The sequence below is a fragment of the Monodelphis domestica genome, chromosome 4 (assembly GCF_027887165.1).
Source record: "Monodelphis domestica isolate mMonDom1 chromosome 4, mMonDom1.pri, whole genome shotgun sequence".
NCBI classification, from domain to species: Eukaryota; Metazoa; Chordata; class Mammalia; order Didelphimorphia; family Didelphidae; genus Monodelphis; species Monodelphis domestica.
Window position 1 is genome coordinate 162,548,099 of NC_077230.1, and position 144,179 is coordinate 162,692,277.

A 144,179-nucleotide genomic window follows, 5' to 3' on the forward strand; every position below is an offset into this window, starting at 1 on the left:
CATCTGTAAAATGAGGGGGTTGTTTTAGGTGTCTCTAAGATACCTTCTCACTCCAAACTATCATCTTCATTTGTGTCACTTCCTTAATCACCTAGAAAATTAAAGAATTGGATACTATAAAGCAGATAGATGGTGCAGCTTCTAGAATGTTGGATTCAGGAAGATTGAAGTCCAAATTCTTCTTCAGATACTTAACAGCTGTGAGACCCTGGGCAGGTCATTTAATTTCCTCATTTGTAAAATGAGGATCATAATAGAACCTACCTCACAGAGTTTTGAAAATCAAATAATGTATTTAAAGCACTATATGATGAGAAAGAACACCTTTAAATCAATATATAAAGCTGGCTGTTATTACATACCTAAGATTTCTTCCAACTCCAAAGTTTTATAGATTCCATAATTTTTGATGTGAAAGAGTATCAAAGGTTAAGTGGGGGCAATAACTGAAGAACCACAAAAACCACCAGACTAAAAGATGTCATATAAATGGGAAATGAAAAAAAAAACAAATGAAGAAGAGGTAATAGTGGTATCCTGCTAAGGGACACCATGTCCTCACACACACACGCACATGGAGGGAGAGAGAGAGAGACAGAGACAGAGACAGAGACAGAGACAGAGACAGAGACAGAGACAGAGACAGAGACAGAGACAGAGAGACAGAGACAGAAAGAGACAGACAGAGACAGAGAGAGAGAAAGAGAGAGAAAGAAAGAGAGAGAGAGAGAGAGAGAGAGAAAGAAAGAGAGAGAGAGAGAGAGAGAGAGAAAGAAAGAGAGAGAGAGAGAGAGAGAGAGAGAGAGAGAGAGAGAGAGAGAGAGAGAGAGAGAGAGACTGAGAGAAAGAGTGAGTATTTGCTAGGAAGTTTGCCTACCTAAGTGTAAGGACTTTAATCTGAACGGGGGGTGGGGAGAGAATTGAAAAAAATGACTCAAGAATTAAAAATAGTCAAATTAATGTGATTAAGGAGAGTGGATATGATATTAAAAAGTAGAACCAAAATGTAGAAGCTAAATAAATTTAAGGAATAAGCAATATGAAATAGTACATATGGCCTCAGATAACTGTGTACCTACATATAAAGAAAAAATAATAATTCTGCAATGCTTCAGTGAATTTGTTATTTCATCAACATGGATTTTCCCTTTACTGAGGTAGATTGTAACTCCTCTATGCCTGCTCTTCCTATGTGGACTCACCCATAGATCCTTCACAAATAATATACCCAACATACACAATCCCCTGAAGGCTTCCTATTAAACCTTTTTATATTTTGTGAGTATTAGTGCATCATGAAACAAGGGAACTAGAATCCTTTAACAATAGCCCAGAAGTTATAGGAATAATAGTTCTTAGAGTACAGTTTTCTTGCCAAGAACCATTTTGATCACAATTAAGGTTTTGAGAGCAAACTACTTAATTGGGAGTTAGCTTTTTGGGGATTTGAGGAGTTGAGGATGATACCTCACCATCTTCAAGGAGACCCAGAGCCAGAGCCTTTTAATCACATAATACTAAATATGCCACAGATACTGAGGCCTGAGCAGAAGTATTTGTGGGTCAAAAATGGCCATTCTAGTGTAAGTATGTAATACCAAATCTAATGCCATAGACTTTATACCTGCTGATAGTTAAGTGCAAGCTATATTTGTCTGGTGATCCATTCTTTTTTATTTTTTAAACCTTTATCTCATGTCTTAGAATTGTTACTAAGTTTTGGTTTCAAGACTGCACAATGGTAAGGGCTAAGCAATTGAAGTTAAGGGACCCTTTCCCAGGGTCACACAGGTAGGAAATATTGAGATCAGATTTGAACCCAGGACATCCTGTCTGGTCCTCTATCCACTGAGCTACCCAACTGACTAATGGGAATCTGTTCTTAATGTCCTAAGAAGACAGAAAAGATATGGAGACTCAAAAAAACTAGTTCAAGTCTTGCCTGAAAAGTCACATGAAGGAGGCTTGTTACTTCACTAGGGCTTCAGATCAAGTAAACTCAGAGAAGAGGAAGCAAGTTTGATCCTTAAGGTGGCTGCTAGAGACTAAAGTCTTGCTATGAAAGCTTGATGTTTTAGATAACATACACTATGGATCATGTAGAGAGCTAATCTTACACCAAGTATTTGAAAGACCAAGCAATCTGATAGTCTATAGAATAATCCAAGAAATGAGTCACAAGCTGGAAGACACTATCTACCACCTGCTTTGTATCATGGAGTTAGTTGGACTCCACGCTGAACAAGGAAACATGGGTGATTGAGTCAGCCAAACAAACACTGAGAAGTGTCCACTCACCAGGTGGAGATGGATGGTTAAAATTAGAAAAAAGGATAAGAAGGGAATGTAGATAATAATTCCAATAATGAAAGACTTCATCATTCATTGCTTCTCTCTTAAGGGGCAAGGAAGTCTCCTAAGAATATCACCACTAAAGGAAGTAAGGGAAAAGCAGGTGGAGAGCCTCTTCTTAGAAAGGATTGAGGGAGAGCTAAATCCAAAGAAGGGAATACAGAACACCTAATGAGTCTAACTAATTTAGCAGATAGTTTGGCACAATGGAAAGAACACTGACCATGGAATTTCAGGACCTGAGTTCAAGTCCTGATTCTACCACTTACTACCTTTATTACCTTAGGCAAGTCACTTGATCTCTTTGGCCTCTGTTTCCTTGTCTGTATAATAACAGAATTGATTTGGTGACTTCTAAGTAGCCTACTTCTAGATCTATAATCCTATGATTCCACAAAGGAGTCAGTGTTAACCTGGGCCACCCCTGGGCTCAGGATTGAGACCCCAGGTCAGTGGTTATGTGGACCTTTGTAATGCACAATGGACAGTAGATGCCCACAGAATATAAAGTACTAATTAGTCATTGGCCAAGCAGAACTATGATATCCTAGAAATAATGAATGGAGAAGTCCCCACGTGTTGCTATTAGTAGCGTATATATCCTTTGCATGTAACCAATATACCTCACACCATGTGCTATACATTCACATTTGATTTAAGTATTTTATTTCCAGTATGCAATACTAATGCAGTAGTTACAGACCATATACCTGATTCTAGTTTATGTACTTAGGATGATGGACTGTGGGGAATTTTTAGGGAAATTAATAGATATTTATTAAATGCCTATAGATGTACCCATGCTCCTTGTATAGTCTATAGGCATAACAAAACTTTGTTTAACTGAAGAGAGGAGCAGGAAGCATATAGTGAACATAATGAATTTAAAAATTTCCCAGAATTTCATTCCTTATGGTGTTTAGATTCCAGGGCTCATTATTCATGGACCAGCTCTGCCATAACAGCTCTGAACCCAGGAGTCTTAGTCAAATCATGATAATTCCAGATCTAGTGCATAAGGTTTTAGCAAATATCTAGCCTCCTCTAAGAAACTTCTATTGATTTCTAAAGCTGAGTATCCTTAAATATTTTTGTTTTGTTGTTAACACTGGGCCACAGAGGTAATTTTATGTCTCTCAAGAGGATACTAAACGGATTAGTGATGATTAAGGGTTATTAAATTTTAATTTCCCTAAAGCCTAAAAGAGAACTCATTTTTATAGCACAAGGAAGACCACAAAATTGTTCTACTGTACTATTATTTCTCCTTTGTTATTTGCATTGTTATTGTATCTTAATTAAATGTTTTGTTCTTGGACTGTGACAAATGATCTGTGAATAAAGAGAGATGAAAGTAGTAGCTTGTGCCATGATTAGCACAATTGTCAGTCCAAAACACCCTAGCCTAGACCTGGGGAAAACATCTATGAATTCCTGAGTCAAGGTTTCTCAGACATCAGGAAGTTCTAGTTATAATTGTTTGTGTATATGTGAAATTATTAATATCAATCAATCAAAAACTTTCCTTATTGACAATCTTGTACATGTTATTGTTATTCTACTTTCTAAGAATTAAAGGTTTCTGAGAATGAAAATTAAGAGGTAATTTAAGTACTATACTAGTAACCAGAAAATGTTTAAATACCTAGAGGAAGTCCTTTAACAAGTTGGTTACATATGGGGGATTTATGAGAGAACATAGACTAAAATCAAATCCATTGCGATGGCATTTACAGTATGGATAAAAACAACCATGTGAAATATCATAAATATTGCCCTTATAACCCATATATATATATATGTATATATATATTTTATAAAGTTTATTATAAAGGGTAGACAAATATAGTTTAAATCTCATCATTCCTCTAAGTAACCTGACCATGAGTTGCCTAGACTGCTAGTTCCTTCCTTTTCCCCCCTTACCTGTCTCTTCTCTTCCTGCATTCCTTCAAAAGCCAAAAGCCTAGAAAAGACCTACCCCCTTCCTTTTATTGATGCACAGCACATACACAGACACAAAACCTGGCTTAACTGTGTTATGTGAGGAATGTGAATGGACAGGTCAACCTACTCAGGGGGTGGGAATGAACTTCCTTGACACCCTCATTTTAGAAAATAAGAAGCTGAGGCTAAAAGTATGATTAGACAAAGGTGATAATGAAGCTTAATGGTGGAGTTGGGATTTGATCTCAGCTCTTCTAATTCCAAGCCTCATTTTATGTATACAAAGATTTTTATTTTTATTTTTTTAAAATACTTGACTTCAATAAGCTAGTTATAAAAGTTAATTTCTGTTCCAAATTCTCTCCTTACCTACACCGCCATTGAAAAAGCAAGAAATACAATACTCAGCACATTACTATTTTCCTAAATTCCCTCCAGCATTTTTCATTTTTTCTCATTTGTCATTACCTTTTCTGCCATCTTAGCCAGTCTGATGAGTGTAAGGTGTTGTATCACAGTTATTTTAATTTGTATTTCTCTTACTATTAGTAATTTAGAGCATTTTTCATGAATATTGATAGCGTTAGTTTCTTCCTCTCAAAACTACTTGTTCATATCTTTTGGCCATTTATCAATTGGGGAATGGCTCTTATTATTAGAAATTTGACTTCCTGCTTCCCTGTTAGGATTCTTTCAATTTCTACTTTGCCTTCTGGTTATAAGATATCTGGGCAATTTTCCTTTTAATGTCTTATAATATATCTAGAACATTTTTTATCATAACTTTCAGGTAGTCCAATGTTTCTTATTTATCTCTATTTGACCTATTTTCCAAGACAGTTATTTTCCCTTTGAGATATTTTTCATGTTCTAATTTTTCAATCTATAGATTTTTTTATTGCTTCTAAATGTCTTGTGAAATCATTAGTTTCTACTTGATCAACTCTAATTTTTCAGGAGTTATTTTCATAAATTAAGATTTTATTTCTTTTACAATTTGACCAATTCTCCTTTTTTTAAGAATTTATTTTCTTGTATATTCTTGGGTCTCTTTTCCCAAGGTCTTAATTATATTTTCATAATTTTCCCATATAATGCTCATGTCTTTTCTCAGTTTAGAACTCTTATTTGATTTTTAAGTCATTTTTGTCTATTTAAAAAATCTCTTCCTTTAATACTTCTAGGAATTATTAATGGGCTTATATCTAATCTGTATTTTTTTTCTCTGAGATTTAACTAATAGATATTTTCAAGTCATTGTCTCCTTCTGAGTTTTTTACTTTAGCTTCCCTTGTCACCATAGTAGATTTTTATGGTCAGATTTTCTTTTTCATTGTTTGATCACTTTTCCTTACTACTTATTAATTGATTTTGTTAAAGTTGGGTTCTGCTCATCTGTGGAAGGGAGGTCTGGCCTGAGGTTCTGCCTTTTATGTTCTTTTACTACTTTCACAGATCATTCTGGGCACTTACAAGTTCTTGGTGCTTCCAACATGGTATGATCCAGCTAGAAGTCTCTCCACTTCCTTTCTGGTCTGAGCTCTGATATCTCAGGGCCCTGATATATCAGAGATATATCAGGAACCCTACTCAGGTAGGGTCCCTGCTCCCTAGCTACCACAACCTCAACATAACTCCTAGATATTCCTCATGTCAATGCTAGTACAGGGGTCCCATAGGATCTCTTTCTGCCCAGGTGTTTGGTCTCTTTACTATCCCTGGATGCTGATCCACTCTAATCATTGCTACTACAATTTGGTTCTGCTCCTACAGTCTGGTGCTGCTTCTGCTGGTACACTGCATTTCTGATCAACCTTATAATCTCTTCATTTATATTTATAAAATGTCTTAGGCAAAAAAAGTTATTTTTATTGGTTTTATCATTTAGTGTTCATTTTGTTTCATTTTTAAAAATCATTTTGCAAGAGATTTTGGGAGAACTAAGGAGAAGTTGCGAAGTTCTCACTTTACACCTTAATTTTGTTCATAATCTCATTTTGAAGAAGAAACAAGATGGATTTCTAAACAAGAGGAATATAATTCTGGACAACAAGAAAGAATTAATTGGCGACATGGAAGCTGCCCTGTTTTATTTGTAGGAGGTAATCAGACAAAGGTTAGTGAACAGAAAATATACTCAACAGGCAGTTTGACATAGAGGGATGGGGTTATTTTTGTTCAATTTCACATTTGTTCATAATCCAAGTCAGTGATGTTGTCAAAATAATATACAGTACCAAGAATATTAGTATATTTCTTCTGACCCTTGACTGAAAATATACTGTAGAAAAGTTATTATACTTATACGGAAATGCCAACTTCCATCTTGAATATTAAATGAACTGGGGTCAGTAGTAAGATAAGGGGAGTCAGAGCAAATGTCTATCCGAGAGAAAAAGGAAAAGGATACCAATTAAATGAAATTTAAAATTAAATGCATGTCTTGTTTTGCTTTTGTTTGTTTTTTTACATAATTTATATAATTTTAAGATGAAGAAGGCCTAGTTTAAGAGTAATTCACATGAAAAAGACCTGAAAGATTTACTTGACCACCCAATGTAAGTATGAATCAGCACTATGATATAGCTGATAAAACTTCTGATGCACTCTTAGGTGCCCAGATCAAAGGACTTAATAGATCTATTGTACCCTACTGCTCAGACTCCATTTGAATTATCCTTCTTTTAGAATCAAACTGCAAGAGAGAGAGATCTTGTTTTAGCTAAACTTTATATCTGCTTAGTCTATCTAGTACAATGCTTTATATACAGCAAGGGCTTACTAAAATATTTATTGGATGAATGAATGGATGGATGCTTTTAGTGTTACAAAGAAATTGGTGTCCAGAGGAGGAAATCAGGATGGCAACAAATTTGGAAAGTTTATCAAAAGAGAAGCAGTTGATTGAATTGGGGATATTTCATCCAGAAGTATTTGGAGAGCAGAGGTTCCAGTCATCTTCCATTTTTCCAAGGTTGTCTTGTGAAAAAATGAATAGACATTACACAATGCTCTGGATGGCAGAATTGGGACTAATAAGTAGGACATACAAAGAAGGGGATAACAGCTTAATAAATAGCTTTCCAACAGTAAGATCTGCTAAATGGTGGAATGGATTGTTTTCTGAGGTACTGAATTCCCTTTTATTAGTCCTGTTCAAGGCAGCCAGGTGGCTCAGTGAAGAGTGCAGGGCCTGGAGTCAGGAAAACTCATCTTCCCAAATTCAAATCTGACCTCAGACACTTGCTGGCTGTGTGACCCTGGTGGGAAAGTCCCTTAATCCCATTTGCTTCAGTTTCCTCATCTGTAAAATGAACTGGAGAAGGATAGGGCAAACCAGTCCCCTATCTTTGCTGAGAAAACCACAAGTGGGGTGATGAAGTGATGGACATGACTAAGACAACTGAACAACAGACTTGTTCAAGAAACTGAATGACCATCTGCTCAGTGGTATTCCTAAATGAAATTGGAGTTTAACTGTCATGGCTTCTATTGACCTTTCCAATCATAAAATTTTATGGTTGGACCAGAGGTTCTCATTTCTCCCTCTCCTATTAGTGAATCAATATGCACTGTGCCTAGTAGAGAGAGAATCAACTGAGTAATTTTAAATAGTTCAATTGAAATCTGTGTGATCCTGGGTGAGTCTTTGGAACTCCCAGTCTGCCTGGAAATTCTCCAGGACTAGAAATTTCAGATTAGGTGCTGATCTGCACTTAGAAAGGAATTTCCTTGCTAGGACCTCCCTAAATTGATGAATTTACAAAACCAATCCTCATAATAATAATAGAATGCATTTGGGGAAAGTGTATTTTTAATGTTTTTGTGGATTATAAAGGATTATTAGAACAACAAATTCATTCAAATAATTAAATTGTACATAATTCTCTTCCAACAGACCATAAAATAATTAGTAACAATTCCTAAGAGCCAATCTTAGAGGACCCGATAATATGATTTCACTGAAGTAGTTAATATATTAACCAGTGAAATTAAGTGATAAGCAAATAAAGGAGAATATTAAGGTGAGAGTAAATTAAAAATTAAGAGAGTGCTTTTTATGTGTTCCAGTGGATATGATATATTGCTAAATTGTAAAATTAGCCATGGTCACTGCCTTCTAGAAATGGAACTAAAATGAAGAAATAATTATTCAAAAAGCAAAACACTAATCAAAAGTACAAGAAGAAAAATTACAATCATTCCCCCAATACTCCAGATGACTGAAACTGACAGGATTCTGTTCTCTGTGGCTGAGCTATTTCCTGGAAGTAAGTTGGGTTTTTAGGAGTCTGATGAACTTTTTGAAACAACCAGTAGTGGAGAAGTTGTGCAGGGCTTTTAATGATCCCAATCTGTTCCTTGGCACAAAAAAATCATTTTTAACACAAATGTTCTCCTTATAATGCTGTATGTTGTTAATCTTGGCACAGCTAAATTTCTGATGAATCAAATCTGCTAGTAATGCAAAGAACAACAGAGAGAAAAGATGGGAACAAATCCCCTGAAGGATATTTCTTTCTAACCTACACACAATAAATAATTTAGGGAGGATCTAACCTCCAGTTCTATTGGGGGAATCCCTCAATTCCAGACAACTGGGAATCTATTCATCTAGCTTCTAGAACACTTCCAGTAAAAAAAAAAATATTACTGCCTAAGAATGCTCCGGGCATTAAGAAAGATTTGCTTTTATTAAGCTAAAACATGTTTCCCTCATAGAAGGGACTTTAGATCTCCTTTAGAGAGTCAGTTTTACACATAAGGAATCAGACCCAAAGAGTAACTTGCTCTCAATCAAACAGGGAGTATCAGAGGCAGGATCTGAATTCAGATCATTTAACTTCAGAGCCTGTGCTTTTTTTTTTTTAATTCTACAATCATACCCATTCCCAGGAAATACATAATCAGAAAAGGAAGTAGGACAATATGAGAAAAAACAAGGGATAAAAGAAGTTTTTTTTTTTTTTTTTTGTGGAGGATCTATGAGAGAACAAGGACCAGAATTACAACAGATTAGAAAGCTTGAATAAATTGAAATTTGTACCAGTTGTCATGATGTCAAAATTGGTTGAGGAATCTAGTGGTTACAGGGCTTTTTGTATAAGTAAATGCAATGAATAGCTTGGACAAGTAAAAGAGCCACTAAATGCTTATCCTAATCTCAAAATTCATGGTAATTGTCTTTCCTTTCTTTTCCACCCCATCCACACTTTGACTCATGAATTCAGAATCAATAATGCTTTTGCAAAAAACATTTTTAATACTAGAAATCAAATTGAATTATGCCGTAGACAATAAATCTAGATGATACATCTTTCTGTCATCAAAGTAACCCTCATCAATTAAGATTTGAAGAGTAACTAAGGAGGGAGGAAGCACACTTGGGTTTCCAAAAATACAGTAGTTTTCCTGTAAGATTTTTGCCAAACAAACATAAGGTTGTGGATTGTTTTTAAATGTTTGTTTTAATGAGTTATGCATTTAGCCTTTGGGAATAATTTCACTAAGTAGCTGAGAAACTGTCATGGAGATATCTTCGTTACCACAGTGACAAGTGAAGGCTTTATTTAAATATCTTTCCGTTCATAAGGATAGATTTGTTTAAGCCAAACTCTTTGCTGTGGTTAACACATAAGGAACTTCTGACACTGGGTGAAAAGGTGTGGTTCCATAGCTCTTTCTCTAAATGCTCAAGTTAGATGAATGTCTGTACATGCCATAGACCTTTATTTCTTATTTCATTTGAAATTGGTTCTCTGCTATGTAATACCAGTACAGCAGTGATGCAGTCATCTCTTTCTGCTTGTATCTAATCTATTCTCTCACTCACATAGAGCAACACTTGTGAAATTTATGTTGGGATTAGATGGATTCTCCCATTGCTCATAGGAAATTTTGGAAGATGCTCCAAAAGTCTCTCAGCTGTCTGCAGAGGGGAAGGAGGGGTGGGGTGAGTGCTTTCTAAAGAAGTCTATCGTTTGGTGACTTTTGGCTTTAGTAGTCAACCTTCTCTAAAATAGTGACCTCCTCCCACTGTTGTCATAGGGACCAAGAAACCACCACTCTGTCATCCTTAGGAGCCAGGGCTTTCAGAACTGAGTCAACACAAGTGTCCAGAGCAAAAGTGTCACTGAAAAGGCTCAGCCCTAGAAATTCTCCTTAGGGTACACTCTAGCCACGAGAGATTCCCCTGATTATACCCATTATGATAAAAAACCATAGTGTCTAAGAGCTTGCTGGGAATTTAGAGATCACTTAATCATATATTCAAACTTGTGAGTGAATATTCTGTACAATATCCCTGACAAATGATCATCTAGAACTTTCTTGAAACCTTTTTTTGAAAATTTTATTTAATTAGTTGATTTAGAGTATTTTTCCATGGTTACAATATTAATGTCCTTTCCCTCCCCTCCCCCCAATACCTACCATAACTGGCATGCAATTCAACTGGGTTTAACATGTGTCAATGGTCGAGACCTATTTCCATATTATTAATATTTGCACCAGGACAATCACTATATCCCCAATCATGTCCCCATCAACCCATGTGATCAAGCAGTTGTTTTTCTTCCATGTTTCTATTCCGTTGGTTCTTTGTTCTTTCTCATAAACCCCTCAGAATAGTTCTGGATCATTGCCTTGCTACTAGTAGAGTAGTCCATTACATTCGATTATACCACAGTTTATCAGTCTCTGTGTACAATGTTCTCCTGGTTCTACTCCTTTCACTCTGCATCAATTCCTGGAGGTCATTCCAGTTCACATGGAATTTCTCCAGTTCATTATTCCTTTGAGCACAATAGCATTCCATCACCAGCATATAACACACTTGGTCTAGCCATTCCCCAATTGAAGGGCATCCCCTCATTTTCCAGTTTTTTGCCACCACAAAGAGCGCAGCTATGAATGTTTTTGTGCATGTCTTTTTCCTTATTATTTCTTTGAAGTACAAACCCAGCAATGCTATGGCTGGATCAAAGGGCAGACAGTCTTTTATTGCCCTTTGGGCATAGTTCCAAATTGCCCTCCAGAAAGGTTGGATCAATTCACAACTCCACCAGCAATGCATTAATGTCCCAATTTTGCCACATCTCCTCCAACATTTATTACTTTCCTTTGCTGTCATGTTAGTCAATCTGCTAGGTGTGAGGTGATACCTAAGAGTAGTTTTGATTTTCATTTCTCTGATTATAAGAGATTTAGAACACTTATTCATTTGTTTATTAATACTTTTGATATCTTTATCTGAAAATTGCCTATTCATGTCCCTTGTCCATTTGTCAACTGGGGAATAGCTTAATTTTTTGTACAATTGATTTAGCTCTTTATAAATTTGAGTTATTAGACCTTTGTCAGAGGTTTTTGATAGGAAGATTTTTCTCAATTTATTGCTTCCCTTCTAATTTTGATTACATTGGTTTGTTTGTACAAAACTTTTTAAATTTAATGTAATCGAAACTATTTATTTTGCATTTTGTACTTTTTTCTAACTCTTGCTTGGTCTTAAAATCTTTCCTTTCCCAAAGATCTGACAAGTATACTATTCTGAGTTCACCTAATTTACTTATAGTTTCCTTTTTTATATTCAAGTCATTCACCCATTCTGAATTTATCTTGCTGTAGGGTATGAGATGTCAATCTAAACCCATCTCTCCCATACTGTTTTCCAATTTTCCCAGCAGTTTTTGTCAAATAGTGGCTTTTTGTCCCCAAAGCTGGGATCTTTGGGTTTATCATAGACTGTATTGCTGAGATCACTTACCCCAAGTCTATTCTACTGATCCTCCCTTCAATCTCTTAGCCAATACCAAATTGTTTTGATGACCACTGCTTTATAGTCCAGCTTAAGATATGGTACTGCTAGGCCACCTTCCTTTACCTTTTTTTTTCATTATTTCCCTTGATATTCTTGATCTTTTGTTCTTCAAAATAAACTTTGTTATTGTTTTTTCTAATTCAGTAAAAATGTTTCTTGGTAGTTTGATGGGTGTGGCACTAAATAAGTAAATTAGTTTGGGTAGGATTTTCCTTTTTATTATGTTAGCTCATCCTATTCATGAGCAATTAATATTTTTTCCAATTATTTATATCTAGTTTTAATTGTGTGAAGAGTGTTTTGTAGTTGTGTTCATATAGTTCCTGTGTTTGTCTTGGCAGAGAGATTCCTGAGTGTTTTTATATTGGCTAGGGTTTATTTCAAATGGAATTTCTCTTTCTAATTCTTGCTGCTGAGATGTGTTGGAAATATATAGAAATGTTGATGACTTATCTGGGTTTATTTTGTATCCTGCAACTTTGCTAAAGTTCTTGATTATTTCCACTAGCTTTTTGGTGGATTCTGTGGGATTCTTTAAGTAGACCATCATATAATCTGCAAAGAGTGATAGCTTGCTCTCCTCATTAACTATTTTAATACCTTCAATTTCTTTTTCTTTTCTAATTGCTACTGCTTCTAGTTAAATAATAGAGGTGATAATGGTCATCCTTGTTTCACTCTAGATCTTATTGGTAATGCTTCTAATTTATCCCCATTGCAGATGATGCTTGCTGATGGTTTTAGATATATACTGTTTATTATTTTTAGAAAAGAACTTTTTCAATGATAAGCAACTCAATAAAATTGCATTGCAACTCTTTATCAAGAGGTTCTTATTTTGGAAGGTCTCCTTTATTTTTGGACTTATTTCATCTCTTACAACTTCTACCCTTTTGCCCTTGTTCTGTTTTCTAATTTGGGTAATTCTAATTTGTAGGTTATACTCATAACTACTCTTAGTCTTCTTTTCTTTAGGCAAAATAATCCTAGTCAAACAATATACAGCAAAGCTTTGTGTTTCCTCATCATTTTTGTCTCCTTCTTCTCTGATTGTGCTCCAGTTTTAGTGTCCCTTTTAAAATATAAAGCTCAGAAATAATTGCAGATCTATCAAAAAAGTAAAAATTAGGACTGTTTTTATTCTGAATACTGTGCTTCAATAATGGAACCCAAAGCAGAAATGTGTTACAATGAGATCATACAGCTCAAAGGAGACAATTGTTGAGTTTTCAGTGTGAACATTTTACACTAAAAATTGATAATATTTACAAATCAGGGTTTGATTCACTGTTTTGTTGATTATGTGGACATAAGAAAGTGACAGAGAAAATGCCGATAATTCAGATTATGCGTACCTTTTTTTCCCCTCAGAGAGCTAGTTATTAAACATTTATAAGTACACCCATGGCCAAAAGGCCTATTAAGTTTGACCTGCCAATCAGAATTTAGATGACATAATCAATAGAACTTTAAATTTATAGTCAAGAAAGCCAGAATTTGGATCATGCCTCAGACATTGCCTACCTATGTGCCTCTGGACAAATTGCTAAGCCTGTCCCAACCTCAATTTCATCATATGCAAAATGGAATAACAACTGCACCTACTTCACAGGGGTTTTGTGAGGATCAAGGGAGATCATAATACATAAAGCATTACTGAAATTTGAGCTATTATTTTTTATCTATAATAGAAGTAACAAAACTAGTTAAGATGTTATCACTTTTAATCACCAAGGGAAAATACTGTTATTTTCTCATATTTGTGAATATCAGGATGGAAAATAAGTTTAGTTGAATTACCTGTAGTGACATGTAAGTAAAGGCAGATGCTTAAATGGATCGCAGTTTAATAAATGTAGAGTATATGTATTATGGATGGGGGTGGGGAATTGGTGTATACTAGTTTACCATCTTCCTTGGATTACATAATCTCTTAAATTAATTGAAGACCAAATCTACTATACAAGAATAAATATTTGACAGAGTTGGAGAAGCTTGTCTTTATAAGGGAGGCAGGAATTAAAAGCTGAAACTTAAAAAGAAGGAAAAAATTGCTCTCTAACCAAGGGATTAATAAGGAAGGAATTAGCACAGAAAAAAAATGACTGCTTTAAATTTAGTAAATTCAGTTTGTCTATCAGAAATGAACCCACTAATGTGTGTATATGTTTGTCTGTGTGAGAGAGGGGTGGGGTGTGTGTGGTGATTAATTAGACTGGATTAACCATAGAAGAGAATGAGGATATGCCAAGGATCCAACCATTGAATTATTCCTCTTCTCTCAGTTTTTGGGAAACAGATGGGGGACTGGGACAATGAATATTTATAAACTTATAAAACTAAGTGTCTGGATAAACTCTTAAACAAGGACCATGACAATTCATTGTCATGATGATTATATAGTCCAGAGACAGTAAATATCCCAATTTTATCCTTCAGCTGCCTTAATAGCCTACTGTTGCTCATTTGTTCAATATTATATTTTAGTGCAATCCCACTTTGTCCCCCTCATGAGTCACAGACTCTTAACCATCTTATTCTCTTATTTCTCCCATTGAAATTCTTTAGAAGATCTTCCCATTTTTCTTATGCTTCAAGAATTTCTGCACTCTAAAAGAGAGTAATGAGAACTAAACATTTGTCATAAAATTATTTATATTATCATAATGTATTTCTATGACTAATTGCTTCATTTTACTTTAACCTCCTTAAGGGCAGGCACAGTTTTTTTTTTAACTTTAGCTCTATTTTTTTATTTTTAAATATTTTTCCATATTTTGATATTTCTTTTTCATTCCCTCCCCACTCCCAGAGCTCACAAGCAATTTCATTGAGTTATACAAGTGTTATCATTGACACCTATTTCCATATTATTCATTTTTGTAATAGAGTAATCTTTTAAAACTCAAACCCCAAATCATATACCCATATGAACAAGTGAAAAATCATGTTTTTCTTCTGCATTTCTACTCCACAGTTCTTTCTCTGGATGTGGATAGCATTGTTTCTCATAAATCCCTTGGTATCTTGGTATCGTCCTGCTGCTAGTAGCAAAATTGATTACATTTAATTGTTCCAGAAAATTTCAGTTTCTGTGTACAATATTCTATTGGTTCTGCTCTTTTCACTCTGCATCAGTTCCTGAAGGTCTTTCTAGTTCATATAGAAATAAAATAGTTCATCACAATAGTATTCCATCACCATCATACAACAAAATTCATCCATTCCCCAATCGAGAAATAATCCATCATTTTCCCATTTTTTTTTTGCCGCCACAAAGAGTGCGGTTATGACTATTTTTGTACAACCCTTTTTTATATCTTTGGATATATATCCAAATATATATCTTTGGGATACAAACCTAGTAGTGGTATTGCTTGATCAAAGGGAAGGCTTTCCTTTAAAGCCCTCTGGGCATAATTCCAAATGCAGGTACTCCGTTTTATGCAAATTGGAGAGCCTTGCACCAAACTTCAATATTTTAAGGTTCTGTGGCTTCATGAGTGACTCTTACCTCAATAAACCAAATCTAAAACCCTCTGCAGCTTGATAAGTGGTCAAAACTGAAAAAAAAATCATCACCATTGGCCAACCTGGTAATGAATTTCTCTCCAAACTTAAGCTAGTCCTAGGATAGCAGACATTAAATCTAGCACCAATTCCATACTCAAAAATGTTTTAGATTAGTAGTATTTTCTGCAGTTTTTGCTCTTCTAACATAACATTTAAGAATCCATGAAAATGATGGATCTGATCAACAAAAGCTTTACCCACAATGGGCACTTTTTTTCTTGAATGAGGTTGATTGAATAAAAGTGAGAATTGGTACCAGTCTAATGAGTGTTCTAAGAGAGAAGTTTTCCAAGTTTTTAGGACAATCATGTCAAGAAAGGAGTAGCATTTCCAGAAAATATTCAGTATTTTCCAACTATAAGCATCACTAATATAAGAAATATCTAAAATATATAATCTAATGTATATATAAAACATTTTAATATAGATAGCTAGGTAGCTATATATATGTATATATATATATATATATATATAGAGAGAGAGAGAGAGAGAGAGAGACAGACAGACAGACAGAGAGAGAGAGACAGAGAGACAGAGAGAGAGACAGATACAGATATAGAGACAGAGACAGAGAGAGAAAGTGTATCCCAGTATATTTGTAGGAGTGTATGTATATATATATATATATATATATATATATATATATATATATATATATATATATATATAGGGCCATCAGGAATGAAAATCATATGAAAAGAAACAAATTGGACATTTTTGTGGAAAATACTGGATGACATATTTTGTTTGTGCTGGTCACTATCTGTGACTTATTTTAAGCTCTATGTCCCCCTCCCTGTTATATTGATAGAGGACTGGGAATGCATTTAATTACTGATTTAATTAGAATAGGGAGCTCCCAATTAAGGAACTTTTTTGTAGGACTACAGATTTACTCCCCTAAAATTTAGCCTTAAAGAATTGCTTAAAGTCATTGGAAGTTGACTTTCCAAGGAGCTTAGAGTCAATATGTGTCAGGGACAGGACTTGAACTTCTTGGCTTTGAGTTGGTTCTCTATCTACCATGCCATGCTGCCTTTTTAATTTGTTTGAGTTCCATGAATTCTCATTCTCATAAATGTGAATACTACTTCCACTAGAAGAGCTCACAGCCCAGTGAAGCTTTTTAGTCCATTTTGATTTTTGTGCCTGGTGTGATTTGTAGAGCCTGAAAATTTTTACTGAGGGGAAAATGGATAAAGAACGTTTGCATCACCTGGGGAAAAAAGTTGTTCCAAAAGCTACAACTACATTCTTTTCCAAAGTTTATTATGAAAGCTGCAACATGATGTTACCAAGTGCTACATATAATATAGATGTATATAATGTTTCTTTTTCTTTTGCCTTGGGGGATATGAAAATAAATTAATCTCATTTAATTCTATAATTCAATTCTCCAAAGAGAGCCTATGACTCCTTCTATTCAACTGTCACTTCTGTCATTTTTTGCAAAAATATAGTTTCATTTCCCCTATAGGGTTTTTGGACAAAAATTTAACATGTCAAAAATTAAATAGATTACTTATAAATGACCTCAAAACTGGGTGATCTTATCACCATCCCTTTTTCATTACCATTTTGTGGAAATGAAAGGGGTACACAAAGAGCTGAGTTAGGATGTACTTTTATCTGCTTTACCTTTTCTATAAACAAAAAAACTAATAAATAACTAGCCAACCTTATTATACCTTCTGGTGATTAACTAAATTTATCTCCATTTTCCAGATAATGAAAATCTTTCCAACTTGGTAGAACTTTGCAGAGCTTGGAAACCAGTGACAAAATTTACCATATCTTTGAATCACCTTTAAACCAGATTGGAATATTGAAGAGACACCTGGAAAGTCTTTACTTTTGTTCTTTACTTTTGTTTGTTTGTTTTTAACTTAATGAGGAAATTTTTAAAAACTTTTTGACAATGAAAACTCATTCCTCCCAGTTATTTTGAAATGGACAGAAGGAAAGTAGGTGTGTGTGTTTTTTTCTCCTTTGAACTCCTTAAATTACAGTAGGTAGCTAAAAATCAAGGAGTCTTCATTCTTTCCCATATGAAATTCAAGGTTTGGCTTTCTATGAGCATGTTTACATTTCATCCTGCTGACTTGCCACCACATAGCTTTTCACCTATCTCCTACCACATCAAAGCCCAGTTCAGATACATTACTTTCTTCCTTAGTAAGGCAAACTGTAGAATTTTCTTTATGTTTGATGTTTAACACCAACTCCTAACAAAGTTATTTGTTTTGTTGCTGTCTGGCTACTCTGAGCAGATCTCCCTTGCAGACTTTCAAAATCTACATTTTCTAAAGTATGGGAGATATTAGGGTTAGATCAACATCTCACACCCTATACCAAGATAAATTCAGAATGAGTAAATGACTTAAACATAAAAACTGAAATTATAAGTAAATTAGGTGAGCATAGAATAGTATATCTGTCAGATCTATAGGAAAGGAAAGAATTTAAGAACAAGGGAGAGATAGAGAATATTACAAAATGTAAAATGGATAATTTTGATTATGTTAAATTAAAAAGATTTTGTAAAAACAAAACCAATGCAACCAAAATTAGAAAGAAAGTGACAAATTGGAGGGGGGGGAATTTTATAATAAAAACCTCTGACAAAGGTCTAATTTCTTAAATTATTAAGGAGCTAAGTCAATTGTACAAAAAATCAAGCCATTCCCCAATTGGCAAATGGTCAAGGGACATGAAAAGTAGTTTTCAGATAAAGAAGTCAAAACTATCAATAAGCACATGAAAAACTGTTCTAAATCTCTCATAATTAGAGAAATTAAATCAAAACAACTCTGAGGTACCACCTCATACCCAGCAGATTTGCCAATATGACTGTAAAGGAAAATAATAAATGTTGGAGGGGTTGTGACAAAATCCGGACACTAATGATTGCTGGTGAAGTTTGTAAATTGATTCAACCATTCTGGAAGGCAGTTTGGAACTGTGCCTAAAGGGCTTTAAAAGAGTGCATACCCTTTGATCCAGCAATACCACTTCTAGGTTTTTTATACCCTAAAGAGATAATAATGAAAAATGTTTGTATAAAAATATTCATAGCTGCACCCTTTGTTGTGACAAAAAAATATTGGAAAATGAGTGGGTTTCTCTTGATTGGGGAATGACTGAACAAATTGTGGTATATGATGGTGATGGAATACTACTCTGCTATAAAGGAATGATGAATGGGAGAATTTCTATATGAACTGGAAGAACCTCCAGAAGTGAAATGAGCAGAACCAAGAGGATTTATATACAGAAAGTGAAACACTGTGTAACAATCCAATGTAATGGACTTTGCTAATATAAGACAATCCCACAGGACTTATGAGAAAGAATGTTTTTCAAATTGAGAGAAAGAACCATAGGAATAGAAAGACAGAAGAAAAACATGACCAATCATTTGTTTATATGGATATATTGTAGATTAAAAATTAATATCCAAAATACTCCAAACATTATATTTAATAAGATTTATTAAATAATGAACTTGAAGCAAAAAGGAAAAATAAAAGGCTAGAGAAACAGAGAGAGCTCACCCAGCCTCACAAGAGGGAAAAAAGGAGAGCAAGTGGGGAAAAACGTCCAACTATATATAGGTAAAAAATGTAGATGTGAAGACAAAAAGGAAAGAGATGCTTGGAGATGAAATCCAAAGGCACAAGATTTTCTAATTACACAATATGATTGGGGATTTTGGTTTTTAAAGGTTACTGTATTGCAAAAATAAATAATATGGAAATAAGTATAAGTGACAACATCTGCATAACTCAGTGAAAATGTTTATTGGATTCAGGAAGGGGAAGAAAGGGGCAGAAGAAAATGACATGTAAACATGGAAAAATATTTTAAAAATAAAATGATTTTTAATCTACATTTTCTATTAAGTGGATTATCTTTTTTCTGAAATTCTTCCCAGAATAAATATTACATACATATCTGAATACTTCCTCAAAAAACTAAAGTATTACCACCTATATAATTTTAATAAAATATAATAAAAAAGGAAAAAATTAATTTTCTAGATCACAAAGATGCCAGTAAGTAGCTTTTGACCTACTTTTCCTGCCACAGATAATAGCCACAAAGCTATTTTAAAAGTATATTCATTGCAAAAGTACAATGTGTGAAATAATTGTTTGCATTTGTAAAAATTAGGATGGAAGCAACGAATGTGCTTATATGCTAAAAGCCAGTCATTCCCTAAAGTTAAACATCCTACTGGTCTGAGAAGCCTGGTAATATAGTCTACTTTCTGAAGTTTTGCCTTGATGATCAAGGGAAGAGATCTTATGGCAATCCTGTAAAAATACATGAATTGGTAAACCCAGATCTCAAAGGGAAAGTGTGAGTTGGAGTATTGGGAGGATCCAGAGGCAGGTATCAGTAGGAAGGTGTTGGTTGGTAGTAGTCTCTCGGTAACCGAGGATGACAATTGTCTTTGTGCGTTTTCATCTATGGTGTATAGATGAGTGCACAAAGACACTTGTGGGTGAAGGAGATTTAAGTGGAAAAGTCATTGCACAGAGACAGTCCCACTCTCTCGGCATTGGAAGCCTGGGTCCAGTGGCACGAAAAATAGTTACACCTGGAGACTTCCTCAGCTGCATTGGATGGCCCTATTGTCTTTTGTGCTCTAACACACCCTAAGCTCTCCACAGTGCTTTGCTGCGTCACCCTCTCAGCCGTTGAACCTTCTTATTGGTTTCTTCCTCTGTTCAGCCGAAGCAGTCTTCACATGCTGGGTGAGCAAAGCCCTGGTTCACCAGGGGTCGACAACGACCCAATGGCTACCCTCACAAGGTTTAGCCAGCCTGTCGAAGCAGTTGCCCGGGGTGTGGCTGCTGCCACATGCTAGCAGCTACTGGGAGCCACAAGTGAGAGCTGGGTATCAGGTGAGGGTCAGAGGTTGGAGAGCTGCCCTAGGAGGGCATGACAAGCCCTCCATACCAGAGATACTACCCCTCCCTGAGCACCCCATACACCCCAGGAAGGTGTGATCAATTGATAAAGGACCTAGCTTCACCATCTTTGGTTCAAGTTTTGGAAATCTGTATTGCCCTGGTAGAGTCAGCTACTGTCAGGAACCCTTCTATGGTGTTGTTCCCTGGGAATGACTTGAGAACAGATCTTGTTGCCCCATTATCAATCAAAGCTTTGTAGTTTTGTTCCTCAACTTTTATCCACACATAAGATTCTTGATTATAATTGCTCTGCAAAACTGGTACCATTGTGTTTAGTTATTCTGTGTGATCCTTGCCTTGACATAACTCTTGCCCAGTGATTTCTTGCTTCAGACCCATGGCTTCAGTTTGCCAATCTGTTTCCACTTCTGTTAGATCTTGATTCTCTCCCCCTTTTTGTGAAGTTATTGTGATTTAATTTTTGTCTGTGTGGAATGATGTTGTGGATGTATCCTCCTTTACCTTTGTCTTTGTGCCCCATATAATATCACTTTTGTGTAAGTTGTTTAATAGTGGGCTCCTCTGGCTTTCTGTCCCAGAGTGTGATAAAAGTACTGTTTGCTTTTGGATGCTTTCAGTGTTAGAGCTTCCTAGAGAATGTATAGCTGTATGCTCTTGCCTCTTTTCTCCCTCACCCATCTCCCTAGAGTTTGAGGAAGTTGCTGGTTCATGGGAAAGCATGTCTTTTTGATTTGGATTTTGAACAATGTTTTTCCCTTCCCAATTTTTCCTCTCAATTATTTCTTGTGATGGTTTGAGATTATTATTTGCCTCTCAATGATTTCTTGGTATGGTTTGAGATCATTGTTTGATTCTATATTGTTATCTGAGTATTGTGATTCAGCTATTGCTTTGGAAAAAAAATCTTTAGCACTAGGATCTAAATAGATTTTTGTTCACACTCTCTTGGTTCTCTTTGTACAGAAGTTTGTCCTTGCATTGTAGCCTGTGGGGGTATGGATTTTGTGTGTTAGAATTTGTAATTCCGGACTTTTCTTGGGATGTCTCCTGCTTTTTTCTTGTTCCCTTTTCTTTAGGGTTTAGAGAATCAGTGAAAGGTTTGGCTTTGGTCAAGTCTCTGCTCTGATGTTGGATTTGACTGGAAGACTTGTTAGAAACCACTGTGTTCCTTGTTTCTAACCCATATTTGCATATAAGGACATTTTCTAGGTACTTCTTGATTTGCTCCTTATTTTTCTCATTACTCTCTTCTGTGCCCTTATATGTTTCAAATATCTTGTTCTTCATATCTAATATGTCCTAAAACTCTCCATTTTTCTATTTCTCTCTGTTTTAAGTTTTTGTTTTTTATTTCTCCCTCTCCAGACTCTATTTCTCCCTCCAATAATTATTTTATTGTCTTCCCTGTTGTAATAGCCCCTGCTTTCCACACCTGTACTCTTTTTACACTAAGTGGGGCTTTTCCCTGGCTTCAAAAGGAGTGTTGGGAATTTTCCATAGCCACTATGGTTGAATATTTGGATTTTGTTCCATCATTGATCATTCTTTGCATTGTTTTGAGATCTAGAACATTTTAGTTTTTTAATTTGCAATGGTCGCAGCACTTTGGCTTGTATGAATTATAATATGTTTATTTTCTGTTACTATTTCTGTTTTGGTTATAGAGGTTGTTATATTGTGGTCTCTTGTTATTTTGTTCATATTGGGACTTCATGAGGCAAAATTTGACTATGTGCCTGATTCTATTGCAAAGGAAGCATTTCCTAGTATTCCCCCCCTGCCTTCTTTGTTTGTATTGGGGTCTTTGTTGTGGGAAAATCCTAATTGTTGCTAAATTCTTGACCTCCTCTACTTCCTTTTGTCTCAATGTTTCTTTTTGTCTCCTTTAACTTTTACTTTAAGTTTTCCTTCTCCTTCTATTGTTCTGTGTGTGTATCATGCAGATATGTAACTGAATCCTGTGATTCCTATGGTGACAGTGATTCAAATTTTGGTCAGAAGTGCTTATAGAATTTCTAAGTGTAGAACTACATTCCCTTAGGAACTGCCTCTTGACATGAGAAATGGCTAACTTACTTTCTTGTGGAAACCCTAAAATTGACTCAGAATTTTCCAGTATCATATCCAGGTAAACTGATGGATGCTCTTTTTGCTCCTGCCTAATCCTCTCAAATTTCCCCCATGCATCCTGGCAAACACAGAATGATTTTATTGCCTCGGGGAGATCTTTTCGGGCTTTTATTAAATAGGTCAGGTTTTGTGGCCTGGAATATTCCACATTTCCATGAAATTCTGACCAGCTGATCAAATTCTTGTCTTCTCTGGTCTCTTTTAGGAATTGGACCTGTTCTTGTGGGTTAAAAAGTTCCCCAAGCAAAGTTTCTACATCCTCAAAATTTTGTTCAAAAGGTTTGAATGCCCGTTTCAATTCATGCTAACATTTAAAAGGTTCAGTGTAGAAACAGGGCATTTTCTTTCATAGGGCCTCTAAATCCTGTGTAGTGAAAGATTTATGGACCTTCATATGAAGAACTCCTGAATCTTTTGTGAACTTTTCAAAGTCTCTAAGAGGCATGATTTTTTGTGCCTATGTAGGTCCCTCAGTCTGTATTGGGTCTATATTGGTCTGCCTGACTACCATCACTTTCTCTGTGCAACTTCCTATGGTCAGGGCTATTATTGTTAATGCCTCAGTGTCCTTGTTCTTGTCTTTGTCATTGTCAATGTTAGTTTCTGTCATAGAATCTTTCCCCATTCCCAGTTTCTCCATCTTTGCCATAAAGTCCTGGTACATGTCTGTAATGGCTGCCATCTGTGAGAACACTTTCTCTAATTTGCTATCTATGTAGTTATTGGTGTTATCCTTACTCTTGATCATTCTGAGTACTTTTCTTTGATTGGTATAGACATGTCATACCATCATAAAAGACCCATAGCAAGTTGGAGCCATTAGCCATATTGTAGATATTTCTATTTTCACTTGCTCCTGGTATTTGCTAATGCTTATGGCTGCCCCCAGGAAATCATTAAACATGGTGAAAATTGCCCCAAAGATGGAATAGTACCAGTGAGCCAACATTACTAATACAAGGGTAGTCCAAATAATTTTTTGATACATTTTGTATCTTTCTATGCCCAACCTTTGTCCAAATATTTACTCAAGCCTCACCCAAAGGGGGAAAATGTCTATTGAATCTCTGTATTATAAGCCCCTTCACTGTTGTAGGTTTATTCAGAATTCTGTGCCCAAGATGGCTGCCCCTCCCCCCAGTCTTTCTCAAATGTCAGTTGAGTATTGATAATGGAGTCTTGTTCTTTGTCCAGTTCACTGGGGTGCCATTGTAATATAGGGCCAATAAAGGCGGTTACAACCCCCTACTCTGGTGAATTGGGGAGAGGGAGAGAAGGGGTTGAGAGAATGAGAGGGGAGAAGAGGTTGATCTTCCCCTTGGTGAAGACAATCTGAGTGTGTTTCCCTGAGGGACAGAGTGTGTCCCTCAGAGATTTGGTTTGGGAGTTAGAGGTTAAGGACTGGAGGAGAGGGCTTTGGAGAAATGACCCACTGCCTCCCTACTTGTTCTTAGCTGTTTTATGAGAGACAGGACAGAATTTCCTGTCTCTGGATCCTCCCAGTACTCCAACTCCCCTTTTCCCTTTGAGATCTGGGTTCACTCTCCAACCCTAATCTTGAGCTAATCCTCCTCTTTGGGGAGAAGTATAATTCTCCCCAAATCTTCAGTCCCTTTCCTTGATGTCAGAAAGTAGGCAGACCTGATTTATATAAAATAACTCTTTAATGGAGAATCACTCAGGGAAGGGGAAATAGAAGGGTTGGATAAAGAAAGTGGGTAGCAGGAATCCCTAAACTTGACAGACTAACCCCCCCAAATCTTGGGGTCCAGGTTCTAAACCTTGACCCCTTTTCTGGTCTGCTGCTGGTTGTCCCTATTCTTGAGCTAATCTGGTTATTGCTAAAGTTTAGGACAATTGGGGGAGAGAGAGAGAGAGAGAGAGAGAGAGAGAGAGAGAGAGAGAGAGAGAGAGAGAGAGAGAGAGAGAGATGGAGAAAATCCTTAGAGAGAATTTCCTCAATAGATGGCTTTTTTTCCCTAAAGTCCAATCTATTATGTTGAATTGAGTTGAGTAACAGATTTCCAAGGATCTCTAGGAAGTCGTTGGTGTCCAAAACGGGAACCTCTGGCCTTTGAGATCTTCTGTCAGGCTCTCAGCTGAAGGAATGATTTTGGAGTTGGAAGTTTCTAAGTTCTCCCAGTTCCTGTTCCCTTTGGAATCCTGGATCTCTTCCTTTCTGCTCTTCCCCCACATGGGTCGCTTCTTGCTTTACTGGATCAAATTTCTTTCTTTTGCCATTTCTCCTTTTGCATATCCCTCTCTCTTACACTATCAATGGATGAGATCTTATGGCAATCCCGTAAGAATGTATGGAAACAGGGACGACTAGGTAGTTCTATGGATAGAGAGCCAGGCCTAGTGTTGGAAGGTCTTAGGTTCAGATGTGACTGACCTCAGATACTTCCTTCCTGTGTGACCCTGAGCAAGTCACTTAACCCCAATTTTCTAGTCCTTACCACTCTACTGTCTTGCAACCAATACATAGTATTGAGTCTAAGACAGAAAGTATGGGTTTAAAAAATGCACAGAACTGAAGTGACCTATGCAAGGAACAGCAAAAAGCCAGTTTTACTATATTCCACAGTAAAGGAAGAAAATAAGATAGAAGATTTGAAAAGTTCTGAAGGGAATAGATTATGACGGGCTCTCAAAACCAAACAGGTGATTTTATATGTGATCCTGGAGGTGACAGGAAGCTACTGGAGTTGACTGAAAGGGAGAGTGATGAGGTCAGAGCTGAACTTTAGCAAAATCAATTTGAAGCTGAGTGAAGTGTGGATTGAAGTGTGTAGACATGAGGCAGAGAGAACAACCAGAAGTCTATTGCAAGATGTGGGATAATAATGTTAGTGGCCTGTACCAGGATGGAGGCAATGTCACAGGAGAAAACAGTCTTATACAAACAAAGGTAAAACTGAAGAAAAATCCAAATTCACATCTTGTCTTGTCGCAATTATCTAGGCAAGTCTCTTAATTTTTCTGAACCCCAGTTTTCTCATCTGTAAAATGGGGAAAATAATATCACTTACCTTGAAGACCACTGGTCAGATGTTCCTCTGACTCATACCTCACAGAATACCAAATCATTAAGTGTTCTCTGAGAGAAACTCCAAAATAAAGCAAAGTCTATAGCAGGAACCCTCAAGCCAATAAGTGTTCCAGGCCAGCTCCAGGATCTCTACCAAAGATCCTCTAGCTTCCCAAACTATGACTTTTGCTAATTAACTCTGTGGTTTCCTTAGAGCCTGCTCCCATTTCTGAGGGCCTTTTTTTTTCCTTTCATGTTCTTCATGATATCCAAACTTAAACTCATGTCACTAACAACAAACTTTATCTTCATCCAGTGATTCTCAAACTTTTTAGTCTCCAGACTTCTTTATGCTCTTAAAAATTAAGTACCTCAAAGAGCTTTTGATTACCTGAACTATATCTACCAATATTTATCATGTTAGAAATTAAAATGGATGATTTTAAAATATTCATCAATTCAATAAAATAATAAATGACATGTTCACATAAATAACATTTTACAAAACACATTTCTAAAATTTTGTGAGAATAGTGGCATTGTCTTACATCTTTTTGGATATCTCTTAATACTTGGCTTAATAAAAGATAGCTAGATTCTCATGTCTGCTTCTGCATTCAATCTGTTGCGATGTGTTGTTTTGGTTGAAGAAGCTGAAGAGAATCCTGCCTTCCACAGACATATAGTTGGAAAGGGAATATTATTTCAATAGTCTTTTCACATAATTGTAGATATTCTTCTTTGACACTACACCAAAACTCAGTAAAGGGTAGTTTCTTTTAAGTTTCATTTCAGTGGAATATGAAATCATGGCAATAAAGTTTTCTTAATCTGTTCCATTAAAGTCCATTGGTCTGCCATGTCCTTTGAATGGATCTGTTATCCAAGCATGATCTTTCATTAGCCATTTGGAAAATATAGATTTGCTGAGTTATACAGATTTCCAAACATTGATACATTTTATGTAAGATCAAAAGCTCATATTCTTTAATCACACTGCCAAGTTCATCAGATACATCTTTAAATATTAGGAAGTTATCAAGCTCACGGTGATGGAAACAAGTTTCCCAAATTCTAATTATGCCCAAAAGCTCAAATGTTATCATTGGCAACAAATACTGTCAGTTATTCTCAAAGTGACAAGCTTGTTTCATTCATTTTTCAGAAAATTTCTTCCAAATATCCATCTGAATAATTACTGTTTGTCTGTCAGTTGTTATTTCAAATAAAAATGGTGTTGCATGGAAAAAAGCAGCTAGTTCAAACTCACAACTCAATCACACAATGAGATAATCAATCATTAATCTTCAGGCAGCAGCAGAAGTTCTTTATGTATACTTACCATTTCATCAGAAAGAATACTAAAAAGTCAAGTACTCAAGGATGAAGACAATTAAAATTAATTATTGCTTCATCAAGGACACTTAAATAAAACTGGCATTGATGATTGATGGATTAGCTTTGGATATATAGCAACAAAGAATACAATTAGGTGCTACTGCCTTGGTTTGTGTTGAGGAGACAACAATTTTACCCACCTTTGCTTTGTGCCATCACTGCAAATGCCAACCCAGTTGTTCCAGAGTAAAGAGTCAAAAAAGTTAGTGAATACTGAATATTTCATCATAACTTTGTCTTTGTTGTCAAACATTGACATAAATTATTTTCTTCTATGATTATTTAATGCTGATATCAAATAAACACATACCAAACAGCAAGTCTGATCACATCTGCAAATTCATCAATTTGTGAGACAAAGATACAATTCTGCAGATAAGACATTAACTCAGTCTTCATGTGTGCAGCTTAATCTTTAATTCACAGGTCATGTGACTTCCACAAAACTTTGCTCCATATTAATGAGAGAATAAGAGAAAAAAGGCAAGTTATATCTTAGAATAATTAGGAAAATAGTTTTGATCTCTCAGACCCTGTAAAAGACTCTTGGAGACTCTCAGGGTCCAAGGACCAAGCTGTGAGAATTGCTGATTCAGACTATAAGCCATTGCCCAGAACCAGCTGAGGACCACCAATTCTTTAACTTAGATAAACTAATGAGGGGTGAAGGAGTTTATAATACCCATTTAGCAACTGTAAATTCCAGATGACTCCCTTCTCTGTGTTTGTTGATAAATCCCCAACACATTCTGACAATTTCTCTTCTTCAGTTTTGGCATGTACCATCCTCTCAATTAACCCACTACAAATTTTCTAAGTATATTGCTTGAAATGTAAACCTTACAAGCCAGACTTTGAAATGTTAAGCTTACAAGTGTATTTGGGTAATGTAACTCTTGGTCAATTATGGATTCCCATTTCCCTTTTCACAGTCATAAATACAAAAATTGAATTTTTTCCTTATCTCTCTGATGTAACTAGTAAATATATAAACTTTAGGAAATATTTATTCCTTGCTCACAATTAAATGAGAAACTCTGGACCTATGGTGAAGTATTATAATAAGCCTAGGTTTTGCTTCCCATATTTCTGAATGTTGATAGTTTCAAATGACAGCAGTTCCCATCAAAGAAGCCATGGATTTCTCCATAATACACCCAACACCAAAGTTGGGACTAGGGGGTTTGACCCTCCCCTATCATCATATTCGAGGTTACCTCCTCTTCTAATAACAAAAGCAGTAAGGAGATGGTACTTAATGCTATCTCACAGAGTTGTGAGGACTATAGTAGATTATATGTATAATATGCTTTACCAATTTTTGATCACCATGTAAATTCCAGCTATTATTATAGACTAAGTAAAACTTGATGTGCTCTTTATTAAATATATATTTCATACTTTATTGACATTTATTAAATATTTTGTTTAATTGAATTCAATAAGAAAGATAATTGTAAAGGTATAACTGAAAATTACAGTAAATGTTCCAGTTATCTCTCCCACCATACACCCAAGTTAAAATTGAAATGTTTTCCCAGTATCTCCAAAATTATATTTTAAAAAGTTGAGAGAATATGTAGGAGGCTGAGGAATTAGGATTATCCAATGTCTGTACCATTCCTTGCTCTAAATTACTAATAGATCTTTCATAAATTTTTCTCTAGCCTAAGCAATATGTCTTGTTTTACAACATGACAAACATAGAAATATGTATTGTATGATAGCACAAGTACAACCTATATCATATTACCTGCCATCTTGGAAGGGGGGAAAGTGGGAGGGAAGGAGAGAACATGGATTTCAAATTGTCAGAAAATCATTATTAAAATTTGTATCAACATATAACCTGGGAAAAAATTAAAATTAACCCAAAACTAAGTTACTAATAGGGACAGTAGACTAGTACTGGACCTGTGGTTTTATTGGTATAGGGAACAGCGAAGAGAAGGAATTCTCTCTTTGTTAAAGAAGGTGGGCATCTTCTCTGCAAATTATAGTCTTCAAGAGTTACCTGAAGCAATAGGAAGATGACAGAGTAAGGTATAAAGTTTTCTCACCCTCCTAAAACCCCTCACATATAATTAAAACAAAACAAATAATAAAATAAAAAACAGATAAGAGTCTGAAATGAAACTGAACAGCTAAGATAACTAAGGAGGAAGGTTTCTGATTTCCCACTCCATAAGCCTTGGGGACAAGAATAGAGCAAACAGAGGGACTCCACAAAGCAGCCCTAGAGGGCAGGATTAGCAACTTCATATTGTTTGCTGAACTGCAAGAGCTTTATTCCCAACAATACCATTGGTACCCGAATCAGCAGGCAGAGGGCCTTAGAAGCTGCTGTGTCTCCTGTAGCCTGTCTACTGTAGGCCTCTGCTCTAGAGACCTTGACTAGTCTATATTTGGGGACTGAAAGAGTAAACACATCAGTCAGCATGTCCCAGGTCCCAAGGGCAGGAACTCAAATGTCATTGCTAATAAATGAGGGATTTTGGAAAGCAGAGAAATACAGACTAGATACCTGCTCTGTCCAGTGGTAGGAGAGGAGGTGTGAAGTAGCATATACTGGTAAGTGAATTTGCTGAGAGATGGGGTTATTATCTGTGGTTGCTCCCAGAAGAGTGGAGTCCCTGGCTTTTACCATACTGGGATGCAGACTGGCTGCCTTAGGTTGCTGAAGCAGAGCTACTTGTCTCTGGCTGGAGTACCTGAGGTCCAGGAGTACATCTGACTCCAGACTATAAGAACTGCAAAAATTATAAAAGGAAAGAAATGGATATTTAATGAACTAAAGGAGTTTCAGTTATTCCTAGAAAGAAACCCAGATCTCAGCAGAAAATTTGATCTATAAGAAACATATGAGGTAATAAAAGATTCATCATAAGTAATCCAAAAAGTCAAATTGTTTAATTGTGAGGTATGGGAAAATTCTTATATCATCTTATGGCCCCTGGAAATGGTGTCATTGCCTGGGTATTTTGAAGGGCAGATGTGGATAGAACATGTGAGGTCAAGGGAATGTAATAATAGAATATACCTAAATGTTAGTGTAATAGAGCAGGAGGGGGCAGGGTGAATGGGTATCTGATATGGAGGAGGAATGAGTGGAGGAACTGTCATGGATAAGGGGACAAGGCAGTGGAGGGGGAATATTACAACCCAACTCTCTTCAACCCTGGGATAAAGAGAGAACAACAACACATAATCAGAAGGGTAAAAAACATTTTTAATATATAGAGAAACATTAGGAAAGGGGGACAGGTTAAGATAGAGACTATGAGTCCCATTGGGTTATTGAGGAAATAAGAGAAGAAAGGATAAGTAAAGAGAAAAGGAGACAAGGGGGTAAGAAAAAAGAGGGAAAGAAGGGATATCTATAGGGGAGTACATATCAAGAGGCAAGGAAGTAATGTGAGGGGAGAATCCAGAAATAGGAGGGAATAGATAATGGAGAAGGAGGGATTTTAGGGAAGATAGGTAGAATAAGAATTAAAAGGTAAGAGAGAAAAGGGAGTGAAATTTGGAAAGGTGGGCCAACTTGGAACTATAGAAGACAAGAAGAGAAGATAAGGGAGGATCTTTGAGAAGGGATGTGAATAGGAAAGTTATTGTTCAAAGGACATTGGACATCTGAAGAGAGATGTGGCAAAAAGAAAGGAGGAGGAGATAAATAGTGAGGAGGAATGGAGTAGGTAGAAATGTACAACTGATAACTTTACCCATGGCTTCTAGATCTTCGTTCTGAAGCCACAAAGAAGTATGTTTATTTTTTCCTTTATAGTTTCCCCTTTCCCATATATTGCCCTTTAAATATTTGATGAGAAGTATTAAGTTCCCAAGTCTTCAATTCTCTAAGCTAAGTGCTTGGCCATTCTTCATATGTCATGCTTTGAATTCCTTCAACATGCTGGCCACCTTATGGTTGGACAAACTATAATTTGTCAATTAAAATTCTTAAAATGTGGTACCCAGTATGAATGACAATACTCCAAATGTGGTCAGAAAATATGCAGAATACCATAATGACTAACTATGTCGGTTCTAGTTCTCAACACTATGCTTTAATTAATACAACCCAAAATTATATATTGTTTTGTTTTATTTTGTTTTGGATTCAGTTATAACATACTATTGATTCATTTTGAACTTGTAGTAACTGAAATTTCTAGGTTTTTGTATATTAAAAACTGAACTCTAAAAAAAATGCATATTGAGTACAACATGGGATGAAAATGGATAACAGAAAGGATCAAAACCAGGATATGACAATGTGTTGTTTATAAGAAACAACCAGAAAATGAGATACACATAGAGTGAAAGTAAGAGTTTGGAGCAGAATGTATTATGCCTCAGTTATTCCAGAGAAGGCAGGCATAGCAGTCATGATCTTTGACAGAGTTGGAGCTAAAGTGGATATAATTGGAAGGGATGAGCAGAGTAACTATGTTATGTTGGGGAGGGAGTTGACAATGGGAAAATGTTGGAGGGAATGTAGCAAAACTGAGACATCACTGCATTGCTGCTGAAGTTGGGAACTGATCTAACCTTTCTATAAGGCAATTTGGAACTATGCCCAAAGGACTATAAAACTATGCATACCCTTCAATTACATGTAGGAACAAATTTCCATGTAAGCTTTTTTTGAAACCAAAAGATCCGAATTGTCTTCTTCCCTCCCTTTGCTCCCCCCTCCTGGAGATGGTAAGCAATTTACTCTGGGTTATACATGTATTATCATGTAAAACCTATTTCCATATTATTTATTACTGTAAGAGAATACTCATATAAAACCAAAACTTCTAAATAAAAATCCAAATAAACTAAAGTCAAGAATCATTATGCTTACATATGCATCCTGACTCCAACAGTTCTTTCTCTGGAGTTGGATAGAATTTTTTTCCCCACAAGTCCTTCAGAATTGCCCTGGATCATAGTATTGCTGTTACTGTGTGCAATGTTCTCCTGGTTATGCTTATTTTACTGTGCATCAGTTCATGTAGGTCATTCCAGTTTTTTCTGAAATCGACATGCTCATCATTTCTTACAGCAACATAGTATTACATCATCATCACATACCATATATCACAATTTGGTCATTGATTCCCCAACCTATGGATTTCCCTTCAGTTTCTAATTCTTTGCTGCCACCAAAAAAACTGATATCTATCTATCTATCTATCTTTTTGTACAAGAAGGATCTCCCCCCTCTTTTTTTATCTCCCTGTACTGTAGACTTAGCAGTGGTATTACAGTAAATTAAAATATATTTTTAAAAAATAAGTCACAAAATCAAGAGAAAAAAGTACCTAAATAAAACAAATTTAAAGAGACCTCAAAAGTAGAGAATGTTTATATAAGCATACAAATATAATTTATAAAACTTTAAATAAATTGTAAGCAATGTGGAGTTTATGGTTTTGTATATAATCTTATCTATGCATTTGTTTAGTTAAGTGTTTTTTGTTGCTGGCAGTGGTAAGTATATAATGAAAAATTAATTAATTATTTTTAACCAGAGTTACTTGAAGCATGGAGAAAGTAAATGACTTATCCAGAGTTACTTAGTCAGTATTGGTCAGAATCAGGTCTTCAACCCAGATCTTCCTGGCTTCAAGGCTGTTGCCTCTCATATTAATATTGAGTTCACATGAATATAGGATTTTATACTTTATAGAGCATTTTCCTTACAAGAGCTCTCATGAGGTATTTTGTATACTTGGTTTCATTTTAAAGATGAGACAAGCAATTCATCAGACTAGCAAAGCTAAAATGTGGGACAGCCACTATTTAAAACAATTTTTAAAAGATAAGTCAGGTGCTTTTCCTCATACACTGCCACCATTTTCTTTAGGTACTTAGATTAATTGTTTTTAGACCCCCTGAGTACTACTTATAGTTATTTTGGCAAACTGTGATGGTGTGGAAATAAGAAAATGGAAAAGCCTGCAACAGAGATGCAATAGCTGAGACTGCTGAGCTGTCACTGTAAAGGAGAACATTCTATTTGGAATGATGTCCAGAAAAGATGGTTGAGAAAGGATCAGAGAAAACTGAAACTGTCTCTCAGCTTGGGAGACCAAAGGAAGTCTGTTGTCTTTAACCTTGAAGACAGTAAAGTCAAGACTTTCTCTTGGCTTTGAAGACAGAAGAAAGAAGGACAAAGTCCAGCTCTCTATGATTTGCTCTGTTGTGATAGTGACTGAACTTCCTTACCTGTCAGCCCATTTTATCAAATTGAACTATATTCCACCATCTTTCATCCTAAACCTCATTCTAATTTTAGGGAAATCCCATACCTTCTCTCCTTCTAATTTGATCTTTCCTTTCTTCCCCAATAAACCCCTTACTCAATTTAGAGAGGAGAAAGAGTATTTATTTGAGACATCATAAACTCATCCTGAGTTGATTTAAAAGACCAAGAGAAGGAGGGTGAAGGGAGGAAGAAGGGGGGAAGGGAGGAAGGAAGATTAACAGCCTGATCTGTAGTTATCATTTACCATTTAAATAGTCCCTTATTACAAAACCTTGTACTCAAGATACTAAAAAATCCACAAATTTCTTTACTTAATCTTCCTCCCTGGTCATAATTTCTTTCCCCTTTTTTTTATCCCTTTCTCCTAATTTTTTTCATCATTGATATTTTACTTCCTATCACCACCTTTTACTCATTTCTCTTCCTGAGTCTACTCTGTGCTATTCTTTTTTCTTGTCTTAACTCTTTTCCCTGTTTTTCTTTACTCCAATGTCCCTCCTCCAGTTATCCCAGTTCTGGGTTCCTACTTTTAAACAATCAATCTCCCAGCTTTTGGGACAAAAATCCACTATTTCATAAAAACTGCTGGGAAAATTGGAGGACAGTGTGGGAAAGATTAGGTTTAGATCAACACCTCACACCCTACACCAAGATAAATTCAAAATGGGTGATTGACTTGAACATAAATAAGGAAACTATAAGAAAATTAGGTGAACACAGAATAGTATACATGTCAGACCTTTGGAAAGGGAAAGACTTCAAAACCAAGCAAGAATTAGAAAGAGTTACAAAATGCAAAATAAATAATCTGGAATACATCAAATTAAAAAGTTTTTGTACAAACAAAACCAATGTAACCAAAATCAGAAGGGTAGCAACAAATTGGGAAACAATCTTCATAAAAACCTCTGACAAGGGTTTAATTACTAAAATTTATAAAGAACTAAATCAATTGTACAAAAAATCAAGCCATTCTCCAATTGACAAATGGGCAAAGGACATGAACAGGCAGTTCTCAGCCAAAGAAATCAAAACTATTAATAAGCACATGAAAAAGTGCTCTACATCTCTTATAATCAGAGAGATGCAAATCAAAACAACTCTGAGGTATCACCTCACACCTAGCAGATTGGCTAACATGACAGCTATGGAAAGTAATGAATGTTGGAGGGGATGTGGCAAAGTGGGCACACTAATTCATTGCTGGTGGAGTTGTGAATTGATCCGGCCATTCTGGAGGGCAATTTGGAGCTATGCCCAAAGGGTGATAAAAGACTGTCTGCCCTTTGATCCAGCCATAGCACTGCTGGGTTTGTACCCCAAAGAGATAATAAGGAAAAAGTCTTATACAAGAATATTCATAGCTGCGCTCTTGTGGTGGCCAAAAATTGGAAAATGGGGGGATGCCCATCAATTGGGGAATGGCTGAACAAACTGTGGTATATGTTGGTGATGGAATACTATTGTGCTAAAAGGAATAATAAAGTAGAGGAATTCCATTGAGACTGGAACAACCTCCAGGAAGTGATGCAGAGCGAAAGGAGCAGAACCAGGAAAACATTGTACACAGAGACTGATACATTGTGGTACAATGGAAGGTGATTGACTTCTCCATTAGTGTCAATGCAATGTCCCTGAACAATCTGCAGGGATCTAAAAAATACTATCCACAAGCAGAAGATAAACTGTGGGAGTAAAAACACCAAGGAAAAGCAACTGCTTGACTACAGGGGTGGAGGGAATATGACTGAGGAGAGACTCTAAATGAACACTCTAATGCAAATACCAACAGGGAAATGGGTTTGAGTCAAGAACACATGTGATAACCAGTGGAATCATGCGTCGGCTATGGGAGAGGGAAAGGTGGTGGGAGGGGAGGAGGGGAGGAAAAGAAAATGATATTTGTTTCCAGTGAATAATGTTTGGAAATGACCAAATAAAATAATGTTTTAAAAAAAATCAATCAAAAAGCATTGATTAAAGACAGTATATGCCAGGCTAAAGAAACAAATTCAAAGGATGAAACAATCACTATTCTCAAGCTTATATTCAGAGCAGGGAGTGAGGCAATAAGGGAACACAATAAGAATATATGTACATATGTCTTTATTGTCAATATTGACTCAATATTATTTGTATATTTGAATGTATTTATATACATCTTTTTTCACCTTCCAAACAAATGCCCCATTTATCTGCCCACACATTTCTTCTCCTATCCTTTGCTATTTAGGTATCACCATGCTCCTCCTCCCCATCTGTTATATCTATCACATTGATATGTCTAAATTGTACTCTGATCCCTTCAGACTCCTTTTACTAAAACCTTTCCTTTCTTCCCTTTTATCCCTCTTCTATCCTCATTCCTTCTTTTCTGACTTCCCCACCCCCTGTCAAATATTTGATCCAAAAGAGAGCAGAGATAAATAATTTGGAATGATAGAAGGAAGGGAAAGACAAGGAGAAATAGAGGACAGAGAGAAGGAAAAAATAAAGACAGTGAAAGATGGAATATGAAGTAGAGGAGAGGATAAAGAGGAAAAGAAAAAGGGAGAAAGACAATTTGACTTAAAGATAAAATGGGAAACAATTGATCCAGACTGGAATACAAGAAGACTATAGGACTGGCATACACCTGGATTAGTATTCCCCTTGGTCTTTAACTAAGGGGCTATTCTCTAGTCATAACTACAAATCTGGAGTCAAACACCAAACTCAGTCATTGCATGACCTAAGACAAATCACTGTACATTTTGAGGTCTTTTATTAAAAAAAAAAAAAGAAGGTGCTGGATTAGAAAAATCTCTCAGCTCTTTTCTAGCAAAGAATATGTTGATTAACATCTAAAAATCAGCTCATCAAAATTTAAGCTGCATTATTTTTATTTAAAGGTATTTTATTTTCCCAATTACATGTAATACAATTTTTAACATATGTTTTTGAAATTATAAAATGTAAATTGTCTCCTTTCCTCTCCCCCCCTTTGAGATGGTAAGGAATTTGGCCTGGATTATACATGTATTATTGTTAAACTGCATTATTAATATTTCCCCATCACTTTCTTAAATGTAAACAATTAATGAAATAATAAATCAAGCTCTGAGTATTGATGTTAACTGATATCTAAACTAAAATGCTCACATCAAAAATTTAACAATCAGCTTTCAAACTGCAGCTGGCTACACCCTTGAATCCAAGTCTAAAGTCAACAATTCAAATACTTTTGTGCTATAAGGAAAGATGAATTACTTGATTTCTGTATGAACTGGAAAGACATCCATGGACTGCTGCAGAGTAAAATGAGCAGAACCAGTAGGACATTGTACACAGAGACAGATACACCATGATGCAATTGAATGTAATGGACTTTTCTACTAGCAGCAATGCAATGATCCAGGACAATTCTGAGAGAATTATGAGAAAGAACACTATCCACATCCAGAGAAAGAACTGTGGGAGTAGAAATGCAGAAGAAAAGCATATGATTTATTACTTGTTTATATGGGTATGTGATTTGGGGTTTTGGTTTTAAAACATTTATTATCAAGAGATACACATGTATAACCCAGTAGAATTGCTTGTCAGCTCCAGGAGTTGGGAGGGAAGAGGAGAGGGAGACAACAAGAGTCATATAACCATGGAAAAAATATTTTAAAACAAATAGAGAAAAATTAAGTCTATAATTCTATGATTAAATTTTCTCTTAACTTAGGAGGTCTCAAACATTCATGTAAGGATATGCTATTGCACATATATCTTTCAGGTTACTTGTGCTTTTCATCATTCTTTTTATAGTATTTATCATATTAGTCATAAAATTCTACCTGTATTTACTCTTAAGATTTTGAGTTAGGATAGATAAAGAACTAAGATGATAGACTTCTGCAGCATTAACAAAAATGAACAGAAAAAGGCTTCTATCCATAACAACTCCCTTTAACACATAAAAAATTTAGAATTACATGTGTGTTTTCCCAAAGACAGTTAGGCCAACTTCAAATCTAAAAAGTCATATGCTTGACAATCCCACCCACATCCTGTTTTTTAATCAGTGGTAGCGTCTATGGTTTGAAACTCAAGATCAAAGTGTCATAGACAGTGGTCAGGAAATGACAAGTGTCTTCAAACAAACCCAGATAGATCTAACCAAAATTAACTTTTATACATTTGGGTCTATTTTCAGAGCAATAAAAAAATCATCCCATCTCTTCCTCTCTTCTCTTGTCTTTTCTCCCTCCCTCTTATCCCTCTCTCTCTCTGTCTCTGTCCCTCTGTTTCTGTCTGTCAACCACTCTCTCTTTTTTCCCCTCTCCCTTTCTCTCCCAGGGAAAGGTTTTTCATGAACAATATGAAGCAGTCTCTAGCAATTGCTTACAAGTAGACTCATATATATATCTGGAGCAGAGAGCATTAGCCTCTGCATGTAGTTTCTCACCATAAAGAGGAGCGAGGATAAAACTTGTGTGATCCCACTCACTTTTTATTAGAGTTCCTAACCAGGAGCCATGGCAAGGCATCTAGTGCTCCACTGAGAAACATCGATCGCTTTAGTAGCATGTCTTTCCAGTAGCTTCATACTGTGATTGCTATGCTACAGAGCTTTCTTCAAAGGAGAACTAGGAATGATTTGTAAGAATATCTGACTAGGAGTCAATCAGAGCCTTTAGGGCATTTATGGTCAGGTCTAATCTATTGTAATATATGATAAAAATGAGTTTAAACCAGCAAATGGAAACAAGTATTCATATTACCCAACCTGGTCATAGTGTAATTTTACATAATCTACATAATAGCCCAATTTGTCACTAATAGACTATCCAAACCTAATCTCTCCTAAACTAATCCCACATCACCAATACCGAGATGAATAGAGAGATATCTTAAAATCAACTATCCAATATGAAATTCATTATCTTTCCCCTATAATTAAAACCTCTTCCTAAATTCCTTGTTTCTGTCAGGACACTAATGAATATTCTTCTAGTCACTCAAAGTTTGCTACCTTCGAGTAATCATCAATCCTTTATTCTCATTCTTTCCTCTATATCTAATCAGTTAGCAAGTCTGGTCAATTTTACCTTTGCATCTCTCCCATCAGTCCCTTTCTGTACACTCACATGGCTACCACCATAGTTCATACACTTATGATTTTCCCAGTAGCCTCCTAGTTAGTCTCCTTGCTTTTAATCTCACACCCCTCCATTCTCTCCTCCAAACTGATGCCAAATTAATCATGCTAAAGCATAAGTCTGACCTTGTCACTCCTCTGCTCTAAAAGGTTCAGTGATTTGATATTTCCTGTGAATTAAAAAACACTTTTGTTTTTCATTTAATGTCCTTCATAATCTTACTCCAAACTGTCTTTCCACACTGATTTTCTTCCTATGCCGTCATTTGCTCTCTGCTGCACCTAAAGAATTCTATTTGCTGTATGAAACATCCTGCTTTTGGTCACTATGTTTTTACTATTCCCAATATCTGGAATACTCCCCCTTCTCACTTTTACTTGCTTTTAAACTTGGCTTCATGTTTTACTCATCTTCATACTAGGTTTTCTTTGAGATCCAGCAAAGCACCATCATCTGTGAGAGCTCCTTTCTGGACCTTTAGCTATTAAAATATTCTCCTCCAAGGTTACCTTGCATTTACTTTTTATGTCTCCTCTGTTAGAATGTAAAATCTTTGAGGACATGAATCATTTAACTCTTACTTATATTTATACACAGAGATTAGTCCAGTGCTTGGAATAATAATAATAATAATGGAAGTGAGGTAGGTATTGCCAATCTTATATATTGAAGATGGAAGGCAGAAGTGGTTGGAGCCCAGAGAAACTGAGCAACTTGAAGAAAATTGAAGAGCCCTCCTCTTTCCACTCTCATCAGCTACATCCCACCCCTCACTTACGTATAGAACACTGATCTCCACCAATTAGGAGACAATATCATACTAACAGGCTTTGGGATTGGAGATACAACACTGTCAACATCATTATTGTCACTATAATGTATATAGTGTTTTGAGATTTGCACAATGTTTTATGTTTAATATCTCATTTTATCTTTACAAGATGAGGAAACTGAGGTAGATATAGGTTAAGTAACCTGTCCAGGGCTACATAGCAAATATGTATATGACTAGATTTGAATTCAGTTCTTCCTGACTTCAAGTCCAGTACCCTGCTCTATGCATGGTGCACCTGGGGTTTAACAGATTTTCTTAATTGGTTTCCTGATTCCCCCAGTTGCATTGCTCCATCTAAAAAAAGTTTGCATTTATTTTGCACATTTTTCATTTACTTATCTCTCTACTTGTCCCACTCACCGCAATAAAATGTGAACTTCTTTAAAGCAGAGACAATTTTGTGGTCATCCTTTTATTCCTGACACCTAGTATAGAGTAAGAACTTACTAGTTGTTTGTTCAATCAAATTATTTTTATTTAAACACACACGTGCATGTGAATACAAATTTGAATAGATGAATAGCATGTGATCCCTGAGTGTAGGAAACTCATAACCTATTGGGGAATGATAAAACTGAAACAGAGACAAATATAATACAAATTTAACTGCAAGCATCGATGAGAACCATGCCTTACCTATTGTCATTTATGTTTTTTTAAAATACGACTTTAATTGAAATAATATTGTAGGAGGCAATTAGCTCCACAGCAACAAGGTTATAAATGGAAGATACCGCCCTATAGCCAAAATTTTGACAATAACATATGATAATCAATACTTATACATATTTGAGATAATAATAGGGTGGGTCTTCCTAGATGTACTAACAAACTCAGTTTTGGAAGGGAAGGAGTCCTAAATTTTTCAAGAGACATTCATTGAATGGAATATGCAGTTGACCTGTGTCAGAAAAGCCCAGAATCCAGCAAAAGCTTATAATCAATGAGTTAGGAAGAAGGCGACAACTACCTCAAACCAATGAATCCTAGTCTTAATCTCCTATTGTTTACTATCTGGCTAGAGTTACAGACATTCATATAATTTGCCACATTTTTTCTCAAATCAGTTGTCCAGCGATTAGGAAAGTAGACTTCAATTCCTCAGAGGAAGAATATAATACAAGAATGCTAAATTCTAATATAACCTTTTGAAGGGGAAGGACATTGATTAGAACTGGAAAGCTGAACATTCAGGAACAAAACACACTTATTATGGGATACATGCCTCTATAGAGAGCCCAGAATATCCACTTCAGGATCTCTGCCCTTAAATGTGATTATCATTGTTGTGCAGATTCAGAAGGATCAAGTGGGAGGAGGGCCATAGGGACAATCAATCAGTGATTAGCCTAGACTACAACTTATCTCCCCCTTATCAACAACTAAGGTAGTATAATTAGGAAAGTTTGCTAACTTTGTATGCCTAGACTAGATGAAATTTTCTAAGCATTATAACCAGATAATAAAGAGTCTTGTATTTCTTGCCTAAATGTAGCTGACTAAACAAGTATTTGGTATATAAGAACTTCTGAGTACATAGTCAGGTCAGTAATCAAAACTGGAATCATTTTTTTCATCTAGGGTAGTGATGGTGAACCTTTTAGAGATGGAGTGCCATGCTCACTCCCCCAGACCCAATGCCCTCTCCCCCCACCAAGTGCTGTGCATGCTCTGCTCCCCACCCCTTTACCCCACACAGGGAAGGGAGAAAGCACTCCTATTGGGCTGCTGGGCAGAGGAGGGCTGGGTGAAGGGAGGAATGTCCTCAGCATGTGAAGAGAGAGGAAGGGTAGTAGCCCAAGCACTCTACTCCCTTCCAGCTCTGCTGCCTGTGAGCTGCTCATCTTACCTCCTGTATGGTCCCCTTGGGCTGCTGGGCATAGGGGTGGGGGATATGAAAAAATGTTATCAGGGGTGGTGGAGAGGGGGAGGAGAGCAGTTCTACCAGAGGCCTCTGCCTTTTTAGTAATGAACTCTATTGAGAGCGGAGGGCAAACAAGTGCCCACAGAGAGTTTTCTGTGTGCCATCCTTGGTACCTTTGCCATAGGTTTGCCATCACTGATCTTGGGTTTAGCAATAGGCTAGTCCTCACAAGCCAAGCTGGAGGAAGAAGTTAAAAAGTAACTTTTGAGAAGCAAGAGTGCTATGAATAGAAAAGGCTAAGTATCAATCTCTAGTCTTGAAATCTATTATAGGAACACTATACCTGCTGGTAAATGACCATAGTAATCAAGTGTTTGATAAGCACAAAGATCTAGGCTTTAGGGAAAAGAACTCATTATTTCATATAAAACTGCTGGGAAAACTGGAAAACAGATTGGCAGGAACTAGGCATAGCCCAACATCTCATACTGTATAACAAGATAAGGTCAAATTATGGGTACATGATTTAGACCTAAAGGATGATACCCAGGGCAAATTAGGGTAGTATAGAATAGATTACCTATCAGATCTATAGATGAGGGAAGAACTTATGACCAAATACAAAATAGAAAGCATTACAAGGAATAAAATGGATAATTTTGATTGTATCAAATTAAAAAGGGTATACAAAAACAAAATGAATGCAAACAACATTAGAAGGAAAGTAGAAAGCTGGGGGAAGTTTTTTTTTATTTTTAATTGAAATTTTTTATTTAATTAATTAATTTAGAATATTTTTTCCATTGTTACATGATTCATGTTCTTTCTTTCCTCTCCTCCCACCCCACCCCATCCCTTGTAGCTGACACACAATTCCACTGGGTTTTACATGTATTATTGATCAAGACCTATTTCCATATTATTGATGATTGCACTAGGGTGATTGCTTAGAGTCTAAATCCCCAAACATATCCCCATGGGATCAAGCAGTTGTTTTTCTTTGGTGTTTCTACTCCCACAGTTCTTTCTCTGAATGTGGATAGTGTTCTTTCTCATAAGTCTGGGGGAAGTTTTTTGAGCAAGTTTCTCTAATAACAGTCTCATTTATCAAATAAGTAGAGAACTGAATCAAATTTATAAAATCTACAAGTGATTCCCAAATTGAGTCATAAGATATGTTTGAATAGGCAGTTTTCAGATGAAGAAAAATCAAAGCCATCTATAATGACATGAAGATGTAAATAACCATTGATTAAAGAAATACAAATTAAAACAACAATGAGGTACCACCACACACTTATCAGATTGGCTAACATGACAGAAAAAGAAAATGACAAATGGTAGAGGGGCTATGGAAAAATAGGGACACTAATGCACTATTGGTGGAGTTATGAACTGATCCATACATCTTGGAGAGCAATTTGGAATTTTGTTCAAAGGGCTCTAGAACTGAATCTACCTTTTGACACAGCAATACCATTATTAGATCTGTATGCCAAAGAGATAACAAAAGGACTAATTTGAACAGAAATATTTATAATAGCTCTATTTGCAATGGAAAAGAATTATAAATTGAGGAGATGTCTGTCAAAAGGGGAGTGGCTGAACAAGTTGTGGTATATGCTTGTGATGAAATATGCAATGACAAGCAAAATGATTTCAGAAAAACCTGGAAAGACTTATATGAATTGATGCAAAGTGAAGTGAGCAGAACCAGGGGAATTTTGTACACAGAATCAAGATGATTCCAAAGGATTAATGCTGAAAAATGCTATCCACCTCCAGAGAAAGAACTGATGTAGACTGAATAAAGATCAAAGCATACTATTCTTTGATTTATTTTTTCATGCTTTTTATCTGTGCTTTCTTTCACAGTATGACTAATATGGAAATACATTTTTCATGATTGTGAACACATAACCTAGGTAAAATTGCTTACTGTCTCAGGGAATAAAAAGAGGAAGAAAAGAAGAAGAGAATTTGAATCCAAATGTTTTTAATGAAAGTTAAAATTTGTTCTTACATGTAATTGTTGAAAATAAAGTATTATTTAAAAAAAAGAAACATATTAAAGGAATCTGCCTCATTCTGGAGTGTTGACCTACCAGCAACATTTTACACTTTCATAGCTACCTATGGACAATTAGTACTGATGGATAGATTTAATTTTTTGTGTCTTTCTGTTGAAATATTTCCATAATTATTTTTTCCTCACTTTCAAATGCTCTTTTTAAAGTAAGTAAGCATTCCTAGCAAAGGAATCAGATGAAAAAAAAATGTGGGTTTTTTTTGTTAGAATAACAAATTGTTCTCTTGATCCTTATATAAATTTAAATTTTTATGAATAATGTACATCTGTAAATCTGGAGTCCCACATAGTCTTCCCCATCTTATCCCCAACCACAAGTCTAAAGCTGACAAAATGTTGTAAATATATTCACATCATTTGAGTTGAGAGTAAATAAATTAATCTCAATCCTTCAAAAAGTACAGAAATTTTTTAGTTCATTCTTTTGGTAAAATAAGACTCCGCTGAGATGAAAAATCAATAATATATTTTCATTCTATACCTAACTCTTCCCCTTTGGTTCTAGTATGATCTTGGGAAAGTCCTTCAATTTCTACCCTTCACCACTGAAAAGTAAGAATGACAACATTTGCCTTCTGCATCCTGTGAGTCAAAAAATTGATATTATCAGGGTCTTTAAACTCTTAAGATTAAAGATTTAAGGACAAAGTACTATTCCAAGAAGCCTCAGAGAAAGGGATAATGAGAGCTAATATTCAAGGTTTTTGAAAATTAATCAAATTGGTAGAACTCTTCAGTGTAGATTTGTATAAAAATATTTCTGAAACTGAAATATATATTTTTATTCTAGGCACTAATGATAATAATATATGGCAATCATATAGCTTTAAAATTTCCAAAAATTTTACTCAAATAATTTCATTTGAGCTTCACAACACCTTGAGAGGTATGTTTTGTAGAAAATGTTCCCATTTCATAGGTAGGAAAACTCAGGCCCTGAGAGGTTGTGTCTTAGAGTCATTGGATGATCAAATTACCTATAAGATATTTTTCAGTTTCCCTGCTTCTCAGACAATGACTTTGTACTACATAGTCTTTTGAGATGGTATGAAATGAAATGAAGAAATAATTTTCTTCTTATAATAATTTTAATATGCATACTCAGTTTCTCAGCATCTTGAAAAAATCTTTGGGATTTCTATTTCTTTCCTGCTTTCAATCTACTAATATCAGGAGAAGGCAGGATTGCCACTCTATGTCTGAATCAAGAAGGATAGCTGTCAATGCCAAGGTTCCAGCAATTATCATTGTCACTTACTGGAAAGTATCAATTGTAGGACAGTAGATGATATATACCACTTAATTTACAAAGAAAAAAGATTCTTTCATGCTCTAACTTGGATAGAGTCTTAAACTATAGACCCCAAAGTATATCCCAGATAATTTAATTAAAAAAATTTTAGACATATCTGATATAGTTCCAGTAAATATTTGCTTTGTAATTATCTAGTTTAAGATATACATGTGTATGTGTTTGTGGGGGGACACATATATGTTTTTACTTATATATGTTCGTGAATATGTATATGTATGTGAGCATGTATATTTAATATATGTGTACATATTATATAGCTGTGTATTTATATTATATATATGTTTATAAAATGATGAAATCATTTTCCCAGGTACTTAAGGTTAACAATTACTCCTATAACTTTAAGCATTACCAAATGTTATACCAAAGAAATCCAATGTGGTACCGTGAGCAATTCTCCATTAGGTACTTTGAAAGATCTATTAAATATCTCAGGACTTGTTTTCTCTAAAACAATGGGAATAGACTAGATGGTTTCTGAGGTCCCTTCCAGCTTTATATCTATGGTGCTGTAGGTAACCCATCATATAATGGAAACAAGATAGGTTAGGTTTAAGTTGCCTCCAGAATCTTATGAACAATGCCTTGTACTTGAGAAATGGCATAAAAGGCATTATAAAGGACCTATTTCTTCCCCTCTGACATCATCACTTCACATCAATTCTATATATGTCTACTTCTAAAGAGTCCCTCAAAATTACAGTACCTATTTATGTGTTGTCAACTCCTTTAGATTGTAAGCTTCTTAAGGGCAAGGACAATTTTTGTCTTTCTTGTATCCCCAGAATTAAGCACAGTATCTGGTAAAAAGTAACTTCCTAATTAAATACTTGTTGACAAAGAATGCTATCCACCTCCAGAGAAAGAACTGTTGGAGTCAGATGCAGATCAGAGCAGACTATCTTTCAGCTGTTACGGATAAAAAGTATTTGTGGAAATTTATAAAAGTCTGGAGAACAGTTTGGTACACCACAAATACTAACTTCTTCTGAGAGTAGGGATAGGAAACAAGAGGTAGGAAACAGGATAGTATATCTCTTAAATCTTGTATTATGTCTAAAATCCAAAAACCTAAATCTAAAATTTCTAATAAACCATAATTCTAACTGCCTTTCTTGTCTGGAACTTCTTGCTTGACAAAGCAGGCCTCTCTGGCCTTCTCTGTCTATCTAAAATTAAATTCTTTATTTATGTTAACTAACTAATTGATGAACATTAATTAATAAGTCTTCATCTTCAAACATCTCCTCAACCCAATATCTGGAAACCAACTGTAAAAATGGTGAAACTGCCTGTCACAGTGACACAGAGCTCTTAGAAGCCCTGCTCCCTCAGAAGCCAGAGAATGGAGTCCTTCTTTAACTGATTTTCTCTGTTTTTATAGTCCACCTCTTAAAGAAATGGAGGGTCAGTCTGTCTGTTAGTCTCTTAAAGAGATAGAGTAAGATAAGGAACTTCCTATATATTAAAATTCTGCTCTTAACAAGATAGGGTAAAATTAATAAAACTCTTTATAACACACAGTCGATTTATAGTTTTATTTTGGGGTTTTGGTTTTATATGAGTATTCTCTTACAACAACAACCAAGATATAAATATGTTTTGTATGATAATATGTGTATAATCCAGATTAAATTGCTTACCATCTCTGGGAGCAGGGAAAGAAAGAGAGGGAAGAAGACAATTTGGATCTTACAAATTCAGAAGATGCACATTGAACATTATTATTACATGTAATTGGGAAAATAAAATGTATTTAATTTTTAAACTACTTGTGAACTGACAGACTGATAGAGCATTTTGGAAAGGATATGATATTTGGATAGAGTGTTTGGAAATAGATGACCTAATTTGTCCTTAAGAGTTTTGAGTTAGAAAAGCTGGCAATTTTCTATACCCTAAACCTGACATTCCATCTGTTGACAGTGCTTTTGTACATTAGGAATGGCCTCTTCCTTCATGTCTCAAATTACTTTTAATATATTTTCTACTGACTTATCAGTAGTTATGTTGTTTTCTACCCCCAATCTTCAAAAAGAACTTCATTTCATTGGGAGCAGGGACTATTCTGCTCTATAGCACAGTGTCTTGAACATAGTAAATATATAATAAATATTAATGAGCAATGACACTCAACTCCCCTGGGACTCAGTTTCCTCATCTATAAGATGAAAGGTTTGGACCTGATGGCCTCTAAGGTCACTTCTATCTATAAATATTTGATCCTATGACCCTCAGTGACAACATAAAAGATGAAGAAACTAGAATAGCCAATTTCTAGGATCCTTTACAATTCTAAATGTATGACTGAGGTTTCACAAATGACCTTAAAGATTGACTATGACCAGAAAACTTCATCATCTAGTCCCTACTTTTATCATTAGATTCTCTACCCATACCTAGCCAGTGCTTAGATAACAGGCTTTGGCATCCTTCAGGAGGCCAGTCTTTAAGGCACAAAGCTTTTTCAACTTGGTAGGACCAACTTGTGACCTCTTTTCATAGCCCTCCCTAACCCAAGGTCACTTCTCTAGCACAGTGGACCAGTGGAGTCATAATAGACTAGAGCAATTATAGACAACAGTAAAATTGCCTAGGTCATGATTTTCATCCCCTTAGACGTGTTCCTTCCAGTAATTTAAAAGCATATTTTACTTCATATGAGATAAGAGGATACTTTCAATACTCTAAGGTACTCTGACACAGAAATTTTCTGAATATTGACCCAGCAACCTCAAAGATTAAATACATTGTCAAAAGGAGAGTAAATTGAGACTTGAGAGAGATATTGGTTAACTCAAGCCTACAGTTCTTTCCCACGTTCTTGTAATGTTTCCTACTTACTACATTTTGGTTTCCTGTGTTATGAAAAGGGACAAAATATATTTTTTGCTATGCATTTAGTTGTATAATAATCTGTATTTCCTAAAGGATATTGTAAGGACCATAGAATTGCTGATTACTTAGTGGCTGATCTTCAAACTTCCTGTAAGTTTTTTATGAGGCAACTATCAAGATGCATGAGATTTTTTATTCAGTTTTCCTGAAATAAATAAGGTTAGTTATTTCTACTGGCTCTTAGAGAAGCAGGATGAATACCGCATTCATTTGGACTACCATTTAATCCGATTGGTCTGCTGCAGGCTTGGAGAGAAATAATTACATCTAGAGAAAAACAACAAATTCAGTCCAGACATTTTTGGTATCATCCCTCAAAATATTGTTTATTGAGCATAATTTACTGATAAGAGATATGGCTATCAATTGCCCTCAAGATGAACAGGTCAAAAAACTTGCTTGTGGACAGCAGAGATAATAGAAATTATCAGAACTTTATATGTATATATATATATATATATATATATATATATATATATATTCTCCCCAAATAGAAAAAAAAGCCTAAAGATGATGCATCCTTGCAGTAGCCAAACCTGTATGTTTAAATCCTTCCTTTCACAGTAATCATAATAGTGGAAGGGAGTGTCCTATGAAAACCTGGAAGCACCATATCAGTCTCAAAAGGTATTTATTGAAAGCTCATTTACCTACACATTTCTTTCACCCAAATTCTATATTATTATGAAATTAGAAAAGCTTTACCACAGTTGGAAAATAATTTTAATTATAAATATTATCAGGTGGATTGTTGGTTTTTTTTAGTCTACCTGGTTTTTCTCCCATTAGGAGAATTAGAAAGTTTCAAAGTTTCTCCAGAATGACAGAATTTTGGATTGCCTTAAATATATTCATGTGTGGTAGTAGATTCATTAGTCTCAGAAATCAACTTTTTTCCTTCTCCCTATACCCAAAGAAATATGTAATATTTGAAAAACTAAAGGATTATTTCTGGTAGCTTCCTCTGCGGTGAAGATGATAATGACCTGCATCCTAAGAACTATGAAGCCTTAGAGATTATGTACCTGGATAGTAAACACATGAGAATGTTCAAAGTGGCACACTATAACATGGGAGAATATAAAAAGAACATGCCTAGATGTAAAGTCTCCCCCTCCACCCCCATTATAAATCATCATAGGATCAAATTTCTCAGGCTTTATGAAGACAAAATCATTATAAAACCTAAATATGTTGTGAAGGCATCCAATCTCAATTCCATTTTCAAGAAGGAACATATGTGAACTAGCCTTGGGAGATGAGGATCTCATGTTTTTAAGGGTTCTAAGGGAAAGAATTGATAATCGCTTTCAGAAGCCCATTTCAAAGTCTTGATAACCCCCTCTGTCAGAAACCTGATCCCCAAGCTAAATTCTGCCTGACACATCTTTAATGATCTCTTCTACATTTGTCCCTCAGTAGCATGGAAAATTTCTAGTCTCCACTGCCTGCTATAATTTATACATTTAAATATATATATATATATATATATATATATATATATATATATATATATATATATATATATATATATATTTAATTCCTTGATTTTAAAGCAGTTCCAGATGGCAGTTTGGTCTTAGGCAAAGACCAAGATGAGGTAAACCCATTAAGCAACCTATGGGAAAAAAAGATATTTCCAGAAATCAATATTGCTCCAGGCATTAATTTCTTTCTAATCTGAGTCTAAAAGTCTCAAACTTATTTTTCACAGGGACAATCTAGATAATAAATATTCCTTTCCTTATATAGGCAACATCAGATTTGGCAGACACCTTCTCATGCATTAATCAAACAAGTCTCTCCACAACGATCTGTCTAAGTGATATAATCAAAGGCATCCAGACAACCCTTCATTTTACAGATGCTCATCTGTAAAATGTCCAGAAAGGGCAAGTGATTTGGCCAAAGTCACCCAGGCAATAAGGAGCAGAGCTAGCATTTATACCCCTTCTGAATTCAGTAGGTTCTAGAATGGTTTTTAAAAACAACAGCAACAAAATGCAGATAAATCACTTAAATAAAGGCCACTTCTGCCTTGGGGTCCCATGTCAGTTTCATAAGCCACCTCCCCACTTTCCTTAACTGGGTGAGGCCAAAGTTCAGATCACCCAGCCCGTTTTGGTCACTGCCCTTTTGCAAAGGGCTCCTCCCTCATCAGAAGCGGCTCTCTTCCTCTTCCACGGCTCGGTGGAGACCAGGGATGAATTTCAAAAGTTGTTTCCGAACACTTCCCCTTCTGCTTTTTCGTGGCAGAGTCCCGAACACGCTGATGACATTGCTGCCGCCGCCCTCCCACAAGGGGGACATGGAACCGCTGCTGGCACTACTGATATTCCTGTTTCTCCTGCTGGACGATTTCCTCAGGGTCGTGTCACCATCCTTGAGGAAAAAACACTCGTCCTCCATACTCGTCTGCCGGCTCAGGGCTTCCTGACAGGAATCCTCGGACATGCAAGTCTGGTAGCCATCCTCGCTATCCCCAGTCAAGGAGCTCAACCAGCTCTTACAGCTGCTTTCACTGGAAAGGCGGTTGTGGCGGTTCAAATAAGCAGCAGTCAGTCCTGATGAACTTTCAGCTAAAGAGTCTCCGGAGAGCAAACTTTCCAGCCCTGAGCTGTCAACAGCATCACCTAAGGATCCAAAAAGAAGTCGGTCATCGCATGGAATGGCTATGAAACTGCTTTGCATATTGAGAGTGAGCAATAGTCTTTTAAAGTAGGTAGTATGGAGAGACACAGCTATAGTTAGTTGTTTCAGGACAGAGCACCTGGTCAGGATACAGGAGGTCCTGGATTCAAATTTGACCTCAGACACTTCATAACTGTGTGACCCTGGGCAAGACATTTAATCCCCATTGCTTAGCCCTTACCACTCTTCTGCCTTGGAACCAATACTTATGGGTTATAAATATTGATGGTATTATATTGCTTATAAGACAGAAGGTAAAGGTTTAAAAAGAAATAAAATAAGGTAGGTAACATGAATATTATCTGCAAATGAAGGTATAGAAATGAAGTAATTTGTTTAAAGCAGTGGTTAGTAAGCATCGTTTTCCATATCCAGGTTCCATATAAAGACAATGCCCATTCCTCTACTTCCTGCTGTCTCTCAAAGTTAGGAAAGAAAGAAAGAAACAAACAAACAAAAAGAAACAACATTTTTCATTACGATATGGCTTGGGCGAGTGATCCTTTAAACATCCATACAGACGGACATAGCTATTCAAGTTAGGCTTTGAAGTTGCTCATTCATTCATTCAAGATTCTACAATGAGCAAATATCTATCCAGAAACAATTTTAATGGCCAGTTCCTTACTTTTGAAAGTTTAAACTCTCCATTCTTGGAAAATTCATTAAGCCACATACAAAATATGATCTGCACTGTAATGTATATTATATATATATATATTTGCCTCTATATATCTATGTGTGTATAAATATCTATATATATGTATGCTTATATTTATATATAAATGTATATATATATATAAACAGTGGTGATATTAATAAACTATGCTTTCTTACTTCCAACCAAATCTTTATTCAAGGTTGTCCTATCTGAAATGCAACCCTCCTCCCAAACACACACACACACACACACACACACTTCTCAACATCCCACCCATATTTCATGTAGCTTTCCCTGACAGATCCAGCTGGAGGTCATCCTTCTTCACAGCACTTTGAATCATTTTTATGTACCAATACTTTATTTTTTTCTATTCATATTTAAACAGCCACTAGCTATATGATCATGCAAGTTATTTAATTTGTCAATTGGAGATAATGATACTTAGAGTACAAGGTGGTTGTGAGAAAAGCACACTGGAAACCTTACCCTAATATAAGGCAAACTACTATTACTGTTTTTGTAACACATCATTCTTTTATTAGATTGTAGGTTCTCTGAGGATAGAGACCTATGTCTCCTTTTTCCCCCTGACTTTCCTTTTAGTGCCTAGTGCAGTATTAAAAGTATAAATGCATGCCTATAAAAGGCATAATGAACAGGTAAATGAATGAATGAATTTAAAAGAGAAACATAGGTCTGGGCCTCTCCCAGTATGCAAATAATTGTATGCACACATGGGCACACATAAATTTTTTAAACAACTAGAATAATAAAATTAAATATATCTTTAGGTGTATATAGGTATATAGTTCATGTTCCACCATAATCACTTAATATTCAATGAGCAGTTGCCATAAACATGCCATTTGACTAGGTTTTATGAGGTAAAGATATTTAACCTATTTTTGTAGAATTCATTTCAGAAAAGTTTTGGCTAAAACAATAAGATAGTCAATTCCTAGCTCCTCATAGAGATTAGGTATAAATTTTTAATAGCAATATAGATTTCAGTTCCTACCCAATGTGCTTCTGGGACAATTTGACCCATGGGAAAATAGAAACTAATTGTGATATCCACTTAAAGAATAATTGCTTAAGAACATTTGCTTCATTAAAAATAACATAGTATATTCTAAGGCTAAATATAGAAATACATATATGTATATATGTATACACATATTTTTACATATATGTTTCTGTCTGTCTGTATTCCCTCCCTTAGAGTCAGGAAGACCTGGTTTGAAATTGATTTCAAATGCTTACTACTTGTGTGACCCTAGTCAAGTAATTTAAATCTCCATTTGCCTCAGTTTCCTCAGCTGTATAATATGGATACTAATAGAGCCTACCTTACAAGGTTTTTGAGAAATAGTATTTGTAAAGTGCTTAGCACAGTACCTGATGCTACATAAATACTTATTTCCTTTCCTTTGGGCAAGTTATTAGATGATCTTGGCAGTCCTTTCCATTTTTAAATTCTATGATCAGTTCCAACCTTCTCATTTTATAGGGGAGGAAACAGAGGCTAAGATAAGGTTACTTATCTCTGGTCTCATAGGAAGTAGTAAATCAAGAAGGTAAAAACATGTCTTCAAGTGAATGGCCAAGTGATTGGTTATATTATCAAGAGGAATCTTATTATTGGCTTGTGCAAGATGGCCTCTTAGGAACCTTCCAACTCTTATTAGACCTTGCCATGCCAGTCAAGGTGAAAACAGAGGAAGAGAATTACTGACAATATTGGAACAGAGATCATTCATTTTCTGCAAATTTGTACTTTCAGAGCGGGAAATCCTGAGTTTAAGAATGGCTTGTGAATCTGGCATTTACTGGGGCTGCTATGGTTTGAGAAAGAAGCTTGATCAGAGAGTTAACTGACTCAAATCACTTACTCTGTGTGTGTGTGTGTGTGTGTGTGTGTGTGTGTGTGTGTGTGTGTGTGAATTTCAGGTAATATCTTCTTCAAGTAACATTCTATAAAGGCCAGAAAAAATATATATGTATATATGTATATATACATATATTAGACTATCCCTAGAAATGGATCCCTACCCTATTGTCAGAAAGAAATAGAACAAGTTAACCCTTAATAAAATGAATACCAGCTTGTGCTTTAGTCTCCTAAAGTTCTGTCTTAGAAGTAGTTCTGATAATATATTATTCCTCTATTTTGACTGTCTCCTAAATTCCACATTTTATTTAGGCATGAAGATGATAAAGGGAAACTAATATGTTAGAATTATTTCACAGCCTTGATATAGAATTCAAGATAAACATTATCCTTCTCTCCTCCTCCCTCCCCCCCAGGAGTGCTTGAATGACCCACTGGTAATCTGTGAACATAAGACCCATTGTCCATATATACCTGGCTTTGGCATCTAAGGACACTGTCCAGTTCTAGATTACTAAACTGTCCTGATTAACTTTTGTGATCATGGGGGGGGGATCTATGGGATAGATCTGTTTTATCCATTAATGATCCTGACTTGGAAGTCTAGCCTAAAGTCCCCATCAAGTGAATGAATGGATCTTTCTAAGGACAAAGAAAGATAACTTAATCAACCTGTGGGATGGGGGTAAGGGAAGAGATACTGAATAAGGGAATTTGGTCTCAGTTCCCTAACCTCATAATTCAGGGCCTAGAATGATCAAAAATGATTTTGAAATGAATCAAAGCCAACTAGTGCTGTTTGATTCAAAGAAATCATTTAACTTGTGTGCCAAGGATAGACTAGATATAAACCACTTGTCAAATATACAAGTATAGAAATTGAATACTACCTTTCCCTGACTCCTGGCCCAGTTCTCTATCCTCAGAGACACCTAGATTTAATATAGCAATAATAGTAAATAGCAAAACCATAACTTAAATACTTATTTCTACTTCAAATAAAACAAAGTTTTCTGCTTTCCAATACAACTTATTTTCTAATGTTCTTTCCAGATCTAACCTTCCCTAAATTTATAATTCTTCCATCCTTCCCCTAAATGGAAACCATGAAGATCAACCACTCTAAATACACAAAACACACAAAAAATGCTAGAATATAAAAAAAGGGTTGGTTCCTAAGTCTAAGTAGCACATCTGACTAACTTATGGAACACTTCCCACAAATTTTCCCAGGCATACAATTTCATAGCTAAAGAATCAGGAACCAACAACAATTTTCCAAGTTGCTATCCAGCCATCTCTATTACAAAAATGCATTTGAATGTTAAGGAAGGATAAATGATATCATTGCTAGGGTAAGTCTTCCTTAAATGACAATGACCTTCAAAAACCTTAGCATCAATTTCTGCTGAAGGCCCTGTACAAATAATGAGATGAGATTGTGGTTTCTGAGCAGGAAATCAGCACTTACCGTGAAGCAGGCGCTGTTCCTGTAACTGCAAAGCTTGGAACTCCTCCCACTTTCCCTGCAAGGTTCTCTACAAGAAAAGAGAAAAAAGAAATAGTTAGTAAAGAATGCTGAAGGCTCCAATGATATTGAGTTCAGGGGGATATTATAGGCCACCTAAACCATCTACTTATAAAACAAACAACTCGCCTGGTGACCTGCCTTCAGTCGCATAGTAAGTGATGGAAGGATGTCTGCACCTGGTATATGATGGCTATTGTGCTAGCCAATGAGGACACAAAAACTAAAGGCATACAGATCCTGCCCTCAAGGAACTTCTATTCTGCAGAAGCTTTCTGACACACATTTGTGCATATACACATGAACACACACGTGCGCATACACACACACACATACACACACACACACACACACACATACACACACAGACAGTTTAAGGTAACCTTTGGTTGGGGAATGGAGAGCTGGGTGAGAACCAGAAGCAAGGGGGAACTGTAAACGCCTTGTGCAGGAGGCTCAAATTGAGTCTTGAAGGAAATCAGATATACAAGTGATAGAAGTGGAAGGCAGCACATAACAGACAACGGAAACAAGCAGAGCAAAGACTCAGGGAGTGTCATATGTGGGGAACAACAGGAAGGATCAAATGTAAACTAGATTATGGGAGGGAGTGATGTATAAGAAGGCACACGTTTTAGAATGGGGCCGTGTTCTGAAGACCTCTAAATGTCAAAGGAGAATTGATTTGATCTTCAGAATTGGGCAGTAGGCAGCTGGAACAGAGATTCTCTGATTCTCAGGCCAGCCCTCTTTCCATAGCTACAGGATATTGTAGCAGTTTACTTCAAGGAAGTAGGATTTTGTAATTAACTTTCTCTCCCTTCTTTGTATGTATGTATGTAAGTGCATGAACGTGTGTAATTAAAAACATTACCAGTTGGATCTTTACTTCAGGTAAGGAGCTTTCTTGCACCCAAATCACCACCCCCCTTGCATAGGAAGATTCTTGTTAAATAAAGAAAGAGACAAGGATGTCAGATGATATATTTTGGCCTGTGAAAATATATGCCAATGAGATGAAGGCCATGTTGGTACAATGGGGGCTTTTATGCAAAATACGTTATGTGGGAAGGTACAGACTAGAAAGCAAAACATAAAAAGTAGGGATAAAGGATGAGCTCACAAGGAAGTTGCCAGAGGCAATTAAGCTTATTTCTGAATTTCTATAGATGCTGCACACTGGTCAACCTTAATTTTCCAAGGTCAGGTAACTTGACAGTGACATATTTTATAGCGATACTCATGTCTGCCAATACGCTATGTAGCTACTACACTCTTGTTAATTAGAGCAATAAAGGGCCTGGCTTGGTTCATTTCTAGTTCTTGGACTAAGATAGTGGTAGCTATGACTGTTTGATTCACAGTTTTTGCTGCCAATTCAGCAATGACTTCACTCTGAGGTCATGCCCATGGTCCTAAGGCACAGAGACCCACAGGGAGATTTGGCACGAGTTCCACAGCCTCACACCCATAGAGATCCCACCACCAAGACCCCTTCACTTCCTGACAGAGTAGGGTGCCCCAAGAAAGCTATGAAAGAGAAAAGGGAGAAATTGTAGTGTACTTTTTGGTCTTGGACCCATAATTTCATTGGTATGGGGAACATGCTGTGGAAACTGCTTCCATTAATACAGATTGATAACTAATTGGTAACTTAAAAGTCTCTTATAGGCTTAAAGATTTTTCCTGAGGAACTGAGAGTTTAAAGGACTTGTCCATGATCACACAGTGTGTGTGTGTGTGTGTGTGTGTGTGTGTGTGTGTGTGAGAGGAGGCAAAATTTAAAGCCAGATCTCTCTGAATTCGTAGCTAGGGTCATTTCCACTATGTCCTATTGCCTCTCTCTTTTGGCTTCACTATACAGATAGAGCCAGTCTGAACCAGCCAGCTAGTTTAAACAGAATTAAAAAAAAAATGTTTCCAGTCACTAGATCTCAACAGTTTCTGTGGACCAAGCAGTAAAATACAAGTAGTCACCTAAATTGAAAGGAGCAGGGAGGGAGGGAACATCAAAGGAAGTTACAGAGAATTTGCTAGTTTAATCCAGAGCTTTGGTTGATTTATGCCCAAATTCTCCTCTTCTCTACAGATCCTGTAGCTGCCTTGGTACGATATCTGTGTAAAGTGGTCTGATTCAAACACCTTTATTGATACAGAAATGAGAAAAAGCAATTGACTTGAATATGCAAATCCCATTCCATCAACTCCCTGATTTTCTGGGAAATATTCTAGCAAGGACCCTCCACTTGTAGGGAAAGAGCTGAAATCTTCAACTCAGAAACACAGGCACAGAATAATGACATTTTAAACAATAATCATGCCACCTCCTCCTTTGATAGCAGTCTGTGATCAGTGCTTTTCAAAGGGCTTTCGAATGCAGGATCACCGCTGAATCATCTCCACCACTACAGTGGGCAGAAAAAAATGGTTAGCCTCATTCTACAATTGGGGAAATTGAAACTCAGAAATTAAAGTAACTTGCCAAGAGCTACCCCAACTAATTAACAAAGTAGGAGTTTTCTAGGTTTTTTAACTACTTATCTGGTGAACTTTATTTAATAATTCCCTAAATTGAAGTAGAAGTAAAAGTGAAGTCAATAAAGATAGATCAGATACTGTGTGACCTTAGACAAGTCACTTAATCTCATCACACCTGTTAATTCATCTGTAAAATGAAGGTGGAAGAACAGACAACCTCAGAGGTCAACTCCAGTTTTAGATCTCTGATCTCAAGACCATTAGTTCTGAAAAAATCCTCCTTAGTAAAACAGATTCAAGAAGGGTAGTTCTAAAAGTAACAGGCTGAATTTATAATGTCCTATTTCTTTAAAGTAAGTTTCTTAAAGTTACACAAAGTTCTTTAAAGATACTTTTATCCTAAAGGAGAGTCTGTGGGCTAAAAGAAAAGACAATCACAAGCAGGCTACAAAAAAGTTAATGTCACCCATGCCTGGGGTCTAATCTTACCCCATTTGGAGGTATGACCCAGGGAACAGTCTTTTCTTTCATTCTTTGGCAGATACATAATCTCACTTACATGAGTATTCCCTCTGTCTGTGGACGCTGTAACAATCTTGTGTATTTGTTACCTATAATTTGCCAGACACTGGGCTAGGAACTGGGAACATAAATACAAAAATTGAAACAATCTTTAATCTTAAGATCCTACTGGGGAAGGCAATATGTATATATAGAAATAGGAAAAGAAAACATATTTCCTGGCTAAATACAAAATGGATCCAAGATAGGGAAAGCAGAAAGCAGCAATTGGGAACGCCAGGAAAGGCTTCATGCAGAAGGCAGTGCTTCAGTTGTGTCTTCAAGGAAGAGAGGATCTCTATAAAGTGGAAGTGAGGAGGCTAATGCAAAGGCCTGGGAATGTCACCTATGCCTGGGACCTAGTCTGACCCCCTGAAGGCACAACCCAGGGAACAGGTTTTTCTTTCATTCTTTAGCAGACAAATGATCTCGCTTATGTGAATATTCCCTCTGTGGGCATATATTGCAACAGCCTTGCGTATTTGTTATACTGTGCTATGGGAGTGGTCTGTGTGAAAAACAACAAGAAGACCAATTTGGCTGTGCTATATAGACTGTCAAAAGGGAAGTAATGTATGAAGCTAGAAAGATATGCTGAGAGCAGGTTGTAAGGAAATTTAAAAACCAGAGAAGGGTTATATTTTATCCAGAGGCAATAAGGAGCCAATGAAGTATATTGATAAAGAGAGAAACACTGACAAATCTGTGCTATTGGTGCCTTCCTGGGAGTCTTTTTGTCTTATGTGGGTACTTCTACAGTACTTGAATTTATCAATCTGTTATCCTTTACTCTTCTCATTTAATTGGGCCACCTATTTTTCATTTCTTCAATAACATCCCTTAAGCAACTTATTGCAAATAAGTCATCATTGGAGATATACAGTAGCTTATTTGCAAAGACCATGTATCTCTCCCTTACCCCTTCATTCATCTACAACTTTCATTCTTCAGATGATATTGGTATAACATGGCTGAGAGAATAGCTTGCACCAAAAGGATGACGTTTTCCCCATCTTGGAGTCATTACAGTCTTCATGGTTTCAACTTCTTGATGCCTGCACCAACCACACTGTGAGACAGGTATTTTCTCTAGTCTCTATTAACTCTAAAAAAATCTTACAAAAAGGAATTGCACACTAGAGGTTGAAAAATCAAAGATTTCTCCAAAGACTAGGAAGCCAGTACCCAACAAGGTAATTATCACCTGAGAACTTTAATCATGTGTGACATTACCGTCCCTCTCCCTGCCAGACTCTACATACCACTAGGACACAGATCCATACATACCAGCTTGTGCTCTGCGGCTCACTCATCAATTTAACTGCTGCTGTTGCTGCAATCTCAGCCAGTAAACCTACATCTGCTCATATCCTACCATTCTATGACAAAAACCTCAACTTCCCCCAGGTAAGTGAAAGGGATGGACAGACTACACTCGGCCTAGGGCAGCCACACTTAGCTAGAGAACTAAGTAATAGAAAGAACTTGGACAGGGCAACAGTATTCAAAACTAGGCAAGTCCTAAGGGAAAAGGAACTGCAATCCAGCTACAGACTGTCATGTCCCCAAAAAATTTCTAATGTACAAAAAGGCTAAGTCAGTTTTGAGGTTAGAAGATATGTAATAGAAAAGGATATGAAGAAAAAAACCAAGAACCACCAAAATTCTCAGGAAGAAGAAAACTCAATAAAAATAATCTAGAAATCAAGTAGATAAATCAATAGGGAAGAAACTAAAATCATAAGGCAAGATGACTACACAGATACTTGAAAGATGATGTAGTACAAACATTCCAAAAGGAAAAGAAGAAAAATATGTTCCTTCAGAACTTTGATATCTTTAAAGGATATGAAAGTTAAATAGAGAATCTGGGAATGAATTAGTTCTACTTTGACAGCCTTAAAAGGGTCAAGAAAAGGAATGGTATAAAAAGAATATACTAGTGTAGCAAGAGTGATACCCCCCAAAAAAAAGGACCACTAAAAATATGTTTTAAATGTACAGAAAAGAAAAAAGTTCAGAAGGTAGCACAATCAACGGTTTTGAAGCAAGTTGTAAAATCCACACATATAGTATAAAACAGAGAGCCACAGTTTTATATCCAGTCCTCTCATGTGTTCTCTAATGCATATGGAAATATCCATGGGATGACAGATTATATTTGATTTTAGAATAAAAAAATAAAATAGGTAAATTGAAGCCAGATTGTGGAGGGTTTTTAATGTGGAGAAGCCAGCATTTATCCTTTTAGCAAAAGGGGTAGCATATGAATATTTTTGACTAGGGGTGGCAACTCATTCAGATAAGAACCTTGAATATTACTTTGGCAGCTGTGTAAAGAATGAATTAGAGAGAAGCTGGGAAATTCATGAGCTATTGAAATAGTCCAGATGAGAGGTAATGAGGACCTGAATTAGAGTGTTAGAATAGAGAGAAGAAAACAGATGTGACAGATGTTATTGAGAATGAACTGACATACTATGGAAGCTTAGTAGATGTGATGTGGGCACTAAATTAATTTGGAAGTTGATAAGAAAGAATGAAGAATGATTTTAAAGTTTTTAGCCTGGGTGATTGCAGAGATGATGGTACCCATGACCACCAAAAACAGGGAAGCTCAGAGAAGGAATGAGTTTAAAGGTAAATAGAATGAGTTCCATTTTTGACCATGTTGTGTTTGAGATTCTAATGGAAAAATCAAGATAGAGATCTAGAGAAGGAAGTTAACAGCGCAGGTTCAGTATGTAAGAAAAGGAGTCATTTGAATACAGAGGGATGATTGAGCTCTGAACATACTTTAGAATTCTGCAGTTCTAAGCAATCCACACAATATTATACACAAATAAAAATTTATGGAAAGTCTCATAATCTACAAAAATTTCCTTTTCCATTATGACTTTGTATAGGACATTCTCTATGATGGTGGTGCATACCTTTGATAAGCACACATCTCAATGTTTTATGTTTTATTTGACACTAATAATCAGAGGGTCACTGAACAGACTTAACTCTGTTAACTCATTTATCAAAAGATCTTGAGTGATTTTTATATTATACAGGCATAATAGAGTCCTTGTTGGAAGTAAGCCTTTAAAGTTGAATTTTATCTTACTGAGTCAAAATTCTTTCATAATCAAAAGATATAATCAAATTTTGCACAATGTATATGTTTCAGTCAATTATATAACATTAAAGATATGGTCTACTACAGATAATCATTTATGAAAAATTGGGCATTCTCGCTTGCATTTTCATCAAGGATGTCATTGAAATGTGTGAATGCCATAAATATTTTATAAAGATGAGAATGTAGTTAGGATATTCTCTCAATAATCTTTTGTGGGTAAATGGAGTCCATGATTCAATTCTTTTGTTATCTTTCCCTGAGTTATCTTGTAAAATGAGCCCTCAATATTCTCCACACTATGTTTGCTCCCAAACATATTTCCTCAGTAAAAAGACTTTGCCTAGTCCTGCTACTCTTCATGACTCTGTCTCCTTAAGTGGCATTTCAATCTACTCTTCAAACATATGAGGAAATGAGGTGTTAATATCCAAATCCACTGATTTCTTGATTACTGATGCATAAAATAGATAATTAAAGAAACACTGCAAAATTCATTCTATTTTCCATCTTCCTACCATTCTCTTCTATGAAAACATAGAATGTGACCCAATTCTACTAGATCTAATTCTGAAGAGATGATAATCTATTCTACTTTTTAATATCTCTAGCAAAGATCATTCAACTTTTCCCTCTCAGTAACTTACTCTAGTGTGGAGTAATCTTAATTGCCAGGTAATTCACCCCAGTACCTAACCATTAGAACATTTCTAAGACTAGGAGAAAACTATATACAGCTCAGCAATTATACAGACATTTTGATTTCTGGTTTCCAAATGGAGGCTTTCTTCCACTTTTATCTAGATTTTTTTAGAGATGTTTAAAGACTTAAGCAATGGGGTTATTAGGAGTTTTTGCCTTTGACTTCCACGTCTCTCCACCTGATAAAGGGATCTAGTGTTTTCTGGTTAAGGCAGTTTCTAGGCTTTTCTGGTTTATTCATTGAAATACAATTTTTCATCAGTTAAGCCTTTTCAGAAAATGATAATCAAAGTCATCACTACTGGCTTTTACTGTTTACTTTTTTTAAGCATTGAAGGCTATGTTGAATAAGCTAAGATGAAGCTCTGACTGTTGTTCCCAGGGCCTTCTTCTCAACTTTATCCTTCCTTCTAATTCATCATAGATTTTGATCTTTGCTTTAACTTGCTGATGGTTTGACTGCACAAAGACAGCTGATTTGGATGACTTCCACATTTGTAACTAGTCATTTCCTATGTGATAAGATTGCTTTGTTCAATACCTTCAGCCTGTATTCTAGACAAAGATATATAGACATGAGATTTCTGGGTATCAGCCCTTGAACTCTTTTTTTATCATACCTGAGCCATATTCTCTACCATTCTTTGTACCACTCTCCCCTTGCATTGTAGTTACTGAATGTCAAAGCACACGTTGACTTGTTCTGAGGGATCTTGTAGAATGTATCTATTTCCTCATCCTTTGCAACAAGTTGTTGCTGCATAAGCTGCAATTATGATAGCAGGAAGCTATATGCACACCCTTTTATTCAATGATATGACTACTGGATATATACAGTCAGAGGTCAAAGACAGAATAAAAAGTCCAATATGTACAAAAATATTTTTAGGTATCACTTTGTGTCACAGCAAAAACCTGGAAACTAAATAGTTGCCTATAATGTAGGGAAGGGCTAAGAGCAATGTTACATATGAAGATAATGGAACATTATTATGAAAAGAAAGATAAATGTGACAGATTCTGGAAAACATGAAGATTTGTAAGGATTACTGAAAAAAGTAAATGAGTAAAACTAGGAAAATAATTTTCAGAGTACCAGCTATTATATAAAGAAAGACAGCTTTGAAAGACTTCAGAACTCTGGCCAAGGCAATGATCAGTCACAGCTTCAGAGGACTGATGATAAAGCCTTCCTTCCATCTTTTGGAAAAGGGGTCATTTAACACTTTGGTCCATGGATCACATAGAATCACAGAATTGGACACATTTTCATATATACTCATTTAATTATTTCATAATAAATGAGTTACTGATCTGTTTGTTTTTATCATACTTTTTTACAAGAGAGGAATTGGTGGAAGAAGTGGGATTTGGTGCAGTAGAAATTTTTAAAAAGGAAATAAAAGAAATGAGCATTGATAAAACACTTTTAAAAATACAATGAAGAGAAAATAAAGAAGTTCAGAGGGGGACACAGAAACAGTTCAGTTTTATAAAATACTGCTCTGTTAAATTAACATATTCTTTAAAAATGTACATAAAAGCTCACAGCTTCAAATACCCGAAAGCCCCCAAAAATAGTAGCTTATGTTTTATAACACTATATGAATTACAAAAAGCTGCCTTCACAACCCTGTGAGGCAATACTACAAACATTATCACTCAATTTGCCGGTGAAGAAACCGAGACCTGGCCAAATTAAGTGGTTTGCTCCAGGTCATATGACAAGCCAAATGTCAACCTGTGTCCCCTAACTCCAAGTCCTCTTTTCTTTCTGTTACACTTGCTACCTCTCTGACCTAAAAACTAAATTGGAACTGTTCTCATTTCAAACCACATATATTGAGCAGCTTTCTCACAGTGGAGATGAGATTCTTCTGCCCTACAGAATTCTCTATTGATGGGTGAGCTGTTTACCTGGACCATCTTTCCAAGAGGCTCATCTGAGATGTTCACTTTACTGCTGACTCCACTCCTTAGTCCTTGGAAATCTCCTTGAAAGGCAATATCCTTTCCCTCCACCAGCACCACTTATGGGCTAATTATTAGATATAGTTTTCCTCCTTTAGAATGGAAACTTACCGAGTCTAGAGGTTATCTTTTTTAAAATCTCCATTTGTTTTTCTAATATGTAGCCTAGTGTCTGGTACATAACCAGTGCCTAATAAATCTTTATCTATCTATATTGAACTTGGGTTTTATTTCCATTACTATATGAAGTATTATAGAAGATACAAAAAAATGTAGAGTGCCCAGTCTTAGTCCTTAAAGATCTTACTATCTGATTAGGGACATAAAACATAGCTATGTAGAAAACCAGAGAATAAAATTGATATTAAAAACTAATGTAAATAATCATGCAGTAGACTGTGTTTTGGCTTATAAAAGTAATGTGAGTTCAGAAGAGCTACAAGAGACCTTACAGGTCACCTAGTCCAACCCCTTCTTTCTTCAGATGAAGTAAATAAGGTCCGGAGATGTTAAGGAACCTGGCCAAGGTCACAGTGGTATTAAGTAGAAAAGGTAAGATAGACACCTTGGTCCAATGAGGATTAATCAGGATTCTTTCTATTATGTCATGCTGTTTCTCCAAGGGTTTGAGTTGGGCTCTGAAGAAAGCATAAAACTGGAATTCATGGAAGAGAGATAAAGAATACAGGAGCATAGAAGTGGGGATAAGATTGTATTCTCAAAGGCATAGAGACATGAATGAGCCTAGGCTCAGCAGGAAGGAGCATTATGAGCCCCTAGGATCCTCAAAGTTGGGGACCCATTTGAGAACATTTGACGTATCTCATTATCTCCTAGGTAGACTTGGGAGACATACTGTAAAGCCGAGTCTAGGTTCAAATGTACCATATTCCAAACACTAAGGATCCTAAGAAAGCCAGACTTGCTCTGGTACATTATCTCTGGGCAGAGAAGATGACTGGATGTGGCGAAACACAAGGCCAGGCTTGGTCCCACAGTAATGTAGACTTACACATCCCAGCTAATGTAGAAACATCTTAACTTTAAATCCACTCAGCTTAATTGGATGATTATTTGAACATCTATTGTAAGCCTCAGCCTTTGGGTACTTAAGACAAAGCTTAAAGGTAGCCTTGTTGGAATCCCAATAAGCAAGCCATGGATGTGGGCCATTTCTAGTTATTATTGCACCCCGTTCAAGGACCTACTCTATAGGTCCTTCTCCACTCTATAAACACATGGAAATTTGCAGTTTCAAGAATATTTGCCTACCTAAACTATTATCCGCAAAAATGAGGTTCCAAGACAATCCCAAGGAACTCATCTTTTTTTAAACCTTTACCTTCTGTCTTGGAATCAATATTGTATATTGGTTCCAAGGCAGAAGAGTGGTAAGGGCTAGACAAAATGGGGTCAAGTGACTTGTCCAGGGTCACACAGCTGGGAAATGTCTGAGGCCAGATTTGAACCCCGAACCTCCCATCTTTAGATCTGGCTCTCAATCCACTGAGCCACCCAGCTGCCCCCACAAAGAACTCATTTTATAAAAAGACACTATCCACACCCCAAGAAGGAGCTGTTGGAATCTGACTGCAGATCAAATCATCACTTATTATGATATGCATCTTCAATTATAACATGGGGAATATGGAAATATATATCACATGTGATATGTTAAAGCACTATTTATCACCTCAGAAGATGAGAATAAGAATTGCAGAATGTCAGAAAGCAATTGTCAAAAATTTTTTCTACATTAATTAAAAAAATAAAATTTAATTTTAAAAAGTCAGTAAGTCCAAACATTAATGTAAAAAGAATGCCCACACTACCATTTGTCTCATCAATTGTGTCACTTGAAGGAATGGTCATTTAATGAGTCCTTTGATCTTTCTAAGTCTTAGGGGATGCTCTCAGGTTTCCCTAATAAAGAACTGTATACCTTGCTCAAAGAGATAGAGAGAGACAGAGACAGAGAGACATTCAGTCAGAGATACAGATGCAGAGATTGGGGGAGTAAAAGAATATGAGAGACAGAGAAACAGAAACAAAGAAAGAGAGAAATAAATACTTTCATTTCTACAATATGACACTGGGAACAATTATTAGCTGGTAAAGGATGCAACCTTGGCCTAGAAGAGTCAGAACTTATTCTGTGGGGGTGAGAGGTGGGAAAAGGGAAGGAGAAAAGTCCATTTGAATGGAAAGGTGAATTTAGGGTTCTACTACTAAGTCATGTGTAATGTGGGAGTCTGACTTGGCATACAAATGAGTGCTAGCCTGTGCTTCTGGATTAGGTAGTGCCCCATAAATCCAGGATATTTGTATGCTAACTCCCCTCAAACTCCAGTCCCCAGGGATTTTTAATGGTGTGTCCTGTTCCATGCAATATGTCCTAGAGCAATATTAACATTCTTACTCTTCGGCATGATCATAGGCTTGCCAAGGCCAATAGTACAAGGACAACAAGAGAGCCATGAAAGGCTAGTTTCAAGGAACAGAATGTCTGAATAATAAAAAGACATAAAAAGGGCATCAAGATCAGTCATTCAAAAACTGCCAGGCAGTCTTTAAGAAAACACCATCATTTTGAATAAAGCTGTCCTAACAACTGGTTCTCAAAAGCTATTTCTGCTCCTTTAAAATAAAAAGCAAATCCCAATGCACACAGTCAGACACTCTAATACAGAGATTGTCAAGCTGTGTGCCTTCCTGTTCACTTTCTGTACATTCTAACACAGCCATGGAAGGAGGAAGATGTGTTGATTTAGCATTGGTGTGCAGAATTTGATATTCATGCAGATGGAATTCTGTCACTCTTGACCATTCAGCACTTTAGACTCTCATCACCACATTTCATCTTCAAGGGCTATATCAGTTCCTCAAATAGACCTTCACTGAACATCTCATTCATTCAAGGATGAAAAATGTGCCACGTGGCCTTAAATTAAATTACCTTCAGAACCTGCAGCTTGTCTTCAAGCTCTGCCCTTCTAAGAATCATGGTTCCATTAACTGTCTCTAGCCTGTGGTAGGAAAAAAAAGGAGGAAAATCTTTCACATATGAAATAAATGACAGTCATTTAAATAGCTACCATCCTTACAGAGTATTAGGTATATCTTTATGCTAAGTAATATAGTGAACAACAAAGTCAAAAGAAGCAATTTTTGTACTAGGGAAGGAGCACAAAAAATGCCTGGAACTTCTCTGGGACACAGACACTAGGAGGAAGAAGGTTTGTACTATGAAGCTTCCGAATATAACTAATCACACTTACAAGCTAGTTATTACTAATGAGCTAACAGTTATACTAATTTTCTTATAGATTTCTGAAGTTCTATTTGAGAAATTGTCTCACTCCCTTATTTTTGTCCCCTCTCAAAGAGCTGTAAAGCCATTCATCATGAATTAAATAGGTATCATTATGTAAAACTAGGACTAATAAATATTTTACCCTAACTACTACCCCCTTAACATGTCAGCTCTATCTTTTGATAGAATTGGAGAACCTTGAATCTCTATGAGCATGCATTTATCTAGTTGCCCAGTTTATGAGATGCCAGATTTTCCCTGAAGTGACCAGATGGAGCAACTGGATAAACGCATGCCCACAGAGACTCAGGATTCTCCAATTCTATCAAAAGACTGAGAGTTGACACATTAAAGGGATAGTTGACTAGTAGTTGTACTAACTAGCAAACCAGATAGTAGACTAATAAATTAACTATCTGGAAAATGGTTGAGAAGTGTAACTATTTTAGTACAATTAAAGGATCTTGTCAATGGACTCTAAATTTTGATGCAAAGCCCCAATCACCTCATCCTGGTTCTGTCTCTGGAGAATAACGTGAAGATTCAATTTCTCAGATCTCTCTAAAAATTTCATATGAAACTGCAAAACACTTCCCTTTAGAGGGAAATAGAAATAAAATACTCTCTATGATTAACAAGTTATACACTTTTTTTCTTATCTAAGAAATTTTTGAATGGCTAGGGACTGAGATGAACATTGTGGCAACAATGCTTCCTCTGCCCTAGAAGAACTTACTGAGGGGCCAAAATGAATGAATGGATTTCTTTAGAGGGAGAATGGATAATCATTTATTCAGAATTAGATTTGGTGTGCTCTAGTCCAGAGACAGGGGATGAGGTAGGTGCTTTCTACAGTTTTTTTTGCCATCCCTGAAGAGTACAATTGTTTTTAAAAGTAAGATTTCTGAATGTTTAAAAGTGTCTTAATGTTAGGATTGAATAGCTGTGGTATGACTAATAAACTTTTAGGAAATAATGTTGCAATGTAGTGTAGCCTTGGAGTTAGGAAGACCCACATTTAAGTCTTGCTTCTCACGCATGCTGACTGTGTGACCTTGAGGAAGTCACTTAATCTCTTGGTGATCCAGGCAACTCTCTAAGATAGGAGAATTATGAAACTGGATGGGGAAAAAAATTACAACTTTATTTAACTGAAACTTAACATGTCCTCAATTATTTGAAAATATGATTCTGAAAATGGTCCATGGGCTTCATTGGTCTGCCAAAGGGGTCTATGACAAATTGTAAGGAACCTTCCCTCTAAGACTATATAGATTGTAAAAGAATTGCCAGTCTTCATGAATTGGGAAAAGACATACATAAAAGGAAGAAAATAAACTATCAAGTGAACCTTTCCTCACAGTAGGTGAAACCTAGGATTTTTTACAAATTTTAATTGGTCATTAAATAGCTTTAGTGAACTACTTTTGCTTTTTTTCCAACATGGGCTGCTACATGCTAGAAAGCAGAAGCCATCTTCCTTCCTGGGGAATCTAGCCCTTTTACAAAGGGCTCAACTTGGAGGACTTTAGTTGAGCAATTGTGACATATGAATCAATCAGTTAACAATTATTTTGGATACTTGTATGACTTAGGCTTATATTTACTATACAGATAACAATCTAGGGAATGAGCTATTCCTTGGGCATAATTGAGGCATATCTAAGAATACTCGTGTTTTTGCAGAGTATAAAGACATCACAGAAGGTTTTATAGTTCTTTTTTTTTTCAAATGGAAAGGCCTTCTTTCCACTCTCCCCCATGGCTCTCACTCCAGCCTATTATTTCATCACTCTCCAGCCCTCTACCACAATGACCAAGGGAGGCAACAAACATTAGGAATACTATGAAGGGACATGTGCTTTGCATCCAAGAATAAATAATCTCAACTTCCTATCTATATACCACTCAACCCATGTTCCCAGAACTGTGTGACCTCATTTAGAACCACAGCCCAAGCCAGGAAGTGGCCAAGTTCTTAGACCTGCAGTGACAGTAATTTTAACAATGTATCATCATCATAGGGATTTGTTGGTTGTCATTTTTCTACCTCTTCTCTCGCCCATTCCAAAACGCACAACTTAAAATTTTCATGTTAAAAATCCCTATGAAAATTACTCTCAGAATTGTCTTTTGGCTTACAATTATGAGTCTAGAGCCAGACATAGGCTTGATGATTTAAAGGGTAATTGAATTTAAGGCTAGAGGAGAGCTCAGAAAAAATCTAGCCCCATCTCCTCAGTTTCTAGATTAAGAAACTGAGGCAGAAAAAGTGGTGAGCTGCCCAAGGTTATAGATGAGTAAAATGAAGATTTAAGATTCAACCCCAGAGCTTTTGACTTCAAAACCAGTGTCCTTCCCACTACACAATGCTGCCATATGCAAGAAGAGAAATAATATTTTCTCCTCTCCAAATGAAAGAGAATATATTGCTTATCCTCTCTAGAACTGAATGAGTTCAAGTTTTAAGGTCCTAAGTTTCAGTAAAGGAGGAATTCATCTCAATAGTAGAATATGGAGACCATATTAGGAGGGGAATTGGTTTAAAAAGCAATGCCATCTTTCTCTGACAAATATTATAGATGATTTGGAAAGAAATAATTTGTTTATGACAATGAGGAAAATGGGTTGTTTATGTTTGACTAGTAGTTATACTAACTAATAAACTATAATAACCCTTGAGAAAGAGTATAGTACAATGGAAGGAAGACAGGATTAGGATCAAGAGGCATACCTTCTATTAGTAACTTTGCTGTTCTCATGCCTTGAGCAAGTCTCAACCTTAGTTTTATAATATTTTGATCTGGAAAGGATCATAGATTGAAAGGGGTTTTGTTTTTCTTTAACTCTCAATGCAAGGGTTTGGAGGAGTGAAAAAAGTAAAATTTAGTTTTGGCTTTTTTCCTTCAAAAATTAAGACTGTTGTCTAGAATACTAAAGAGCCTGAATGACTTGATAAGGATCTCTCAGTCAGTATGTGTCCAAAGAAAGTCTTCAACAATTTTCCTGTTTTAGGACCAGTTTTGTTTCCATTATGCAACACTCTGCCTTTCATAATATAGAAAAGGCACTGTGAGTTCCTCATATGAGCTATTTTTTTCTGTTGTTTTAATCAATAGAGCAAGGATTCTTAATTTGGGGTTCATGATTTTTTTTAGTATTTGGTAACTATATTTAAATTTAATGTATTTCTTTGTAATCCTATGAATTGTATTTTATGCATTTAAAAACATGATTCCCAGAAGGGGTCCACAGGCATCACCAGATGGCCAAAGGATTCTAGGACCCCCCAAAATTTTAAAACTTACCATTAACTTGCATATCATCTGTGCAAGGTAGTGCACCAAAGTACAAGAAATTTCTCTGTGCCCCTCAAAATCTTGTAAGTCCATTTGTGTTTGGAATCTTTTAAAATGAAAATGGAATCTTTTAACACTGAAATCCTACATATGTGGTCTATTGATATATTGAAATTATGATGTTCATATTTTTATCTATTTGCAAAAACTTGGAGGCAATTATAAAATTTGTTTATACTTAACTGAAAGCCAGGGTCATGCTATCTTTCTTCTTATGATCTTTAAGGAAAAAATATTAGATAATAGACATTTCTATGTTAGATTTTGAATAGTTACCTTAACTTGTTTCCTGAAGATTTTATCAATTCAACCACTTGCTTGTGAGTAAAACCTTCCGTGCTAACTCCATTGATATTAGCAAGGACATCACCTGGGAGATGCAAACAAAAAGAAGAGAAAAATGAATGTTATGCAAAAGCATGCCCTCCTGGGTTTCTACTTAAGACTAAACCAAAAAACCCTTTGCAACTAAGAAATGAAATAGGTTCAGAAAAATAATTTCAAATCAATAAGTCTTTGTGATAGGTATGTAAGATGAGCACATTTGATAAACCTTTGCTGTCAGGAAATTCTTACTTTTGGCTAATCATTTAAAATAGTTCTCACTAATGTAGAAGCATCATGGGATACAGGACAGAGGGCTGGGCTTGATGTCATGAAAACCTGAGTTCAAATCTAGAATCTGATATTTACTAGACAGTGTTTTGGTAAAGAAGTCTCATTCTCACCCCTCTCCACCCAAAGCCTATGAACATATTGCATTATTCATGATAAAAGAGAGCATAAAAAGTATCATGTTAGTTACCAATCTGTAGTCCAGAGCGGTAAGCTGGACTTTCCTCTTGCACTTTATAGATGTATGTATACATCTCAGCCAAATAGGTATTTTGGTTTGGCAGTCGGTAAGTCTGTAAGTATGAAGGCAAGATTCAGGATTACTATATGAAGCATTCAAATCCATTTGTTAAAATCAATATTTCCCCTCTTAGTTTGCATGACATGGCATGTGTTAATTTTTCCCCATAATTGCTTGCAATTTTGGAAAATCTTCTATCATCAGATCATCATGCACTGTTTTACCAGGGAACTGAGCTCCAATCTCATTAAAACTTTGGAATAGAAGGATAAGTTAAGAGTAGCTCAAGAGATTAGTTATTTCAACTTTAGAGAATAATCAAACTATCATCATTGTACATTTTTAATTAATAAATTTCTTCTTACTTTCTAAAGGAAAAAGAGTATTGGGTAAAAAGTAAAGAAAGAAATCCTTTCCATGCTCATTACTAGCTAAGGATTGTTTTTTACCTTAGAATAAGATGTAAGTACAGAGGGAAATATACAAAGGATTAATTATTTTAAAATCAGAGTTTCACAAATAATGACAATCTGTCCCACATTTATATAGAAGCAAAGTAATTGACTCAATCATCTCTATTTCTGAAAGCTCTGTTTTGTCTACCCTGAATACCTACAGACTCATTAGGCAGATAACTAAATTAGAAAAAGTTATGCTTCTCCTATTATATCAATTTGACAAAAGTATTATTTTAATTTGGTACAGAAACAGAGAGTATGTGTCAGATCAGCACATTGTCCCAACAACCTAAGCTTAATGAGTTTTCTCCCCATCCCTTTGCTTTATGAGGTCTAGTTTCGTATTGAAACATAGTAAATATTTTGATTTTAGCAACTGGCTTGAATATTCCTCAACATAAATTGCATACTTCAAACTATTTCCTATCTCCTATTTTTACTCTCTCCTCTATCTTGCATGGTAATCTAGGAGACCCAACTGAGATCCATATTAGATTCTCTAAAACTATTCACTTTTTTATTTGTATCTTTTTTATTCTATAACATAAGAATCATTAACCAACCAAAATATTTCAATATACAAACAAGGAAAAAAATACAACCAGATATGGTAAAATTCTATGATGAACCATAAGAATGTAACTAAATATACATATGCAATGTATGATATATATAATGTGCATTACATAATATTTATAATTGTATTATATATTTTTCTAGAGAGAGAGAATTGCATGAAGTCTTTCAAGACCCCAGAGGACCTCTCTTCAATCTGTGTGATAAACTTTTTAAAGGATGTTTTGTGTTTAGCACATTGGGCTCTCAACTGATCCATCAGAGCATCACTCTGATGCTTGATCATGGCATGAAAGGTTCTTGCTAAGCTAGTAAATAGACTGCAAATTCTGGTGGGTCCTATCGAGTTGAAAAAGGCTCAAGCTCATTTAGCAACATACTGCTTGTGAGGAACAATATATTTAAGTCCAGAGATGCTCATTCCATTTTTTTTTTCTTGATCATTGCACAACATAATGCATGAAGATTGCAGCCTACAGGAGTGTGGAGAGTTCTCACATCAATGTAATCAAAGTTTCCTGAAGTTTAAAGCTATAATATGATATAGTATGACACGACATAATATAATATAATTTAATGTAATAATATAATATAATTAATATAATGCATTACATTATATTATAATTGTATTTTTTTTGCATTTAAAAACATGATTCCCAGAAGGGGGCCATAGGCTTCACCAGATTATGTATATAATTACATATGTAACATAATATAATATACTTATATTTATATATAATGATAATATAATATGACAATAGTTGCTATTTATATAATACTTTAAGGCTCACAAAATTCTTTACCTACATTATTTCATTCTCACAAAAGCCCTGGGGCTGGTCAATTTTTTATACCTATTTAATAGATGAGGAAACTAAGACTCACACAGATTAAGTGACTGTCCTAAGATCCTACAGCTAGTAAATATCTGGGGCAGGATTCAAACTCAGATCTTCCTGACTCCAAGTACAATAGTATAGCTAACATGCCACTGAGCTGTGTATTAAAAAGTCACAAAACCATAGTTTAAGAGTTGCAAGGTCCCTCAGTTGCCATGTATTGAACCTATATGGGGGGGGGGGACCCACTATAATATAGCTTGCATTCGATTTGTTCTAGTATAACAAATGGCATGTCCTGTTGGACTTGACAGTGTGTTGGCATAATGTAATTTACCCTGAGCTCAAGCTCCCTTTCTTCAGAGCTGCACCATTACTATCCCTTTTATATGGTAAAAAAGCCATCTCACTTTTGCTCCCTGCACCCCCCAGATGCAATGTGAGATATATGAAGGGTCTGGGTCTAGAGGCAGCTCTAACTACCCCACCATGCTTCCTCTCCAGGCTGGTAGATATTACTGATATTATTATCTGTCATTTTGCATATGAGGAAACTAAGGCTGACTGGCTAAGCCACTTGCCCAAGTTTACACAGGAATTCAGTCCCAGGTCTTCCTGGCTCCATGTTCATTGATTTAGCCACCATGTCACACTGACTCCCATAAGCACAGTATAGGCATGGTGAAAGGAGGAGAGCCCTCTTCTCTGACAAAGTTTCCCCAGAGTTAACCAGTTCATTTTCTCCTTTCTTCTATTTATAAATTGTTCAAAATGACCATTTGGAACTGATAAAGATCAAATAATTGCTCCCATTTTTTTTCACATTAGCCTAATGGAATAAACAAATAAGCTTTAAATTAATTCATTAACTAACCATTAAACTGTAAATAAATAAATTAATTAAACAGTATTGTACAGATACTCTGACTATAGGTACAAAAAGTGGACTTGCCATGAAAAGAAAGGATTTTGCAAGAGAATTAATGATAATCTCATTTAAGAGAGTTTTTTTTAATGGCTATTCAGATCATAGGTTACTAGCTGATACTGATCTCTGGAGATGACATGTAGTTTGCTTTAACAGCACTTTTAGTTATCAGGGGACAAAGGACTAGATCTGCTTTCAGAAGTCTCTGCTTCTCACATAGTTCTGCTAGAACTTTGTACCTTGGTGACCTTGGAAAAGTCTCTTGTCCATAAAATCGAGCAGTCATGCTATAAAGGTCCTCTCTGTCTCTAAGGGTTATAATCTGATGTGGACGTTGTATCTTGATAGGTGTACAATGGATGTTTGTAGTGAAAGGAGCCATGCATAGGGAAGAAAGTGCTCTTTCCTCCAAGAAGACTGTCGTTATTTGCCCTGATTCTATTGTTGCTGTTGCCAGGTCAGAAGATATTTCTTCCCCCCCAAAAGCCCCAGAAACTACAGTATCTTTGTAGCAAAATAGGGGACTTATCAGATATGTGGAGAATGTGAGTGAATTGTCCTTCCCAAGACAATTGGCAGAATCATAGTTCCAAAAGTCCAAAAAGTTCCAAAAAAAGTCTCTATATTTCACGAATTGAAAACAAAAGCTTTGTGAATGCAACAGGCCTTCTTTCACCAGTTGGTTTAGTCCTTCTTCTCTCACCATATTCACTACAATTAAATTGAGATCATTAAAGTGACTTTCCAATTCCAATAACAAGGCCTAAGCACTCATTATTTCTCAAGGAAATACCCATAATGAAAAGCAAAGCGTCAGAGCTAGAAGGAAACTTGGAAGGCAACTGAGGCCCATAAAGGCTAAATCATTTGCTAAGATTACACAGTGGTAAGTGGCAGTAAAAAATCTAAATCCTCTGGCCTCCCACATTAAAGCGCTTTCTGGCATCCTACACCATCTCAGGTAATCTCAACACTGTGTGTGAAAATCTCCTCATCCAGGAACTGGATACGTATGTGATTAAGCGAGGTTGTATCTCAGTGAAATTCAATAGCCTATCAAAAATGATTCTTATCTGCCAGCTATCTAATTTATCATTGAAACACTCAACAGTATTAAGTTTCACTGGAATCAACTCATTTTTTCTCACAGATTTGGCCATTCAGCAAACAGGCAAAGGAAAGGAAATAAATTCCCACCAGGCATTTCTTTTATCACCTATAAAATTAAATAAATTCCCAACAGAATATGTCATTTGTATTTGTACCCATGGTGTGGTTCTATTCAATTCAATCAACAAACATTTACTTTGAGCCCACTATGTGCTGGATAGTACACAGGGCATTGGTGATTCAAAAACAATACAGTTTCTGCCCTAAAGCTGACTAAAATGTTGTCATTACTAATACATTGTAATTTCAAGAAAAGAGAATGCAGACTAGAGTTTGGAGTAGGAGGTAAAAAAGGTAACACTGTCATCAAAGAAGTACCATAAATATTTCAGTGATTTAAGTCTAAGTATTATTCAATTTAATCACAGTTGTCCTTAGTATTTGTACTTTTATGGTTTATTAAAAATCATCATAATGGAAGTAATTAAGACTTCAAATGTCATCTATCATTAAGTTGCTCATTAATATATTTATACCATGGCTCTAAAGGGAAAGGACTTGGATTCAAATCCTACCCCCAAAATCTATACCTTTGTGACCATGGACAAGTCACTTACCTTCCCTTTGGCCTCAATTTCTTCAAATAAAAAATATGGAGCTTGTACTAGAGAGCCCCTGAAGTACCTACCAGCTCAAAGTTCTCAAATTTTTGAGTTGATCAGTCGTTTCAGTTGTCTGACTCTTCATGACCCCATTTGTGGTTCTCTTTGCAAAGATACCAAAATATTTTGCCCTTTCTTTTGCTAGCTCATTTTACAGATAAGGAAACTGAGTCTACTAGGGTTAAGTGATTTACTCAGTCATACAATTAGTCCATGTCCAAGTGTCGATTTAAACCCAGGAAGATGAGTCTTCCTGACTCCAGGCTGGGCACTCTCTCTAAGATTGCTCCCCCTAAGATCTTGCCAGGTATTTGATTCTATAATTTCTGGCCAATGGTAGTAGGAGCATACTGGAGGAGACAGAATCCTGAATTTGGAACCAGAGGACCGGAGTCCAAATCACAATCCTGTTCGGTACTCCCTGTGTGATTCTGGAGCATATCACTTAACCAGGGGGTATTACGAGGCTCAAATGAGGTAACAGATATAAACCCAGTTTGCAAACTTTAAAGTGCTATATAAATACCATTTGTTGTTGTTGTTGTTGTTGTTGTTGTTAGCCTCCAGGCTTCCAGTCTGGTGATGCCTTCCTTCATTCTCTAAGCTTTCTGCACACTCCTGCTCTTTTAAAGCAACATTTATAGAGCAGAACAAGAGTGAGTGGGTAAATGTTTAAAAAATGGGCTGGGAATGTGGCTGGGGAGAAGTACCACAACATTTTTAAAATTTAATCTACATCATTAACACTTTCCTAAGACTAGATAATCAACAAAATAATAAATGAAGCCTTGATCTGTAACAATTGCTGATTTCTGAGGTGTAAATAGATGCTCGTAATGAAACTTTGACAGGTTCTCACAAAGCCAGAAAGAGCTGATTGCAGCAGTCCTGTACTTAATCCTTCTGAGCCTCAGTTACCTTATTTGTAAAATAAAGATGGTTACTATCATTACTCTAGTTTTAAAGCTATGCAGCATTTCTCCAGCTATCATCAAAGCAACGTGAATGGACTCTGATTACAGGAAGGCACTTAGTAAAGTTGTTGTTCCAGCATGCCTAACACTTTGTGACACTATTTGGATTTTCTTGGCAAAGATACTAGAGTATTTTGCCATTTCCTTCTTCAGTTCATTTTATAGAAGAGGAACTGAAGCAAAAAGGTTTAAGTGATTCACTCAGGGCCACCAAGCTAGTAAATGTCTGAGGCTAGATTTGAATTCAGGAAGAAAAATCTTCCTGACTTCAGGCCCCAGCACTCTATCCTCTGTTCCACCTAATTGCCCGAAGATTAAGATAAAGATTAAGAAAAACAGCAGCTCTCAAATTGTCTCACTCTTCAACCACAGCCTCTCCTTGCCTTGGTCTTCCCTTTCCCATCTACCCAAGACCTTTTCCAGCTGCCACCATTTTGTCCAGGAATGGATTTTTCATTCTTCAGTTCTTATCTTGACTACTCTTCAAAAGGAGCTAACCATGACACCACCTAACGCATTTTCTTCCTGAAGTGTTTAGAAAAAGTCTTAAACTACCTACCTGAATTTCAAATCCAAATGTCCCATTATCCTGCCTTTCCACAGTAACCAGCCTCCTGTAAGGAAAATATTGAATATGGAGATCAAAACATCATATCTGGCACAAAAATTACAATTAAGAAAAAACTGCCATGATTAAGAACAAGCTGACACTGTTCCTAATTATGGTATGCATATATGTATGAATGTGTATATTTACATGTTTTAAACAATCTGGGAGCAGGGTTCCTAAAAACAGAATCTTGGCAAAAAGCAAATAAACATTTTTATTTTATTTTTAATTTTTTAATTATTTTTATTATTATTTTTTTTACCTCTGTGGCCAGGAGAAGTCACCCAGAGAACTTGATCTGGTCAAAGCATGCTGAAAACAGGAAGAAGGAAAAAAAAAAAGACAGTCAACTTTTAAAGTCTATTAAAAACATTCCTTCATTTGTAAAACATTTGAGATCATCAGATAACTAATTCTAGAACTTTTACATTGACCCAGCTTCTATAAAAATCATTTATATGAAGGCAGTTTATCCAGTTCTGTCACGAGCGGAGGAACACTCTAGAAGGGCCTTATTTTGAAAACAGGAAACAAGTAGAATCCTCAGGTATTCATCTCAGTGTAACATTACAGTTGCCATAGTACCTCTATCCTTTGGGATGATAATTAATGCGACAAAATTCCCAGGTCTCCTAAAAGGACTTCATATCTGATCCACTGCTCAAAATAGCCTTGGAAAGATGATCCCTAACAATTTATAGTCAAGAGTCATATTCAAAAAACAAGCACACCCATAGAAGGACAAGTGAAATAAAAATTTCAGGCATATTCATCGTATCCTCACTAGCAGCCATGTACCAACAGAGCTTGGGCTTAACAAGGACATTTGAGGATGAGGATGAAATGAAAGAGTATATGGCGAGGGTGAGGATGAAGACATGGATGACAATGAGAAAAAAAAATCTTGTTGTCTACCAAGATTCAATATATGTTGCTATGGGTATCTAAAATTCAAGGAGGAAAAGAAAAGGAAATAAGCATTTGTATGCCAACTATTAGGTACTAAGAACATAATACATGGTGGGTGCCATTATGATCCCCATTTTACAGTTCAGGAAAGTGAAATGGGTTAAGCAACTTAGGCAGCATCGCAACTAATAAGCAACTGAAAGTAGATTTGAACTCAGGTCTTCTTGACTCCAGATTCGGTACTCTAGCCACGATGCCACCAGCTGCCTTTAATATAATATATATTATAGTTTGTATGTCTGTATGGGCAGCTAACTAAGTGGCACAGTGAATAGAGAATCAGGTCTAGAGTCAGGAAGATTCATTTTTCTGAGTTCAAATCTGACCTCAGATATTTACTAGCTGGGTGATCTGGGCAAGTCACTCAGTGCTGCTTGCCTCAGTTTCCTAATCTGTAAAATGAGCTAGAGGAGGAAATGGCAAAACACTTTAATGTCTTTAAAAGAAAACCCCCCAATGGGGTAATAGTCAGACACCACTGAACAACTTATTATATATGTGAATACACAAAAGATTTATGGTTTAATTAGTGTGAAGAACTCCAAGTATGAGAACTCTCTCTACCAAAAAAAAGTTTTCTTAAGCACTTAAGCACCCACAGAAATTAAAAGATCTATCCAAGATCACACAACTAGTAGAAATGTCAGTCTCAGATTGAATATGTGCCAGCCTAACTCCAAGCCCAGCCCTCTATCTGCCACTCCAAGGTATCAAACTCAGTCTACTGATAAAGATCCTACCTATGTGCAGCCCCAAACAAATTAAAATATATTTTGGGAAATATTTCATGAAATAAAAAATGTTAACTTATGGTTTTCTGAGTCGATATACTATATGTTTTTATTTGAATTTGACAGCATTCACCTCACTGCTACCTCTAGAATATGTTTATACTAGATGCCTGTATGAAAAACAAAAGATTTGTGAGTTTCCAGTAGTGTGGGGAACTGTAGGTGTGGGAACTTCTACCTCTGCACATCACCAGCCCTTCATCACTCATCTCTCCTGATATGCATAACCAGGAGCCTCTTAGGGCACAGAGAGGTTGTGTTCTAGCCTGGGCTAGAGCTGAACATAGATCTTCCTGTCTCCAAACAACTCTCATTCAGAAAGACAAACGGTAACCCTTCTGAATAGATTCTCTGTAGGATCCACCCAATTCATACGTAGCTGGGCAATTAGGTGATAGAGTGGGTGAAGGTGCAGGACTTGGAGTCAATAAGTCTTGAATTTTTAGACATGTTTTAGACATATATTAGCAGTTGGGCAAGTCATTTAGCCTTGGCAAAGTTGGGATACTAATAGCACTTAATGCCAAAGTGGTTGTGAGGATAGAATGAATTCATCCGTATAAGGACTTTGAATACCTTAATGAGCTACATAAGTACTAGCTATTGATTTATGTGTAGCTCAAGGTGTTGGACTGGAACCTCAACCCTTTCTCATTCACTTTGAAGCAATTTCCATTGAATAGATCTTACCACTGGATTGAATACTCAAAATGATGAGATCAGAGATGCACTGAAAAACTTGAGTCCTTATTCAAATGCAATCTTGATGAAGTACTAAGGAAAGACCCTCTTTCCCAACAGTTCTGTTCTTGGAACATAGGTTCCAAGAACATAGCCCAAGCTAGATACATCCCACTGTGGCAAGCTGGGGAGAAGATAACTGAGTCCCTATCCCCTGGGGATCTTTTTTGCAACTGATAATGAGTAAAAGAGGCCCAACATTAAAATTAAAGTTACCTCATAGGGAAAAAAAAAAACTCTTACAAGAATATTCACAGCTGCACTCTTTGTGGTGGCAAAAAATTAGAAAATGAGGGGATGCCCTTGAAGTGGGGAATGGCTGAACAAATTGTGGTATCTGTTGGTGATGGAATGTGTGCTCAAAGGAATAATAAAGTGGAGGAATTTCATGTGAACTGGAACAACCCCCAGGAAGTGACGCAGAGCGAGAGGAGCAGAACCAGGAGAACCTTATATACAGAGACTGATTCACTGTGGCATAATCGAATGTAATGGACTTCTCTATTAGCAGCAATGCAGTGATCCAGGACAATTCTGAGGGAATTATGAGAAAAAACACTATTCACATTAAGAAGAAAAACTATGTGAATAGAAAAACAAAAGAAAAATAACTACTTGATGGGGATATGACTGGGGATGTAGACTCTAAACGATCACCTTCGTGCAATTATCAATAATATGGAAATAGGTCTTGATCAATGACACAAGTAAAATCCAGTGGAATTGTGCAATGGCTACAGGAGTGCCCGAGTGGGGTGGGGGTGGAGGAGAGGAGGGAAAGAACATGGATGATGGAACCATGGAAAAATATTCTAAATTAATTAAATAAAAAATTTCAATTAAAAAATGTAAAGCTATCTACTAGAACACAAGCTACAAAATAATTCTCACCACAAATATCCAGGTGAGTATATGAAATATCTGAAAGTCAATAGGTAGAGTCATCAAAAAGGAAATTAAGTAGGAATCAGAAAACTTAGACTAAATAGAAGGAAAAGGAAGGAGAGATACCAGGATTCTATTGGCATGATAATAATGAGATCATTCCCTGAAAGCCTGCACAAATGCAATATAGGTGACATGTGCAAACCCAAATAACAGTGCCAATGACCTTCTCACTTGGGCAGTCTGTTCTTTGGAAGGAGCAGCCTGTCACCAAAGCTGGAAGCAATATTCCTACGATGTTGAAATATCCAATACCAAATGTTTCATTCCAGTAAGACTTCCTGTCTGGCCTAATATCTAGGATTGGCACCTGGTCGATCAAGTTAATGCAACGGAAAGTCAGTATCTTATTCCCCCCACATCTGACATTTGAGCATTTAATTTTTCTCTCTCACCCGTCTTAAACCCAAGCTTGTTTCATGTACTAAAGGAAAAAATGAGTAAAGTTAAATTTATGGCAGCTTTCTAGACTGCCTCATATTTGTCACTCACCAGGAACTTTGGTGCCTAGAGTACTCAGTCTGCCTTGGTGTAAGTTATTAATGCAGAGTTCTCTGAGTGGGCTCCCTTTCATTTAGGTCAAAGCCAGAATCTGAATGATAGAGTACGAAGGTCTAGCAAAGTTAGTTCGAATGCCACAGAGTGAAAAGGATTTGCCTTTTATATAAATAAGTCAATATCAGCCCTCCATCCATTGTTGGAAGAACTTTATACAAGGATAGTTCCCTATATGGATGAGATTGCAGCTCCAAATCACATTTAATCAATCAATATTGAAAGGTCCCCAGAATGCGTGGGAAAGCATCATAATCAGTATCACCTACTGTTCTTTCCATGCAGGCATTTAATAAAAGCTAACCAATGTTTGTGGAAAGAATGAATGGATGAATGAAGTAGCATCTGAATAGACATTTAATCTTCCTAAATCTCCTCAGCGGCTCAACCATGTTGTCACTCCCTTCTCAACGCTGAGGGGGTAACTCAAGTCTAGGTCCCCAAAATTTTGCTGAACAAACAAATGTTAACATCACCCAAATAGCATAAAAGGATCATATTCAAACAGTTTAAAGTATGGTAGAAGAATGGGGATAGGGATGAAAGATGGAACTTATATAAAACATCTGACTCCACAACAGAGACAAAATTGGGGAATGAAAGATCCTCCAAAAGGGAATTTTCTTTCTTTTCTCATAAACATGAAAATAGCATTTTCAAAAATTTACACCATTGTAATAATGGTTTCCAAAGAGAAGAAAATGGAGACAATGTTTTCAGTTGTAACCAACCACATCCAAAATGAATGAGTTAGTGAATAATAATTTATTAATGAATAATATTAGTAAGTTTTAGTTTCAAAGGAAAACTTTTAGGATCAAGTCCAGCAATCACATTTTATAAAGGAGGAAGCTGAGAATGACAGAAGTTAAGTGAATTGCCCACAGTCACACAAACAGGCAGTGATGGAGGTGTTATTCAGACCTTCCTCTTCTGACTCCAAATCCCACATATCATTGCCCACTGTGCTGCCTCTCCAATATCTGATTATATTAGTCAGACAAGTCAAATAATAAAACATCCCATAAATCCCTGGCAATTACAACTGTGTGACAATGGAATGAATTTTACTGTGAATCATATGGCTGGAGATGCTCAAAACAGAGGCTGATCAATGAATTGTCAGAGAGGATGAAGGAGATATTCATGCTTTGAACAAGGTACTTGGCCATATCACCTCTCAGGTTCTATCCAACTCAGAAATTCTGAGAATCACCAAGGTTCCTTTTTAGAAACCGGCACCTTCCCCCAGTAAGAAGAGAATCATAGAGGTGGAGGAAACTTCTAGAATTATCTTGTCCATCCCCTGTCTTTAGTAAAAATCATTCTGGCTGAATGAAGCATTAAATTCTCAATCTAGTAGACAAGTAGCTAGTTAGTTCTTACCCATATCTAGGAAAGGAGATTTCACAATCTTTCTCAATAACCCTTCCAGTGCTAACTCTTTTCCTTAGAGGCTACTGACTAGTTAAGAGTAAAACATCTGCCAAACACAAAGCAAGGTAAAGAGCTGACACTGCTAAATATCAATAAGTAATCTGTTGATGGATTGATCTGGGTTAAAAGAGATGTAAGAGAAAATCAACCTATGTCAAAGTCTAAATTAGTTCCTACTCAGATTAGCAATGAGAACATTTTAACCACTTAACATTTAAATCAAAGTGTTCGTAGCTTGACACCATCAACATTTCTGACATGTGGCATGCCCTGACATGAAACCCACCTTTTTTTTTTCTTTAATCTGTCAGATTTGAACAGTGTATGGTTGGCACAAACTGATGTGACTGCTCCATAAATTCACGTGAGCTCTCCTATTAAATAACCTGCTAAAATGGAATAAGGAGAACCTCAGCAACTACCAGAGAACTGAGACTTTGGGAAATCTTTTCCCTGTGGGTCTTTCCCTATTGCTCATAACATTATTTTAGACTTCATCCTCTCATGTCTTACATTCGGTAGACTGTCCACTCATCCATAACTATATTTCAGTGTTGTAATGGCACCAAAAATCATGAATGAGAAGCTGGTGTGTGAAGTACAGCATATGCTGGCAACAGCTGTCTTTTATTACACATTATCTAATATGAGAAATCCAGGCTTAGCAATTTGGCAGGGCTGCAAGGCACACATTCAACTGTGCAGGAAGCTTGGTCAGATCTTAACCCCTTAGTAGTTCTTAAGATAAGGACTCTGAGATCAATTTTATTTATTATTGCTTTCTTGTTACCCAGTGACCTTCTCTCTCTCTCTCTCTCTCTCTCTCTCTCTCTCTCTCTCTCTCTCTCTCTCTCTCTCTCTCTCTCTCTCCCTCTCTCTCTCTCTCCCTCTCTCTCTCTCTCTCCCTCTCTCTCTCTCTCTCTCTCTCTCTCTCTCTCTCTCTCTCTCTCTCTCTCTCTCTCTCTCTCTCTCTCTCTCTCTCTCTCTCTCTCTCTCTCTCTCTCTCTCTCTCTCTCTCTCTCTCATTAAACACCTACCACATTCCAGCCACAGTGCTAACTTTAAGCCTGCAGAGACTGGTGCCTTGGTAATGATGTAGCTCACTGTGGCCTTCTTTCCTGAGCCCAAATACCCTAGCTCACAAAAGGTGCCTGGCACAGAGTGAGCATTCAATAAATGCGCATTAACTCACAGATTGGCAAAAGGTGTATGGGATCTACTTCACTGGACATGTCTAAAATGAAAGGGTAGCTGGCACTCTAAGGAAGGGTGGGCCTCTTTCCAGTATCTACTTCTGCTGCCCAGTAACAAGAGATTGTTACTTCCTGTAGCTAACTCTACATATTCATTTCAGGAAAGAGTCTTGGGCCATTATTCACAGGTGTGCATTTAGTTCCAGAATGAATAATTATATTCTCAATTTTCTTTACCACTCTTCCTCACCACCCCCTACACAGACCTCTCTTCCCCCTTGCTCACCCTTACTATCATTCACACATTCATGATTTTTCTTTCAATGTACTTTAAAACCTGGAGCAGGAGATAAACTTGAGACCAAGCCAAAGGCAAGAACATTCTACAGAAATAGTACAGAAGAACTGACTTTTTTTCCTAATTGGCAACCAAAAGGAGAACTTGGGCAAAGTAATTTCATAAGAATGTCTAATCACGTCTCAACTATTTCAGTTTTAGCAAAATTGGGTGTGTAAGCTCAAGCCTGCCATGGCACTAAATGAAAAGAGCTAATTCCCTTTTTTGGAAAGGAATTAACTTGGGGTTTTTCCTCAAACAAACCTTTAAAAAATAATCAAAAGATGTTCATAGATCTTTAGATGTATAGAAGAGAGGTTGTGTGTACCATGTGCTGCTGTCTTAGAACAAAAAAGAACATAGAAGGCAGAGGACTTCCCCTAGGTTGATGAGCATAGTACTTGGAACAGGGGGGGCAGTCAATAAATAGAAAAGAGTGATCCCTGCACTCAGGTTCTAAGAATCTTTCTTAGCAAGCCTCCTTTGTAATGCTTACTGGTATAAAGAAAATATTACCAAAAATAATGTTATCTATGCTTCTTCAGTCAAAGCATACTTGAAGCAAAACAAGACTATGCAGAGCTTGAAACAGTGCAACTGCTAGTTTATATTCCTGGTACTAATGACTCAGGGCATCATAGAATTTAGACCTGGAAAGAACCTTAGAGATTGTCCAAATGAAACCTCATCTCATTTTGCTAATAGAAAAACCAAAGTCCAGAGAGGAAAATGATTTATACTAGATCACAGAGCTAGTCGGGGCATGAGGAAGAGGGGAAGGGTGAGATTCAAACCCAGTTCTTCTTATTCCAAATCCAGTACTCTAACATGGGTGCTCGGTGAAGACTGATTCAAGACCCCAAAGTATTACATTAGGATTTATGTACACCATGACTCGTTGGGAGCTATGACATTTCTGAAGACTACCTCTTTCCTTCCATCTCCTTCTTAGAACATCTAAAGAAAGGATTGAAATGCTTTCCAAAACTACTTGGGAGTAGGAGTAAAATACCAACTGCACAGACACCATGGTGTCTGTCTGACACCTCCTACAACTACAGGTATCCTTGTATACACACACACACACACACACACACACACACACACACACACACACACATCTATTTTTAAAGAATTCTGAAGACAAACATCTAAAAGATTCTCAAATTTTATCTTAAAAAAAAAAAAACTGTGGGCTGGCCAGCTACAGTTTAACAGAAACGGAAGCCAACACTAACAAGAAGTATGAATTGCTGATGTCAGACACAAAAATGTTGAAAATAACAAAGTGGGCAGAGAAACACCTGTCCTTTTGGTAGCCAACCAGGGATCCTGCTGCCTGCAAATCAGAGTTCCTGCCAAATTAGTGATCATCCTCTAGTAACAAACTGGAGAAACGTGAATATTAGTATATTACTTTTGTGGGTCTTTTGGGGGTGGGAGGGTCAAATGAATCTGCTGAAAAGTTCTGAAATGTTTACAGATATCAAATGTTCATGCCTCATGTCTTTCAAGGATGGAGAAGTACCTCAGAAAAAGTGTTGTTCTTAGCACTACCCAGCACAACCCCAAAAAATATTTCTGCCAAAAAATACTTGGGGGTTGTGAGCTAAACTTTTGAAAGACTACATTTTAGAAGGGGGATAAGAGAAGGAGAAAGGTAAACAGAGGCATTACAGAATAAAGGGGTGAGGATGCTGCATGTACATATGAATATTCATAATGATGTTAAGATTGTGAATGCATGAATGCATATTATATGCACCAAAAATAAAAATGGTATCTTGGATAGAGATTTGACTGCATAATCAGAAAGATATAGATTCTAGAACCACCTCTGACACATGCTGGCTGTATGTCTCTGAACAAATCATTTAACATCTTATTCTCTCAAGCAACTGCATAAGATTACATTGTCAAGAAAAACACTGCTCAGCATTATTGGAGGAAGTCCCTACCCCATAATGATGAAATCAATGGCCCAATTTTTTAAAAAAAGTCATATTAATAAGAACTGGCTAGAGAAAAGAAAGGGGAATCGTAATGGAAGGAAGAAAAATGAAAGAGGAGTAAATTTGGGAGAATTTCTATTATTAATGTCAAAGTCACAAGGAAAGACAAAGTCAACTTCCCAAATATAAAATGATGCTCAAACCAGTTGTACTATATTATGGATTAATATCACTATAGCACATATCTCTATAGAAGAACCACAACAAGGACAAGGCAATCAGACTTTTTGTCCTAGGACAGATGTGTCAAACATATTGCCTCATCATCTTCAACTGAACCAAAATATAATTGGGAAATAGTTAACAAAATAAATTTAAAAAAACTTAGAACTTAATGTTAACATGTGGTTTTTAAATCAATATGGGGCCTGAAGGAATACTTATATAATTTAGTGACCCATATCTGTTTAAGTTTGATACCACTGCCTTAGGGTACCAAAATTTAGAGAGCACAGACATTGCTTCCATTTTTTTAGCAACATAAAAGCAAATGAACTTAGTACCTAGTTTGCCAGAATAACTCATTTAAATATGAACTTACAGCTGGTATGCTTCTTCCTCAGCAGTAGTTTTGTGAATGCCTGGGTTTCACCCTATAGAGGTCAGTGTCACAATATGCCTCTCTTTTTTCTCCCACTCCCTCAACCACCCAAGTTAGTGTACCAAGGTCTCTCCCTACACAGAGCCTTGTGTCCTATGCTCTCTGAGAAACGCTTAACTGAATTTATCTTAAAGAGTATATTTGAGAGTAGATATAATGCTGCTTGACCTAAATGTCCATATTCTTAGTTACAAACTCTGTCCTATACCTGGTATGTCTGAAACCTGTACTAATAAAACATGGATTATCATTCGGTTCCATTCCACAGAATCTTTTTTGTCAAATACACATGTTGTGAGTTGATTACAACAATTTTCATCACATCATACCCATTAAAGAAAAAAAAAAACTTTTCTGAATTAAAAAATTCATCTTTCAAAACCATAGCAAATTATACCTTCTTAAAGATTCCTGAGCAAACAATGGAACAGGTAGAGGAGCCCACCAAGTTTAAATCTCTCATCTACTCTGCTTTTCATTAAAACTTTATAACAATAAAAAGAATGTTTAAGAGGAACACACAATTGCTAATATACAATTCAATAATGATCTTTTGTACCACGAAATGTTTCTGAATATTGTCTACTTTAAAAAGTTCTATCCTGAACCAGGTACATAATTAAGATTATTTTGGATTTGGGTGTTTTGCTTTGCCTAAATAATTTTACATTTTTTCTTGGGGGGGAGGGGTGGATGCTTTGCCAATTTGTTCACTAAATATCTATTAAAAGCAGAATACTCTCCTTGGGTCAGATACAAAGCTGAGATAAATCAGTGGGTCTCCCCTCATGGAGCTTATAGTCTAGTAGAAGGGTTAATACATAAACAGAGAAGAATATATAGGATAAGTGCCTCTAAACCAAATCGTATGTGAGGTTAGGGTATGGTGTGAGGAGGGATGGAGAAGGTGACAGATTAATGACTGATAATAGTGACACCAGCAAAGGTATTATGATTTGCTTGTTTTTTAATCCACCTAAATAACTTTTTTAGCAGTGTAGAAGATGTAGAATAAAGCAACGAAGTTCAAAGAAGTTTGGCCAAATATTTTCAGTAGTGTCATCTCACCCTTGAGTTAATATTTCATCCTACAATCCAGCATGAAAGTTGGAGAACTGTATTAGTTGTCAAAAATTCAGTGAACTCTACAGAAACCAGAGTCTGATATGATTAAGATCTTAAAGTACTTGATGCTTCTTAGCATGGCTACAGATGGGATGGAGGGGGAAGGAGAAGGGGACAGAAATAAATACACACACACATAAACCAATAATAGCTCACACAGGCTGTTGAGGGGTTGGGGGAAAAGAGCTGCATGATCCTATGAGCTTAAGGACCTCAGCTCTCCCTGAGCATTTCTCCAATAAAGGACCAAAATACCTTGTCACATTTGGCTTTACTCTTTGCTAGAGTCCCAGGGTCCCCAGCTTTCCTCCAGCACCCCATGCTCCTCCTGCCTGTCCCTCCCATACTCCTTCCCAGGATCTACCTGAGCACCCCAGTTCATCCTTTAGGAGAGAGGATGCTAAAGAGATATCCCACTGCATGGCGACCGGGAAAGCTCCCCCAAGCACAAAATGGTCATCGTACCTGCTTTCGCCCCCTGGGCAAAGTGGCCACTGTGTCTGCCAGCATTTGGATCCTTTTATTATCCACTTGTGGGCTACCTGTGGGTGCAGAGTACATGCTATAAGCTGGGCCTGGGCAGTAGTCCACCAAATTGTTGTTCTGCTGGATGAGCCTTTGGGAAGACATTGTGCACAAAGGTCAGTCCAGCTCGCACATGGCTTAGCCTTGCTGGCCAGGGAGAACTAAAAGTATAACCTTCTTGACAAGCAATCAAAAGTGGCAAAGCAGAAAGCGTCCCATGTGACTTCTGTGGTTGGAGTTGCTTGTTACACAAATCCCTTCTCACAGAGCACTCACATTTCTCAGTGCCCTTTTTTTTTTAAGACCACGGGAGAACTGAGAGTTAGTTTTTGCAATTAAAGAAAATCGGCTTGTTTTTTTTTTTCACTCTTGGCAACGGCCAGAACTCTTATGCTTTCATGTGCTATGACAGTTTGTGTTCAAAACACCATCTGCTTTTTTTTCTTTTTTTCTTTTTGATGGTGGGGAGGGGGAGAACCTTTCCCAAGTTTGATTTGTTAAATGCTGTCACATTTTTTTCTCATCCCATCCCCCCAAAACTCTCCCAACCCAACTCACAAACACATATACACGTCTCATATTAGCAATGCCACGCGAAAGTCAAAATGTGCGGTCATGAAGTTCCTGTGTCTTGTCAGTGAGAATTGCAGGTACTGGTCATGATGTTCTCTCTCTCTCTTCCCTGTAATGTACTCTCCTCAAAGTACACTTCAGTCTATCAAGGCTCATCAAAGAAGCATTATACCTTCCATTTAGACTGTAACCATTCATCAGCCTTCTTGTTATGCTTCTCTTTTGATCTGAACAGAAATATTCATTTTATTATAGTGAAATAGAAAGGGCTAATTCGGTAGCACAGTCAACTCTATCAGTCTAGTTTCTCCTTGGCAGCCCACAAATAAGATGGCAGGAGTGTGTGGTCAATCAGTCTCGGAATAGACAGAATGACAGAAGAACCAATCCAGAAAATAGAGCTTGACTTTCTGGATTCTGTAACTCTTAGAATGGGGAAATTTGGCTGAGTGGCCAAGGGGAATAAAAGGGACTTCCAGTAATAGGTACATGATCATTTATTGGGAATGTAATATGAAATTAGATAAAGCATGTAAAGTGCTTTGCAAATCTAAAGGGAGATTTAAATGTGAGCTATTACCACTACAGGGACTCTCTAACAAGTATGGGTCGAGATACGAGGCCTCTAAAGTTCCTTCATGATTCAATTCTGTGATCCTATGAAACAAAAACCAAATTGGGGGGAGGAGGGGTCCTAGTATGGTAGAAAAAAAGAGTCAAGAGAGTCAAGAGAGAACTGAGTCCTTGTAGCATTTGTCACCACTTAGCTATGGGACATTGAGTAAATGATATAAATTCTCTGGATCTTAGCTTTGTCATCTGCAATATGAGGAGGTTTGAGCTGGAAAATGACTGCAATTCCTTCCAGACCTAAAATTCAACAAGTCCCTGGGCATGTGTGTATGTATAAAAACATAAATACATGCATATTATATTTGAAAATATAAGATGGTAAACTTAACGAAATCTGAATCTCAAGGTCACCATGAAAGCTACTTTTAGAACACAAAGGGCATAATATTTACTTGGACTGACATTGAATCTAAATGCACTTAAATCAAGAGTATAATTCAGTCTTAACAGAGCTTGCCAAATAAAAGTAGTAAAATCTTTTTAAGTTGGCCCTTTTTCAAAAAAAAGTGTGCCAGCTCAGCTCCAAAAGAACCTTTTTACAATATAGCTCCTCATTCCGTGTGTAGGAGGTGCCCTTCGGATGCTCCCATCCCAACCTTTTAGGAACCTGCTTGTTTCCATAGTTAGCATGAGTGGCAGCATCACCAAGAATGGTGACATGGATTGTACTATGAGTCCCCAAACTATAACAAACACTTAAATTCAAGACCTGACACATCACTGCAGTTGATAATACAGCTTTAAAAATGGAAGGGACCACAGGGGACATCTAGTCCAAATTCCACTTTTACAGATGATGAAACTGAGCCCCAGGGATATTGAGTGATTTGCACAAAAGCAAATAGTACAGGTACAGGGAATAATCATCAGAGGTTTGTTTTGAATGTAGCTCCTCTGAACCCATTGGTCATCTGATCCAATTACAGATGAGGAAACTGAGTTGGTCGTGTAGTTAGTAAATAATAGAGCCAGGATTTAAGTCTATCTCAGAGTTCTCTGATACCTGGTCCAACGTGCTTTCCACTGTAAGACATTACTTTTTGGGGGTGTAAACCCCATCCCCAGCACTAGTCTTATAAATGAAGTTCCACTTACAAATCTTTTCTACAAAATTTTGGACCTAAAAGATACAAAGCTCTAAGCATTTTCCATCGAGAAAAGAAATGCTATTCCATAATACCAAGAAAAACCAAACTGTAGAAATTATCTAAGTTTAGAGCCATATTGTGTCCAAAATGGCAGCAGTCTTGCTCCCATGAGGTGTCTACACCACCCAGGGGTGACTTCAGTTGTCAGAAGAATAGATACTAACCTACATGTGTAGCTGGGGCAAGTCACTCATGTGCCTTAGGGCAAGGTTTGAAAATTACACACCTGGCCTTTGTTACTGTCCACTTGTGGCTTTATGCTTTTTTCTGAAATACAGCCAACTGAGGCTATCACAGAATGAATACCTGCCTAGCCTGGAGAGAAAAATGTTTTCATATTAAAGATATACAAGTTAACTTCTGGGGGAGGATAAGGGGGTTATGGTTACACTTATCAAAAGGAATATAGAGAAGTGTTCACCCTGTCTCCCTCCACCTCCACTTCTCCACCCCTCCCTAAATGGTGTTCTTGATTGAGTCTGCCTACATTGCCTCCTCTGCCTACACTCTGTGGTATTATCTGAAGAAAACTGAGGAAAGAACTTTTGGCCTCTACCGCAAAGAACTAGGAGGGTGCCTAGAATTCCACCAATGAAAATTAAAGTCAAGCCTGGGCTTATTAAAATGTTAAGACTCCTGGAAGGAGTAACACTTTAAGCCATTATCTGCTTGCTGAGAACTGGGGCCCTAAGGAAATGAAACACCTGACGGGGAATCTTTGGTAGAGGATGCAAAAGTGGATCCATTCAGAGCCTAAGCAAGTTATCAGAAAATGAGGACCTCAGAAGGGTGTATCACGGAAGCAGTTAGGAGTGCAAGGAGAGCTACACTGGAGGCTAAAATGTAAAAATAAAAGTGAGAAATGAGAAGTGGGGGCTAGGGCTCTAAAGACTAACCTAACTCGACATCACTGTTTTGCATAGAGTTGTCACTAAGATTACCCAAAGAAATATGCAAAAGGAAATGACTGCAAAGACAATGACTTCCTGTGCAAAGGCTGATGATTACCAACTTCTAGTGGCATCCCAAACCACAAAATTGATAGGAATGACACAGAGAACAGCTAATGAGAAAGAGATTGACAAAGAATTTCTAGAATCAGCATGTAAAAGTTTAGGGCTAAACTTAATGCAATTCTTTTCCTTTCCTAGAAGCCATGAAGTAAGGGTAAAAAGCCAAGAACACAAACAGTTCATCTATATTTCAGGGTAGACTTTCTTTTGTGAAGCTGATCATGTTTGTTTAATTAAGGGTTCTGTGTGGAGCCGGGGGAAGTCACCTGCACATAAAAATATTTAATAAGCTTGGTTTCCTGAGGTGAAGTGCAAGACATGCAAAATCTGAACAGATAATACTTGTAAAATTCAAATCTTTTTTCCTTAAATAGATGTCTTTAATCCAGGCAGACTTTTCTTAAGCAGTTAGCTTGGATAAGACAAGTATTCACAGAGACCTAAGTCAAGAATTTGATCATTTGTTAAAGTTGTGATCATTAGCCAGATGTTGTTTTCACTGGTATTAAGCTATGACATATACATTTTAAGAAGGAAAGGGGAATCAATTTCAGTCCTGTGTACACAATATATGAGAATCTGAGCCAATAGTAAAAGATAAGTGTTCTGTTCAGTTCTCCGTTGTTGTTGTCCATTCTTGATTTTGTAGGAGGACCAGTGGCATCATGGATGATATCTTGACTCGCACATAAATTGGAGATGCACAAAGTCATCAGCATCACTCTCTCTTCCAGAGTCATCAAAGTCTGCTGGTAAAACTAAAGTCAGGACAACTGGTGATGGCCCAGGATGGAGTGGATGGCCTTAGCATCTCTGATGTACATCCAAGCTCTAAGTGCGCCAAAGCACCCACTTCAGCTGCCTTCATGGCCATCATAAAAATTTCTTTCATTCTCCCATTTTGCCAGGGGAAGTCTTCATGTGCCTGGAGTAGACATCCCCCTCACTCACTGAAAGATCTGAGACTTGTTGATCACCCTCAACCAGCTTTTGCCCATCTGCCAAGACAGTTTTTACTGGGGTGTGACCACTGCCCATGCTACAGTTCCCTGAAGACATAGGTGAGAACTGGGTGACAAGTAGACACCAAAGGTGGATAAGCAACCATGACAACAGCTCAGAAAGCCCTCACATCAGAGGTGTTATTCATACAAGCATCAGAAGGCACTACCTTGGATTCTCAAGTGTCTTAATTTACCCAAGTCAAAAAAGTATGAGTGACTGATTCTGTCTAGGGAAAAGGGATGGAAATAAGCTAACAGTGGGAGACTAAATTACATATTCTCAGATCTCCTTTTAAATATTTAAATAGAAAATATCTGTCCACTTTATCAACTTCTAGTTGAATAAAATAATTATTAATAGGGGGCAGCTGGGTGGTTTAGTGGATTGAGAGCTAGACCCAGAGATGGGAGGTCCTTGGTTCAAATCTGGCACGACATTGGATTCTCAAGTATCTTAATTTGGCCTCAGACACTTCCCAGCTGTGTGACCCTGGGCAAGTCACTTAACTCCCATTGCCTAACCCTTACCACTCTTGCCTTAGAAACAATACAAAGTATTGATTCTAAGATGGAAGGTGAAGGTTGGAAAAAATTAATCATTTCCTTTATTCTGTTTACATCAGTTTGTAGACAGAATTCTCTGTGTGTGTTTGTGAGTGTGTGAGAGCAAAAGAAAATGGAGATATCTATAAAAGTATTTATTTATAGTGAGTAGGAGTGTTTTTGTTGTTAGAGTCTATTGGTAAGGATGTGAGCTTCAGAAATATGATGAACCACTGCAATTATTTGAGGATGTCTGTATAGAAAAGGTTCTTCAAGTACAGTGAAAAGTTTCATATTGTAAATGAGACGTGCCCCATAGAAGCATAGTTACCTTACAACTTGGTGGAGGAGAGTAAATGGGGACAGTGTTTTATAATCTCAGAATTGGAGGAGATTTCAAAGTCACCTAGGTCACCAAGGTCACCTAGTCACCAACAAATGACTGTCTAGCCTCTGCTTGAAAATCTTCAGTGACAAAAATACTTTCCCTCTCTGAGAAGACCATTCTACTTTTGAATAGCTCTAATTGTTTAGAAATTACTTCTTATAATTAACTTAACTTTTCCTCTAAATAGCTTCCACCAATTGCTGCCAGTTCTGTCCCCTGGATTAAGACAGAACAAACCTAATTCCTTTTTCATATAATAATCCTTCAAATATTTGTTCCACTGCTTTCATATATATACATCCAAAGTATTTTCATCTGCAAGCTAAAAGTCTGTTTCTTTAATTAATCAAGAAGCATTCTGGTACACTACTAGTGTGCCCTAGGCATTGATCTAGGCACTATGAATAAAAGGACAAGACTGAGAATCAACAAAACAAACATCAAGATGGAGGATTAAATATTTTCTTTGATCTTCACAAATTCTAAAACCTTTCCAAAGCAGGAATTGTGCAAAAGAGATAAAACCATTTTCAAATGACTCCATTGAGATCTGGCACACCAAGAACCCTAACAAAGTAAGAATCTGATGAGCTAACAGCAGAGATAGCCAACTCCTAAACTTTAACCCTCTACACCCCATCCTACACCCCTCCTCATGCTTGGACAGGACACCTAAAAGCCAACCCAAAAGCTTGCAATAAAACTCAACTCTACTCTCAAATCTTCCTCCCTGAACAAAACCAAAAAGCAAAAGCTTATTAAGCTGGGTCTAACAGTGAGGCAGAGCTCTGAACTGCACCAGGACTTAGCCAGAGAGCTGAGGAACAGAAAGAACTGGAGTAGGACACATGGGTAGCTGTGTGGCCCTTCACTAAGCCTGAGAGAAAGGACCCATTATCCAGCTAAGACCAGTTTGATTCCCACAAAAGTCACTTGGGCAAGATATTGAGGCTGATGAAATGTGAATTGCCTAGGATAGAAGGTTGAGATAGCTTTGAAGTCTAGTCCCCAAGGAAAGTGCCATCAAAAGGGAGGAAGTCAGAAAGTGAATAGGAGGGAAATATTTTTGGGAAAAACTGGAATTATCAGAGATCTCAGGAGAAAGAAAATAAGCAAATATATGATGAGGGAAGATATTAATAATAGAAGAGAACATGACTTTTGAATCAACTAAGAAAACTTAGTCACCTATGAAGAAATATTAGAAAATTAAAAAAAAAAAACAGTCAATGCCTAACAAATCAGAGGGCCCTATGGATTCTAACAACCTCCCCAAATCACAGAAAGATGCTCATGAATGGTTTAAAAGACACATTGATATTGTGAAAGAAGAATTTATGACCTATATAGCAAAAATAATATTTGGTAGAATAGAAAAACTTGTATCATGAGAGGAAACCTCATTAAAAAAAGAGAGAGAGATCTAATTGGGAATGGAAATGTAGAGGAATGAAGGACAATCTAAAAGAAGAAAAGCAAAACCATTAAAAGAAAAGATTTTCTCTATACAAGAAAAATATATTAATCTCAAAGACAAAATACATAGTGACAATGCAAGGATCACAGGCCTCCCAGAAGAATATCATGAGTCAAAGAACATATACCACATAACACAAGAAAACTGCCCAGAACTTCTGAACACAGAAAATAAAATGCTCATTTAAGAACCTACAGATTGCCTCAAAAAAAAGAAAGAAAAGAAAAAAGCCTTAGGTTGCGCATTCCAAATTACATAGTGGTTAAATGTAATAATAAATTTGACAGATTCCACAAACATACAGGATAAAGGTCTCCAAATAAATATAAAGGAAAGGAGATTCAAATAATACCCAACTACTCTGTAACCTCCAGAAACTGCAGGAGAACAGATTTGTGTTAAGAGCACAAGAATTCAAGATGTAACCCAAAGTGGCCTACTCTGCAAACCTGAGGCTAACAATAAATTTAAAAATGGACATTCAATTATTTAAGTGGCATTCTAAGAATTTCTAGAAAGAAAACTAGATGTCAGCAAACCATTTACTTTTCAAACACACCAGATAATAGACACATGTAAAATATTTTTAAAAATACAGCCACCTGGGACAACAACAAAATAACAGAGAATAGTGAGCAATTTCTTTCTAAAACTGTACAAGGAAACAAGGTTGAAAAAAGAAGTCAAATAGAGTTTAATAAAAAAAAAAAATAGGCCAGAATCATGGATTAAGTCTCACAACACCTCAAACTTCAAAGAAATCAATGTTTTGGTGGAACTTAATTATAGAACTGGAGGATTCATAAAAGAGGAGGAAGAATAAGACAGAGAGGAATATGTGATGTTCCTAAATCAAGTCCAAGTTTAACAATGAAGGCAAAATAACTCATATTTCAAGAAGACATCCTATGGGAGAAATGGAAGAAGAGGCAAAAGGAGAGATTAAAACAAGTGAAGAGAAAAAGGTGTATCTTGTTTCATTGGTGGAAGAGGCTACCACTGATAAAGTCTGCCAGAGGTGCATAAAGACACCAGAAGAGGGGGGGCTAGGTGGCACAATGGACAGAGTGCCAGTTCTGGAAGGTCTGGTTCAAATTTGGTCTCAAATACTTCCTAACTATGTGATCGTAGGCAAGTCACTTACCCCCATTTGACTAGCCCTTACCCTTCTGTCTTAGAGTTGTTATTAAGGGTTTAATAAAAAGGAAAAGAAACAGACACTAGAAGACAACTCATAAACTTTCAATAGAACTTAATTATAAAAGAAGACTGGGACTTCATAAAAGATGTGATTTTTCTTAACTTTATAGAATGCTATTCTTAAATATCTAATATTTTCTGAATTATACGTAAAAATGATTTTTGACATTTTTAATCTTGAGTTATAAAGAAACCAATTTAATACAGAGATTATACATGGGCTGTCCTCCGAAATTTATTTCCATATTAGCCATGCAACAAAAGAAAAGAGACCAAAAATTATTAATTTTTAAAAATTAAGTATTCTTTGTTCTACATTAACATGCTATCAATTCTTTCTCTGAATTTGAATAACATTTATAAAGTTCTCCATCAATTGATTTGTATTATTATATAGATCAGAATAGCTAAGTCTTCACAGCTGATCATAATACAATATTGCTATTACTGTATACATTGTTCTCCTGGTTCTACTCATTTTACTTTCTATCTGTTCCTATGAGATTTTTCATGTTTTTCTGAAAACACCCTTATTATCATTTCTTATAGCACAATAGTATTATATCACAATCATTTACTGTAACTTATTCAGTCATTTTCCAGTTAATGGTACCCCCTTCATTTTTCATTCTTTGCTATCTCAAAAGGAGCTGCTATAAATACTTTTGTATAGATAGGTGTTTTCCTTTTTCACTGATCTCTTTGAGATATGGATAATTTGGTAGTATTGCTGGATCAAAAACTATGCATATTTTAATAGCCCTTTGAGCATAATTCCAAATTGCTCTCCAGAATAGTTGGATCAATTTACAACTCTATCAATATGTCATTAGTGTCCAAATTTCCCCACATCTCCTTCTACATTTGTCATTTTCCTTTTCTGTCATATTAGCCAATCTCATAAAATTGAGGTGGTACATTATATTTTTTTAATTTTCATTTCTCTAACCAATAGTGATTTAGAGCATTGTTTCATGTGTGTATGTATAACTTTGATTTCTTTTTCTAAAAACTGTCTGTTTATATTGTCCAGTGTGAAATTTCATAAAAAAAAAGATAAATCAAGACAACCTTCTCCAGGCAAAGTTAAAATTTATTAGTAGAGATACTACCCACCAATAAAGCAGTCCTTTTGACCCTTCAAATAGCCCAAAGACCCCATATTAAGGGTGCAAGATGTTTATGAGTATAGAACAGAGAACAGAAGAGAAAACCTATAATTGGTTATGAAACTGGCATAATCCCATAGCATTGGGGAATCATGATTGGTTCCATTATGGAAGCAGAATATAACACACATGGGATTAGACTTACCTCTCTGTCTCTCAGGAACACTTTTGTGAATTTATAGAAGCCACCTATGTCTCAAGGCCATTGATATCAGACGGGAACACCAGACTCAAAGGTACTTGGGCAGAAGATAGAGTCACCTAAAATTTACAAGGTTGGAGCCCTAAGATAGGACAGAGTCAGCTAGGTTAATTCTCAAGGATGGCACATTGATATTACTCAGTTTCTTGCAAATATCATTCAATTTTTAAGTCTTTTAGAAGAGACATTTCAAGAGGACATAAGAATAGAAGTACAACCACATCCTTCTGAAGAGGTGGGACATTCTCCCCTATACCACCTAGATCCCTGAAGAGTATGTACTCACATTTTCTAGAAATCATTTGCCTCAGTATGTTCACTTCTGCTTAGGGATGAGTCACTCCACCCCAGGAGCTTTCAACCCACTGAAACAGTGAGTCAAGCAGATCACTCTAGGCTAGGGTGGTGGCTCCCCAATCTTGAATGACAACAAACTAATATGGATTCCATTCCAGGACTCCTGTTGGTTCCCTGGATCCTTCAAAGCTCACAGGCTCATATTTCAATTCAAATTCACTTTTCCCTACTGAACTGAAAATGTTCTCTCCAGGGTTAACAATGATGAGAAGCTTAGGTTTTGTTTCAATGAAGATTCAATTGATACTAGATGATTTAGATTGCTGGTGAAGATGGTGGTTTGAAAAGTGACTGAGGGACCCATTTCCTCCCTCATACAACTTAACTAATATGTGAAAAAGGCTCTGAAAGGGGGGAAATGGAGGTGAAACCCTCTATCCAGTCCAGAATTATTTAAAAGCCAAAAACTAGAAAAGGCTGGGAAAGGGGTACCACCAGCATGAACTCCAGTAAGTAGTCCTGGAAGTGCTGGGTTTGGAAAGAGCAGTGATGTGAAATAGCAAACATCCCTTGACAGGAATGATTTGCAGGTATAGCAGAGAAAACAATTTGAATTCTACTTCTAAAGTCAAGCTCAGCGTTTCTCTTTAATTAACAGTGATTTTTGGAAAGCTATAACTTCTACATCCAGCCTCAGAGAGAGAGTATGAACTCTTGAACTTATGACTTCCTTCACTCAGAGACTAAGAAAAGGCTTGGTTGGGTTTGTTACACAGAATACAGAATATGGTTACAGGATAGAATCACGGGGTAAAATATAATATAAACTAGAGGTTAGAACAATAGAGTTGAATATAAACTACCAAATCAACATTGCTTCTATCAATATCCTTTAATCATTTATCAGTTGGGGAATGATGCATCATAATAGGTTTAGTCTGAAGGGATTTGGAGTTTAGACAAAACACATATAGTTAATTACGGAGAGAGGAGAGTGTTGGAAATCAATAAAGGCCTCACCTGTAAGGAGGCACTTGAGCTGAATCTACAGAGAAACAAGGGATTCTATGGGACAGAGATGACTTTGGAGTACATTTCAGGCAAAGCACTATACTAAATGTTGAGGATATGAAGATAAAAATAGCATAATCCCTGTCCTAAAGTACCTCTCACTACTTCCCTAAATGCTTAGCAACTAAGTCTATCTCTTTATTAATTTAGTCTATACATGTCAAACTCATTAGTCATTTTCTTCCCCTTTTTGTAAACTGGTGGTGGCCCTCCTCTCTTCACCAGTTTGTCACACATCACAAACCAAAGCCTATTTTGATTAGCCTGAGATAAACAGGAAAGGAGATTCTCTGTCTCTTCCCACTGGGAAAAAAATAGAAGTCAAGGGAGTCTGTATCCCCAAACCCTACAGAGGAGGCCACTAGTCTGACAAAAATCTTTTTTTTCTTTTCTTCTTTTTTCTTTCTTTTTCTTTCTTCCTTTCTTTCTTTTCTCCTTTTTTTTGTCATTTCCTTCTCCCTTTCTTTCCTTCTCTTCTTTCTCTTCTTTTTCTTCTCTTCTTCCTCCCATCATTCAATCTCTATCTCAGTTTACTCAACAGCAAAACAATGATAGCAGCAGTATCTCACAGGACTGTTACAATGATCGAATAAGATAATATTTTTAAAGTGCTTAACCAAGGAATTCTTGTTCCCCTATGTGAAGAGAGAAAGAGACCACGAGCCAAATTCCTTATTTCTTTGGACCCAATATTTTTTGGATAAAAACAAAACAAGAACCTTTGTCCGTACTAAAAGATGTGACTACACATTAAAACTACTCTGAGCCAGGCAAGTTAGGCTGCACAGGCTTCAATTCTAAAAGAAATGTATGCAGTGTACTAATTGAGTCTTCACAAAAGCTTACACTTGTGTAAAAGTGATTGGTTGTCTAACTTTGTACAAGACCACCTCTTCTACTTGAGGAATAAGAATTTAGGAAAAAAACTCTCTTCTAAGAGTTATCATCCTCCCAGTGAAATATTTGAGCATATGTCCAACAAAGCACAAATTGGTGGATTAAGGAAGGGATAGTGTTCTTATATGTGAAAAGTTTGGGGGGAGTATTTTGACTCACAGACTGAAAGTACATGTGCTAAACCAGATTTTACCTGTTTCAGATACTGAAAATATATTAGCTAGAATAGGATTTATAGATAATTTAGTCTAATTTCTCTCATTTACAGCTGGGAAAGCTGAGTCCTAGAGACTAAGAAGGATTTAACAAAATCACACAGCTGCCAAATGGCAAATCAGAAAGAACTCAGGATTCCTATCTCATTGTCTAATGTTCTTGGCTCTCCAAATGACATTTCATATGTTTGGGTGGGGAAAGTGGGAAGGTGGAAGTGTTCCTAAGAGATCTCTGGGAATATTCATAGTTATATTAGCTGGCATTTATATTGTATGTGAAGGTCATCAAAGAACTTTATCAATATTATCTCATTTATTTCTCATAATGATCTTGGGAGAAAAAAAATTTGTATTTGTTGAAACTGAGGAAGACAGTATTTAAAGTGTTTAAATGATTTGCCCAGGGACACATAGCTGATAAATGTTTGAAGAAGGATTTAAACTGAGTTCTTCCTGACTGAGATGTCATGTTTACACCTGGCATCACCAAAGTATCTGGGGTTAGAAGACGAGGAGTATATGTCTCTGACTGAAAATAGGGATTTATTGGCACTACACCACAATGTCTCTTGTTCAAAAGTCCAATGTTGCTACCACAGAAAGATCTTTTGTTTTTATGATCATTATTGACAATTTGGACAGGGATAGATAGGAAAGCCACCATCCCTTTTCCCTAATATACAATTAGAAGCTACGCTAAGCTTCCACAAAGATTACTGGCCAAAAGACTCCCCTCAGATAACAAGAGATACTTTCTTTTCAACATTCTATTACATATTCAGTGAATTTTAGTGATAGTTTCTACTAATAACTATTTATTAAGATGTTAGTCAAGTAAAATATAAACAAAGAAAAATTGGGACTTCTTAATAACATGCTAATGACAAGAAAAAAAATTTAAATATCTATAGTTCCCCAGTACCTATATACTGTTTGTTAACATTATCAATTTAATGCTTTTCATATAGCAATAAAAAGGGAAATAAATTTTTGGATTGTTATTAGTTTTTTTAACTGAGACCTTATAAGGATGATATTAGACTTTAAGTCTTGTTATATTAGTTTAGAGATAAGAAGTAGAGAAGCTGGCTTGAGAAAGAATTAGAGTTTGAAGCAGATCTAAGACAAAGTGTCAGTTTTAAATGTTGATAGTTTAACAGTTTTTTCTGTGACAGTTACACACTCTGGGTGTGGCAGTTGTTTGGAAGGAGTTGGGAGTAATTCTGAGAGGCAATGAGGAGTTTCTCTCTCTCTCTCTCTCTCTCTCTCTCTCTCTCTCTCTCTCTCTCTCTCTCTCTCTCTCTCTCTCTCAGAATCCTAACTTGGTTCTTGCTGAGACTCAGCCAGCTAGCCTTTGATAATTTAATAATGTGAAGGCAAAGTTAAAAATTATAAGGATAATAGTGTTAGTTCATTTGGAATAGTAAAAATTTGGGTTAGTCAGATCAGGAAGGATCAGTGTAGCCTGTAGAAAGAAGAGAAGCAGTTCCTTGCAGAACCAGGAAGTTTTATTTGGGTGGAGTTAGAATCCCTTAGAGTTAGAAATCCTTTTATCCTTATATTTTCAATAAATATTTTATTTTTATAACAAGAGTCTCTTTAGTTTCCTTGCACCTGGCCCTGAAGAGAAGTCCATTTATGAACTTCACTTCAATGATATAAACTGAATATACTTTGTAAGCACAGCAAGCAGAGTATCTAAATCAGTTTATAATCTATAATCAATCCATTGCCTATTAGTTTTGCCTTTTATTTTTACAACCTACAATTTCATTGCTGTGGGAAACTCTCAGTAAATGGTAGGGGAACAGTCTCCACTGACAGAGAGCCACAACTTGTCTGTAACTTACAGTCTTAGTAACCTAGAGACACTGAGAATTTGAAAGACTGGCCAATGGTCACATATTACATCTCATGGGAAGTGCTCAATGTATTAATATGTTTCTGAAATTTAATAAATGGAAAATATGCATAAAATGGATGTAAAAATTCTCTTCTCTCATAACAATTTGTCATATTATAAGGCCCTGTGATTGGTGTTGAGGAACAAAGACAATACACAACAATCCCTGCATTTAGGGAGCTTTAATTCTGTTGGGTGACTAAACATGCACATAGATTAAGCATGTACATGATAATCTGAGATGAGAGCAGGCATCAATAGTTAGAAGGATCCAGAAGGGCCTTTGTGGAAGGGGTGCTATTAGAGCTAAGGCTTGAGAAGGATTCTGAAAGACAGTTGAATTGGAAGTCCATTTTAAGCATGGGGGATGGCCTGTACAAATATAGAGAGCAGAAGATAGACAGCTGAAATATAGGAACAGTTCACTATCCTCTTCAGCCAGAATATGAAGTGTAAGATAAGAAATAATGTAAAAGAAGGTTAGAAAAAGTGATTAGAGGATCATTATTAAGTTACTTCAATGCCAAGCTGAGGAACTTGTGATTTATTAACAAGAAGCATTTTAAAGGGCTTACAATGTCTCTGACACTGTCTGAAGATATTTTATAGAACAGTAAAAATACTGTCCCTTCCCTCAAAGATCTCACATTCTAATGGTGGAGGCAATATGTAAGTCACTTTTTACATAGAAAGTAAGTAGATAGATACAAAGTAAATGTAAGATAAGGAAGGCACTAGTAGTGGAGCCAGGCTAGGAAAGGTTTCCTAGAAAAAATGGCATATGAACTGAGTCTTTAGAAATTTTGAGCAAGTGGAATACTATGAACAGATCTTAAGATATTATTCTGTCAGTTATTCAAGGATATATCCTAAAAGGGGAGATAGATATTGGAGGGGGAGGTATCCCAATTAGGAAATAATTACAGAAATAAAGGTAATAAAGGCTTGAACTAGAGTGGTTAAGTGGAAATGAGGGGAAGGTCATAGACTTTGAGGAAGCATACCAGAGAGTCAAAGGAATTAGAATCAACAAATCTAGACTTGGCAGCTGATCGTATAAAAGGGGTGAAAAGGAGGAAAGAATCAAAGGAAAGTTTAGAAAGTATACCAGAAAAGCAAATGCGTTTCATTTTGGATACGTTCGGTTTGAAGAGTTGACAAACTATCCAAGAGAAGATGTCCAGTAGTAAGTTGGTGGTACAGGATTGGAATTCTGATGAGAGTTTCAGTCTAGATTTAGAGACATGAGAGTAATGATCAATAAGCTATGGGAAAAGGTGAGATAACTAAGGAAAAGTGTGGAGATAGGTGACTTTTTGAAAAGGTTTGAAAGGGAAGACAAAAAAAGAAATGGATAGAAGGTGGTCACTGATACAAGTAGATGATAAGAAAACTGGAAGTAGCCAATAATTTTTTTAATTTTAAATTTCATTTTTATTGCCATGCAAAACACTTTTATATTGGTCATTGTTGTAAGAGTACCCTAATATATAACCAAAACCCCCAAATAAAATCAAAGATACACTGAGAAAGACAATTCCAACAATTCTCTCTTTGAAGTTGGATAGCATTCCCCTTCTTAAGTCTTTCAGGCTTGTTTGGGTTTTCTTGGCAAAGATACTGAAGTGGTTTGCCATTTCCTTCTCCATCTCATTCTAAAGATGAAGAAACTGAGGCAAGAAAGGTTAAGTGACTGACACTGGGTTACAAAGCTAGTAAGTGTTTGAGGTTAGATTTGAACTCATAAAAATAAGTCTGGAAGTAGTTAATTATTAACTGAATGGGACAGTAACAGTTTTATAGCTCTCTTGGCATCTAGCACAGTACAGTGTACATGGTATTTACTTAATAAATATTTGTCTAATAGAACTAGAGTTGGAGTTAAAAGGCTTAAATCCTGTAATCCTGTCTGTGCCATTTGCTATCTCTGTAAACCCAGAAAATGCTTTCCCTTTCTGAGCCTCACTTACTGAAATATATAAAATGAGTTTGGACCAGATGACTTCTAAGATCCCTTCCAACTCTAAAACCATTGAGTTGGTTGTAATCTATAGGCCATTTCTAAATTTCATAAATTTAACCATCATAAAAACTCAAACAAAGACTTCTCCTCATATACAGAGTTCATTTTTTACTCAACCTTGGCATTGCATGAATTGCATGAATATTAGGCAATATTTATGACCACATGTAAGCAATTTACATGTATTATGCCAGAAATATAGAAAAAAACTTTAAATCATAACTCCCTGGAGAGCAAGCATTCTGTTAGTACCCTTAAAATTGGTACAGCTTGAGCCAGGTCTAGAGATGGGAAGTCCTGCATTCAAATCTGACCTCAGACACTTCCCAGCTGGGCAAGTCACTTAACCCCCATTGCCTAGCCCTTATTGCTCTCTTCTGCCTTGGAACCAAGACACAATATTGATTCCAAGATGGAAGGTAAGGGTTTAAAAAAAATTGGTACAACTTACAAGATGTCTAAATAAGTTGATGCTGACAGAATGGTCAAAGGGGAAGCAACAAGGGAGGAGGGCAGGACTCTAATTTTATTTCATATAACAGAGTTTGAGAAAACTTGACTATCTGAGGTTTTTGCTATTATTGTTCAATCATTTATTTATGTCTGACACTTCATGACCCCATGGATGTCTGTGGCTTTGTTTGTTATTTTTGGCAAAGATACTGGAGTGGCTTGCCATTTCCTTTTCCAGTAGATTAGGGCAGATATTAAGTGACTTCCCCAGTGTCACACAACCTGTAAATGTTTAAGTCTGAATTTGAACTCAGGTCTTCTTAACTCCAAGCCCAATTCTGTATCCATTAAGTGACTTTTGAGCTAATAAATGTAAAAGAAAGTCAGGTAGGTATGGTCAGAAACATGATGTCAAAATTATATCACTTTCCAACTACCTAGAACTTTCACACATATTATCATATTTTATTACTACAACTCTATGAGTAGCCAGGGAAGATATTACAATCCTCTTTTTATAGATGAGAAAGCTAAAGCTCAGAAAAGTCACCTTATAAGACTTTTACTAAATCACTTAACCACCCTAGCTCAACTCTCTCATCTATAAATAAAAGATTTTGGGCTAGATCAGTGGTTCTCAACCTTTCTAATGCTGTGACCCCGCAATACAGTTCCTCATGTTGTGGTGACCCCAAACCAAAAATTATTTTGGTGGCTACTTCAAAACTGTAATTTTGCTACAGTTATGATTTGGAATGTAAATACCTGATATGCATTATGTATTCTCGTTGCTACAAATTGAGAGGTTGAGAACCACTGGGCTAAATGATCTCTGAAGTCACTGCCATCACCTTATGATGCTATTAAAGCCAGAGCTTAGCACAGCTCGTAGCACATAGTAGGTGCTCAATAAATGTTCATTAACTGACTAAGCCATAGAATCAGGATTAAATCCACATTTTCTGACTCCAAAGGCAATCAATGTATATTCCATTGTGCCACATTACTTCTTAACAAATAGTATTAATAAACGATGATGGACTTCAAATCGACTCATTGCTAGAAGACACCAGACACCTTACTAAAGTCATATATTTAAGGTGTCTTGTATACAGTGAATAACTCCTCCCAAAATAATATCACCCAGTACAATATTTTTTCTTTTTCTCTTTTCTCTTTATTATTTCCCATCTAGCTACTTTCCTGTACTTTTTAATTTCCAGAAATTCCTTATCCTGCAAGATGGTATCAACACTGAAACTCAGTACTCCCTGTCCTGGGTCCTCTCAGTCCCTCTGATGGGAGAGAGTGGAGTATGGAAAATAGAATTCTCTGCAAATTTCCCATTTAAGAAGGGCTCCCAGGGCAGTCAACTCATTATTTTTTACCATCGCACAACTTCATCCTATCTCACCCTGGGTATCCTCTCTCTACACCCATTCTTTCAGCTTCTTTTCATGCATTGTCTTCCCCCATTAGAAGGTGAGCTCCTTGAGGGCAAGAACTGTCATCTTTTGCCTTTCTTTGCCACCCCAGCACTTAGTACAATGCCTGGCACATATTAAGCACTTAATATTTACTGACTATGATGTACCTTATGCATCCCTATTTATTCAAATATTATCCTCAAGAACAGGATTCTTATCTTATATTTGTTCATATGCCCAAAGACCAGCACAGTGCCCTATACATAATGGACCCAAAAAAAGATTACCAAACAAGTCAAAAATGTTTTCCTCTAAAGTTCACTGGCTTTTCAAGGTAGTCTCCAGTTGGTAGTTTCCTGTTACTGCATCAACATTTCATAAAATCAGAGAATTTAGAGCTAGAGGAGACATCAGAAGTCATCTAGTCTAACTCCTACATATTAGAGTAATGAAAACTAAATCTCAAAAAATTTAAATAATTTGTCTAAGGCCATCTGGAAAGTAAGAGAAGCAAATCCTTTATGTTTTAAATAATAACAAATTTTACATTTCTTTTATGCCTTTTCTTAGTATTATTTGTTGATATCATACAATTTCAGCATAGGAAAAAGATCAAAAGCCACAAGAAGAATAAAGTCTTAGCAATACTCATAATGAAAAGGTACCACTTACCAAAACCAAAGCTAGCAATTATAGAATGGAGGGCACTGGCATCAAAGGTACTCTGAAATAAATTAATCAAATTAGTAAAGAAAAAGAAAAAAACCAAAGGGGTTCAGAGACTTTGGAAGGGACCTCAAACTTCAGATCATAAATCCCCATAATTGAAGATACCTCAAGGTGTATGAGGAGAGACAAAGGGGTTCCCAAAACATCATGAGGTCACAGTTGAAGGAACTGATTTCCTCTTTTGCACTGATACTAACATATTCCCCATTTTCATTCCAGAAATCCAGACTGTTATATATTTTCCTGACTGAATGCATACCATCTCCTAATTCATTTTTAGGAAAACTTTTAAAATATAATATTTTTGAACCACCCAGAAGATATGGGTTTTAGAATTAAGCTATAAAGAGTACTCTAGGTAATTAGCCATTTATGATATTGCTATCTGATTGAACTATTTTCACATACAATTTTATTATATTTGTATTCCAGAGCATTTTATTCCAGGGGAAAAATTAAACCAATAATCCACAAATGCCAAAATATTATCATTTGTCATCATTCACTCTCCAACATGTTTCCTGCTTGCCTTCCACCATGCATTGGCTTGACAGCTTGGCTCTTAAAACAGGGTTGTAAAGTTGTCCTAGCAACCAGAAAACAAGAACTATATAAGGGCTGGTGGATTTATATCACCAGTTGGTCTCCATTTCTTAAGTTTGGCACATTCCATTTAGACTATGTTCTCTATTTCAGTCTTTGGAATGGAGATTCCTTAAGAGTAAGGACTATGTCACAGGAACACAAGACTAAAAGGTCAGCTATTCCTTTCTTCTACACCAAGCCTAACAGACTTTGGAACCTTTCCCTCCCATTCAGAGTACAGTTAATTATTGACATAGCTATTTATGGACCTCCTGAAGAAGATGGGTGGAGAAGGGAAGTAAAATACTGGTTTAAAAAATTCATGAATAAAACGTCTATAGAGTGATGAATTGTTAAATTGGGCTAACTTTTAGGTTTTGATTGTTCATTTAAACAAATTTTAAATTGTTTGGAAAGCCAAAAAGGCATGTATACAAATTTGTACAAATTGACAAAAAATATATATATTCCAAAGAGAAACAGAGGCCTTCTATTAACAGAAACTTAGCACGTGCTTATATTTTAAAAATTATAATTTAAAAATTATATATTAAAAATTATTTTAAAAAATTAAAAATTAAAAAAAGTATTCATTTTTAACATTCCTTTTTCTATTCCAACTTCTCTCTCTTCTTCAAGCTTTTCCCCAACCAATTAATTAAAAGGCAAGCAATATGATATAAGTTTTACATGTGAAATCATACAAAATGTATTTCCACAATAGCCATGTTATAAGAGAGCAAATATCAAAATAAAGTGAAAAAATATTTTCAATTTTCACTCAAAGTTCATCAGGTCTCTCTCTGGAGATGTATTTTTCATCATTTTTCATCATTATTCCTTTAAAATGGTATTGGATGACTGTCTTGATGAGAATAATTAAGATCCTCATTACAATATTATTGTTACTGTGTACAATGATCTGGTTCTAATCGCTATACTTTTCATCAGTTCATATAAGATTTCCCAGGCTTTTCTGAAATCATTTTGCTCATCACTTCTTATAGCATAAAGTATTCCATGACAATCATATACCAGAACTTGTTCAGTCATTGCCCAATTGATGATCATCCCCTCAATCTCTAATTCTTTGCCACCACAAAAATAATTGCTATATTTTGCATAAATAAGTCTTTTTCCTTTTTTTCCTTCATCTTTTTGGGATATAGACCTAAGAGTGAACCCACATTTTTTTTTAGAAAAAAAAGAATTTATGCCTTGAGTTTAATCATTTTAATATTAAATTGAAACATACTAATAAATTGTTAAATAAAAAGGAAAGTTCTATAGAATAGGTTGAAAAATTCAATAATACATGCTCTACAGAAAATAAATATACAGAATATTTAAATGTATTTAAACTAAATGTTTGAAAAAGGTTTTTTTTTTTTCATTCCATTGTTAGTTCAAGAAATAGTGAATACCATTAGTGATATTTGGTAGTTTAATCTCAAACTACAAAATATCAAGATATAGAAAACATAAATTATTGAACTCCTCCCAGTATCATCAAAAATTAGAATATATAACTTTAAATATATATTAAGGAAGGAATGGGGCAGTTAGAGTTGTAAAGGAAATACTGAGACATACAAAAAGAAATAGACCAAAAATTAGTGAGATTTACAAACATCACTTTTAAAATATGACAAGTAAAACAAAAAGATAAATAAAGTTACAAACTTGAATAGTTAGAATTGAATTAATTGGTTTTAATAAATTATAAACAGAACTTAAAGAGGAAAGCAGAAATATTACATATCTTATTGACAAAGATTCTAATACAATTAGATGAAAAGTTAATAATAATAAAATGTTTCCCCAAAGTCCTTTTCTGATAACCATGGGTTCTTGAAGTCTATGGCAGTAGAACATTAACTTTGATAGGTTCTGTAATGCTGGAGAGACTGAGTTTGGCACCCACAAGAGACCGACTCTGCATTTTGAGAACTAGCCCAGTTAAGTATGGAGAGTCTCATCACTGGTAGGCTGGTCACTAGATGATGATATTTTTAACATGGTAACTATGAAACAGAGATAAATATAACTAACCTCAGTTCCATATAGTCCCTTCTATGTCTACAGTAAATACATAGAAGTAGATAAGGGGACAGAGGATACAAAGAATCACATAGATATCAAATTGTCTATAAACTTTAAACTGACTTTTGATACTCTAAATGTGAGATTGTTGTCTACTGGCCAATAAACATACTGCTAGAGGAATCATAACAATCTTGATATTATTGCTATAAAACACATATACAGTGAAAAGGAAGTTGAAACTAAATGGAAAGACGACTCCCACTTATTCTTTGCAGAAGACAAGAGTTGATGGTGCTGATTTAACATATGTCCAAAGTCAACAAGAAAAATTATTTCATATCTGGTTACCTTGCTTTTCATAACTATTTATATTTACAAAAATACCCTTATGAAAATAAGTGTAGTTTGTGCATCCCTATCAGTTGCTGAGAATGAAGAAGCAGAAAAAAATTTAAAAAGTTATGATAAAAAAAAAACCTTCCAAATAAAATCAGTACTCTGATTTTCGGTGCCTTTGTGAAATGATAAAATGTAAAATGATGGGAAAACATGAGTATGTTCAGAAATATATGAGAAATCATGATTCAAGAAAGAGGAACGAAGAATTTGAAGACTTGTAGACTATACAGAAACTTCATACCTTTATTTCATGAACATATTAAGAAACCAATTGGTAGGTACTGGACATGGCAATTGCCTGAAGATATTTAGAAAAATGAAATGAATTATATCCCCAAAATAAGGGGGGAAACCTTGGTATTAATATAGAAGTTTATCCTAGAATCATTTTTATGCTTCCAGACCACTAACTTGTCAAAGCAAAGACTAGGATTAACCAAAAGCAAGAAGAAGGAATAATGAGAAAAAGATATGTATACAATTGAAACAATTCAATCCTGAATAACTTTAACTAATAATCAGCAATGAAATTTGGGAAATGAATGTCAGAAATTACATCAATTTCTATTATAATAATTGTATATAGAAGTTTAACCACTTAAAAAAACCACTGCCACAACAAGAAAACCAAAGTAGCCCAGACAGCACCTTAGTCAGCAAACATTTGACTTCCTCACCAAGAGAAAAGAGATAACAGCCAAAGGCACCAGTTGAGAATATAAAATTGTTCATAAAATATTAGGAAAAATGATGATAGATGCTTATAAACAATATTTTTTCACAAAGCAATGAGAAACTTAAACCAATTTAAATAAAGCTTGGCTCTTAAAAGATCCAATTAAATAAAGTAATCCCAAGGGCATTTGATGATAAAAATTCAATGAGGAATACAAATAGAAAGGGAAAGGGAAAAGAAATATAAATATTACAAGAACAAATTGATTTCACTACCTAAAACAATGAAACTACTACCCTTGGACTCTAACATTACAGTCCCAGTTATAGATATTCAGTCAGAGAAAGCAGTAAGTAGAATATAGATGGTAAATGTAGCCACATTGGATGAAGTATGTACAGAGGTGTTTCATGCTAGAAGAAACCCAATTTAAAGAGCACTGAAAGATCAATATACAAAGTATTTGAAGAATCAGATGATACCGAAGTAATGGGGAAAAAATTTGGGTCATATTAAAAGTCCCAAAGAGAGGCCAAAAATACATCAACAACTCATCAAATTAATGGCTCTCTCACCAACTGAAAAACTTGATGGCAGTTGCCAATAAATGGATTAAAGATTAAAGGAATCCTCAATGCAAGGATTAGTAAGGAACAAGAAATTTTCCCAAGCAATAGTCATCAATGGGCCACAACTTTATAATTTTATAAATGAATGAAAGACATAAAGATTTTAAAATTAGATTGTATTTATTCGCTCATTATGAATAAAACATCCTTTTAAAAGTTCTTCCAGCAGTCTCCCATCCATACATCAAAATTATTCAAGATTCTTCAAAAGAGATAATAATAGAATTAATCCTATTCAATGACTCTCATTGTAAATACTCAAAAGGGTAATGTCTATTCATGGAAAGCACTTGCCATTGTGTTTTTAAAAAAGTGAGTTCAGACTTAAAATAAGAGATTTTCCCTATAGATGTTGAGGTCCTATAAATTCTTCTGTTAACAGATGACATTGTGCTTTTTGCATCAAACGCTGAATATTACAGAGTCTCTTGAAAAAAGATCTGTAACTACCTAATGGGTGAAAAAAATGTAATAACCCAGATTATGAAAATTTCTGGGTGGAAAACCTATCTTGTCCACAGTTTGTTTATCTGGGACAGATACAGAAGGTCAAGGAAGAGCTAGGAAGAAGATAATGGTAGCACACTAGTGTCAGAGGGAGGAGATTAGGCTAGATTGTCTTTAGGAAAATATAAAGCTCTTTTAATGACCATAAGTGTCAAAAAAGGCTTCTCTTTAATACCAGGGTTTCTGTAAGACATGGAACACAACAGTATTTAAAATTAAAAATGAACACCATGAAGAAGCACATGATAAGTGTGAATGGACTAGAATGTATACGTGAGCAATGAAGAAATTCAAAGAAGTACAGAAGTAAAAGGCATCATCAAGATTTATATGATGGAAGAAAAAAATGGGGCTGGTCATGTGGTGAGTGTAAACCACTAGCACATTCCCTGTTATTTTCACAGTGTTGAGAAAAAACAAGCACAGTGGGTGGAAACCCTGTGGTGAACTTATGGAAAGACCTGGACAAGATTCATGGAAGTCAGATCAAAATCTATATCAATTCAGCAAAGTGCCATATCAGTGAGATCGACCATCCATTTGAGCACTGGCAAAATGCACAAAAGGTAAAATGCACTTTTTAAAATAAGGTGTTTTTATTAAGTAATACATGAGTGAAGAAAGGAAATAAAAACAATGACAAATTACCTAAAAAATGGTGCAAAATCAGTGCACAGGTAAATTTATAATATTGATTGCTTATAATAATGAGAGAAAATCAGAAACTCAAAGTCAAGTTGTCCTTTCAAACACTTGGTAAAGAAACAAAGTAAAACACTAAAGGAATGCAGGAACTTTTTCAACATCAGAGAAAGAATGAGACAGGAAAGCAAAAATAATTGTGATGATAAATAAAATTTTTTTAATTTTCTAAAAAACTGAGAAACAATTAATGCACTTAATTTTTAAAAAGACAGAAAAATAAATTACTGAAAAAAATTTTAAATAAGAAAAGGAAGATCATAATAAATACAAATGAAATTTAAAAATTCATTCATAGTATATGCTAAAGGCAACTAGGAGTTACAATGAATAGAATACTCAGCCTAGCATCAGAAAGCACTGAATTCAAATGTGATTTCAAACATTTGTTAACTGTAACCCAGAACAAATCATTTAATTTCTTTTTGCCTCGGTTTCCTCAACTATAAAATGAGGATTATAATAACATCTACTTTCTGGGGATATTGTGAGGATCAAATGAGATAACAATTGTAATGAGCTTAGCACAGTACCTGACACAAATTGCTACATAAATATTAGTTATTATGCTGAAATTTTGAGAAATTAAAAAATAGATATATATGAAAATATAAAACAATTAAAGCAACAAAATAATAAGTGATTACCATAAATAGACTAATTTTGCATGATAAAATCAGATAAATACAATATTATTAAATTTCCCCTAAAAAAGTACCTGGATATACTAAATTCTTAAATGAAATCTTATAAATATTACAAACTTTCAATAACAAAAAATTCCTGATTACAAAGACTAAGCCTAGATAGGATGAAAGAGAACCTTATAAATTTTTTATATTAAGAGCTCGTTTTGCATTCCAAACAGGGCAAAGATAAGGATGAAAAAGAAAACATAGGCCAATGTCATTAATTAACAAAACTCAAAGAAAAATAGGAAGGCAAAAATACAAAGAATGAAAAAAAACTTTTAAAAATAGATTCATTCTGCTGGATTTAAAAATGTATTATGAAACAAATGGAAATTATTCAAATAAAAATATTAAAATACTGATATTTAGAAACTAGAAGATGTTTTAATTATGCATAATAAAAATGTGAGATTTTTACTTTATAGAAGATATAATCATTATACAAATGGTCTGGTTATATTCTGAATGATTTTCTTACTCTTGGTTGTAGGCATACCACCTCATTCTTTCCAGCATACTGAGGCAAACGTTCAATTTGAAGGAACGTAGTTCATAATGTTATAGAGAAGATTTTATTGACAAAATAAGGGAAAAAGGAAAAACATTCATTCAATCATTACTCTCTAAAATGAAATAAAATCACCAGCCATTTATTGTAAATGCCAGTTCTACCAGGTTCTCAGGCAAGAGAGGATATGTATAGCGTTCTCCAATGATTCTGTGCTATTTCCTCACATAAGGTGGGGGGTAAAGCCATTTTTTTCTGGATTGCCACCACTCTTCTGTCTTTAGCTTTAGCCCTCTGTCTTTCCTTCTTCTATTAACCACATAAGCCCCACTCCTGGTCATATGAACTTTCTGTTATTACCATTTATTTTCCCCTTGTTGATAATGTAGAAAAGAATGGCAAGGGGAAATGATCTCAACATTCATACCTAAATATGATATGAATAGATTTTTAAAATGTTAAATAAATATAACTGACGTTTACACATTTTTTCATACATACATATATATATATATATATATATATATTTTTTTTTTTTTAACTTAGCTAGGCAGCACAGCAGATTGCCAGTTCTGGAGTCAGGAAGACTTTTCTTCCTAAATTCAAATCTGGACTCAGATACTTACTGGCTATGTGGGCAAGTCATTTAATCCCATTTGCCTTAATTTCCTCACAGGTAAAATGGACTGGAGAAGGAAACTGCAATCCAGTCCAGTATCTCTGCCAAGAAAATCCTCAACCGGATCATAAAGAGTTGAACACAACTGAAACTACTGAACAACAACATCAAAATGAAAGTAACAAAAGAATTTTCACTAAATAAAGATTTTACTTCCCAGCTATCTTCATGTCATGCCACTGAATTTCAGACTTTTCTTCTTCTATAGCCCCTGAGAAATCCATTCCTGGGACATGGGGCTCTGATTGGTAAACTTTCACTTTCTTTTTCCAAGACTTAAGCCTACCATGCCTCTTCTCCTACATCTCCATGTATTGTTTTCACTTTATTAGAAAGTAAATTTTTTGAGCCCAGAGAAATGTCGTTTACTTAGATTTTTATCTCTAGGATTTAGCACAGTAAGGGAGATTTAGTAAGTGCTTTATACTTTTTCATTAATAGGGTAAATAAACCTGCTTTAAGTGAAAATCTAATTGTATATTATAATGAAAGAAAAATAATCTCATTATTTTCTCACTTTACAGTCATCAGCCAGGGAATAACTTCCATAGAGAAGGTTCCAGCCGTCCCAACCAACCGTCAGCCAACTGCCACACCCAGTGCTGGAAGTTGGTCCAGCAAGGGCACCTAAGACCCTTTAGGGTGATGTAGAAGACATTATGAACTAGACAAGTCAAACTACCATCATCACCTTGACCCTCATCTTCCTTCAGATATTGATATAAGAGCCCTGAACATTGAGACTAAAAGCCTTGGGAATTAGCAGGTTCCCACTAATCATTCATCCATTGCTGAGGGGAGAAATCATTGTAGAGGGAGGCTTTCCTTCCTCATTCGTCTCCTCCTACCTCCATCAATAACTGCTGACCAATTGCCACAAATAGATAGAGAGGAGAAGGGTACTAGAGCTTTGGGGATGTCAGATCCCATCTCTCCTAAATCCTACCTCTAGGCTATAAATTCTTCTGCCTGGAGAAGTAGACATTTCAGTAGAGTATTGGATCTAGAGTCAGGAAGACCTAACTTCAAATGTGGCCTCAGACCTTAGTAGCAATGTGACTTTGGGCAAATAACTTATGCTCTGTCAATTAAGTTTCCTCAAATGGAATATGGAGAAAATAATATCACCTACCTTGCCAGAGTTGTTATGAGGATCAAATGAGATAACACTGTGCTTAATGCAGTGGTTGACTCATAGTATGTGCTTAATAAATGCTTGCTTGTTCCCTTCATCTCTTGTCTTCTAGCACAGCCCTTGGAGATATGATCTGAGGAATCAATACTTGCGGAGAAAGGTCCTGTTGACCCGCATTTGTAGCTAATCTTAGATGAGATAATGGATATAAAGCACTTCGCAAACTTTGAAGTGCTATCTAAATGTTATTCATCATCATGATTATCATTAGCCTAGTCACCAATCCTCCAATCTGGTAATGATTTAATTCCCTGAACCTTCTATATTGTGCTGAGCACAATCAATGTTCAGAGCAATTCAAGGGGATGTTGGTAAATGTTTAACAACAGGGCTCTCAAAAATAAATGCATGCACACACATTTTTAAAATTAATCTGCATTATTAACACATTCTTAATTCTAGAAAATCAACAAAGCAATAAATCAATTCCTAATTTGTAGTGACTACTGATTTCTGAAGGTTACATGTTCATAATGAAAATAAACAATTGGCTAGCAAGCAGCCATCCCTATCAATTGTCAACCAACTGCCACACACAGGAAAAAGAAAGCCAGCCTAGTTGAATGCCTAGGAAGGCACCCCAAAGCAGAGGCTGATATCCGCATGTACAAGTAATTCAAACTACCATTAGCACTTTAATTCTGATCTCTCTGAGACCTTGGTGGAGACAACCCAGGTCACTGACCCAGAGCTTTGGGAGTAAATAGCATTGCTTCATGATCCTCAGGATGTCACTTTAACTTCCCCTGGCCTCAGTTTCCCCATTTGTAAAATGTGGATAATATACCACCTACCTAATACTGTGATTGTGGGGAGAAAAAATTTAATGTATATAAAGTATCTTGCAAACCTTAAAGTGCTATATAAATACTAGCTATTATTATCATTATTATTAACAAATACCTCATTCCTCTTCCACCATTGGTTGAAGAAACTTAGGAAGAAAGAAGTTAATTGGTTTGCATGAGAACATATAACTAGATAATATCAAGAACATATAACTAGATAAAACCAGAGCCAGAATAATATCAGAGCCAGATTTTCTGACAATTTAATTGTTTCTTCTATGATAAGCAGTTGTATACTTATCAACATTAGATCTCTCCCACTGCCTTTTCCCCAGATCAAAGCAAAGACAAAAAACAAACTTTTTTGTTTATTTTGTTGATTTCTAGATAGATATATATGGATTATATATAGATGTAAATTTATATCACTGTCATTTCCCCCTTATAAAACAAAAGAGAAATATCTTATTAAAGCAGACTGGCAAAATAACTACATTTAACAGTGACTGTAATCTAAACACCTCTGTTGGTGCCTCTTGGCGTCAAGAGAAGACAGAACTCTGGAAGCAGGAGTAGTCACTGAAATCAATCTGAGTCTTCTGCCTTTTAGAGTTGTTTTCATTTACTTTATTGTGATCATTGTACATGTTATTCTCCTGGATCTGTTTAATTTGATCAACATCATCAGTTCATATGTCTTTCCATGTTTTTCTGGATTCCCCATGTTAATCATTTCTTACATTAGCATTAGATTTTCATACATATGCTAAAATTAGTTCTGCCTTTCCCAAACCTCTAGGTAGCCACTTTGTTTCCCATTGCTTTGCTTCCAGATTTATTGGGACCACACAAAGTACTAATACAACTCTTCCAACATATAAAGTCCTTCTTCCTTTGGCCTCTATGGTATATAACAATACATGAGATCTCTGGGTTAAAGGCTATCATGAATTTGGTGATTTTTCTCATATATTTCTAGTTTTTTTAGTTTTTTTGTTTTTTTCTAGTTTAAATCTAATCTTCCAACAAATTAATCTTCTTTAATATATTTCATAAAACATACATATGAGTATTCACTAAAATACAAATTAATTACATTCATTTGTTGATGCTTTTGATAGTCTCAGTTATCTTCCCCAACTTCATATGTCTCCTACTAAAAAAAAATAACACTTTACTGCTGCTTTGGAGTTTTAAATTAATTTCTTGAATATATTTCTTTTTCTACTTTCTTCAGCATTTTACAGATCAGATCACCAAGACTTTAGGAGTTTGACACATCAATTAATTTAGCACTCAATCCTGCTGCCTACTGCCTGCCATCCAGCCATCAGCCAGGGGATGAATATGTAGGAACCCCTCTCTAAGCTTGGCAAAAAAGTAACCTCAAAGAAGTTTGATTAGTTTCATGTTTCCCTACATTTCTAGAAATCTACTCCATCTAATAAAACAATACTAAATCTTAATTACAGGAAGGCAAGAAAACATTTTATCCTTTAAAAAACCATTCCATGGTTACTTGGAAAGCATCCTAAGAAAAACTGCACTGATGGAAATGCTGGCATCTCTTTACAAGTTATTTGAAAAAAATTTAAATAAAAATTGTCAGTTTTTGTGACAGTCATAGAATCTGAGAACTGAAATCTTATAGGTTAATGATTATTTAGTTCAGTATTTCTTAAACTACAGACTTCTTACTTAAAAATTTTATTCTTTAACACTTATTTGACTGTAACTTTTTAAATATAATTGGTTTCCTTTGCTCTTTTATACATTTTAATGTATTTTTAAAAAATTACTTGGAGAACCAATGTCCATGCATACTATCCTCCTACAGAAAGAGAGATGATAAATTCAGACTACAATAAACAGCCAGTGAGAGAATTTGTTTCACTCTAACTACTCATATTTGTTATAAGAAACCTATTTTTAATAAGATTAGAGAAAAAGGGAGAGAAAATGGATTTTTGTTCATTAAAAAAAACAAAACTTTATTTTCAAAAATGATTCTAAGAAAGGGTCCATAGGCATCATCAAACTGTCAAAGGTATACATGACACACAAAAAAGTAAAAAAAATCTCTGATCTACCTCATTCTTCTCATTTTACATATGAAGAAACTAAGTCCTAGAGAGAGAAAATAACTTGCTTATAGGCACTCACTTTGTATATTTTAAATTGTATCATGGTTATCTGTATGTTTTTCTCCCCTCCTCAAACTCCCAATATTCATTATATTGCAAACTCCCTGAGAGGGAATATTTGGGGCAACTAGGTACAGTGGATAGTGTGCTGAGCCTGGAATCAGGAAGACTCAATTTTCTGATTTTAAATCTGGCCTCAGATACTTATTAGCCATGTGATATTGAGCAAATCTCTTAACCCTGGTTGCCTCAGTTTCCTCATCTGTGAAATGAGCAGAAGAAAATGGTAAAACATTTCAATACTGTTGACAAGAAAGTCCCAAATGGGGCCACCAGGAGCAGGATACAAGTGAACAATAAAAGAGATCCTACTGTACATTTTTAAATAAAATAAATCAGTAAAACTTAGTTTAATATGTAGGTACTTCTTTTTAAAAACAAAACTCAAATTCCCAGTTTCTTATACATTCTTTCTTTTTGTCTTTTTCATTTGAAATGCTTTTTATTAATAATTGTTAAATTCACAATATTTTTGAAGAAGTGGGAGGTAAGAAATGGAAGCAATGAGTATGGATACATTTTTCCAAGAGTTTGACCAGATGCTGCCCAATAGCTTAAGGTTTTGGCAGAATCAAGAAATGGCTTTCCAAAAATGGGATAAATCTTGGAATGCCAGTAGGCAGTTAGTGGGCAACGAGAAGGTGAAAATTAAGGAGAGAAAGATAAAAAGGTGAAGACCTCAAAGGAACCTAGACCAAGCATATAAGTAGAAGGGTTATAGATGACAAGGATATGTCTCCTTTTGAGAATAGAGAAAAGGAGTTTGTATTTAGAGTACGTTAGGGTCTTACTCTCTAACAAAGACATTCCTTATCAAATTTAGGTGGATAAGAGTGCTGGAAGTCAGTAAGACCTAAGTTCAAGACAAATTTTAGAAACTTTCTGAACAACCACCACCAAGAGTCTAACTCTAGCAAAGACATTCCTTCTAAAGTTTTTGCTGCTCAAGTGAAAAAAAAATGGTAAAAGGCATCTTTTCCTTCTAATGAAAAATATCGAACTCTCAAACCTATGAAAGGTTATCAACTCAAAGACGAAGGGGAAAAGAGTCATATCAGTTTAGCATCATGTGGAAAAGGTCAGATTACTTGACTAGGTTGGATTGACAGTAGGGAGGGATGGGAAGCTCTTAAACAATTAACCTGAACAGGTTAGGTCATAAACCGACTTTATGTGTCCTTCTTCATACATGAGGTATCACTTTCTAAGTAACTAAAGAACTAGAGTCTTTTTTCCAAGTAGTACCCTGAAGATTCCTGCCTGGAAGAATCAGAATATTTAACTGATACTAAAGGAGTCCCAGTCCCTCAAATTCTCTGACTTAATGGAAACATAAATATGAAAAGATTTTAAATGGAAATTCTGAAAATATAGTATTATGTAGCTTTGGAAAATTAGGAAAAGAGATGCATTATGAGGTTCCATCTCAAGAATCATTTGGTCTGATTAAAACTTGTGAAATAACTTGAAATTTTCTTTCAATAAGTGAAGTAAATTGAAGTGAGGGTTATTTTCACTTAACCTCCCTGACAATGAAGAGACCTAAATATGTGATACAGGGAAAAAAGAGCACTGAACTAGGAATCAGACAAAAGACAATATCCTTCCTTAGTCACTAACAGGGGGCTTTGAAGCACTTTGCAAACCTTAAAGCACGATATAATTGCCAGCTAATATTATGATTATTATTACTGTTAACCTGTAATCACCAGACTTAGCTATGCCTCCATTTCCTGAGCCCTCTTCTGTGCTCCTGTTCAGATCAAATGATGTTTATAGAGCAATACAGGGGTGTACTGGTAAATATTTAATAATCAGGACACCTAGGTGAAAATGAACATTTAAAAATGTAATGTGCATTATTAATACTTTCTTAAGCCTAGAGAATCATTAGAACAATAAGTCAAGCCCTGGTTTGCAAGTGACAATTTCAAAGGAGGAAATTCAACAATAGGCTCTCACAAGCCAGTTAGAGCTAGCTCTATGCTCATATGCTTCACTCTATTACTACCAACATCACTGTGGGTAAGTCCTTTTAGCTCTCCATATCTCTGTTTACTTACTTGTAAAATGAAAGGCACAAGTGACTTCTGTGGGTGGAGCCAAGATGACAGAGTAATCCTGAGCAGCTCCTTGCCATCATGAAAATCCTCTCTGACCAAGATTAAAATATTACCACAAAATAAATACAGGAGTGAAAGAATCAACAAGGAAGCAGTGTGAAACAACTTTCAAGAAAAGAAAACCCCCAAAGGAAGGCAAATAACACCTGGGGCACCAGGGTAAGAGGAGAGCAGAGACAACAAGAAGCTATAGCAAGGAAGGAAACACAAACCAAGAGCAAGCCACAACCCCACACCCCACATCTGCTGTCTGAGTTTCAGGAACCTATGTCCAAGCCAACATCCAGACCCCAAGATCCTGCCCGGGCAAATAGTGGGACAAGTCAACCTGTACCCCTTGAAATTTCAAACCTGTGGAGAAGTTTGAGCCCTAGCCAAGGAAATTCTAGTCTGGGCTTGAGATAAGGACAGTTAATACCTTGGGGTGGTTGATAGTACTAAGTACTAAGTAGGGATCTTTTTGCCCAAACCTCAGGGCAGAGCTCCAAGACATGACAATCAAAAGTATGTCTGATTGGATAAATTACACAGCCCCTAACTGATTAAGATCAGAGTGAGAACAAAAGCTTACGCCTAAGTCTGAGGTCAATTGAATCTGGGAAGGAGGGGGAGGCTCTCAGAGCTCATAGCCCTCAGACCATCACATCATTCCCAAAAGACTACCTATAATTAGATAGGAAAAATGAGCAAACAATAAAAAAGCACTTAACTCTAAAGAATTTTTATGGAGACAAAAAGAAAGGTACAGATAAAGAAGGGGACAGTGAAAGCAAAGGAAATACACCCAAAGTCCAGAAGAAAAATATGGATTGGACACAGATTCTGGAAGAGCTCAAAAAAGACTTCAAAAACCTAGAGGTAGAGAAAAAGTTGGGAAAATAAATGAAAGTGATGCAAGAAGAAATGGGCCAACTGACAAAGGAGAAAATCAATCAATGGCTGAAATAGAGGTTTGCACTGTGATAGATAAGGGAGAGACAGAATGGGGTAAATGATATAACATAAAGAGGCATAAAAAATCATAGAGAGGAGAGGATAAGGTGGTTATGGGCAATGTTTAAACTTTACTCTCATCATTACTGCCTCATAGAGGGCAAAACAAATATACTCAGTGGGGTATAGAATTCTATCTTAACCCACAGAGAAATAGAAGGGGAATAAGACAAGACAAGAGGGAGGCAATTGGAGAGAAAGTGAAGAAGGAGGTGACAAAAAGCAAAATACTGGTGAGGAGGAACAGAGAGAAAGGGAATAAAGTAGGATTTAAAGCGTATAAAATAATGGAGGGCAATACACAGATAGTAATCATAGTGCTGAATGTGAATTAGATAGCAGAGTGGATTAAAAGTCAGGGTCCTACTACATGTTATTTACAAGAAACACATTTAAGGCCAGGGAACACACACAAAATCAAGGTAAAAGACTGGAATGGAATTTATTATGCATCATCTAAAGCAGGGGTCCCCAAACCTTTTACACAGGGGTCCAGTTCACTGTCCCTCAGAGTGTTGGAGGGCCGGACTATAAAAAACAAACAAACTATGAACAAATCTGTATACCACTTTCTGGGATATCGGAGGCTACAGCACTGGCTAGGATGGGCCTGTCACACCTTGCACAGGCCCATCACTGCCACCACTATACCGGGCAGCAGTATACACAGTGTGGAATCCCCTACTGTAGATCCCCGCTCACCATGCTGATGTCTCCCATTGTGCAGCCACATCATCTTTTGCATGGTGCCTCGTTCTCAGAACAAGGCACCACGCAAAGGATTATGTCACCAGAAGTAGTACTGTACCTGAGTGATGCCTCGCTTTGCAGGGCCACCACATATAGTGCTTCTCTCACTGACCACCAGTGAAAGAGGTGCCCCTTCCGGGAGTGTGGTGGGGGCTGGATACATGGCCTCAGGAGGCCACATGTGGCCCAGGAGCCATAGTTTGGAAACCCCTGATCTAAAGTAAAAAGACAGCAGGAGTAGCAATCAAGATACCAGACAAAGGTAAAGTAGAAGTTGATCTGATTAAAAGAGATAAGGAAGGAAATTGCCTTTTAATAAAAGGTACTATAAACAATGAAGGAATATCATTACTAAATACTTGTGCACCAAGTGGTATAGCATCTAGATTTCTAAAGGAAAAAATAAAAGAGCTCAAGGAGAAAATAGATTGTAAGACCATAGTAGTGAAGCATCTCAACCTTCCTCTTTTAGAACTAGATAAATCAAACTGAAAAATAAATGAGAAAGAAATAAGGGAAGTGAATTAAATGCTAGAAAATTTAGAGTTAACAGATATCTGGAGAAAATTGAACAGGAATAAAAAGGAATATACCTTCCTCTCAGCAGTATATGGTACATACACAGAGACTGACCATGTACTAGAGCATAGAAAGGCAAATTTATGATTAATTGGAAACTAAATGGTCTAATTCTTCAAAACTGGTGGGTCAAAAAAGAAATCATGGAAATAATTACAGACTTCATTAAAGAGAATGCCAAGGAGCAGACAATATATCAAAACCAATTGGACAGGGGCAGCTGGGTAGCTCAGTGGATTGAGAGCCAAGCCTAGAGACAGGAGGTCCTAGGTTCAGATCTGATCTCAGACACTTCCCAGCCATGTGGCCCTGGGCAAGTCACTTAACCCCCATTACCTAGTCCTTACCACTCTTCTTCCTTGAAACCAATACACAGTGTTGATTCCAAGATGGAAGGTAAGGGTTAAAAAAAAACAAAAAACAATTGGACACAGCCAAAGCAGTACTCAGGGGAAAATGTATATCTCTGAATGCCTATAGCAATAAATTAGAATGGGAGGAGATCAGTGAACTGGGTTTATAATTTAAAAATTAGAAAAAGAACAAATTAAAAATAAAAACTAAATTGGAAATCCTAAAAATTAAAGGAGGAATTAATAAAATTGAAAGTAAAAGAACTATTGAACTAATAAATAAGACTAGGAGCTGGTACTTTGAAAAAAATAAAATAGATACAGTACTGGTCAATCTAAAAAAAGAAAAGAAAAAAGAGAAGCAAATTAACAGTATCAAAGATGAAAAGGGCAACCTCACTACTAATGAAGAGAAAATTAAGATAATGATTAAGAACTATTTTGCCCAATTAAATGGCAATAAATATGACAATCTAGGTGAAATGGGTGAATATTTACAAAAATATAAATTTTATAGATTAGCAAAAGAGGAAATAGAGTAGTTAAATAATCCCATCTCAGAAAAAGAAACTGAACAAGCCATCAAGGAACTCCCTAAGAAAAAATCCTCAGGGCCAGATGGATTCACAAGTGAATTAATCAAACATTTAAAGAACAACTAATCCCAATACTACACAAATGATTTGACAAAATAAGCAAAGAAGAAGTCTTACAAAAGACGTTTATGACACAAATATGGTACTGATTCCAAAGCCAGGCAGACCAAAAACCGAAAAAGAAAACTACAGACCAATCTCCTTAATGAACATGGATGCAGAAATCTTAAATAAAATGCAAGCAAAAAACCTACAACAAGTTATCACAAGGATTATTCACTATGACCAGGTAGGATTTATCCTAGGAATACAAAAATGGTTAATATTAGGAAAAGAAATTAGAAAATCAACTAAAAGACTAGTAGAAATAATAACAACTTTAGCAAAGTTGCAGGATACAAAATAAACACACATGAATCATCAGAATTTCTGTATATTTCCAACAAAATTCAGCACTAGGAGTTAAGAAAGAGAAACTCCATTGAAAATCACTCTAGACAATATAAAATATTTAGGAATCTATCAAGACAAACACAGGAATTATATGAACACAATTATAAAACATTTTTTGGACAATTAAAATTGGATCTAAATAATTGGAAAAACATTAATTGCTTATGGGTAAGATGAGCTAACATAATAAAAATGACAAACTTACCCAAATTAATCTATTCATTCAGTGCCATACCTATCAAACTAGCAAAAAACTTTTCTATAAAATTAGAAAAAATTATAACAAAGTTCATCTGGAAAAAACAAAAGATCAAGAATTTCAAGAGAAATAATGAAAAAAAATGTGAAGGATGGGGCCTAGCAGTACCAGATTTTAAACTGTACTATAAAGCAGTGGTCATCAAAACAATATGGCACTGACTAAGAGACAGAAGGGTGGATGAATGGAATAGACATGGGGCAAATAGCCCTTAAATACATGCAAAGATCCCAGCTTTAGGGACAAGAACTCATTATTTAACAAAAACTGTTGGGAGAATTGCAAAATAGTATGAGAGAGATTAGGTTTATATCAACATCTCACACTCTATATCAAGATAAATTCAGAATGGGTAAATGGCTTATATAAAGATGGAAGTTAGAAGTAAATTAAATGAACATAGAATAGTATACCTGTCAGATCTATGGGAAAGAAAAGAAGTTAAGACCAAACAAGAGATAGAGAATATTACAAAATGTAAAATGAATAATTTTGATTATATTAAATTAAAAGGGGTTTGTACAAACAAAACCAATGTAACCAAAATAGAAGGGAAGCATCAAATTGAGGGGAAAATTTTTATAACAAAAATCTCTGATAAAAGTCTAATTTCCCAAATTAATAAGGAACTAAATCAATTGTACAAAATCAAGCCATTCTCCAATTGACATGGTCAAGGGACTTGAATAGGAAGTTTTCAGATAAAGAAATCAAAACTATCAATAAGCACATGAAAAAGTGTTCTAAATCTCATATAATTAGAGAAATGCAAATCAAAACAATTCTGAGGTACCATCTTACACCTAACAGACTAGCCAATATGGCAGCAAAGGAAAGTGATAAATGTTGGAGGGTTGTGGCAAAATTGGTACACTAATACACTCTGGTGGAGTTGTGAATTGGTCCAAACATTCTGGAGGGCAATTTGGAATTATGTGCAAAGGGTTTTAAAAGACTGCCTGCCCTATGATCCAGTCATACCACTTCTGGGTTTATACCCCAAAGAGATAACAAGGAAAAATACTTGTACAAAAATATTTATAGCCTCACTCTTTGTAATGGCAAAAAATTGGAAAATGAGGTGATATCCATTGATTGGGGAATGGATGAACAAATGGTGGTATCTGATTGTCATGGAATACTATTACTCTGAAAGGAATATAAACTGGAGGAATGTGAACTGGAATGACCTCCAGGAATTGATGCAGAGCAAAAGGAGCAGAACCAGGAGAACATTGTACACAGAGACTGATACCCTGTGGCACAAGAGAATGTAATAAACTTTTTCTACTAGCAGCAATGCAATGACCCAGGACAATTCAGATTAATTTATGAGAAAGAACGCTATCCACATCCAGAGAAAGAACTGTGGGAGCAGAAATGCAGAAGAAAAACATATGATTGATCACATGGCTCTATGGGGATATGATTGGGTTTTGATGTTAAAAATCACTTAATTGCAAATATGAATAACATGGAAATAGGTTTTGAACAATGATACATGCATAACCCAGTGGAATTACTTGTCAGCTCAGAGAGGGAGGAGGGAAGATGAGTGGGAAAAATCATGAATTATGTAACCATGGAAAAATATTCTAAACAAATAAAATTAAGGGCCCCTATGGTCCCTTCAAGCCCTCAATCTATGATCCTACACAGCAGTTCTATCAGGGAAGATTACTGAATCTCTGCTTCAGAATGCAAATGGAAAAGAAAAATATTGGTCCAGAAAGCTTGAGTGAAGCAAACATGATAAATTATTTCCTGTCCTTATTTTTACTAATGCCTTCCATCTATTGATTATCTCTCTAATACAGGCAGATATATCTTATTTGTATATATTAATGTACATCTTATTTTCTTGATTGGATTGTGACCTCCCCTCCTTGAGAACAGACTGGCTTTTGTTTTTTTTTTCTTAGCACAATACCTAGTTCACAGTAGGTAGTTAATAAATGCTTATTGACTGACTGCTTAAGGCTTTATTCTAGACTTGGCAACTTTAAAAATTTGAAGAAAGGGCAATGTCATTTTAATCTCTCAGAAGAGCAAGAAGGAAATCTGGTTAGTTTTTTTATTTTGCCCCATTAATAGGGGAATGAATATAGTCATCTAGGACATTAATATAAAATCTGTGGCCCCAGGAAGGACAGCAACATTTCTTTATGTGTACCAGATTAAAATGTATTTGAGAATATTTTACAAAATAAGCAAAAATACAATAAAGCATAAAAAAGGCTAACGTGGTTTTTCTGTTCATCTGAGACCCATGCAGTTCCTTATGAAGGAAGAGCTTAGTGGTTCTCACTTATATTGGAGTATGACACCATTAAAGTAGGAGACTGGAGACCCTATAAAATTATCTTTAAAGATTTTTTTTGAGGGTCAGTTTCTTCCAGGGTAACCGGGTTGCCTCTGACTCATTTTTAGTCTGGGTGGATGTGGCAACTTTGGCTTATGTCAGTTAACAACATTTAGACTGGGAGATATATATAGAAAATTCACCAAAAAAAGAAAGATTCTTATCAACAAAGGAATGGAAATTTTTGTTACATAGTCATTTGAGGATGGGGAGAGAGGGGAAGATGGTTGAGACATCTTATTCCCCTCTTCATCATATACATCTCATCTCTGCATGAAGCTCTCACTTGCTTCAAAAGAAAGTTCTGCCACAAGAAGAAACAAGTAAGAGTGTGGAGAAGCCTGAGAAGCAGGCACATTGTGAATAACATTACTTAAAAAAAAAAATGAAAGCATCTGATGGTGCTAATGGAAAATTTTCAGGCTATACAAAATTGAAAATAGAAGATACAAAATACTGATATAAGGCACAAAGAGAGCTAATTATGAGCATTAATTTTTAAAAATGAGGTTTTGGAGCAGCAAATCGTTACAAGCAGCTTTTCACATCAAATGTACCAGATTTTAAGACTTTTTTTCATGAGCATTTTAATGAGCTACTGTTTAATGTTAAGTCTGGCTTACATACCAGTTTGTTCTTGTTGGCACAAATGTGGACAGAAGAAATATCAGGTGTCCCCAGTTCTACAACTAATCCAAAGAAAAAAGCACTTTATAATTTGTGATCTCCATTCAGGTCCAAGTGAATCAAATAAAGAAAAATCCCAAATAATTAGGATTAATTATAAAATCACAAACTTAGAGCTGGAAGGGACACTGGAGGTTAACTAATCCAATCTACTCATTTTATAGTAGGGGAGGTTGAGACCCAGAGAGGGAAAAGATTTGCTCAGGGTCATAGAGGAAGTAAGTGGCAAAGTAAATATTCAAATCCAGTTTCTCTAATCCTTAATCAACCCCTTGATGAGCAGAATAGATACTAAGGTAAGGGATTACCAGATTATAGGAAATAAATTGTTCTGTAAACTAGATGTTTATTCTTCATTTTAAACAAGGACCAATAACACCATGGGGTGATGTCTTAACTTTTAACTTATGAACGATTTGAATTTAAGTGAGACAGAGTTGCACAAAGTTGTTTGCCTCATTCTCTCTTCCAGACATGCAAGTCCAGTGGCAAGACAAAAGTCAAGACAACTGATGATGGCCCAGGATACAGTGAGTGATCATAGCACCTTAATGTCTGATAAAGCCCTGAGAGCTCTAACAGCACCTGCTTTAGCCACAATTATAGTAACTGGAATAAATTGTTCTCATCTACCTGTTCCACCTTACCTTCTTAGGGTAGACATTTCCCTAAGTTACTGACAGGTTTAAGATCTGTGAGATACCCCCAACCTGTTGGGCCCATCTATAGAGGGTTTTACTAGAGTGTGGCCACAGCACATGCTACAGATTCTTGGAAACACTGGTGAGAGCTGGGTGAAAGGTGCCCTAAAGGTGAATGAAAAGCCATGGAAAGGATGGGGCAAGCCCTCACACCAGAAGTTCTAAGCAATTCTGAACATCCCATACACCCCAGATAGGTCCTGGTTTTAACTCTAAAAGGGATCCAAAGAGCATGAAAGAAAAATAAAAAGGAAAAAGCACTCATCTGAAATGGTATAATATATGCTCATGGGATTGTCTTTCAAATAGTATATCAAAGAAAATAGGCAATAAACCACCAGAATCTGGTGAGGTTCCAGGCTAGCTTTTATCCCATATACTATATAATAGGCTATTCTTCTATATCATTTTCACCTTGGGGATGGGGGCTCTATAAGTGTAAAAGTTTTGCTTGAGACTAAATTCTATACTAAATATAATCTAATTTAGGTGTTCTTAACCTTTTCTGTGTCATGAATACCTTTGGCAAAGCTGGTAAAACCTATTGACCAATTCTCAGAACAATGCTTTTAAATACATAAAATAGAAAATATTGCAAAGGAAACCAATTATATAGAAACACAACTATCAATTTTTTTAATTAATTAAAGCTATGAAAACCTCTCACAGATGCCAGTTTAAGAAAATCTGCCTTAGGGAGCCAATACCAATAAGTGAGCTGACCCACAAATTGATCCATGGTGACTTTGTAAACCCTTTGGATCAGAAGGAACTGGACCTATGCTTCCAGGTTCACTGTGGATGGGGTAAGCCTCTATCTAGCCTGCATTTACATCTCAGCCTCTTAATTATGTATACTTCTAAAACTGGCCTGAAGAATTTGTTTCCTTGAATTATTATGTGTTATGAGAGTTTTTTTTCTTTTCTTTTTTTAAAGTTGCTCAATTGAAAAGGGAGTAGTGGAAATAGGACATGATAAATGCTTATAAAATAGTTTATTAAAAAATATACAGTATTACAAAGGAAACTAAAAATTAGTTGTTAGGCCCATAGAGTAGAAAATCCTCATCCACTTTCCCCCTCCTTTCTCTTCTTCTGCATCTAGGTTAGGTTTGTATATACTACCCCCTAGGAAACCAGGCAAACTCTTGTGCATGTATCACGACAGCTATGGACATTCCCCATTCTCCAATCCCTGACCTGTTACTATGTGAGCATTACCTGTTACCATTGTTTTGCTCCCCCTATAAAAATTCCTGACTACTTCCAATAAAGTGCCTTGTTTGCTACCTGAATGCCTGGCCCTCGTGATTCCATCTTTCTTATCTCCTCGTTGTCTTCCTAACCCAACAAGGACTTCAAGGATCCCTGGACAATGGCAGGACACTGGCCAGTCAGTCCCTGTCACTGTCAATTAGTAAAATTAAGACGTAAACTTTTCCCATAAAAAATAAACAAAAAAAAAAAAAAGAAAACTATCCCAGAAACAAACTGAAAGTAGGGGACTGATATGCTAGAAATTCACTTAGGGAAAAGATGCTATTTTAATTATCTTTTTTGTCTATTCCAGTGCTCTACACAATGCTTTTTACATAATATGCATCATAGAAGCCAATAGAGAAAAGAATATTCTGGAGAAAGGGGTGGTGAACAGCATCTCATCAAACAATATTTATTAGTCAAAGGGTTGGCAGAATACAAATTGTAAAGTTTGAGAAGTGGACTGGTAGTGAGGAAGTTGAGGCAGTAAGTAGATCATTAATTCTTCCTAAAAGCTGAGCCATGAAATGAATGTGAGAGAAATAGTACAATCATTTGAAAGAATGACAATCAAATGAAAGTTTTTTTTTAAAAGATGAAAAACATTTGGGGGATAATTTGTAAGCTTCAGGAAAGGTGAGAATGAATAGATAATGACTGAAGATGAGAAAGGAGAGATGTGAGAGGAAGGAAGAAGGAAGGGAGAAGAAAGAAAGAAAGAAAGAAAGAAAGAAAGAAAGAAAGAAAGAAAGAAAGAAAGAAAGAAAGAAAGAAAGAAAGAAAGAAAGAAAGAAAGAAAGAAAGAAAGAAAGAAAGAAAGAAAGAAAGAAAGAAAGAAAGAAAGAAAGAAAGAAAGAAAGAAAGAAAGAAAGAAAGAAAGAGAGAGAGAGAGAAAGAGAGAAAGAAATATAAGAAAGAACACAGAGAGAGAAAGAGAAAGAAAGAGAGAAACATAAGAAAGAACAAAGAGAGAGAAAGAAAGAAAGAAAGAAAGAAAGAAAGAAAGAAAGAAAGAAAGAAAGAAAGAAAGAAAGAAAGAAAGAAAGAAAGAAAGAAAGAAAGAAAGAAAGAAAGAAAGAAAGAAAGAAGGAAGGAAGGAAGGAAGGAAAGAAGGAAAGAAAGAAATATAAGAAAGAACACAGAGAGAGAGAAAGAGAAAGAAAGAGAGAGAGAAAGAGAGAGAGAAAGAGAGAAAGAAAGAAAGAAATATAAGAAAGAACAAAGAGAGAGAGAAAGAGAGAGAAAGAAAGAAAGAAGGAAAGAAGGAAAGAAATATAAGAAAGAACACAGAGAGAGAGAAAGAGAAAGAAAGAGAGAGAGAAAGAAAGAAAGAAAGAGAGAGAGAAAGAGAGAGAGAAAGAGAGAAAGAAAGAAAGAAATATAAGAAAGAACAAAGAGAGAGAGAAAGAGAAAGAAAGAGAGAAAGAAAGAAAGAAAGAAAGAAAGAAAGAAAGAAAGAAAGAAAGAAAGAAAGAAGGAAAGAAGGAAAGAAAGAAATATAAGAAAAAACAAAGAGAGAGAGAGAAAGAGAAAGAAAGAGAGAGAAAAAGAGAGAAAGAAAGAAAGAAAGAAAGAAGGAAAGAAGGAAAGAAAGAAATATAAGAAAGAACAAAGAGAGAAAGAGAAAGAAAGAGAGAGAAAGAGAGAATGAAAGAAAGAAAGAAATATAAGAAAGAACAAAGAGAGAGAGAAAGAGAGAGAAACAGAGAGAGAAACAGAAAGAGAGAAAGAGAGAAAGAAAGAAAGAAAGAAAGAGAGAGAGAGAAAGAGAGAGAAAGAAAGAGAGAGAGAGAAAGAAAGAAAGAGAGAAAGAAAGAGAGAAAGAAAGAAAGAGAGAAAGAAAGAAAGAGAGAAAAAAGAGAGAAAGAAAGAAAGAGAGAAAGAAAGAAAGAGAGAAAGAAAGAAAGAAAGAGAGAAAGAAAGAAAGAGAGAAAGAAAGAAAAAGAAAGAAAGAAAAAGAAAGAAAGAAAGAAAGAAAGAAAGAAAGAAAGAAAGAAAGAAAGAAAGAAAGAAAGAAAGAAAGAAAGAAAGAAAGAGGTAGAAAAAGAAGAGAGAGAGAGAGAAAGAGAGGGGGGTGGATAAAGGGATGGAGGGAGAAAGGAAAACATGCAGTTCTTTCCTGGAGGTTTAAATTCCACTGGCAGAGACATATAAAAGTGCATACAAAATGTATAGTTATAGCACAGAAAGGAAGATTTGAGATTAAAAGACTGTGTGATAATGTATAATTATAAAAATAAGACTGGATGTAGGAAAAATAGAAAGAAAACAAAGATAATGGCCTGGGAGAGTACTGAAATTTAGAAGGTTGTTCTTAACTTCTACCACACACAAAAAAAGGGGGGGAAAGCATTCTCTTCAGGCTCTTTCTTTTTTTCCCTTGCCCATTATTTCCCTCTTCTTTTCTAGTACCCCAATGTATGAACCCATTAAAAAAGTAAGCTCATTAAAAGTTGGGGTGGTCTTGCTTGCTTGTATTCCCAGTACCTAAAACATAGTAAATTCTAGACAAACGTTCTACTATCTATCTCTAACTTTAAAGACCCTAACAACCAAAACCAAAAGCTTTTTTACATGTTCATTTGTGCTATCCCTCCTATGATCAGAGTTGAGGGAATAAGGAGCTAAAAAAAGAGGAAGATTAATAAATTCGATTGCAATTATTTGTTACCTTTTTCAAATGCAAAATCTACTTATTTATTACCCTCAAAGACATGCTAAAATGAATCTAAATTTAAATCTGTACAGTTCCCCCTTCATCATCTTTTCCCTTCTCAACGTTCAGTGTCTGCAGATGGCTTGTATGTTTGTCTTCTAAGTGATCTATTCTCTGTGAGTCTTAGTTATTTACAATACATTGGTGTATACATGTTAAGTAACAAGCAGACACTGTCAACTAAAGCAACATCAATCTTCTCATTAATTCCAGTAAGTTTTTTTTCCTCTGAAAAGTTAGATAGGGTAGGTGGACTGGTAGGTAATTAAGTACACCGTAAGTACGATGGTAGGAAGGAAGGTAGATAGGTATTTAGAGAGTAGGGTCAGGTTGGGTGAATATTGGAAGCAGAGCACAAAACGATTTCCACTAATTACATGAGGTCACTTCTGTCTATATTATAAGAAAGTCACTTTATCTCTACAGGAGCTTAGTAGATTTCATGATTATGTCATTATCTAGCCACTTGCTAAAGTCTAATGAGTAATGAGTACTTCCTCTATGACTCAGGGTCCTCTTGTTTTTTCCTGTTTGGCTTGACTTTCCCAAGTCTCTTAGTGACAAGTTGCATTTTATTTCAGCTCCATAGAACAATTTGTCCTTTCCTTTTTTCTTTTTTTCCCCCTTGAACCAAGTGGTTAACCTCAAGCAAATTTGGAGTATTTTATGAACAAATTTGCCATCTCTTTTTTTCTGACTTTGCTAATTTTCTGGTTCTGTCCAAATCTGTATGTAAAAAATAATCTCTATAACAACGGTGCATCAAGCCTTCCAAATAATAGCAAAACATTCTATAATAGATACATCTGAGATCCATATAAGGGTATCTCATTAGTGTGTAACAGAGGAAATAGAAAGATGAATGTAAATGAATGGAGGAGGAATGGACACACATACTCCAAACTTGTACTAATGATAGCTACAATGTTTTAAAGGTGGTATGAAAGTCATTAGCTATGTGAAGGTCCTAAAATAACATTATCTAGAAATTATAATAATTTGAAAACAGCTTTCAAGGAACAAAAGAATACTGTTTTTGGATAATTGTAAATAATCCTTGTGGAGTCTGTCTTTCATGTATCCCTCAACATCACAGACATTAGGAGAATTCCAAGTCTGATTAAATAAGAAGGATTCTGTGGTTTGGGAACTATAGTATAATAATAGTAATAGTAATCATCAGTATTGTGCTTTAAGTGCTTTAAGTTTTGTGCTTTAAGTGCTTTAAGTTTTGCAAATACTGCTTTGCAAAAGAGTGCTTTAAGGTTTGCAAAGCACTTTTCAAATATCATTTCACTTTAGCCTCATGACAATTCTGGTAGGTAGGTATTATTATCATCCCCATTTTACAGATGAGGAAACTGAGACAAGTAGGGATTAAGTGACTTTTTCCAGTATCACATTGCTAGTAAGCATCTGAGGGTGCATTTATACTTAGATCTTCCTGACTCTGGGTCTAGTACTATCTCCACCTAATCATAAAGCAAGATTTATCTCAAGTTTTTTTGTTGCAATTCTTCAGTCATGCTTAATTCTTTATGACCCTATTTTGGGTTTTCTTGGCAAAGATACTGGAGTGGTTTGACATTTCCTTCTCCAGATCATTTGACAGATGAGGAAACTGAAGTAAACAGGGATAAGTGGCATGCTCACAGAGCTAATAAGAATCCGTGGCCTCAGACACATCCCAGTTTTTGTGACCCTAAGGAAGTCACTTAACCCCCATTGCCTGGACGTTACTGCTCTTCTTTGTTGTAACCAATACTTGGTATTGATTCTAAGACTGAACGTAAGGGTCTTTTTAAAAAGTCTGTTGCCAGATTTGGTCTCAGGAAGATGAGTCCATGTTCTTCCCTCCTCCTCTTTCCATTGTGCTACCTAGATACCTTGCCTGAAAGTTTACCATTCAACAAATCATATAAAACATCCTCTCTCCCCATTTGATTTCCCTTTCATCTTTCAAATAACACCTCAACAACATACATATCAGAAGAGATGACAACTTCCCTCAACTCTACCCACACCCTTTAAGTACAGAATTCCTTTAATTTTTTTCCTCACTTACAATTTTACAAGTAAAATCATAGTTAGTTCACATGTAGAATAAATATTCACTTTTATCTGTTATCTGTGCTCCAATCTCACTGGTCTAATTTTTTATGCTAGACATCATATCTGCAGTAATGGTACTTTTGTATGGGATATCCCTTATGTCTAATGCTCTTTCTTCACTTCTAGTAGTGAATACTCCTTCCACAGATGCTTATCACAACCCTTTTCCACCTTAGTCTTAATATCATGAATTACTATTTAAAAAAATTCATCATCTTGTGGCCAACCTACAATGTGCCTCACCAGACCTAGTCTGGCACATCTTCCTTTAAAAACTGTAAAAATTTAAAAAAAAATAATGGCAAAATACACAAATGTGGAGAGAAAAACTGTTCCAATATAGGTTCAAAACTGTTCAAAACTGATTCGATACTTCAATAGATGTAATCAAGAATATCCTCAGTGATGAAGTGAAGCTCAAATATGAACTTCTCTTCAGGGCCAGGCTCAAGGACGCTAAAGAGACACTTATTATAAAAATAAAGTATTTATTGAAATATATGAGGATAAATAAAAGATTTCTAATTCTAAGGGATTCTAAATCCACCCAAATAAACTCCCTGGTTCTGCAAGGAACAGCTTCTCTTATGTTTCACAGGCTACACTAATCCTCCCTGATCTGACTAACCCAAATTTATACTATCTAAATAAAAACTACCACTATTATCCTTATACTTCTTAACCTTGCCTTCAAATTATAAAATAGAAAAGGCAAGCTGGTTGAGTCTCAACAAGAATAAAGTTAGGACTCTGAGTCTTCAGAGTCCAAACCAAATATCAGGTTTTTCTTTGGTCTTCTCAGAGTTAAACAATCTATAAAAAACACACTAGATAGTCAATAGTGTTTCCCAAGTTGGGAAAGGAAAACACTGAACTCATTCAGGTCTTTTCCCTCAGACAGAGAAAGAGGCAAAGATGTTAGTTACCTCCTCCAATCCTGAGAGTCTCTGAGAATGTGTCTCAGCCAATTGCCAGAGACCAACGTCCCAACTGCCAGAGAGAATAATTGACACAGAAAAGCAGTTATAATTGTCACATCTGAAATTAACATGTTCTCTCAGCTCTGCTTCAAACTCCAGTTCTTTTCTCAAGGCAGCCACTTTACTTCTTAACCCTAAATTAATAAAATAATACTTATTTTCTAATATCATCCTTAAAATACCCCCCTTTGAGCATATGGAGAAATAAAAAATCTCTCCCATATGCTTGCTATTCTATGTAATTCTAAAGCTATACCTAACATTATTATATTTCTAAAAATAGTCTTAATCTTATGCTTATTGTATGCTATTCTTATTGCTACATTACCTATGCTATTTGCATATTTGCAGAACTTCAATTGCAAAACACACAATTACAGAAATTCAAAATGCAAAATACAAAATGCAAACTTTTGAAAAACTTTTGAAACAATAAAATAGTTAAAACTAACTTATGTTTTACAAAAAACTAAAGTCTATCTAAAATAATAACTATGCAAAACTCAAGCAAACTTCATTTTGCAAATTCCATTTGAAAAAATCAAATGAAACTTTTACTATGCTAAGACCTTATCCTATCATTAATACAGAAAACCAAAACTAACTACATTAAAACTCAAAATCAACTTACTATGCTAATAAAATCAAACCTTTTTAATAATTTAACTGTATATTGTGCCAATGGAGGCTCTAGCTTAACCCAGGACCGCCCAGAGGCTTTGCACATGTCTGTTGAAGGTCATATTTTCAAATAATTAAATCTTTGCTCCTTTGCTACAGCCCTTTCTAAATCCTGTTAACCTGAGTAGGGTAGAGATTGGAATAATTAAATATACAGATCTGTACACTTTCTACATCTATGTATATGTTATATATAAACTATTTACTTGTTGCAGGAGGAAAATAAACTTCCCCCCTTAAAATAGTTTAAAAAATTAAAGATTTTCTTCAGAAAGATATATATATATATATTTACTTGATTTTTATCTCTTAGGAACATATAGTCTTCCTGTGAGATAAGATCTTATTATTTTAATTTTTTAATCTTATTATTTTAATATGTATAATTATTATGATTTTCCCAAGGTGATTTATTTGTATTTATTTATTTATATGGATATTCATCACATGGCTATGATGTTGCAGAGTTTGTGAGAAATATGTCCTATATGTGTATGTTATTTTGTACTCACTATTTATCAAATCTTTAAAGTCATCTTCTCTGCTACTGTCTTCTGTCTTCATGTTGTTACCACATAGTGTTTGTTTGCAACTATAGTGAAAGTGTGTAGTGTTCAAATGGCACAAAAAACTGACAGTTCATGTCCATAATGTCTGTGTTCCTCTTCTCTGTGTTGATTTGTATTTCAGTGTCTTTGTTACAGTTCAATTGTCCTTTCTACTGTTATCTATGTTTCTTTTATGTTGTCTTCTCTTTTATCTTGATCTTGATCTCTGTCTTCATTTCATTCTTCTACTTCCTGAATAATTTCTTCTTCTGATATCTTTTTGACTGCAGTCGTGTTGTCTAATGCAATCTCCTCCTTTTTCTGCTGCTGCTTTTTTCATATGCAAACAATGAAGCCACGTTTCTTTCTCTAACACATGTATAGCTGATGATGTTGTCAAAATAATATGAAAAGGCCCTACCCATAATGGCTGTGTTGTGCTAATTCTATTAAAGATTTTTATGTAAACAGAATCCCCAGGTTTTATCAAATGGAGTGCATAATCTAATGGACCCCCTTGAGTTAAAATTCCCATTTCTTATAATTCTCTAACCCTGTTTTGTAACTCTCTGGTGTATTCAGCAAGTGCAAGATCCCCTCCAAGCATAGATACATAAGCTATTTTAGAACTTTTTGCCTGCAATGGTGAATGTACAAATAACATTTCATATGGTGAGATATGCGCGTCTCCTCTTAGTCTAGTGAGCAGATAGAACAACACTAGAGGCAAAATCTCTGGCCACTTCAAATGAGTTTCCATGCATAATTTCCCAACCATAGTTTTGATTTCTCTGTTTAGTCTCTCCACCTGCCCAGAACTTTGGGGATGATATGGGACATGAAATTTTGGCATGATACAGAGATTCTCAAAAACTTGTTTTAGAACTAAATTTGTAAAATGGTTCCCTTTGTCATAATCTACTCTTACTGGTATACCATATCTTGGAATTATCTCTTCCAACAAGATTTTGGCTACAAAGCTTGATGTGATGGAAAAGCTTCTGGTCATCTAGTTAGCTGGTCCAGTATTACTGTACAAAATTTAAATTGTCCTGATTTGGGCATGTGAATATAATCTATTTGCAAAAGTTCAAATTGTGTATGAGCTAGTGGGTGACCACCAAAAGCCTTTTGCTTAAATATGCTTTGGTTAAATTGTTCACACACAGAGTAAGCTGAGCAGATCTTATTTTCCACAGTGCTAATTCCTAGAGCTAACCAAGTTCTTTTAACAGTATCAATTAATGCTTATGTCCCAAAAATGACCCTTTTTGTGTATTGCTTGGCAGATGTAAGAATAAAATGCTTTTGGAAGAATTATTTTTCCCACTGACGCTATCCAAATCCCATTTTCTTTTCTAGCTCCAAAATTTTGCTCCCACTTCTGAACCTCTTTGTCATTGTAAGTTTATTCTAAATCTGTGGTATCTATAACAGAGAGATTCATGATGCAAGCTGGAGTATTTTGCTCAGCATATTGTGTATCCATATCCGCCCTATGATTTCTTCTGGTAACTATCTTGTCCTAAAGAATGCCCCTTGCAGTGAATCACTGCCAACTCTTTTGGTAGTTGGAGAGATGACAGTAATTCTCAAATTACTTCTGCATGGATGATATTTTTTTTTCCCTACTAGATGTTAAAAATCCTCTCTGAAGCCAGAGAGAAGTGATGGCATGGCAAATTCCAAATTCATGTTTGGAATCAGTGTAAATATTTGCACATTTGCTCTTGAAAACTTGCATGCATGTTTTAAAGCAATTAATTCTTCTCCCTGAGCACTTAGGTTTCAAACCAGAGGGTCTCAAATTCACTTACTACCACAGCACCTGTAAATCTTATTCCATTATGCATATATAATGATCCATCTGTGAATAAGATCAGGTCAATGTTGTCAAGAGGTGTGTCTGACAGATTTTCTCAAGGACTTTCTATTAACTGCACTACAGTTTTGCAATTATGCAATGGTTCCCCCTGTGTTGGTAAATCAGGTAATAATGTAGCTGGACTTAAGGTGTTATATCTCTTTAATGTTCTATGTTCATTCCGCAAAAGCACTATGTCATATTTAGCCAGGCGTTGATCTGAAAATATCTGTATTCTGAACTTTTGGAGAAGTGCCTCAACTTCATGTGAACAATAAACTCTCAGTGGGCAGCCTAACACTAAATCTGCAGATTTGGTAACAAGCAATGCAGTTGCTGCCATGCCTCTTAGAAAACCTATACTACAATCTGGCCCATTCTCAAAGTCCTTCCAGGTTGACAAGACCTATCAGAGGATGTGCCCCATTGACAGAACCTTGGGAGATGAGGATTATCATAATATAAGAGTAGAACTTTATTGCAGGAAATAAACTATTAGGAATTTTTTCTTCAAAAAACCAATTCAGTCCTCAGCATTAAGACTTTTTTATATGTATTAAAAGTATCAAATGCCCTCTTTCCAATCAGAACTAAGTTTCTCTAAAACCCTCTGCTCCAACCTCCTTTTGGATACAGTTCGTAGGGATTAAGTAAGAAAGATAGAGTTAGAAAAGATCTTAATGTTCATCTTTTCCAACCCTTTAATCTTATTGATGGGGAAATTGAGGTCCAAAGTTTTTTTAAGGTGATTTGTCCAAGGTCATACAGGCAGAACCTTTAGTCAAACCCACACTTTTAAAATCCATTTCTATTATGTGCTCATAGTTGATGATTGGATAAGCCAACCCAACTACACTATGTAGACAATATGAAAAGAAAAGAGAACAAAAGAGGAAAGGAAAGGAAAGGAAAAGATGAGAAAAGAAAAGAAGAAAAGAAAAAAATCAAGGAAAGGAAAGGCAGGGCAGGGCAAGTGAAGGTAAGTCAAGGCAATTCAAGGCAGGAAAAGACAGGGCAGGGTAGGGCGTGGCAGGGCAAGGCAGGGCAGGGCAAGACAAAGCAAAGCAAAGGAAAAATCCTGAAATAAAAAACTTTTGCCAAAGGGCCAGAATTAGACTCCATCTATATGTATTGACCAACAGATTCTTACTCTTTCTCATCTATCTTCTCCTTTGTAATAATGGCATGGGGACCTGGATAGAATCCTGCATGTTCAATGGACAAGCAGCTTGGTAGCAGTTGAGAGACAGCAAAAGATTTTGGGTAGAGAATTATTAGCTGAGGAGAATTCTGGCCAGCCTCAGGACTTCTAGCTCTGGAAGGGAAGTGGGGAGGACTTGTCCTGGATGGCTGAGTGGATTGGAAGCCATGAGAGGGATAAGATTATCCCACCTATCTGTGAACCTGTTTCTATCAAGGAATTTTCTACTACCTTTCCTCTATCTGCCTATAAGAACACTTGACTCAGAAGGAGTTTGGTTTGGACTCTCTCATCTGAGCCAGCCTTCCTACTTCTTTCTGGGTCTCTCTTTGCCTTCTTTGGATTTGACTTGGATTTAAAGATTAGAGATATTGGATTAGTAATAAAGAAGACTGACAGCTGGAAAGGAGGCTGAGTACTTTGGGACTCGGACTCTACCTCTAGACCTGGCTGTTGGTGGGTTTAGTTTGTCAGGGCATCTTTTCCCTTTTCCCATCAATATCTTCCTTTCCCTGTTCCAAAATAAATCTTAGTTTAAGTCATATCTGGGTTTGGCCTATCTTCAAGGACAAAGGGGAGTTGAGTGATAGGGGACTGAATCCAAAGGGTGAATCTTGTTCTATCTGTGCCAAATCCTTTCCTCTGAAACAGCTATCTGGGATATAAAGATCTTTCCCTGAAGTTGTGCCCACTTTAGGACTCCAGGGATATGGTTTGTAAAAAATATTCTGTGGAATGATAGAAAGTTTCTTTCTGTCTCTTTAAAGTTGCCTCAAGCTCTGGTGTCAGCTAACCCCAGGGAGAGAGACCTTGCCATCTTTGCCTCCATTCTCCAGCTTACACCTCAGCATCCATATTTCCCTTACCACATTTCCTCTCAACAGTTTCACTGGAGTTTACATCTTTCTAGTAAGACAAACCTTTCAACCCCTTCCCCATTTAAAATGAAGGAAAAAGCCCCTTCCTTCTTTTTTTTTTTTCACCTTGCATTAGCTGACTTCCCTATACTTAATCTTGAATTATAGATTATATCCCTTTTATTTAGCTAGCTTCTTAATCCTACTTCCACACACACAAACACAAATGTATACATATACATAATCCTATGACAATGCCATCAAGGCTCAAATGTAATATACCTCAAGAAATTTGTGTTGTTCAATTGTTTCAATTGGGTCTGACTGTGACCCTATTTAGGATTTTCTTAGCAAAGATACTGGAGTGGTTTGCCATTTCCTTCTCCAGCTCATTTTATAGAAGGAGAAACTGAGGCAAACAGGGTTAAGTGACTTGCCCAGGGTCACAGAGCTAGTTAGTGTTTGGGGCCAGACTTGAACTCAGGCATTCTATCTACTATGTCACCTAGCTTAGGTATTACTGCATCCTGAAGAATATTCTGAATTATCAGAAAAATACAAAATTAAATTTAGTTTGTATATCAATTATATTTAATATGTCCTTTAATATTGATAATCTATGCCTAGTATAAATACTTACATATTCAGAATATCTAATTCACTAGAATACCCAACTGTCCAATCATTTTGGATAAGAAAGAAAGAAGAAAGGAAGGGAAGAAGGAAAGGAAGGATTGCATCGTTACTAAATTTCTCCTGCTTCTAATTTTTCACTTTGCATCAGTTCATATACCTTCCTGTGTTCCTCTGAATTCCTTTTCAACTTTGTCACCATGCTAATAATAATTCATTACATTAGTAAAGTATAATTCCTTCAGACATTACCAAATATTTGGGCACCCATTCTGTTTCTAGTTTGTAGTAGTTGGTTGCTACAAGAAAAAAAAAGGATTGTGATAAATATTTCGGCATTTTGGTATTCTCAAGAACTTTTCATTCTTTCAGGTTTTTAGACTGTAAACCCTATAGGTGAGATGTATAAATTGGAGTTTAGCATTGTCATCTTTTGTAAGGCTACTAGGCGGGGTAGTAGATAGAATGCAGAACTGGCAGTCAGGAAGACCTGGATTCAAATCCTGCCTTAGACACTACTAGTTGTATGACCTTGGGCAAGATATTTAAACTGGCCTCAGTTCCCTTCTTTAAGAATTATTTAATAGGAAACAAACAAAACTTATAAGTACCTTCTGCCTAATTATTGCACTTGATTTGTACCCCTATTACACTCACTTTGCATAAAAGTTATATAATCTGTCCAAGTCTCATCTCAACTACAAGAATGTATGTGAGCTCTCACTACATTTATGTGTTATAAGGGATGACTTCAATTCGGTCAGGGAAGAGAAGGAAAGAGAACTGGTAGGAAGAGATAGTAATGCAGAAAAGAAAAGAAAAGAAAAATCAAAGACCATCAATAAAACAAAGTGCATAGAAGAAAACAATCCAGAAGATCCAAAAAGAACAAATTTGTTACTACTTTATTAAATTTAATATATACTTTAAACATGTTTGTGATAGGTCACATTTTTCATGAGCAATCCTCTTTTTGATTCTTTATATATAGAAATATTCATATTGGATGATTTTAAGTTAATAATGTTTTGAAAGAACATTAAATCTCTTAAACTCGTAAGTTGAGTCAAACTTATCTTGATATTTTTCATAGTGTCTAGCATAGTACCCCGCAAACAGTAGGTGCTTTGCTAACTGAATGCCTGATTCCAATACCCACAAAGGCATCTCTCTTCCGCAGTACCTGTTAGAACTTGGTCAGTATTCATCCAAATGTGTTGTGAACTATACTTATTAACCTTGAACCCTGAAATGACTTCATATCTTCAAATCATGGCATGACACAAACTCATCATCTTTCCCAGCTTAACAAACTAGAGGAGAAACCCATCAATGTGTGCTTCACTTGGCCCCTCTTGGAAAGCCATACTGTCTTACTGTCTTCACACATTGAAAATTTTATCAGAAACATTGAAACAGTTACTAAAAACTAACCATTTACCTTCACCTGATGCTGTGAGAAATGAGAATGGCAAGGGGCAGAGGCAAGGGGCATTAGGAACTATAAGACAGTTCTGGAAGGACTTAAGGAAGGTATGCAGAGATAGGAACTCACTACTGCATTTCAAGATCACTGCACTAGAAAGAACCATTGGGATTTGCGTCAATCACGCACTTGGCCAAGACCTCATGGGGCCGTTGCTTGATGACCTCAAGGGAGGAGGAATGAATTTCTCCTGGGCTAGTACATTTGGGGAGAACTCTATTAACAAACGTTTCCTCTTTCATCCATATTCTTCTAGAAATGACTCAGTTGGTCCTGAGGGATTTGGTCTTAACTACATCCATTCCTAGCATAGATCTCTCTTTTTCAGTTCTGCATGAGACTACTGTACTTGTAAAGCAACAGCCAAATGAATCATTATACCACCAGAAAGCAACTGCCATCAAGGACTGAAGTGAAGCAAGCTACAAGATGTTCCTACAAGTTGGCAGGGCACCATTTGCATTTTGAAATTTGGCTCTTGGGGTGACAGCTAGGGCTGCCATTGGGGAAAAAAGTGGAGATAAGAGATGAAAAAGGGCGAGTGTGGAGGAGTATGAATTTCTATGTATCATCTTGTTGACTCTGGCAGAGAAAAACAGCCAAATAATAAATAGCAGAGTGATTAATGGCCATGTATATGTTAAGATTCAATAGCATTACCCTACAGGCATTTAATGCCTATCATCTCACACCTGGGACTAAAGGAGAACTCAAAACTTTCCCACCTGAGATTGAGGGGAAGTGAAAAGAATAAGGACTTGGATTTATATCCTTCTATGAGACATACATCATTCTACATGAACCTCATGAGAAAACCAGATTAGCATGAAAACAGCCTTTCAAGCAAATAAAAATAAATTACCTGTCAAAGAATACTCTAACCAATATACTTTCCTTCCTAAAATGTTAAAATCAAATCTCTTATTTTTTTTCCAGTTGGGCTACATTAACTGCCACTCGCTGATGGACTTGGGGTTTGGAACTAACATAGAGAGGCTAGAACCGAGAGATCCACTTGACCCACAGAGGCAGGTAGAAACTGAGGGAGTCTAAACATGGGTGTACTCAATGATATGGTGAGTGGATGTTTGTAGGACTGATTGTTAAATTTTCAGCATAAACATTTACACTTTGGAAATCAGAATGCTTTACAAATCAGGGCTTGGTTTATTGTTTTGCTGATTATCTAGACATGAGAAAATGATGAAGAAAATTTTAGAATTGCAGATTAAACTTAAGTGTCACACATCCAGGACTATTTGTTAAATTTTGGCAGCACACCCCTGGGTATGCTGCACAGGGATCTGTTGTACCAGGGATAGTTATGAGAGGACATGAGTCTGGGGATAGGACAGATAGGGCATAAGCAAGGACAAAGGAAGGTTGCATCTCAGAAGGGTTGGAGAAGAAAAGACAGCAAACTTAAGATATTGGACCTCAAATGAACAGAAAAGAAAAGGTAATAGTAAAAAATGGATGACGTGGAAGAAGATGGACAAACAATGAAGAGAAGTACAGACAGCTAAGTTAATACATCATGTAATTACCCAGCAGCTCATTACAGAATAGATAATATAGAAAAGGTGGGCATCCAAGGCCAAGATAACGAAACTCCCATATCTCTATCCCATCTAAGAATCCCCTTTACAATATGCTTAAGAAGTAGTGTAGAGCAAGAGGTTGATAATCCTTGGACTTGAGCCTCAGTAGTATTTATTTAACTAGTTATTTTGTCACATTAGGAATATCTCTTAGCCTTCCAGCCTCAAATTCCTTATGTATAAAATGAGAAGTTCAGAAGAGATGAACCTAAAGTCTTTTCAGTACTAAAATTCCATTTTAGGTGAACAATTCAATCTGTTTAAACATTTAATGCTAAGCCTAAGAACTCTCTAATTGAGTTCC

General features: G+C 35.9%; 1 protein-coding gene and 1 long non-coding RNA gene across 2 annotated transcripts; both read right to left on the minus strand.

Annotated features, from left to right (window-relative positions):
* Window positions 1–47,877: 47,877 nt before the first annotated feature.
* On the minus strand, window positions 47,878–95,081 carry CYTIP (cytohesin 1 interacting protein). The gene is made up of 8 exons (XM_001365995.4): window positions 88,046–95,081; window positions 77,137–77,186; window positions 76,824–76,878; window positions 70,667–70,769; window positions 70,138–70,231; window positions 66,146–66,215; window positions 54,297–54,363; window positions 47,878–50,212 (listed from the first exon to the last, which is right to left on the minus strand). Exons 1-8 carry the CDS (start codon window positions 88,208–88,210, stop codon window positions 49,737–49,739), a joined length of 1,080 nt encoding a protein of 359 aa, XP_001366032.1. The 5' UTR covers window positions 88,211–95,081; the 3' UTR covers window positions 47,878–49,736.
* A 1,099-nt stretch (window positions 95,082–96,180) lies between these two features.
* LOC130453702 (uncharacterized) lies at window positions 96,181–114,810 on the minus strand. The gene is made up of 3 exons (XR_008911211.1): window positions 114,411–114,810; window positions 106,414–106,465; window positions 96,181–97,537 (listed from the first exon to the last, which is right to left on the minus strand). It is a non-coding gene; the product is annotated as an uncharacterized LOC130453702 (long non-coding RNA).
* Window positions 114,811–144,179: the final 29,369 nt, after the last annotated feature.

Bases quoted from the DNA above. Each gene is read 5' to 3' on its own strand.
- CYTIP (XM_001365995.4), bottom strand. From the start codon at position 88,210: ATGTCTTCCCAAAGGCTCATCCAGCAGAACAACAATTTGGTGGACTAC. The intron at 70,770-76,823 runs GTAGGTAGTTTA...TCATACTTACAG, and splicing joins CATTTGGATTTGAAATTCAG to ACTTACCGACTGCCAAACCA. The intron at 66,216-70,137 runs GTAACTATTCAA...TTCCTACCACAG, and splicing joins TCTTCAGGAAACAAGTTAAG to GCTAGAGACAGTTAATGGAA.